At 46.0% G+C, this 135,396-nt stretch overlaps 19 protein-coding genes, 1 long non-coding RNA gene and 1 other non-coding gene across 29 annotated transcripts in view; 10 read left to right on the forward strand and 11 right to left on the reverse strand.

Moving 5' to 3' along the window:
* Positions 1-4,381: 4,381 nt before the first annotated feature.
* On the reverse strand, positions 4,382-8,205 carry LOC117835006 (uncharacterized). Its single transcript, XM_034714356.2, has 10 exons — positions 7,971-8,205; positions 7,185-7,352; positions 6,952-7,060; positions 5,677-5,771; positions 5,535-5,603; positions 5,338-5,453; positions 5,195-5,249; positions 4,986-5,106; positions 4,766-4,908; positions 4,382-4,667 (listed from the first exon to the last, which is right to left on the reverse strand). Exons 2-10 carry the CDS (start codon positions 7,320-7,322, stop codon positions 4,566-4,568), a joined length of 948 nt encoding a protein of 315 aa, XP_034570247.1. The 5' UTR covers positions 7,323-7,352; positions 7,971-8,205; the 3' UTR covers positions 4,382-4,565.
* Positions 8,206-12,748: 4,543 nt separating this feature from the next.
* Positions 12,749-18,228, forward strand: LOC117838227 (ABSCISIC ACID-INSENSITIVE 5-like protein 2). 3 transcript variants are annotated; one of them, XM_034718176.2, is made up of 5 exons: positions 12,749-14,319; positions 14,435-15,056; positions 15,187-15,258; positions 16,127-16,176; positions 17,851-17,948. In XM_034718176.2, exons 2-4 carry the CDS (start codon positions 14,478-14,480, stop codon positions 16,136-16,138), a joined length of 663 nt encoding a protein of 220 aa, XP_034574067.1. In that variant the 5' UTR covers positions 12,749-14,319; positions 14,435-14,477; the 3' UTR covers positions 16,139-16,176; positions 17,851-17,948. The 3 variants fall into 3 exon arrangements, with proteins under 3 accessions (XP_034574067.1, XP_034574065.1, XP_034574066.1); XM_034718174.2 differs by having other exon boundaries at positions 12,753-14,319; positions 16,114-16,176; positions 17,851-18,228; XM_034718175.2 differs by lacking the exon at positions 16,127-16,176 and having other exon boundaries at positions 12,761-14,319; positions 17,851-18,228.
* Positions 18,229-18,319: 91 nt separating this feature from the next.
* On the reverse strand, positions 18,320-21,170 carry LOC117838226 (uncharacterized). 2 transcript variants are annotated; one of them, XM_034718173.2, is made up of 9 exons: positions 20,843-21,170; positions 20,499-20,674; positions 20,322-20,420; positions 20,154-20,210; positions 19,974-20,054; positions 19,298-19,332; positions 19,094-19,183; positions 18,831-18,987; positions 18,320-18,538 (listed from the first exon to the last, which is right to left on the reverse strand). In XM_034718173.2, exons 1-9 carry the CDS (start codon positions 20,976-20,978, stop codon positions 18,416-18,418), a joined length of 954 nt encoding a protein of 317 aa, XP_034574064.1. In that variant the 5' UTR covers positions 20,979-21,170; the 3' UTR covers positions 18,320-18,415. The 2 variants fall into 2 exon arrangements, with proteins under 2 accessions (XP_034574064.1, XP_034574063.1); XM_034718172.2 differs by having other exon boundaries at positions 20,322-20,426.
* Positions 21,171-21,311: 141 nt separating this feature from the next.
* LOC117838228 (14 kDa zinc-binding protein) lies at positions 21,312-23,893 on the reverse strand. The gene is made up of 5 exons (XM_034718177.2): positions 23,732-23,893; positions 23,015-23,072; positions 21,953-22,042; positions 21,670-21,787; positions 21,312-21,585 (listed from the first exon to the last, which is right to left on the reverse strand). Exons 1-5 carry the CDS (start codon positions 23,785-23,787, stop codon positions 21,518-21,520), a joined length of 390 nt encoding a protein of 129 aa, XP_034574068.1. The 5' UTR covers positions 23,788-23,893; the 3' UTR covers positions 21,312-21,517.
* A 1,338-nt stretch (positions 23,894-25,231) lies between these two features.
* On the forward strand, positions 25,232-26,223 carry LOC117838767 (uncharacterized). The gene is made up of 2 exons (XM_034718919.2): positions 25,232-25,390; positions 25,618-26,223. Exon 2 carries the CDS (start codon positions 25,640-25,642, stop codon positions 25,961-25,963), a length of 324 nt encoding a protein of 107 aa, XP_034574810.1. The 5' UTR covers positions 25,232-25,390; positions 25,618-25,639; the 3' UTR covers positions 25,964-26,223.
* Positions 26,224-26,478: 255 nt separating this feature from the next.
* LOC117838764 (uncharacterized) lies at positions 26,479-31,358 on the forward strand. Its single transcript, XM_034718916.2, has 5 exons — positions 26,479-26,799; positions 27,220-27,579; positions 28,127-30,074; positions 30,367-30,573; positions 30,856-31,358. Exons 2-5 carry the CDS (start codon positions 27,248-27,250, stop codon positions 31,189-31,191), a joined length of 2,823 nt encoding a protein of 940 aa, XP_034574807.1. The 5' UTR covers positions 26,479-26,799; positions 27,220-27,247; the 3' UTR covers positions 31,192-31,358.
* A 200-nt stretch (positions 31,359-31,558) lies between these two features.
* On the reverse strand, positions 31,559-33,809 carry LOC117838766 (tRNA-specific adenosine deaminase TAD2). 2 transcript variants are annotated; one of them, XR_004636721.2, is made up of 8 exons: positions 33,538-33,809; positions 33,411-33,448; positions 33,239-33,305; positions 32,972-33,131; positions 32,772-32,871; positions 32,414-32,517; positions 31,917-32,010; positions 31,559-31,821 (listed from the first exon to the last, which is right to left on the reverse strand). XR_004636721.2 is itself a non-coding variant. In XM_034718918.2 (7 exons), exons 1-7 carry the CDS (start codon positions 33,577-33,579, stop codon positions 31,970-31,972), a joined length of 552 nt encoding a protein of 183 aa, XP_034574809.1. In that variant the 5' UTR covers positions 33,580-33,800; the 3' UTR covers positions 31,559-31,969. The 2 variants fall into 2 exon arrangements, 1 of the variants encoding a protein (XP_034574809.1); XM_034718918.2 differs by having other exon boundaries at positions 31,559-32,010; positions 33,538-33,800.
* On the forward strand, positions 33,792-34,947 carry LOC117838765 (octanoyltransferase LIP2, mitochondrial). Its single transcript, XM_034718917.1, has one exon. The coding sequence runs from the start codon at positions 33,886-33,888 to the stop codon at positions 34,621-34,623; it is 738 nt and encodes a 245-aa protein (XP_034574808.1). The 5' UTR covers positions 33,792-33,885; the 3' UTR covers positions 34,624-34,947.
* Positions 34,948-36,848: 1,901 nt separating this feature from the next.
* On the reverse strand, positions 36,849-38,873 carry LOC117835899 (uncharacterized). The gene is made up of 3 exons (XM_034715224.2): positions 38,029-38,873; positions 37,810-37,914; positions 36,849-37,517 (listed from the first exon to the last, which is right to left on the reverse strand). The coding sequence occupies exons 1-3, from the start codon at positions 38,070-38,072 to the stop codon at positions 37,013-37,015; spliced, it is 654 nt and encodes a 217-aa protein (XP_034571115.1). The 5' UTR covers positions 38,073-38,873; the 3' UTR covers positions 36,849-37,012.
* A 14,586-nt stretch (positions 38,874-53,459) lies between these two features.
* LOC117838229 (uncharacterized) lies at positions 53,460-59,566 on the forward strand. 2 transcript variants are annotated; one of them, XM_034718178.2, is made up of 6 exons: positions 53,460-53,732; positions 55,025-56,591; positions 56,822-56,896; positions 57,259-57,473; positions 57,864-58,087; positions 58,610-59,566. In XM_034718178.2, the coding sequence occupies exons 2-6, from the start codon at positions 55,166-55,168 to the stop codon at positions 59,262-59,264; spliced, it is 2,595 nt and encodes an 864-aa protein (XP_034574069.1). In that variant the 5' UTR covers positions 53,460-53,732; positions 55,025-55,165; the 3' UTR covers positions 59,265-59,566. The 2 variants fall into 2 exon arrangements, with proteins under 2 accessions (XP_034574069.1, XP_034574070.1); XM_034718179.2 differs by having other exon boundaries at positions 55,030-56,591.
* An 874-nt stretch (positions 59,567-60,440) lies between these two features.
* LOC117839425 (uncharacterized) lies at positions 60,441-66,130 on the forward strand. Its single transcript, XM_034719758.2, has 13 exons — positions 60,441-60,713; positions 62,081-62,154; positions 62,589-62,672; positions 62,792-62,872; positions 63,557-63,637; positions 63,835-63,927; positions 64,492-64,671; positions 64,772-64,839; positions 64,938-64,998; positions 65,091-65,144; positions 65,222-65,311; positions 65,587-65,653; positions 65,767-66,130. Exons 1-13 carry the CDS (start codon positions 60,575-60,577, stop codon positions 65,856-65,858), a joined length of 1,164 nt encoding a protein of 387 aa, XP_034575649.1. The 5' UTR covers positions 60,441-60,574; the 3' UTR covers positions 65,859-66,130.
* A 5,040-nt stretch (positions 66,131-71,170) lies between these two features.
* LOC117840935 (F-box protein At5g46170) lies at positions 71,171-72,860 on the reverse strand. The gene has a single exon (XM_034721481.2). It carries the CDS (start codon positions 72,715-72,717, stop codon positions 71,602-71,604), a length of 1,116 nt encoding a protein of 371 aa, XP_034577372.1. The 5' UTR covers positions 72,718-72,860; the 3' UTR covers positions 71,171-71,601.
* A 3,659-nt stretch (positions 72,861-76,519) lies between these two features.
* On the reverse strand, positions 76,520-79,582 carry LOC117840505 (membrane steroid-binding protein 1). The gene is made up of 2 exons (XM_034721017.2): positions 79,066-79,582; positions 76,520-77,124 (listed from the first exon to the last, which is right to left on the reverse strand). Exons 1-2 carry the CDS (start codon positions 79,395-79,397, stop codon positions 76,866-76,868), a joined length of 591 nt encoding a protein of 196 aa, XP_034576908.1. The 5' UTR covers positions 79,398-79,582; the 3' UTR covers positions 76,520-76,865.
* A 9,941-nt stretch (positions 79,583-89,523) lies between these two features.
* LOC117836539 (uncharacterized) lies at positions 89,524-91,656 on the reverse strand. Of its 2 annotated transcripts, XR_011897277.1 has the most exons (3): positions 91,511-91,656; positions 90,913-91,026; positions 89,524-89,817 (listed from the first exon to the last, which is right to left on the reverse strand). It is a non-coding gene; the product is annotated as an uncharacterized lncRNA (long non-coding RNA). The 2 variants fall into 2 exon arrangements; XR_011897276.1 differs by having other exon boundaries at positions 90,913-91,656.
* A 1,614-nt stretch (positions 91,657-93,270) lies between these two features.
* Positions 93,271-94,372, reverse strand: LOC117839400 (phototropic-responsive NPH3 family protein NPY2). Its single transcript, XM_034719722.2, has 2 exons — positions 93,770-94,372; positions 93,271-93,513 (listed from the first exon to the last, which is right to left on the reverse strand). The coding sequence occupies exons 1-2, from the start codon at positions 94,355-94,357 to the stop codon at positions 93,286-93,288; spliced, it is 816 nt and encodes a 271-aa protein (XP_034575613.1). The 5' UTR covers positions 94,358-94,372; the 3' UTR covers positions 93,271-93,285.
* A 5,664-nt stretch (positions 94,373-100,036) lies between these two features.
* LOC117837813 (guanylate kinase 2, chloroplastic/mitochondrial) lies at positions 100,037-103,049 on the reverse strand. Its single transcript, XM_034717589.2, has 4 exons — positions 102,462-103,049; positions 102,240-102,371; positions 101,967-102,158; positions 100,037-100,617 (listed from the first exon to the last, which is right to left on the reverse strand). Exons 1-4 carry the CDS (start codon positions 103,047-103,049, stop codon positions 100,279-100,281), a joined length of 1,251 nt encoding a protein of 416 aa, XP_034573480.2. The 3' UTR covers positions 100,037-100,278.
* A 69-nt stretch (positions 103,050-103,118) lies between these two features.
* On the reverse strand, positions 103,119-108,476 carry LOC117837812 (LRR receptor-like serine/threonine-protein kinase GHR1). Of its 2 annotated transcripts, XM_034717587.2 has the most exons (4): positions 108,110-108,476; positions 106,890-108,020; positions 104,116-105,747; positions 103,119-104,027 (listed from the first exon to the last, which is right to left on the reverse strand). In XM_034717587.2, the coding sequence occupies exons 2-4, from the start codon at positions 107,812-107,814 to the stop codon at positions 103,438-103,440; spliced, it is 3,147 nt and encodes a 1,048-aa protein (XP_034573478.1). In that variant the 5' UTR covers positions 107,815-108,020; positions 108,110-108,476; the 3' UTR covers positions 103,119-103,437. The 2 variants fall into 2 exon arrangements, with proteins under 2 accessions (XP_034573478.1, XP_034573479.1); XM_034717588.2 differs by having other exon boundaries at positions 106,890-108,476.
* Positions 108,477-120,980: 12,504 nt separating this feature from the next.
* On the forward strand, positions 120,981-122,178 carry LOC117839648 (uncharacterized). Its single transcript, XM_034720037.2, has one exon. The coding sequence runs from the start codon at positions 121,244-121,246 to the stop codon at positions 121,838-121,840; it is 597 nt and encodes a 198-aa protein (XP_034575928.1). The 5' UTR covers positions 120,981-121,243; the 3' UTR covers positions 121,841-122,178.
* Positions 122,179-124,021: 1,843 nt separating this feature from the next.
* LOC117836382 (protein CHLORORESPIRATORY REDUCTION 42, chloroplastic) lies at positions 124,022-125,092 on the forward strand. The gene is made up of 2 exons (XM_034715791.2): positions 124,022-124,622; positions 124,727-125,092. Exons 1-2 carry the CDS (start codon positions 124,342-124,344, stop codon positions 124,854-124,856), a joined length of 411 nt encoding a protein of 136 aa, XP_034571682.1. The 5' UTR covers positions 124,022-124,341; the 3' UTR covers positions 124,857-125,092.
* Positions 125,093-126,600: 1,508 nt separating this feature from the next.
* The window catches only part of LOC117838112 (alpha-L-arabinofuranosidase 1), a 10,058-nt gene continuing 1,262 nt past the window's right edge, over positions 126,601-135,396 (forward strand). The window contains exons 1-18 of one of the 2 annotated variants that reach the window (XM_034717997.2): positions 126,601-126,781; positions 127,668-127,940; positions 128,449-128,503; positions 128,927-129,129; positions 129,430-129,551; positions 129,639-129,792; positions 130,399-130,468; positions 131,253-131,398; positions 131,474-131,519; positions 131,628-131,680; positions 132,460-132,604; positions 132,735-132,853; positions 132,928-132,999; positions 133,072-133,175; positions 133,261-133,317; positions 133,408-133,606; positions 133,686-133,829; positions 134,888-135,103. In XM_034717997.2, coding sequence (XP_034573888.1) covers positions 127,761-127,940; positions 128,449-128,503; positions 128,927-129,129; positions 129,430-129,551; positions 129,639-129,792; positions 130,399-130,468; positions 131,253-131,398; positions 131,474-131,519; positions 131,628-131,680; positions 132,460-132,604; positions 132,735-132,853; positions 132,928-132,999; positions 133,072-133,175; positions 133,261-133,317; positions 133,408-133,606; positions 133,686-133,829; positions 134,888-135,103 — 2,085 coding nt within the window. In that variant the 5' untranslated portion in view covers positions 126,601-126,781; positions 127,668-127,760. Of the gene's footprint in view, positions 126,782-127,667; positions 127,941-128,448; positions 128,504-128,926; positions 129,130-129,429; positions 129,552-129,638; positions 129,793-130,398; positions 130,469-131,252; positions 131,399-131,473; positions 131,520-131,627; positions 131,681-132,459; positions 132,605-132,734; positions 132,854-132,927; positions 133,000-133,071; positions 133,176-133,260; positions 133,318-133,407; positions 133,607-133,685; positions 133,830-133,937; positions 134,215-134,887; positions 135,104-135,396 lie in introns of those variants that run through there. The other variant, XM_034717995.2, reaches the window with a different exon arrangement.
* TRNAE-CUC (transfer RNA glutamic acid (anticodon CUC)) lies at positions 134,217-134,289 on the forward strand. The gene has a single exon. It is a non-coding gene; the product is annotated as a tRNA-Glu (tRNA).

The following is a 135,396-nucleotide window of genomic DNA, read 5'->3' on the forward strand; positions in this document are numbered from 1 at the left end:
GAACTGTTATGTTTGGGTTCATATTTTTAAGTAAAGTAACTATAGTACCAACATGCAAATACCTACATCTAGTATATTGTCACTGGGATTACTCCATGCTGTTAGTGTTATGCTGCTATATTTTGCTTGTCCTGTTCATTTTTTATAGCTAGATTCCATTGTTCCTTTTATGCACATTCCATATTTGCTATTATTGTGCAATTTTACTAGAAGCTTGGATGTGCAGGAGTCTAGAGGCTGAACAACAAGGACCAATGTCTGGAAGCCGAACATGAAGGACCTACCATCTATCTAAGTTTATCCATCTTAGTTTCACTTGGCTAGCAGTAGCATCGACCATTTGGATTCTACTGCTGTGTGTATGGTTATGCTTCTCTGCTGTTCGTTTTAAGTAGCTATTGTCTGTGTCATGCACTTCTGCTACTAGTACTTGTGATCGATCCTCTGAATTTGCTATTGCCCGTATTATCTTGCATCTCTGCTACTAGTACTTGTTGTGATCGATGCTCTGAATTTTATCGATTTAAGTAGCTGTTGCTTATGTTATTGTCATGCACCTCTGCTGTTCGTTGAAGTAACTATCACCTGTGTGTTATGGCTACGCTCCTCTGCTGTTCGTGGTGCCACCGTCATCGGTGGCTGAACTTCCATTCATCGTTTGCAACGATCTCTTTAGAGAAAGAGAGGAATTTGTCTACCGAACGATATGTGCATTCAAATCAAAACAAAAAGGCTCTGTTTATAGCATTTATTTAAAGTAAAATAAATGAGGACCAGCAAAGGCTCCATGGACCATGGTTAGACACCCAGAGGCGCGTCGTATACCGTATCATTACGTGTTCTCAATCGATCATCCGGGCCGGTATACGCAAGCTAGCTGCTGCTGCGTCGTATACCGTATCATACTTGCATTGGGCAAGGCGAGTGGCTAGCTGCTGCTGCCCTCAGCTCTCTCCTAGCTCGGAACACACAGCTATCACACTAGGGAAGCTCGGTCCCTCTGTCAGGCTATCACACACACAGCGACACTACATATATATAGCGAGATGCGATCATACGGTATACGCAAGCTAATTAACTAAAATATTGGATGGATTGGAGCATTATTATTAGAACCGGCCAGTATACCGTATACGCAGTAGCACAACTGATTCACCGCACATCGGGGGTGTTTGATAGAAGGTGCTAAACTTTAGCAGTGTCACATCGGATGTTCGGATGCTAATTATGAGGACTAAATATGAGCTAATTATAAAACTAATTGCACAGATAGAGTCTAATTCGCGAGACAAATCTATTAAAGCTAATTAATCCATCATTAGCAAATGGTTACTGTAGCACCACATTGTCAAATCATGGACTAATTAGGCTTAATAGATTCATCTCGCGAATTAGACTCCATCTGTACGATTAGTTTTGTAATTAGCTTATGTTTAATACTCCTAGTTAGTATCCAAACATCCGATGTGACGGGTGTTTAGCACCTTGGAGCCAAACAGCCCCTTAAGAGTACAGACCGCCTACTTTTTTCCTTGGAGTCCAAGGGTAACTTGTATGTGTGTCTGGCAGCGGCGCGCACAGACGCAGGCAACGCAGCTTGGTAGCTAGACCCAGCCCATGCAGCACCAGCAGTGGCAGCATGGATAAAGAAGAGAAGGTCTCTCATCTCATCGATGGAACCGCATGCATCACACCATCATGTCCAATTGTTCATCGTTTTCTCATATCACATCCTCCGATCCGATCGACTTCGCCGAAGAGCCACCTTGCTTGCCTGCCTGCACACAAGATATGATGCGATGCTATGTGATTCAAATCAGCAGGCGATTTTCGAGAGTTCGTAGCCGATATATAATTGTTTTATGGCTCCCTATCCCTCCCCTGGCAGGCAAAGCAGAAGTGCTTTACCATGCACTGCCCCACCGTTTTGGAGTTTTCTCCAGTGAAACCCTAGCTCGCCATCTTTGCTCTATATTCATGACCGGGCTGCCCCTCCCTCTGCCTCCCACTCTCACCCACCCACGCACCCACGCACACCCGCGCGCGCACTCCACAAACCCAACTCCGGAGAAGAAGCACCACCGAGCCCACCATGAGCTACGAGTCCATCCTCTTCTAGGCGCGCGGAACCCCGGCGCCTGCTCGCCGCGGCGGCAGCGCCCTCCTCCGAGCTCGCACCTGCCTCCCGAGGTGGAGCGGAGGAGATGCGCCCTCCTCCAAGATGCTGGCTTCTGCCGGCAAGAAGACGTGGTGCACCAAGCCCGGTGCCGGTGGCTCGTCTCCGGGTTGGATGGACTTCACCAAGCCCGCGCCTTCGGGACCGCCAAACTGGGTGGAGGACTGGGATTACACGCAGGTAAACCTCTGTCTCCATTGCACGCACGCACGTAGACGGTTCCGGCAACGAGCTTGGTTCTTTCTTGGTTCACGTGTGCTTCCTGCTATGTCCATCCCTTATTGCTGAGGTGCTTTATTTCGTTGTTTGTTTTGTGCTACCGATCTGCCGTGCAAATCGAAGAAAGAAAGAAAAAACCTCGGTAGAAATTTTTATTTTTTGAGAGCAAGCCTCGGGCAGATATCTTGTGCGGTAGTGTGCATGTACGTATCTTGGGCTTCGGGATTGATAATCTTTTTGGTCAGATCTAAACTTTTGGGCTTCGGATGTCGTTACTGGTGTTTTCTTGGGCTGTGAGGGTTTTCTTTCTGCAGAAATCAGTTATTTCGGCCTACTAGTATCATCATGTTGATTGGGGTGAGAAAAATTCTCCTTTTTCTTCAGATCTGGGTTTCATTTTGGGCTACAGATGAATTGGACAGACTTCTTGGGTTTTCTTGGTCTCCTCCTCAGGCGAGGGTTAATTTTGGGCCTCGGTTGTTTCGGCCTACTATGTTGGCTGCTGCTGATGAGAGAGAAATCCTCTTTCTTCTTCAGACATGAGTTTTTGTTCTGGGCTACAGACGAATTGGGTAGACTTGGGGTTTTCTTGGGCTCAGGCGTGGGTTAATTTTGGGCCTAGTGGAAATGGGGGATTTGGGGGCTCTTGGGCGACGGTTTTGGGCCTAGAGGATTTGTCACTTGTTTGGGCTGGTTGGGCCTGTGTCAATGTGTCGCGTTTTCTCTATTCTGTTCACTTTTCTCTAAAACAATAATGTTTAGTTATATAGTTCGCTGTATTTCTTCATGTTGATTTCAGGTAACCGCTCATGAGATTATGCTGTGGTGCATTGACGACACGGTGGGTCTGCTCAAGAAGAATCCCCCTCCTCCACTCGGCGTCCACGATGCTGACGCTCTCATCGCAGAGTACGAGAGGCTTTCCAAGTGCGCGGAGACAGAGTCCGTCGAGATCTACGCCGGAACACGGATGTTCCTAAAGCTTCAGGTAAAGACAAGGCAGTGCTATGGAGAGGTTGTCAAGGGGTACATGGGGGGAAAGAAGCGTCTGATCTGATAATGACAGTGCGGGAAGCCACTGTTGATCATGTGATCAAACAGAGGCTTCTCTCCCGGTTTGGCGTGAAGATGGATAACATGCCTGACAACACGATCGAGCATGTAAGCATAACCTACGTTGTGCTCTTTGGTCTTTTGATTTGTTGGGATGAATAGCGGGTCACTAGTGTTCTTACTTGCAGGACCTTGCTGCTGCCATGATGTTCAGTACGGATGCCACACGGGATGTGGTAGGCCGGTACAGGAGGAACCTTCAAAGGATAAAAGATCGGCGCCGTGAAAGAGATGACTTGAGGAAGGAGATGCAAGAAGCGGAGGACAAAGAGGACGGAGACATTGGACGTGCAGGAGTCTAGAGGCTGAACAACAAGGACCAATGTCTGGAAGCCGAACATGAAGGACCTACCATCTATCTAAGTTTATCCATCTTAGTTTCACTTGGCTAGCAGTAGCATCGACCATTTGGATTCTACTGCTGTGTGTATGGTTATGCTTCTCTGCTGTTCGTTTTAAGTAGCTATTGTCTGTGTCATGCACTTCTGCTACCAGTACTTGTGATCGATCCTCTGAATTTGCTATTGCCCGTGTTATCTTGCATCTCTGCTACTAGTACTTGTTGTGATCGATGCTCTGAATTTTATCGATTTAAGTAGCTGTTGCTTATGTTATTGTCATGCACCTCTGCTGTCCGTTGAAGTAACTATCACCTGTGTGTTATGGCTACGCTCCTCTGCTGTTCGTGGTGCCACCGTCATCGGTGGCTGAACTTCCATTCATCGTTTGCAACGATCTCTTTAGAGAAAGAGAGGAATTTGTCTACCGAACGATATGTGCATTCAAATCAAAACAAAAAGGCTCTGTTTATAGCATTTATTTAAAGTAAAATAAATGAGGACCAGCAAAGGCTCCATGGACCATGGTTCAAAATATATAAAGCAGATATGTATTAAATTGATTGTTCATTTCCTCCAACTAGCACGTCCAAAAGGAACAGAAATAATTTCAAATATGTACTACAACTACAAAGGAAGCATAGATAAGGCCTCAAACACGCCTCTCGATATAGAATAGTCAATTCTCCGGCATCCAAATGCAACATCTGGTTTTTAACTTATTTGTCCAGCATAGTGTACGACGGCAGGTCCTTCACCGCCTGCACGTCCTCTAGAACCAGTTCGCGCTCCAACTGACTTCTTGTAGTTTTCATGACTTCCTGGTATGTGGTATTACAAAAGAAAACCAGTAAATGCACCTGTCTTGAAAATATTTATAGACAATGATCAGTGCACTGAAACAGAGCAAAATGCTTACATTGAATTCCATATATGAGGCACGTTTCACAAGCCACTGAGCATCAAGCAGCCGAAAGGCCACACAGTACAAGTGATCAAATGCATTCTCATCCCGTTCAAGCAGTTCAAGGAATCGAATTCCAGACTTCGAGGATGGAACGGCTGCACAAATTGGACATCATGAAGACCAGGATGGAAATCAATTTATGTGTTAAGAGGATTCGTGAATGGAATATTACTTGACTGAAGATCCAACATCTGGATCAGCATGAATGAAGTATTGATACCGGCAACAGCAAAAGGGTACTCCCAATCTGATCTCTGCCCTTGCACTTTGTTCAGAAGCATTTGAAAAGATTTCTGCACCAGTATTTATGCAATAATGAATGATTGAAATTCAAGCAAATCAGAAAGAGAGCAGCAAGTCTTATATGACTATGATCTTTACAGCGTAGTTCCTTGCGAAAAAGATAAGGTTCTCCAATGATATGAGTCCACCACCCCTGCATAGACACAGTCAGTATTAGATGACTTTAACTACAAAATCGACCATATTCTGGTATTTACATGATCAAACTATTAATAGGAAACCTGAAATCTGTAGATGGATCAGTGCCTTGCCAACCCATCTCCTTCCATAATTCTGATTTCAGAGGAGGAATCTCGCGAGTAGGGTAGGCTAAACGCCACAGCTGTCTCAAGGCATCCTAATAACAGTGATGCAGATCAGTTACTTCCCTTGAATGGGGATACCAACATGGAAAATGGTCCACATAGGCTATACATACTTGATGTTCAATACGGGAGCCATCAAAAGGGATTTGCAATCTGCGTCTCAGAGTATTCAGCCGTTCTTCCTGGAAAAGAAATGTCACTAAGTACTCAACTAATTGATGCAACACCATGCTATACATTTCCTCTAGACCTTACCTGCAAAGGGCTAAGATATACTGGATTACTTTGGTTATCCAAGGAGAAGGGAAATAACCTGCCAAAAATTGATCCTGAGCCTACAATAATATTTGCTGCAAAGAAAACATAAAAAAGGTACCAGTATAAGCATTAAGGGTCAGTGTGTTATAGTTAGTTCATGAAGAGTAGTAAGTAGTAACATAGTAAAACAATATAAATTAGAAACACAAGAAAAATGGGCTCACTACATTGCCACAAATTCATATGCCTCAACATTGCTATATCCATATGAATATGTTATTTCCATGATTTCTGAATAGGTAACACAGTAAAATTATTAAAAGGTATTTCTTGGGATGGTAATGTTATTGCAGAGGAAGACCAAAATTGACATGGGAAGAGGCAATAAAAGGAGATTTGAAGGGATGGAATATACCCAAAGATTTAGCCTAGGATAGGAGTGCTTGGAAAACAGCTATTCATGTGCCTGAACCCTGATTTGTGGTTCTTGTTGGGTTTCAACTCTAGCCTACCCCAACTTGCTTGGGACTGAAAGGCTATGTTGTTGTTGTTGTAATGATTCTTCTCCAAAGTCAATTTCAACTTTGTTAGAATGCTTTGCTGTAGCCTGTAGGTTCTCCAATAATAGAGCAAACAAAGAATGTTTTGCAGTACTTTGAAAATGATGGCAATAGCAAACAGTGAGAGGGAGACTAAAGCACTACAAGCAGGTGCATCCATCATTCCTCTATTTCGTCCCCACAGCACAAACTGAGATAAGTTCTAAATTTGCAAGCACAAAACAAAGCAAGCAAACATACACCCATTCAGACAATGACACTTCGACAGCCAGCAAAAAAGGATTCCAAACACACGAGAAGAAAATTATCCTTTTGGGAGTCAGGGAGGTGCAGGTGCGACATAATAGGCCAGTGAATTAGTAGCTCAAGTTTAAAAGCTCAGACCGCCCCCACGTATTTCACTAAGAGCTCAACCATAGCCTGGCCGAGAAAGGTCCCCCCCCCCCCAACCCCCGGTTAGGATCCAACTTAACCCAATGACTACTAAAGAGTACCAGATTGAATCAGAATCAGAAATGCATAAATAGCGAACACATGAACATAGGCATATTGGCCTAGAGTGTGAAGACTAAGAGTTGGTATTGGCCAAGGAAGACAGAAGGACTAATCTATAACTTCCATCATAAGTTCTACAAATCAGGACACTGAAAAGGCTGAAATTCATAAGTAACAACACAATAGATAAATATGCTGGTTTAAATGAGAGCATTACCCAACCATTGTGCCCATTGTGCAATCAGATTTGAGAAAAGAAATGACCAGTGCAGTTGCTCCTTCTTTCTATCATCATCCCACAAGTCCTGCCTTCTAGGATCATAAACCTATTGCAGGCCCAAAAAAAAGCAATACATACATTGGTCAACAATATGGAACTCTGCATTCATCCATGAAAACTAGAAAAGTTGTGGGAAACGTTTAACGAAACTATAAACAGAAAGAACTAACCTCTGATCCACCGTTGTCATGGCTGGAGCCAAGTAGAGGTTCGTTGAGAGCATCAGCACTGGATATGTCAACGTGCTCATTTTTCCTTCCATCGACATCTCCATGATGGAGCCGCCTCCTCAGATTGCTTATTGACATGAAGTAGTACTACCCGCTCAAACTAGAATTCTGCACCAGAAAAATATTACAGAACACAATCAGCAATTATCAAATGCAGTGTAGCGATAGCAACAGTTTCTAGCATAAAACACTTGATGCATTCAAGCGCAACCATTCAATCATAAGCCTTCATTGTTTGTGAAACAACAAGGCTGTTACATTTCAGGAATAACCAACAGAGCAGTTTACAGGCAGAATACAAGGTAACAAAAACCAAAGCATCACATTGTTTGAAGTTTTTTAACATTTAACATTTCAATTTCCTAGGCCGCCTTGTGTGCAATTCTTTTGTGAAAATAGCGTGTCTGAAGCCACCCAAAAATATCATGTTAAAAACATCTAAATATAGTTCTGAGTCCCACAACACCTAAACAGTAAGGCTGAAAACTAAGTTTGAGCATAACTAGACTCCACAGGCCACAGGGCAACAGAACCCTACCAAACACGCCACCAAACTTCCCCTTCAGAATGCAGCAATCCAAAGAAGCTTCTCCCCTAAGTTCGCACCCTAACGATTCGCTTGAACTACCGAACCCGGGCAAACCTCGAAACCTTCGACCGAGGAACCACGCGTGAAATCGGAGAACATAGGAAGCTGAACAGAAACATCGAATCGAACAGACTCACCGGGGTCCCCGTTTCCGGAGGTACTCTACTGCGGCAAGGAAGGCCGCGCGGAGGAGGGCCACGACGAGGAGTAGAAGCTGTCCTGCGGTGGGGGAAATTCGGTGCGTGCGGAGAGACGACTTTGGTTGGAGTTCGGAGGGCGATTCGGCCTCGGAGCTTTAAACGCGAGGAGAAAGAAAAAAGAAAACAGGAGAGGAGACGGACAGGGGAAAGGAAGCTGCTGGGGAGAAGAACCTTCGGTGCAAAGGCAGGCAGCTGTAGATTGACTCGGCTAGTCGGCTGGCGGCACTACAGGCTACAGCCAGCCATCGAGACGAATTCGCATGGGCTTACATTCATGGGCGACATCTAGCATTGCGGGCCGGCAAGACGAATTCGCATGGGCTTACGTTCATGGGCGACATCTAGCGTTGCGGGCCGGCTTAGTTGGGCTGGGTCTCCGACATCTAACCCAACAGCTATTTTTTTCTTTGAACCCCCCTCTCAATTTCTTTCATTCTCTTCTGGACTTTCTGCCCAGCTCCATTTCCGAGTCCGACATGCGCGAGAGGTTCGTCGAGCTCCTGTTCCTCAATCCGACTGAGCGCGTGCGCTTCGATTTCGTAACGGAACCGGATGACCGACTGGGAGAAGGAGAGCGCCATGCATCGCATCACGAACCGCTTTAAATATCGAGGCGCACCTCTCGTCCAAAGCGCTGAAGCGAAGAACCTGCGATACGAGAGTACTAGACCACGCCATCCATGGCCGCCGCGGCGCGCGTTGCCGGCGTTCCCTCCGTTCGCCTCGCCAGCCGCCTCCAGATCGCCATTTCTTTCTTCCCGTCTTCGACCCGCCGCGCCGGACGCCGAGTAGGCTCGGCCGCGGGGCCGCCCCCGGCGCTGACGGCGGACGTCCGGGTCGTCATCCGTAGGCACTTCCCCGCCGTCGGCCCACTCGGAACACGGATCGTCGTCCAGAAGGTCTCGGAGGACATCGCCCTCCGTAGGCGGCCATCCCGCAAGCTAAGCGAGCCCGACCGCGTCGAGCGGGCGCTCGCTCAAGACGTGATCCCGCTCGTTGGCCACCCGTTCGACCGCGGCGCCGTGGTCGCCGCCAGCAGGGAGATCTGCGCGCGCGTGGCCGTGGCCTGCGCCGACCCGCGCGTCGCCGGCGCCGGCGTGCGCGTCCTGGTTATAGTAGACACGTTCGCGTGCCCCGTGGTGTTCCGCCCCCGACCGCCTTGCAAGCCGGCGATGTGGAGTGGCGCCGTCAAGAACGCGATCGCGAGGGCCGACGACCCGTGCAAGGAGCCGGAGAGCGGGTTGCCTGAAGCTGCAGCGAAGGAGCAACCGCGTCCTGTCGGCGTCATCGGAGATACGCGGCCGAAGCCGGTGGAGGAGAGGTTCGAAGGCTGGTTGCCGTGGTAGATAGTAGTGCGTGGATGAATTTGACCAGCGTTGAGGCTGCCGACCGGAACTAGTACTCGGAGTCAGTGATGATGCCCTAGCTGAATCAAGCGTTTGCTGCTGCTGTATGCACCTTCTGCACTTGCTTGAAACATGTGCAGTCATCTGTAGCTTTTGGTTTCTTGTCAGCGATTTCCATCTTTCAGTGCGTGTACCTATTGCATTATAGCGACCTGAAATAGCTTCTCTTTTTTTTGAGAGGAAGTGGCCTGAAATAGCTAGTCTTGTTTGCTTACCAATCTGAAAAGCTGTATTCTTTAACTTGTCATGAAATAGTTTCGGTTGTTCATGTATCTGAATTTTTTATTTTTTTTTGAACAATTGGCTGGAGCACTGCCCTATCATGTATGGATCTGAATTTTACTGTGAACGATTGAAACGATGCAACAAACAATATAATACAATTAGTCAATTACCTGGATGTAATACGACTCCTGTCAAGTTTTTTTTTGAGGGGGGCGACTCGTGTCAAGTGTGCCGAGATCAGGCAGCCATACGAACCCTCTCTACCTCAGCACAGCATATAATCGTCAATCAAAGTATCAAAGCGAATACATGGCCCACGTGCCAACAAACCGATCCTTGTGTTGGGCTCACTGGCAGGGCGCGTTGTTGGGAAATTGTTAATGGGCCGAACAGAACAAAATGATATGCTTTTTCATCCATGAGTTACTGCGGCGAGTTGCGACTCTTGTACAAAGGAAAGAACTTGAAACTAACAATCAGTCTATCTCACGATCCACTTGTCTAGTCTCTCAGAAACATTTATATCATATAGCATACGCGTGTCAGTAGATAACGGTGAGTACGTATACGTTTGTATCGTGTTCACAAGCAAATCATGTTTTTCTTTCTTAAAAAAAGAAATAATGGCATTCTAGAGTCAAACACGTTTGTTCCATTTCTCAATTCTACAAAAAGCACGTGCAACCCAATCATGAACCATACATGCCATTCAATAGTTTTCCTTTGTTCCGTGGTGTGAAGCAATAATGCAGTATTCTAAAATATGAATGGCTAGGGAATGAGCTCATCTTCATTTACCGGAATCCATATAGTACAATCAATCAATCATTGATAGACAATCTATAGGAATTCTGGTGTCAATTAATAGTTGCCTGTCTCATGGAAAAGCTTGATTTGCACAAAGATGAACTGAATTGTTAGCATCATGCGTGGAGCAAAAGAATCAGGCAAAGATCTGCAATATCCAAGGACCGAGGGAGATTTTTGCGTTGGTGATATGGTACGATCTGCACGGAATGACAGAGCTCAGAGTGTGATTGCTATTACGTGAAACCTTTCGTTCCGTTCCAAATTATAAGTCATTCCAACTTTCTTGGAGAGTCAAAATATCTCAAGTTTAACCAATTTTATACAATAAAGCACTAACATTCATGATACCAAACAAATACAATTAGTTTTCTTTATTAAATATATTTTCATAGTATATCTATTCGGTGTCATAAACATTTATGATCCTCTCTATAATTTTAGTCAAATTTTAAATGGTTTGGCTCTCTAAGAAAGTTGGAATGCCTTATAATTTAGAACGGAGGGAGTATGTGTAAAGTTACTACTATATTATGATACTTTTCTTTTACATAAACCCAATCATACTATTTCAAGTATAGCAATCAAAATGGTTTTTCTTATATCAACGGTCAAAGAGTGTTGGAGAGCGCTGACTGCACACCTAGCTTGCCCTCACATGGACACGTAAATATATGAACATTTTACCACCTTTTCTTTTTCAAATGCGCATCCGCACTAGAGTGGTTAGTGACTTCTAGGATTTAAACACCACGATTGACTATTCCCAAGGGCACTAGTAATCATCTACTATAATTAAAAAATGAAACAAACAACTTAAAGTCATGTTGTCGGGATAAAGAAAACTGCCCATATTTAAACCTTCCCAGCTCTATATGTTGGTGGTGGACGGAATTAGGCTTTCATAATGTGATTCTGGTGAACAAAAAAGTAAGGGATGCTCACGATCTCCATCATTTGCCAAAAGCCTTGCAGCGAGGCCACTAACACGTCTAAAATTGGTAAAAGGGGCCGAAGGGAATCCATACCGACTGCCCGCAATGCTGCTAGCTTCTGAAAATTTAGTAACTCCTACGCTTAAATTATCTGCCTGGTTTTGATCATTTGTGCCACCTTTTCTCTTTATATAGAAAACAATACCAAGGCCGCCTAATGCACCTAGTATTGCATTATTCTCTCGGTACAGAAGAGGGCATACTAGTGCGAGTTGGTTCAAACTTTGAGCGAACTTCATATTTTAAAAAGTTGGCTAATAAAAAGCTGAGGACTGTTTGGATCCCTTAGTATATACTCCCTCCGTCCCAAATTATAGGTCGTTTTGATTTTATTAGATTCATAGACTTTGTTATGCACTTAGATATACCCTATGTCTAGATGCATAATAATATCTATGTATCTAGAAAAGTCAAAACGACCTATAATTTGGAACGGGGGGAGTACTTTATAGGTTCTTGATCGTGGATTTGCAAATAGAATTTAAAAATCCACAAAGTATAATAGTTTTTTTATGGGATAATGTCTATTAGGTTTCCTTTAAAAAAAATCCTATTAGGTGAAAATATGGGATTGAAAAGTATGTTAAACTGCACTTATAGTAGTCGAATAAAAAAGCTGAAAAACTGTACCGTGATAAGTTGTGGATGGTAAACCATTCTTCAAGAATATTATATGCAATGGCATCTGCATTGGTAATAAAATATGTTGTCCCTAGCAAAGTAAATGGGGAGAAATAGAGCAAAACCGTACCTTTTCGCAAACAAATAGCTTTAAGTTTTATAAACTATTGTATGTCTCATCTATATATAATTATTTGTTGATGGAATTTTTGAAAAAAAAATGTATAAACAACTTATTGCTGTTCTTATGTTTGTAGAGGTTGCTCTCTCATGTAACCGTTGTTGGTGCCGTCTGACCGTTCTTCATGGCTGAGCTGAGCATCTGCTTTCCTCCTGACTTGCTACAAGATTCGTGTCCGTACGACGGAAGGGACTGGTCGCGTGGGCCCCCTCACGGTGACCGGTCCCTGTTCCGCAGTCTGCCGCACACGCTGCACCACGCACCTCGAATGAAATTCGGCCGAGCAAAGCGTGGCAGTGAAAAATCACGCACTACGCATCACAAAAATGAGTGGTTACTTTGTTGATTCTTAGAATTCTTTTTTCTTATTTGACACTAAATTCAACTTTCGTTCAACCCTCTATTAAATTTTTCGTTCAAGAACGGTTAAATGCCATGTGAAAAGATGATTTTACCCTCCACCCTTCTCCTTCCTCTCTGTCGCACCTCCCCTACTGCTCCATGCCGTCGCCCGGGCCCGACCGCGCCTCCCTCATTCCTCCACGTCGCCGCGGGCCGGCCGCACCCCTCCCCGCCACTCTATTCCAGTCACGGCGGCCGTCCCCGTCGCTCTATTCCGGCCGCGGCAGCCGTCCCTGCCCCTTCCCACGTCCGACATCGCATTGTCCAAGATCTGCCCGCGGCGGTAGGACGGCGTCGTGCCTGAGAAGGACTGAATGCACTTCTTCAACATGCTCTTCTGGAACCTCAACTACCAGGTCAACAGCACTATGGGCGGCAAGGTGGAGTGGCCCGCCAGGCCTGGAAAGACGCTAATTAAGGTGCTCGTCTCCGCCATGGACATGACCTCGCTCGGGTACCCGCTGCCGCTTATGGCCGCCACGGGCGTCAACGACGTCGCGCTGGATGATGGCAGGAGCAGGTGTAGGCTGCACGAAGAACGCCGCAGATTCTTGGTGTGCGGTGGAGAGCCTTGGGGGACACGTAGATCTTGCAGAGCATGAACTGCCTGTCGCCTACGACGGCGGCCTCCTCTGAGCAACACGTGGAGAACTCGTCCATGAGCCAATCAGTGAACATGCCGCCCTTCTTGATCTCACTGACCTCGACCTAATCCGCGCCACCGTTGACGGCCTTGGTGCTCTGCAGGTTCCAGGAGCCGGGCTGGTGACGCGCACACCCTTCTTGCAGGAGGTGAAGAAGAAGCAGTCTCCAGTCTTGGGCAGTGGGCTGAACTCTGGGTGGCGAGGTCATCGGGCTCACAGGACGTAGACGTTGGTGCGGTGGACGACTTTGAAGGTTTTGGTTTCCAAAGTTTCCTCCCAAAAAATCGCCAGCGGTGTGTCCAGACTTAATCGCTAGCTGTGTGTCGGAGGTGCGACAGAGAGGAGGAGGAAGGGGAGGAGAAGAGGGAGAAGGGTGGTGGGGTTCAGAGGGCAAAATCGTCTTTTCACACGATATTTAAAGGTTTTCGGATGGAAAATCCAACAGTGTCATATAAGAACGAAAGTTGAACTCAGTGTCAAATAAAGAAAAAGATTGAGAGAAAAAAAACCACTAAAATTTTTTCTGATGTGAAATGGAGAATTTTATCCTGCTGAAAAGCCAGGCCCGTCTCTTTTCACTGGCCTCCTCCCTTCACTCTCTCTCCTCCTCGGCTGGCTGCTCCTCCTCACTCTCGCTCCCTCTTCTCACCTCACACCTCACCCTTTTTGGATTCTTCTTCCCAGTCATCGCCTGTCTGCCCTCATTGGCCCAAGCCCACCTCCCCCTCTGTGGAATCCTAAATTCCTGCCTCCCCTCTGCTTCTTCCACCTGCCTCCCCAACTAGGGAAAGGAGCAAGCAAAACAACTAGCAGCACACCCAGCCTAGCCAGAGCAGCAGCTCAGCTGCGCGCCCACACCCGGCCGCCTCCCGCTTCCACTCATCCACTGGCGGGGCCTCTCTGCGATTCCTCGTGTATGCGCGCGCCTCCCTCCTCCTCCTCCTCCTCGCAGACCTCGCTGCAAGATTCTCCTGTTCTTGCCATGCGCCGTCGTCAGGGATTCCTGTCAGTGCCATCTGCTTTACCGTGTCAATCTTTGATTCTTTTCTGCGATGAGAGGCGCGGCCTTTGTGCAAGGTGTTGATCGCGCGCGTGCACGCGTGCTCGCATTTGACTGCAGGTGCCCGTGTGACGATCGCGCGCGGGAGTAGGTAAGCTGGTGAATGGGAGCCAAGGCAATGTCGTCCCACGGCAGCGGGGCCGCCGGCGGTGGCGGCGGCGGGGCGGCCCTGTCGCGGCAGGGCTCGGTGTGCAGCCTCACGTTCGGCGAGGCGGACGGCCAGCTGCACGGCGTCAACCTGGACGACCTCCTCCGCGCGGGGCGGAAGACGGTGGACGAGGTGTGGCGGGACATCCAGGGCGCCGGGGGCGGCGCCTGCCCGCGGGCCCAGATGACGCTCGAGGACTTCCTGTCAAGGGCCGGCACCAGCGCGCCCGCCGACGCGGCCGGCAACGGCGCCTGCGCGCGCAGTTGGGGGGCGCACCAGCTGTACCAGCCGGCCCCGGCGCCGCAGCTGGGCCGCCACCACCAACCGGCCGTCGGGCGCCCCGTGCCGCGGCCGCTCGGCGTGGGCGCCGGGCCGGTGCTCGAGGCGCTGTACTACGAGGGCGGCGCGGCGGCGGCGGCCGGCGGGAATCGGGCCGGCCCCGAGCACGGCGTGGCGGAGAGGTCGAACGAGCGGCGCAAGAAGCGGATGATCAAGAACCGGGAGTCGGCGGCGAGGTCGCGCGCTCGGAAGCAGGTGCGTACGTGTTCTTGCCATCCCGTTCCTGCCAACCCCAACCCTTTTACTGCATTAGAACGCCCGCACGCCCGCCCATATACTCATATAAATTTTGTGGTGTTTGCATTTGGATTTGGATGAAACGCAGGCATACACCAACGAGCTGGAGAACAAGATCTCGCAGCTGGAAGAGGAGAACGAGCGGCTCCGGGGGCACAAGGTATCATACAAATCAAACCATACCCTAAATGCTACCCCATTGATTCTCTCTCTCTCTCTCTGAAAAAAAAGAGAAGAATCTACATAGTTTGGGACGATGAATCCGGCTTTCCTGCTTTGGTAGTTGCAAATTGAAATGCTCGTTCTTCATAGGAATAGCTTGTAGCACTCCAAGTGGGACGAGTTGACTAAAAGGGTCAATACCTTCTGTTCGATAATACCCAGCGCAAAATGACAAATGCGATAGAACCTCGGCGTGGCGAATAGCAGCAAATCGCTTCGCTTTTCTCTCACTTTGGTGTCCGGTTCTCACACTTATCTGAAGTTCATCCAAATAAGCTACACCAGGATGTAGGCCACCTTGAGTTTGCCCTTCTTGTTACCCTAAGAAACGACGGCTAAGAGACCTGTAATACACGACAAGAAAACCCTTTTTTCCCCCACTCTTGCTCGGCATGGCCAAAACAGCCCACGAACACCAGTGTGGTTACGCTAAGTGACGAGCTGAGATATCGCGTCGGCCCAATCATTGGCCGCGTAATTGCTTCGTTCGTGTCACGCTTTCTCCTTTTCGATCCGGTGTTGTGTACGTGGGGTGTTTGATACCCGTGCTAATTTACTACCATCATATCGGATGTTTGAATACTAATTAGAAGTATAAACATAGTTTAATTATAAAACTAATTGCATAGATGGAGTCTAATTCTAATTCGCGAGATGAATCTATTAAACCTAATTAATCTATGATCTGACAATGTGGTGCTACCGTAGCCATTTGCTAATAATTGATTAATTGATTTTAATAACGAATTAGATTGTATCTATACAATTAATTAAGTTTAGCACTCTTATCCAGATGACCTTGGCAGTGGTTGCAGTAGGGTCTGCTGTATTGCGCAGCGAGTTGCGACGAGGCCAGGTACTGCCCGTTTTTCCGCTGTCCATGCGCGATTGGCTCTCCTCCCTCTGCTGCTCGGAGTGGTTACATAAGCATGTCTGCTACGATTTCTGATTGATGGCTGGACCACAAATTTCTGTCCCATCGACTGGGGTTCCACCGTCCCAGACTTTTTCAGTGCAGCTTCAGATCTTCATGTACGGAAGGGAAAAAATATTCTCTCCCCTGCTTTGCTACGCCTCGTTTTATAGCAGTTTAAAGAAAACATCCTTTTTTTAAACCGAAAGTGGATCGTTGATAAAATTGCTGCGAGGGTGTTGGTGTTTGATACGAGGCGCTGAAATTTAGCAGGGTTATATCGGATTTCGGATGCTAATTAGAGGACTAAATATGAGCTAATTACAAAACTAATTGTACAGATGGAGTTTAATTCGCGAGACGAATCTATTAAAGCTAATTAATCCATCATTAGCAAATAGTTACTGTAGCACCACATTATCAAATCACAGACTAATTAGGCTTAATAGATTCGTCTCGCGAATTAGACTCTATCTGTGCAATAATTTTGTAATTAGACCATGTTTAATATACCTAATTAGTATCAAACATCCGATGTGACAGATGCTAAGTTTAGCGAGGGGTTATCTGCAAAGGGCATTGTTGGATGGATGGTCATCCATTCCTATCCAGCTTTTAAGCCATCGCAGAGTTTTCTGATGCAACTGGTGTGTGTGCTCATTGGACTGACATCGCTGCCAAGGGCATCGTGGACGATCAACTGCTCCTATCCCTCTTACTGTTGTAGCACAGTTTTATTATGCAACAGGCGGTGATTAATGTGCTCTCATTGGAAAGGCATCAACTACGCTTACTAAAGTTAGGATTCTTTAGTCTAACCTTATTCCTAGGACGACTTAAACAAGGCCTTTTGGAAAAGTTCACGGCATTGTCTGACAGCTCAACTTCCCTCCCTAGCTTACAGTCAGCATGGCTTACACTCCCCGTCAGCAAGTAATGGTTTTTGCCCATTGGATTCAGCTCGACGCGAAAACTTTACTAGCATCCATCCATGAAATCTTCACATCTATCTCGATCTGTGTTTTCTATTTGTCTTTGCTGGTTTTCGTAGTAGTGCTGTGCTCCTTTCTATGCCCCGTGTCATGCAATCTGAAGACAGTATGTATTACTCTGCGAGTGACAAGCTCTCCGAAAGGTGAGATCTGTGTCCTACTCTGCGCTTTGGAGGTGCGAGACCCTGACATCATTGTCTAGAAAAATAGCAAGAGGACCAAACCAAACAGACATTCACGAACAGATAAACTTTTATGCTGGCTTATTGGTATAACACTCAATAACAGGTGTGGTTTAGAAATGGTGTGCTAACCTTTTCCGCAGCTGCTGCCTTTAGCTTTCTGGCACAGCGCTTCACAGAAACCTGAGACACTTCTTTCTTCCAAGGCGGTACAAGGAACGGATTCTTTATAGACTTGCAGCAGGAACGAAATTGCATGCTTTGACGCGCTGAAGAACTGTATTCATCTTGACTTCTCCGGGAACGATGAACCCATCTAGACATTTACCCTTTGAGATCTGGATTTTGTCTCATACTTCGATGTATATGTGTATGATATGTCCATTGTCCAGTGAAAACTTTGCGGTTTCGGGACTGATGCAGTAGTTTTGTGTTTGCTGCAGGCACCGGAGCCGGTAGTGCAGTATGTGCCGCAACAGGAGGTGAAGAATCAGCTCCAGCTCCGGCGGACTAACTCGGCCAACTTCTGATCATGTTAATAGTAGTAGTGGAACTGTCCTGGCAGTAGGGTTCGTTCAAGTTGTAACAGCCCTGTTGGGAATAGTCAGCTAGTATGTAAGAACTCTTCTATGCAGTCCCCAACTTGCAGCATGGATTGGGTATTGTTGCAAACCATTGTACTCCTACCATGCAGTTGTTGCGGTAATAGTCTTCCAACTGATCCTTTGACCTTTGCAACCCTATGATTGCAAGAGTGCAACAGATAAGCAGTTGCGCTGTATGATCTCCCGAGGGGTAAAAAAATGTGCCATCCTTATATCTTTCAGGTGTCTCTTGACATACTAATCCGTTCAGCCCCCCGTTTTTTGTTCCTCCAAAAAGGTAGACTAAGCAACCGGATTTCAGGATACATTGATGTGAAAAATTTCATTCCAACTTAAGTATGATTTGGTACACCGATCTGTATTTATCAACAACTAGGTTAACATAATCTCTAACTTGCACGCCTTAAGCGTTGTCACTACCAGCATCTTCTTCAGGAAGTATCAATCGGAGGTCCTCGTTATCTCGGTAAACTTGAACCAAAGCTGCAGCCTTGTATGCGAGAAAACCCATCATCCCTGGAAGAACCTGCATAAAGAGAGCTAGTCATTCAGAATAAGTTTGTGGAAGAAATTCTAGAGTTTGGACGAGGACTAAGGAATTCAAGATAATAGTCCTTGCTATATAATCCCTACAATTTTCAAATATGTGATGTTTTAGTTTGTCCTAAATGTCGTATATTTAAACGGAGGGAGCAATAAACATATTATTAACAGGAGAAAACAGGTACTGACATATGTGTGTACTCAAGGCTAAGATATATCTGGCATGGTCTGCCAACTAAATGAAATCTAGCACAATAGCAGACTGGTGCACTCACCTCAAAACTGAAAAAGCTATTTTGGAAATGATCTGATAAAGCTGACAATCCAAAAATCACAGCAGGAATCACAAGCCTTGGGGATGAAAGAGCTACTCCAGCACCACCCAATGTCTTCTCTATCGTATTCTTCAAATCTTCACTTGTAATGCCGATTCTAGCATTTGCACAAATAGGATGGTTATTTAAACAATCAGAATGTGAGGAACCAAGTAATGGGGTACAGGCTGCCGCTGACAGCATGTCTGAATCTTGGAACCTACTTTTTCACTTTCTTCTTTAGAAAAACTTCTGGAATATCTTCCTTTGACAGGTTATCTGTGTGCTGACACAGAAGTTGAAGATACAAGCAACTGTTCAACATAAGAATGGCTAGTTTCAGAATAGTTGGAAAACTTGTTGAAACTTCCTCAGATATTATGAGAATAAAACACCTCCTGAAGCTGTGAAGGGCATGGTATGCTTACCTGAAACCAACCCCAAAAGCATAACTGACAGCAGTCTGTTCAATAAGAAGATCAAGGTTCAGTCACATCAATTACTCAATACCAACATTTAGGTACAGTTAAATTATTTTCCATTTATTGACAAAATCATTTCTAGCTGATGGCAGAGTCAGAAGTATTTTGTTTATGGTCAGTGTGGGATACATACCCCCTCTTGGTTTCATTCAAATAGGCTTTTGGCAGCCACGGAATTCACAGGAGGGTTCAGAGCCGGACTTAGCTAGGTGGCTGGACGGATATTAAATGCTGAGACCATTCACAAATAATTAAAAAAAAACCATTGATACATGAGAAAAGTTATACATGTCAATTTGTTTGTTTGCTGCATCCCCTTATATTGGCTGAGTTCATGGTCCAAAGACTAACATGAATATGGCACAAGGTCCAGAATACGTAAATGGCAAACTGTGTGATGCCTAATTGCCCATATAACCCAGTTGGTAGTTGCGGCGAAACATATTCAAGCTACAATATGTCGTCATAAACCGAGTTGTTGTTTTTGGGTTAATCATAACAATTAGTTTCTTTATGCATAAATCAGGCACAGAAGCATTTACTTATAGCATATAGACTATAGTTACTTTACTTGCTTCTTTTCTTATATATATCAACCACATGGTTTAAAATCTTGATCTACCTTGAGAGAAAAGACCAGGAGACAGTATAAACTACATGCAGCTCCAATTCCTGTGGTCAAGAGCAACAATTCATCCTTGAGCTGCAAGAAATTCATGGGCATCAGTAGATGGGTATGTAATTACCTTTTTAAGCAATGCATAGAAGATTAAAAATACAATGCTGGGAAAAGGAACCATACAGCTTCATATTTCAAAAGGTTAAGTTCCTTCCTTTTGTCACTCTCATTCTGCCTATCCTGTCATCATTTGCAAAATCATTTCCCATTTCTCCATCAGCTGTTACCGCAATAACATTCTCACGATCCAAAAATAATGAACATCAATCGCCATATCAAAGGATGTCAGACCTTAGCAGAACGCCTCTTGCTCACAGGCAGGCTGCTTTCACCGGACACCCAATCCCTGGTTGCCGCTAATCTCAACACTCCCTCATCCGCAACATCTTCCTGGACCTACATCCCAAATCTGTGCCAGTTACTCTTCGTTAAAGTAGAAGAACAGACATCCTGATTAGTTGAGCTTACATCTTCAGGCTGAGCAACATCCGCAGCGTTCCCTTGGACCGCGGTCGCCTCTACCGCATCAACATTTGCGCCATTCCTCCTCCAGACCATGTCAGAGATTTTCGTGACGAAATCGCCGTGCAGCTGCCTCTCCTCAAGAAACATGCGCAGGACCTCCTCCCCAATACTGTCCCCAGCTGTCGGTAGCAGGTTACAGGATCAGTACCAACAAACAGAGCCACGACATGGAGACGTTCTGGGTGCCAATCGCTCGGCATTCGTTTCTCCGGCACAAGCGAGGTAAGAACACATCCAGAAGACCAGAAAGGAGTAAATTAAGGAGCAGTGGTGGATGAACAAATTACCTTGGGCTTGGAGGGAGGAGTAGCGGAGAGCCGAGGTCCGCGGGAGGGGCCTGCGTGGGAGGGCGGGGCCGAGGGGAGGGAGCGAGCCGCGCGCGGGAAGGTGGCAGCAGCGGAGGCCTGGGAGCCCCATGGCCATGGCGGTTTCAAGCTACTGTGACTCGCTGGTGGTGTTCGATCCTGGGCGAAGGAAGAAGAGCAGGGAGGCGAGGCTGAGGCCGTCCTTCTCTCGCCACAATCCAAAACTCCGGAAGCCGTCGCAAAACTGAATAAATATCTTCCCTTCGGGCCGGGCCTCAGGCTAGCGTTCTGGCCCAAGTGGCCCAGTAGACAGAACTCTGCTTTCGTTCCGTCCCACACCATCCGTGCCATGTGCATACAATTAAGCCAATGAAGGCTACAGAACAAAGAAAAGTAGCGAAACGATAGCACTGAGCGCAGATCATCAAGGGCAAAGACAATCTCAACGAGCTGATCAACAAGGGCAGGCCAATCCATGATTCCAACATCCAAGTTTCCTGTCCATAAATCACAGCAGGATGGTTCCAGTAATTCCACAAATACAGCGAAAGTTCAACACGCTAAATCTTATGGGGATTACAGGAATTATTCCATAGAGACGAAACGTCAATCCTTGCCATATCATTAGCCTGCGGGGACTGATCAGCAAGAGATTCTTTAGCCTGCGGGCCAGTTCATCTGCCTGCCTCCAAGGAGATGAACGTGGATGTGGTAAACAGATTGACCTGCAATTGAAGGCACTGGGCGGTTAATGGGGGGAATGGTCAAACAGAGAGCTGTTTCAAGGACATACAGTCAGTTGCACATACATCCTTTAGGGCCATCATTGATGACAACACGGTAGCCATCTTCGAGTCCTTCCTGCTTCGCAATTACTTTGGCAACATAGAGGAGATAGCCAAGTATCTCAACATGCCTCTCTTCTGCCTGGGAAGTGGGGAGATGGGCACAGATAAGGGGCATTTCTTTTGACTTTTTAAGATTACAAATTTTAGGAAAGTGGAGTAATGTACATCGCATAGTACGATCTGGTTTTAAAAAGGTTGGCTTAAATTAACGGAAAGCAGATAACTGATAAATAGTAAACTCTACCTTCGAAAGGCCAGTTAATCCATCCTTGACTTTGGGAATGATTAGGATGTGTGTTGGGGCTTGAGGGTTTATGTCTCTGAAAGCCAAGACCTGTAACCAAAACATCATATGCAGTTCAGATATTACAAACAAGTAATTTACAATCTTGAGCAAAAGAGAAAGAGCAGAATTCAACTGAACACTCGGTTCACTCGAAACTTGTAATTTAGTAATTCACTGTACAGTAGTTGCTTAAAAAAAATGGAATGCTGATTCCCCTACCACTGTAAGACCCCTTAAAATAATCCACAGACCAATTTCATTACATATACTAGCTAATATGACAACTGACATATTGAGCCACCATTAAACATCCATATGCTGTGCAAATGCATGGCTACTGTGAACCCTGTTGCTTGTTCTCATCCAAATAAATTAATTTCTATAGAAGTGACAAAGCCCACAGAACTAAACAACATGTAAATATAATAATCACAGCTTTTCCTTACATAGCATGATTTCTATTTTGAAAGAGTTAAAGCTCCAAAGTTTCAGAAGCAGCTGAAAGATTCAAACAACAATGAGATAATGCTGCTTAATGAGTTCAGAGTAGCAAGGACCTATCAGTTACCTAGTGCTCTAGTTCATTAACAAAATGCAATCATCAAATTTTCTAAAGCATATGTGCATAGTCCTCCTAATAATAGAATATTCTTACTGCATCATATCGCAAGTTAAAAGGGATTGTTTGTAGGGATGCAAGTGGCTAGCCGGCAACCCACTTACTTAAGCCTATATGCTGGTTTGCGGGCTAGCCCAATTACATCTCTAATTTCTTGGCTACATTCATAGACAATAACTATATTTTCGAGCATATAAATTCAACACATGGGCATGTACAGCATTTTAACACTAGTAACCTTCTCACAATTGCAAACATCACATGCTTATCAGATATCAGTACAGTAATTTCCGTACTACCTTGTCCTAAACATAAGCACGTATTCAATAAAAGCAGGCAACAGAATTATCGCAGTGCTTTCAATCTAATTGAAAATAGAGAAAAGAAATACCACAGAATACCTTCTCATCTTCATAAACCACAGTAGATGGTATTTCCTTTTTGATGATCTTGTCAAATCTGCAGACGCAAAAAGATTCAGAAAGTAATACTCAAAAACCTTTGCTCAGCAATGTGTTTAAATATTCGACCCTTTCATTGCATTCTCTAGATTTTTGTTAGCAAGGGTTCAAATTTGCTACTGCAAAGCAACTGGTTTCAATTGGACGCAACGTATCTCAATGAACTCGACATTTCCTTTTTTGCACCAATTTAGTTCTTAAGAAAAGCCTGATCAATTCAGCAGGTTAATGTTCCTAGAGAGAAACAACTGGCCTCACATAATTCAAAGACATATCTATCATTATACTTTAATTCATTATACGTTAGACTAGCTCTGGACCAAATCAAATCCCGTTCACGGAGACTAAATCTACGGGCCCCAACTTATTCGAAACTGGAGAGAGAACTCACGACATTTGAGATTTAAACTATCCAAAATTCCAAATCAGCAATCAACTAAGTCTCGAGTGACAGATGAAGCAGTCACCACCGAAATACTTCGGTATCTAAAAATCAGTTGAGTTCTTGGAACAAAAGCGCGGAGAAAGAGCAGGGGCTCCAAAACTAACGGGGCCGTCGAATAGCTTGCAATCGGACCAAAATTTCCCCTTCTTACTACAAAAGAAGAGCACTTCTCTTGCGTATTCGCGAGAGTGAAAAGGAGGGCAGGGGCTCACATGGTGGGGCTGTCGTTGGGCACGGCGGCGAGCGCCGCCTCCTTCTCCGACGACATGGTGACGGATCGATCGCCTCCCCGGGCACCAAGTGGTCGCCGCCGGAAGTGTTCCTGGATAAAGCCCCCCGCCCCGAAAGAACCCGAAGAAACCCTCGCTTTCTCTGTCAATTTACCGTTCTACCCTTCTTCGAAGCTTTCTCACGGTTGCAGTTGCGGAGCAGGTGCGTCATTTGGCCATCTTTCGTCAACACATGGATTACGCTGACCCGTGCAGAAGAGAGAACCGCAGCGGAGCCGTGTTCGCCCTCGGTTAGCGTAAAAACCGAGTGCCAATGTGTCACGCGATTGAAATCATACCAGCAGACACGAAATCCACTGATTTGTACAGCGTACTATCACTGCGCTTGACATTGGCTTCTTTCTTCCTTAAGTACTCTAGTACTTTGTAATGGCGAGTTCATTCCAAGTTCGTATGCGAGTTTCCTTTGCAGGAGCCAGGATCCGATGCATGAACCGCGGTTCAGATTGCAGGACGCACAACCATAAAACAAGAATCTACTGAATCTACAAGAATCTACAGACGGATAGCATTCGGATGCCTCTTCTTTGGCCGAAATTTGGACTACCAAGTACTCCCTCCATCCCAAATTATTATTCGTTTTGATTTTTCTAGATATATAGTTTTTGCTACATACTAGATACATAGTTTTTGCTATGCATCTAGATATGTATCTAAAAAAGTTAAAACAAATAGTAATTTGGGACGGAGGAAATACGAACGCAGCAAATCAGTTTACCAGGTACCAAAACCGTGGCTGGATAGTATAGAAGTACGCAGCAAAGCAAATGCAGGCGAGAACCACAGCTGAAAGACCGGTGTGTTTGCAGCACAGGTCATCAATCGCCGGCACCGGCAGTAGCTTCTCTCCTACCTTCTCTGACCGCATTATTGGAGACCACCCAGGTGATCTTGGAATACCCATTTGATTATGCGTTTCGCAAGGACTTTCAGTGGTCAGTGGTATCGGAAGCCGCCATGAAGTTGGCCAACAAGTCGCGCCTGCGGTGTGGTTGGTTGCCCTCTGCCTTTTTTTTTTTTTTGCCCTGGTTTGCATAGCAAAGACTGCAAGAGCAAGATTCACAGGAGGTTAGCTGATGTTAACGCTACTGGTTATCTATCGTCCGGGTTGTTAGTAGGTGGAGTTTGTACAAGTATAATACTACCATGATCTGTAGTTCTGTACCGAGAGGCTGCCAGAATACATGTCCTTGATGGGCTAGTGCTCTGAATCTCGGATACGTTAACCACCAGGACAGCATACGCTAAGCATCTGGCGTTTCTGGCATCATCGCCGCTGTCATGGTGAGGTTTCCTTAGCCTACGAACACGTGTCTCCAATGCTGACTGCAAAATGAAAACAATATTGGCCTGGTCCAACGACAACGCGACGACCGGGTTGAGTTGAAGTGGCGTTTTCTTTATTCTCCGTGTTCGACGAGTCGACACCCACTGGGCCGACGTGCCTGCCGCGCGTCTCTCCGCGCCTATTAAAACCGGCCTCTCTTGCATCTCCGCCCAGGTTCCAAAGAGTTCAGCGGAAAGCCAAAGTCTCCACCTTCCCCGCCCCTGTGCAGCTGTGCTCGAAACTGCAGACCTAAGGTACGAGCATCACATTGGCATCTTTTACGTTTATCCCTCCTCTTGTCCAAGTGCCATGAGAAATTCAGAGCAGAGCTCGTGTTTGCTATTTCCTTGGTGTAAGGAAGAATCACGTTACTAGCAACTCAACTCTCATGTCTCGGTGCACGAGCATGCCTCGCGCCTTTTCTTTTTCTTTTTTTTTGCTGAAATTGTTGCTCATGCGCTCTGTGAACTTCGATCGCCAGCGCCCAGGGAGATACACAAGCGATGGACGGCGGCGACAGCAGCCCGGTGATGACGGACAGCGAGAGGCGGGCGTACCGGTACGGGCACCCGGCGGCGCCCAGGCTGCGGGGCATGCGCAAGTCGTGGTCCAACGACTCGCTCGCCGGCTACGGCGCCTACGGCGGGGGCGGCAGGGCCTCCTGCGTGTGCGCGCCCACCACGCACCCGGGCTCCTTCCGCTGCAAGCACCACCGCCACGCCGCCTCCAACCTCGGCGCTGCCACCGCCGCGCCACAGGCCGTCGCCAAGCACGACGAGGAACAGGAAACGGCGCCCGACGCCGATGAGGCGGACAAGTCCTCGTGAGGCTCCTGCGGCCTGCGCTGCTGCTGCGGCGGCGGCTGCGGCGTTTGCAGGTTTGGGGGCGTCGTACTATCGCACGGCGCTCCCCCTGCGCGCCGACGTCTTCTTTTCGTGTCATTTCGAGACTTTGGTGTGAATTTTTTTTTCTTTGCTGCAATAATGAAGTGCTGCACTGCTGCTGTGCTCGGCACGGCAAATGACGTGTGAATAGAAATTTTCCTGTGTCTTTTGATCTTTTGAAAAGAGACGTAGCGCTTCTTTTACTCTGAGCTTTTGCCTGCATGGTATCTGATCGGCGTTTGTTAAAAAGGTTCCGAAGGAGATGTATATGTACTCCTACACAGTACATTTGTTAAAAGTTAATGGACCATAGCACGTACTCGTGTAATTTTCCTGCATGCAAACTCAAAGTATGTGCCAAAATATAGAATTAGTCGGTCTACTCACTCAAAGGTGTTCATAAGTGTACATGAAAAAAATAAAATATGAAAAGTAAAAAGTTTTCTTTCAAGAATTGTGAACAAATTTAATTATATTGGGCTTTGGGTCTATCCATCGCCGTCGGCCCGGTCTAGTAAAACAGCAAACGAGGCACGGCCCAGCACCGAAACTCAAAGCATCCCCCTCGCCGCCGAATCCGCCTCCATCCATTCCTCCGGCGGTCCGGCCGCAACAAAGAGCAAGCCAGCAAGGCAATCCAGCTAGACGGAACTCTTCCCTCGCCCTCCTCGTCCTCCTCCTCCGCCACCCCCAACTCCCTGTCCCCTCCACTGGTGCTGGATCGAGGCGGAGCGGAGCACCAGCCGAACCTGGCCACCTGGGATTCATTTCTTCTGTTGGTAAGGAGACCTAACTCGCTTGGATGATTTTTCTTAGAGGGGATTTTGTTTCCGGAGATATTTCAACCGCAATGAGAAAGGGAATGCAAATCTTTCTATCACCATTAGTTTGCACGGAATTTATTTGCTGCTCAGTGGAGTAGCAATAGCGATCTAAACGTCTAATTCTTCCGGCCATCGTTCTGGTCCGGTCGGATGAGGCTCTAGTTCTTCAGGGTGCCCAAGATCTTTCTAAGTTGATGCCACTGGACCCGGGATTCAAGTTCAGGCGCGAAATATTTTCGAAAATTTGAGAGTTCAACTAAACCCCCCAACACTCATCAATTCCGTGCTTTAATCTTGAGCAAGTCCACCTTTTCAGTTTCTTCAGTTATGGTTGTTGTTTTATGCTGAAACAGTATTATTTTCTCCGTGCAACAGAGAGTGTTATTCATCCTGGGCCTGGAATATGAGAAGATTCTTCCCATTCCGCTCGTTCACAAGCAGTGCTGGGAATGGCAAAGCAGCACCGGCAAATGATGCCATGAACGAGAACAAAGTCGATGAAGGTGGCACCAGCAGCGCTTCCCGATCTCCTGGTGCACGGTCATTCCGATCAAGAAGCCGGCACCGTGCATCCAGGAATGAGGAATCGTCCCATCCACAGCTCAGGCGGTCCTTTTCATTTTCATCATCGGTCATTGATCGTTCCTTGGATGAACGGATGATGAGTTACTCACGTGATATTCCGTGTTCTATGTCCAATGATTCTGATGCGCCTGGTCATTTCGGTGAAGTGGAGTAAGTAACTAAAGTTCACATTTCAGCTATACTAGCAGTTCAAATATTGGAACTTCACTATTGTGGAAATGGATGCTCTTGGAAACAAAAATAAAAAAAAGAAAAAGAAAAAAAGAGATAAAACACCATTTACTGTTTTTCTGTAGCTGTTTGGCCATTTGTTTGCAACTTATATTTGTTATGTCAACTGAATTTGGTGACATTATCATCGCACTGTAGCAGAGCTATCGGTTTGTAGTGCATATGCATCTTGTGTATCTACAATTATTGCTAATTCAAGTTACTAACATCTAGCAGACATGCTCTTCATGAAATTTATTCACTTTAAGTTCATAACTAACGCTCTACATCTTCTTTTCTTTGTTGTGGACATAATTTGCAGCAACATTCAACTTGTTCTTTTAATTTAATTTATGTGTTCTATAACATTATTGTTAGAAAATCTTCTTCGAGACTCACTATTATGATAATAGCCGGAGCACCTTACATGGATGATATTCTATTTGGCATGCCTGAAAATATTACTAACAAAGGTCATTATCTGCAGGTGCTACACATGGTCTCCAGAAAAACACCCCAGCAGAAGAGAATACACAACAAAGGTGCCAAATTCACATGGATTCCATGAAACGGACTCATCTCATTCAAGATGCCTGTCATGCTCAAAAGGACACTCTCCTGTTAGTTCTCCTGTTGCATTAAAATCCAGGTCTGCTAGGTTTACCAATTTATTGAATAAGAATGAGGCGCTAGATCTGTACATTGATGCTGAGCAAGAGGTTACCAGACTAAATGAACACAACCAGAAATTCCCCATCCGATCTACAGCTCCTTATTTGGGACAGGGACGGCCACCACGGCCACATTCTACAGCTCCATCTTCACCAAAATTGTGTAAAGAGATTATTGAAAGCCCCTCCAACATTGATATTGATGATGCCTGGCACTCCCAACTTGCTGAGGGGACCAACAGCACCCGCAAGGTTGCATCTATGTGTAATGGAGGTAGCCATGATGCAAGACATTTTAAAGTATCTTCTGAGAGGCTTTCACATTTTGAAGAGTCCAGATCACAAACTATGACTGCTGTGGAAGATATCTATGAGGACTTGCAAGATGTACGGCCTCCGTCTCCATTCTTCTACAGCACTTCAACGGATCATGTTGCCAGTGCTACCTCAAGATATTTTGCCACTGATGTTAGTTGCCATGAGGAGTCTCATGGTGTTCATGGTTTCAGCTTGGAACAAGACACTGACGAAAAGTTGCTTCAAAGAGCTAAAGAAGTTGATGCATGCTTTATGGTTCCTCCAGTAGAAAACAGTAAGTTTAAAACACTCAGGGACAAGAGGTTGGATTCAACTGAAATGTTGCAACTCATTCAGGATCTCACTGAAGATAGAAAAAGGTTGGCATCTGAATTATCTTCTCAGATTAAGGCACGTCTTACTGAAAGATTTGCATCCAGAGAAGAATATAAGAGATCCAAGTTAGAATTACAAACTAGAACTAGAAGGCTGGAAAAGGAGAAGATCGACATACAAAGTACCTTGGAGAGGGAATTAGATAGAAGGTCAAATGATTGGTCAGTCAAACTGGAGAGATTTCAATCTGAAGAACAAAGACTAAGGGAAAGGGTAAGAGAGCTTGCAGAGCAGAATGTGTCATTTCAGAGAGAAATTACTTCGCTTGAATCGTACAAAGTTGATGCTACTAGTAGGATTAAAAGTCTAGAGCTGCAAAACAAGCATCTGGACAATGAGTTACAGAAAATAAAAGATGACTGTGACAATCTTCACAAGTCCTTAGTAGAATCGCATGATAACCTTGCTCAAGCTACGGAGGAAAGGGACAAAGTCCGAGAATTTTTAAGAGACAAAGAGGAGGGCAATAAGGTGTCACGCAAAATTATTGCAAGATTACAAAGAGCATCTAACGAACAGGAGAAAACAATAACTGGCCTAAGACAAGGATTCAGCACTGAATTAGAAAAGAGAGCTGCTGGAAATAGTGATATAACAAACAGGATGCAAATGGAACTTAACAGACTTACCGGGGTTGAGCAAAATCTGAGAAAAGAAATTCAGTCCTGTACCCTTGAGATGGAGTCTCTTAGGCAAGAGAATGTAGGGATTTTAAATCGTCTACAAAGGAGTGAAGATGGAGCAATTTTTCCCACAATTCGTCTTGACCAGGAGCTTCATGCTAGAGTGGACAGTTTGCAGACACAAGCTTTATCATTACTTGATGATGCTAGCCAACTTTGTGCCAAGTTGTTGGAATTGATCAAATCAAAGAGTAGGGAGAACATCAATGATGTTCATGCATTAGTAGACATTGAGCACACTCTAAAGTACCAGAGCATGAAAGGAGGAATTGAGAATGTAAAACAGAGTCTGCATACAATCAAATCTCTGTTGATGGAGAAGCAAAACAAAGAAGAGACTAGACAAAGTGCTGGAGATTGTCTTCTGGGACAAGAAAAGTTATCCTGGGTACGACCTATATTTGAGTTTCTTATGTTTAAAAATAATATCTTAGTCTTGGTATCTTAATCTCTTTAGATGTTGTTAGTGGTATTATGACTTTCATTTGGAGAATATGATAACATTTTCTTGCAAGTCATATTGTAATAAGCTAATCCTGTGTGTCGGTGTTTCTTTTGTACAATATGAAAAGACATTTTCTGAGCATGGAGCTAAGTTGTTGAGACAAAATTATAACTTGGGCAACTTAAGCCATCATAAGAAGCTAAAACAATTCACGTTTTTGTATTTTCTTATGCAGGATTGCATTGAAATTAAGCTAAGAGAAGAAGCTATGATCAGTAGAGTACTAAAGGAGAAGCTACTGTCCAAGGAACTACACATTGAGCAATTGCAGTCAGATCTAGCAGCTTCACATAGGATCCAAGATGTATTGCAAAATGAGATCCAGAGAGTTCAAGATGAACTACGTTGCCTTACACACAAGTCCAAGCATTTGGAAGTTCAGGTCATCCTGCCCCCTGAAAAGCATTTTTTAAACAATATTTCTCCCTTGTCAAATGGGTTTTAGGTCGTGTCACCGTGCGCACTATTTGTCATTCTGACTAGGTCTTCAACTAAATATCATCTAAAAAATTCCTGACATATGTTGTTTCTATCTTCATTAATTATCCTTCTAAAGGTGGATAGTCAAATGTTGCTATCTATATTCTTCAACTTGGTTCTGTTAATATCGTACGCCCGCCCATGATTCCGATGTCATCTTTGGTTTTGACTTTGCACATTGCAGGTTTGGAAGAAAGATGGGACAATTAGCCAGATCGAGCAGGATTATCAGGAATCCGCTAAGGAGCTAACTGCTCTTCGGTGCATGCTCAAAACAGTAAACGATGAAAGGGATGTCTCATGGCAGGAATCGGAACAGCTGAGAAGAACTGTCAATGGCTTGCAAAATGAAGTTGCTTCGTTGAAGCAGAAGATTACATCGCTTAATGAGGATATATTGCTTAAGGAAAGCGAGATACTGCTTCGGGAGGGTGAGATTTCAATATTACAGGACAGTATTGACAAGCCATTTGACATCATCTGCAGCCCTCAGTCAATGAAGCAATTCGGCATGGAGTAAATTTGCGCAGAATAAAGAGCAGGACTTGATTTTGAAATAGATGTTATTTCCCTTTTTGTACAAAGATAGTAGCATTTATCACTCTTTACATAGAGTTCATATGCTTGTGAACGCTGAACCACAGCTTATAAGGTGAGTTTAGCCAATACAATTCTACATATCTTCCACCCTTGGTCTCATGGTACTGCTCCGTTGCGTGCAAGGACAACCCAGAGGATGCATGAAGCTTTCTGGAACCAGTACAAAGGGCAACTACTGATTCCATGCTCCTGGAAGAGTAGCGCAAATCTTGAAATGGTTCAAGGTGGTGTAAGCAACTGGAATCAAACTTTAGGTTCTGCTCTCAAGTTGCACAACTATCAAAGGATTAAGCATAAAATTGTATCTCAGCCATTTTCCACAAAAAGAAAAGCATGCTGTTTAACGAATCAAGTGAACAGCATGGCATTGTGTCTTGTACATACATCACATTGAAATATTTCTTTCAAGGTTACAAATGATCACACGATCTCTTGCTGCATGATGCTGGATTTTGGATAGACCAATAAACTCTTCTGTCATAAAAATCTTTTCTGAAGTGCCAAACTTTGCAGGGTGTCAGCAATCAACAAATGTGGGTGCTCTTTCAGACTACAAAAGATGGTATCCATTAGTAATAACAGACAAGCTGAACAGTAAACTACGTGATGAACCCTAAACTAATTTTACAGTCAAGGTCTGTATGCCTGCGCTCCTCAGATCCTCCGCGTTATGCTTGTAGTCCAGCTAAACAAACCAGTCACTGTTGAGGTATTCGTACTGGTCTGTGAGGCCTTGGCGCTGAAACACGCAGACAGGAGAAAAATTATCATAATATTGAAGGTTAAATGACATGAAAAGAATTTTTTTTGTTTTATGCCAACATGAAATGGAGACTCATCAAATATACAAAATGATGGAGAGGCTAACCATGCTTTCTATGTGGCATCAGAAAAGTTTCTATATCTACTTTTTAACACAATAACACCAATATATGGCGCTCAATTCTCTGCATGATCATGAGGTGCTTAAGAAAATGAATCATACTAATTGTGTAACAAGGCCAGCAAAAATCATGAGGCCAAACTGGGCAGAATCTAAATTAAGCAACACAGATATTTTAACTTAGGACCCGCATGAGAAGTCTATGCACAACAATAATTCTAGAAAACATCGTATAATAGGTACATGCAAAAGAACATACCATTCGGGTTTCCCTGCTCATAGAAACACCTAAAAAGTGCCACTGCCTCTTCAGCCATGATCCCTCCAGTGCATTTGAAACCTTTTGGTTTAGGGGGTTGGCTCCTAGCAAAACAAACACGATGTTGGCCATACACTTTGTTGGTGCCATAAAACCATGCATCACAAGTACGAAAATCGAAAGATCAAGCAAGTTCATCTTGCATTAAACGTGACACTGCACGCGGCACACTGAAATACCAGCAAAAATGAGAGCACAGAATTATCATGCTCTCATGAGTATATGTAGCTTTTCAAGCATGTTGTTCCATGCATATAAAGCTTTTCGAGCATGTTATTCCATGTTGCCTTCTGCTTACCCTGACAAATCATCTGAAGTAGAGCCCTTGTGCAGCGACATGATTGATCCGCACCCTCCAAATTTGTCGTTGGCGCAACCAAAGTATACTTCTCTTATTCCTAACCAAAGAAATTGAAACAAACTAAAAACATAACTCTTATACTACGAAGTAGCTTATACAGGATAAGATATACGATTAAAACACTTATGAATTCATACCAAGTATCGACAATGCCGTTGCACACATTATACAGGGTTCACACGTGACAAAAAGGTCGCATCCTGCAAATTTCTCCGCAACCTGCGCCTGGTCAAAACCCATCCTCTGCCACTCCTGAAGCAGAACATCAATGGCTTCCATCTCAGCGTGTCTGGTAGCCTAGCAGTACGAACAATCACAAGGTAATGCCATAGGCAAAAGAACACAGAAACACCTTTAAAGCAGACATCTCCAGGCTCCAGCAAAAATGAGAAGAGCAAACGTACATTTCGAGTGGCATTCGTCCTGTTGCTACCAGAAGAAATCAACTTCCCATCCTCAACAATCACACATCTAGCATCAGCGAGGTACCAAGTAATTAACAAGGACACAACCATGCAGTTAGCACACAAGGAATTAGGAAACGACTACGACGGATGAAACGAAACGAACGCGTACCCTACAGGGACCTCGAGGTTATCCAGCGCGAACTTCGCCTACACAAATCAATCAGCCGAGGCTAAGCACCGGAGGTAAAATCATACGCGTGCTCCAGTTGCAAGACGAGCAGGGATAGCAGCCGTACCTGCTCGAGCGCCCGCTCCATAAAGGCCACTGCCGCCGCCATCCTTCCAACCGGCGAGCGAGGAACCGGATTGCCAATCCAATCGGAGCAAGCTCAGGGAAGCGGCCCGGAAATCGGCGGGGGAGCGCACAGCCAGCGATGCGGCGGCGCCACCGGCTTGATTCGGGTGGGTGTGGGTTGAGTTCAACCGGTCAACTGGGGGGTCTTCAGGGGAGGAGACTCTTCGGCTTCTTTCAGCCCGTGGGCCGTGGGCCGTGGCCCATCACTCCTTGTCCCTCCTCAGTCCTCTCTTTCTCCCCCAGCCGGCGCCTATCTCCGTCTCACCCCTTCCCACCGACGGCGAGGAAGATGAGCGGTGGCGCGCGGAGAGTCCTGGAGGCGTGGAGGGTCGGGGTGGTCAGGTACGGAGACGCCCTCCAGCTCCAGGAGCGTCTCGTCGCGGACCGCAAGGGCGGCCGCGTCGGCGACCTCGTGCTTTCGCTGCAGCACCCGCCGACCTACACCCTCGGCAAGCGGCACGAGAAGGCCGAGCGCAACCTGCTCGCCTCGGAGGCCGAGCTGCGTGCCCTGGGCGCCGAGCTCCACCGCACGGAACGGGGCGGCGACGTCACCTTCCACGGCCCGCGGCAGGCCGTGCTGTACCCTATCCTCTCGCTCCGCGCCCTGGGGCTCGGCGCGCGGAGGTACGTCGAGGGGCTCGAGTCCGCGATGATCCAGGTGGCGGCGCTCCACGGCGTGTCCGCGCGGCCCGGCGACCCCGGGGAGACCGGCGTGTGGGTCGGGGACCGCAAGATCGGCGCCATCGGGGTCAGGATCTCGTCCGGGTTCACGTGGCACGGGCTGGCGTTCAACATCGACCCCGATCTCGGGTACTTCGACCACATCGTGCCATGCGGCATCGCCGGCAAAGAGGTCACGTCGCTGCGGCGGGAGGTGGGGGACGGAGTGGAGCTCCCGGCCGACGAGGTCATCCATGACCAGCTTGTGCGGTGCTTGGCGAGAACTTTGGGTTTCACCGATGTGGAATTCAAAGACGACTCTGAGTCTGGAGACATGATTGGTGCAGCTGCAGCAACACGATCCTGACGCGCGGTTCAATCTCTGCATCTTCAGGATGTCTTGTAATCAATTTTTGGAATATTTTTCATCTGATTGTGTTCATGGCACTTCACTAGCATATGTATGATAGAGATACAGAAGGTAGGAGGCAGAGCTGCAATTCTGCACATCTGCAGCCAGACACAGCTTGTACATTGCTTCATTGAATTAGGCACAATTCTGTCTGTACTTCTGATAGGGCAGCAGTAACACTTTTACATTTGTCTTTCAGCTGTTGTTTATGGAATTTGGATGGTTTGCATCTAAGCGCTGATTAGTCAGTGGATATTGAATGCAATTAGCATTTGTTGATGCTGTGATTTTCTTCAGTTCTCCGAATATAGATGATGCATCATTCTATCTTCCCTCATGATTCTTGAGCCCCTAAGTCAACTAACTAGCTAAGCCTTCGGTGGCGCCAAGTGCCTCCATTGCCGTTTCCATTTGGTATTCGTTTAACAAATGAGTTTGGAAAACATTGCTACACTGGAATGCTTGGAAAAAACAACTTCAAAGTCTGACATTCCTAGCTCTCTTAGGAGCAACTGTTGATTAAAGTGCTTAAATTTGGCTAGCGTCTCTGACAATCCAATGCAACTTCACAAGAATTTCCATCGACTTGACCAGCACCGTCATTCCTGCATAAAAAACATCTGAAGATAGACTGACTAACGGCTGCTTATTCTAGGGTGACTGGGCTCTCCTAACTGTGGGCTTCGTTGGGCTGATCAGTGGGCTGGGGCCCACAGCTCTTTGCCTAGCCCAAAGAAAAATTAACTTGGGATAAATAAAGAAAAAGAAATGAAATGAAAAGGCCGTAAAATACGCCTGGAGGAAGCGAGAACAAAGGTTATTAGAGATCGGATGGAGTCAGCAATTTGTTGATGCCGCGGTGACTTCAGACTCTGAACATGCAAACCTTTTGCGTTTCATTTCATCTCATATCCCTTTTCCTATTTCATCTGCTGGCGGCGGACGGCGGGCGATCGGCTTTGGCAGCAGCCACCAGTTTGGTGGTTGTGAGGATATTGAGGTCCGCAGGTGAAAGTCATGACCGGTCTTGACTAGTGCTAGTGACGACGGTGTCATGATGCATCGTGCTTCTTGTTGAAGGCGTTGTGGTGGGGAACTTGACCTAGGGATTTTTTCCAGGTGAAAACCGAAGAACCGAAGCAGGTTCGGGTGGCAGCGGCGTCTTGACGTTGTTTTCTTCTTGAGGTACCGTTTTGAAGTTCTTGGATGGCAGTGCCCGTTCAGCTTGAAGGGATGGCGGTTTCAGTGTAATGTCAGTGTGATATTGACTAAGTGCTGTTTCTATGTGACAGGAAACAGTTGGCTGTCGAGCAGGATCATCCTAACTTCTAAAGTTTCTAAGAAAATGATAGATGGGGGGATTAGTTGCTGCATAATGCCTATAGCTAGGTCGAAGCAAAAGCATAGAGAAGTTTAAAACTTAGTCTTTTTTCTTTCTTTTTTCAGTGATTTGCTTTCTTATTTTCTTTGATCCTCGTGTTGAAGCGTGAAGTCTAAGTACTCATGTACCTGCGGATTAGGTGGCCGAATTTATTGGTCGAATGTATTTATCTGTGGTCGTAGGACCGGATAATTTCCTTAATTAAAAAATATAGGTTTGTAAAGCCTAAGCTGTGTTCGACAGAACCTGCCTCAAGAACTCGAGGAATGTAACTCATGTGTATATTTGCACCATCTTTTTTCTTTCCAACTAATGTAAGGGGACGCTGTGCTTGTAATTTCTTCATTGTCTTCTCTCCTGCAACTGGGAGTCCTGTTACTGATGGCCCTGCCTGTCATGGTAAATTATTGAGCGGTCACAATATTTTTGTAACCTCATTCGTGCTACTAGCCTACTACAGACGCAGATCGCACAAAATGTGGCTTGGAGGAAGATCAGATTGTGCTCGACTGCTCGTCCTCGTCCATGGTCATATTCTTCTTCATGGGTTGGCCTTTGCATGTCTTTTTATACATACAGAAACCTTGCATCATCATCTATGCAAAAAAGAATTGTTTTGTGGCCATGCTGCGTCTTTGTCTAATTCGGCTCCCTTTTTCACCTTGTGTGTTCAGATTGTAATCGCACTTCAATTTTTCGCTGGGAGCAGGAATTATTTTTTTTCACTCTATGCAAATAAGACCTGAATATACGTTAGTTACCACAACACAACTGTGGCGCAGCTTGCAGAAATGAGCTCTTGCATTTAAATTAGCAGTGGTATTTCGAATTTTTTGAACCAAGGAAACAAAAGTAACATGCGAATCTCTAGTACTCTGCGGCACGTAAAGGAACAAAAGGAAAAAAGACATCTGTATCATATTAGTTTCTTGGAGTAAAATCAATTGCCTTCCACTGATCAATTTACAAAAAATGGAAGAACCTGATGGACCCAAATCTGCCTGCATCTACCACCTCCTCCGGCACCGCGCCGGCGCTAGCCGCGAACGCGTCGTGGCACTCGGTGCTGCAGGACGCCGGCTTCTGCTCCACGGCGCCCGCGCCCCACGGGTACGTCTCCGAGCGCCGCAGCACGGGTGGGTTGCTGATCTCCGGGGGCGTGCCTCGCCGCGCCGCGGCGCTGGAGGAGGGCGAGCCGCCGCTGGCATTGGTGGCCGCCGCCGCCGCCGCGGACGGCGGTTCTTGCGCCGCCGGCCCGGACGACGAGTCGAAGCAGATGGAGACGGCCTTTCCCGAGGAGGTCTGGAGCTGGAACTCGGAGGGGGAGAGCGGGAGGAAGGCGCTGTTGCACGAGTGCTCGTTGTAGTAGGTGACCGCGTACAATGGCGGGTCGCTGTGGTCCTTCTGCTGCACCTGCTTCGTCGCCGGGCAGTTCATGTTGTCCTTGTAGGTGCATCTGTAGTAGTACCTGCAGTAAACGTTGGGAGGAAATCAAGAACTTGTGAGTGAGATGAACACGAAAAGATCCAGCTTTTCTTTTGGCTTCAAACATTTCTTGAAATTTAACTGTATATTACGGTTGGCCGGTCCGGATGCGGTGAATGTGAGCAAAAGTCAAAGAAGGTTGGCTAATAAAGGTGGATTCTTTGCCGGTCGGGGTAGATTTCTCAGAGCACACGCAGATGCAGGATTTTTTTTTTCAAGAAGAAACGAGGACGAAAGCAAACAAGAAGATTGAGGGATGTTCATCCCGTCCGGACCTGGGGAAGTTGGTGTTGTTGATCTTCTTCTCGCCGTACTTCCTCCATTGGTGTCCATCGTTGTGCGGCGCGAAGGTGTCCACCTTCCTCATGCGCTTCTCCTTCCTGCCAAGATTTCATTTCCCCCCACAAACAAAAAGGAAACGCAAATCAGGCGAATTGAACCACGGAAAGAGCAAAAGATCACCCAGAGAAACGGAAACCCAAGCGGCAGCTTACCTCGAATTCATCTGCGACTGATGCGAGCTCGGCGCCGGAGACATTGTTTGTTTCCGGTGGAAGAAGGAATCGAGAAATGCGGGGAGGGCGGGCGGAGAGGACGCGGCCGGCCGGGGAGGGAGAGCAGGCAGGCCAGAGCGCTTTTAATTCGGAAGCGTACTTGACCAGCCACACCAGGGTAGCTGACGAGCACCCCTTTTTAGCTCCGCAGCTTAACAACACATCAGAGAGAGAGAGAGATAGAGAGAGAGAGAGAACTCCATAATAATTGAGCCCTCGCGGCCATATAAAACTCCCCGAAACCGAGACCAAGAACGATGCAAAGATTATCTTGGCCTCCGGGCGTATCGCTGTCACGTGCCCCCGCGCACCGACGGGGAGGGGGGGGTGCGACCTGAGAAATTTCCTTGCGCCTTCTCCTGAGCCCCCAACGCAGCACTGCCGGAGCCGCAGCGGCCTACAAGTGGCCTCGGATGATGTGTCACGCGCCTTTGTTTATTGCCCTTCATCGATCTCGCAACTTGGGCTACAAAAATAAGCCCTCCAGCTGATCGGAACTCGGGCTATTTGTATATTTATATCTTTTTTCCGGCCGGACCGGTTCAAAATCTTGTTTCCGAAATGGAAGTTGGGGTGGTGACACATGATAAACAAAAGAAAAAGAAAAGAAAAAGGGAGGGAAACTTGACCCTGATTGATGCCTTTCCCTGGCGGAGGCCAGAGGAATCGTCTCGTTGCTTGGGAAGGAGGGCGAGTGGTAGACTGGCACTGCTGCCCCCAGTAGTCTCTCTCTCTCTCTCTCTCTCTCTGCTGATACCTACCGCGTCGCGTCCCGATGGAAGAGAAGGGAGAGGATCGCCGCTCGCCGGGGGGTTTTTTAAAAAGACCTGCACATGCCGCGGGGCCAAGTTGGGGCGGGAAGGAATCTCTCTCTGCTTTGCCTGCTTTCCGCCGAGTTTTTTTTAGGACCCCGGGTGATGGACGTGAGCTCAGCTCTGATGTTACCCGCCCCCACTGGGTCTTAGTTAAAACTAACCCCGGCCACCGCCGATTGGATAGCCGGGCGGGCGCCCGGTCACCGGACCATTAAGCCCGCTTAGTTTAAGCGCCTGCCTAATCCTGCAGTTGGGAGGCAGCCGGACCCAATTGGCCGCGCCGCCGTGCATCAAGGCGACGTTAAGCCCAGGGCTAGTGGTTGATCTGGCTGTTAGATGCGTCAGTCGAGTGGCTTCCATGACGCGGTAAAAAGGAATGCAGAGACGCGGAAGCAGTAAAAGAGGTGGAAGAACCTCTAAAAGAAGAGAGCCGGAAGAAATGTCGAGTGGAATGCACCATCTGTTATTCTGTGCGGTGAAAATGACGGCCACGGAGATAATCAATTCAGAGCTGATGGGTGGAGTAGATGGATGCAAGGACGGACGCACATGAAACCCTAGCACCGGGGCCAGCGAAGTCAGAGAAGAAAATGGGAGGGGACAGGCTAACAGGCACCAGATGACTTTGTTTATTGCAGCTCATCACTGAATAAGACTCCGCTTAGCAGGGGCAGAGAGGTCTGACTTTCTACTACCCCGCGCTCACAGCACAAGCCGCTGGGGTTAGATTAGACAAGTCCGCATTTGATTATTATCCGGAGCAGAGAGCAGTTAGTCCTAATCTTCTCTTCCCTTCACCTCCCCTTGAGATTTACTATATATAAATGTATCTATACAAATACTACTTTGAAGTTGAACACCAGTCTATCCCGAAATAAAAAACGATAGAGGAAGACTGGGACACGCTAGCCCATTTTATAACGGGCCCTTCTAGAAAGGTGACGGGTATCGCCTCCTGATTGGCCGGTTGGTGGGGAGGGGGGAGAGAGAGAGAGAGAGAGCGGGGGAAGTGGCCCAAGTGGGGTTGCATGCGATGCAATGCATTCAGCAGCTGCAGCAATCCAGATCTTGGCTTATTCATTGACTTGCAGGTATAAAATATACGCGCCGCTCTAATGCAGTTGGTTTATGGACTAAACTATGCCGCGGCGGTCCCTGATAAAACGGGAGAAAAAGAAGCATACAAGTGTGGCCACAATGAACTACACGATTAACAACTGGGGGCCAAGAGACCCCGGGATAGAAAAAGCGCGAAGTTTGTGGCCTGCTGCCTACGTGTGTCACCCCATCCGGCTGAGTACGTGACATGCAGTGGCAGGCGCGTGCCCCGTTCCACACGCAAAACCATCTCACCAAAATTCTCATAATCAAATCAAACTGACGAGTTCCCCATGAACTCGGAAATGGTTAGGTCTCGGAGAGTTTGACCAAATTTATATAAAGTATTAACAATAATAGGTACTATTAGATTTTTCATTAATATATTTTTATAGTATATCTATTCGGTGTCATAAATTTTTGTAATCTTCTCTATAATTTTGATCAGATATAAAATATTTTGACTCACCAAGAAAGTTGGAATGATTTATAGGGGGCGTTTTCTTCCGGTGACTTATTTTTAGCACGTGTCACATCGAATGTTTAGATACTAATTAGGAGTATTAAACGTAGACTATTTACAAAACTCATTACATAAGTGGAGGCTAAACGACGAGACGAATCTATTAAACCTAATTAAGTCTAATTAATCCATCATTAGTAAATGTTTACTGTAGCAACACATTGTCAAATCATGGACTAATTAGGCTTAATAGATTCGTCTCGCCGTTTAGCCTCGACTTATGTAATGGGTTTTGTAAATAGTCTACGTTTAATATTCCTAATTAGTATCTAAACATTCGACGTGACGGGTGCTAAATAAGTCAGTGGAAGAAAACGGGGCCATAATTTGGAATGGAGGAAGCAGGACGGAAGATGAAGTCAAGTACTAGTAGGGATTAAAAAAGTTACGCTGGCATGAGAGGAACACGAACCTAACATTGGAATCGCTTAATAACTAAAGAAAAGCTTGGAATATCATGCCATTTTACTGTACTTATCTCCAGCTGAAATATAATAATCATAAGTTAAGTACTAGTATTGTCAAAAAGATATAACAATAATAAGTTTGGTGCCTTGTATGCGTGCGGGTAATGATACTCGTGGAAAAAACTGTGCCTGCCGTGCCGGCACGAGCTACGGCCAAACGTCAAACCACGAAGCAGACGGCCAAGTTTGGATGTAAACGATAGCGCCAAGCTGTTCAAAGAGTAGCCTTTGGGAAATGGCCATTTTCTTGTTAGAGCCGTGACCAAATTTTTCATATGGCATGATGATAAACATGTATACTATGTCGCGTCGTCACCATTGGTTGAGTCTTTGCTTATCTGAAAAGCACCTTTTGATTCATTAGTCTTTGTTAAAACTGACCTCGCCCGCTTGTGTTGCGGTCAGAATAAACGACACACTACAGTAGGTATCGAGGTGGCGCAAACCGGGCGATCGAGTCAGGTCGACCGTCGACGGCCTTTAAGAAATTGACCCTGTTTTATTAGGTGCAGTCTTAGCTTAGCACGGCCCATCGCCCAGCGACAAAAAAATCACCGTCTTAGAAAAAGACAAGACACGATGAGATGCATGAAGACGAGAGCACAAAACTAAGACGCGCATCTTTCTTTCGTTCTCTGCACCAGAAAAGATGTGTTCCCAGTCCAAATTTGCAGCGGTCTAGTTAGGTTTTTCGCAAATCAAATATTTTTTTTGGAAAAAAAAGAGGGCCGTCGCTTGGTCAGAGCTCCAAATGGGCAGCAGCCTTGAATGTTTCCTGGAGCAGTCTTGAACTTGGTATGGGACACGGAGATACCGCTGTGATCTTCCTGTTGGCGCCCATAGATGCCGGTTTGCCACGCGGCCGGCCGGAAAGTGCTAGAGCGCGAGGAGAATGGCTTCCGCAGTTCAGCGGATTAGATACAGATAATTACGTGACCAGCGCGAAGTGCTTGCAGCTGTGTATGTACCTGTCAAAGTCTCGAGTCGTCACCACGTCTGGAGATTACCAGCTCGCTTCTTACCTGGAAATGAATGATTCTCCTCAGATGCTGCAGAACGACGGGAGGTATGTTTACAGAGTACAACTTCAATCAAACAATTGCTATATAAACTTTGCAAGCCCAGTTTAGAAGGCAGGAATTAGTTCCTGATCTTTTGCAGTTTTTGCATGTGTAAAGAAAAGTACCTGAGCATTCTTTTTTTGTTTGTGTGATTTCTTTTGCGTCTTTCATTTATAAGACTGCTTTTATATGATCACGTGGAAAAACACACACACACACACACCAATTCAGCTTCCAAATAATCTTTGCCGTCTTTTTTTTTACTTATTTCTGCTTCAAAGGAAAAGAATTGGTGCAATACACGTGCACAAACCTCTTTTGTGTGATATATGAGGTTTTCGCGAAGGGGACACGCGAGCTGCAGTTAGGTTTGTTCATTTTTCAGAGTTTGATATGTTTGTTCAGTTGCAGGGGAAATGTCGAAGTCCGAAAACAATCAAAGCGAGAAAAAAAAGGTAGATGGATAGCCCACCCTGTAATGCATCTAGGCCCAGTTACAACACTATTGACCGAGCAGTGTGCTGCAGCTGGCGCCGAGAAACTAGGCCACGGCCCGCGCCCTCCGAGGGCCTTCCTCGCACAAACGACGACGCGCGCGCTCGAACAACGGGCCGCAGACAACCCGGGGGGGGGGAGGGGGCGCGTGGCGGAGGGGGAACCAGAGTCATTCGGACGTGGGCTGTTTCCTTGCTTGCCGGGAAACTGTCAGTAGCACGCGCTCGGCTTGGCCCTGTTTTTGCCTCCTTCCTGGCTGGTGGACAGAGAGACGAACCGGTTGTTTGCAGCTACTGTTGCGGCACACTAGTTCTAGCTGAGACATTCATCAATCATGAGTAGTTCTAGCCGAGACATGAGAGTAGCACGAGCGCACGACTTTGTACAGTGAGTCAGCAGCCCTAACGACGCTCAGGTACACCAAACTCATACACGTGCAGCCATGTTACCTCGTGTCCTCGTTCGCTTGTTGACAAGATCGTCCGGATTCTTCTTTGAGTGCGCATGCGAGAGATCCGATCCGATCCTCCAGAAAGAAGCGAGAATTCATCGCAAAGGAGGAACAAAAGAATGGTTGAAGCATCAAGGAATAATATGAATAAAACATCTCGTGCCAACGATGTGATGGGGGGAACATTCTTGCGCTTACACATGGAATCGAATCGATGCTGTCAGCTCGTCAACGTCCTTGGATTCTTTGCTATTGGGATCCATTGGGGCATTAAAAAACGGGGGTAAAAGGACAAAATGTAAAGGAGGAAAAGGACGTTGTGTTGTGCCTTGAGGCCTCGAGGGGTGATGGCATATTATTCCCAATCTTAATAAACGAACAATTCGACTCTCTTTCTTTGACGTGCGTGTCCGCTACCAGAATCCAGAATAGTGCTGCCGTAAAGAGCCCCGAAATTGATTGCTTAACAACATTTCTCGTTAACTAGCTCCGGACCTCTGGTGGTTGAGAAAAAATTATCATGCAGCTGGTATAAATGCTTTGCTTCTGGTGAAAGCGCCCTGCATCTAGTCACCATCAGCACACGCTAATTATAATATCTACTAGGAGCATGCCCAGATCTGTCAAACAGCGAGGTCATATGATATGATAATCACAACTAGCAAGTTGGCTAGACTTGCTTGGATACGTTTATATCACCATCATTTGTTTGGAATTTAAGAATATTTTTAGTTCGTGTAAAATGCATTTAGGCAATCTAATATGTCTCCTACATTTCTTATTTGTTCAAGAAAGACATAACAATAACTAAAGAGAAGAAAGTCAAATTAACAGATAAAAAATCATCTCAACAAAGAAAAAAAATTCTAGAGGAGATATAAGCATTATATACTACACAATTTGTTTTAAAGCAATGAAACTTCAGCATGTTATGTGCAACAAAATTATATACTTAAGGAGAATAATTCGTGTTCTAAGATAAAATATTTATGATACGTGGCACAAACATGTCATAGCATAAGTGTGTAGCCATAAGTCTGCAAGGAATCCATGCCATGTCATGACGGTGGCATATGCATAGTCTTAATGATTCACGGTGAGGTTGCGGTGAAATATTGCATTCGTACAAATTTGATGTTCCTCATCTTTTATTCATATCCTTAATCTAAACTAAAATTGAAGTTTTGTTTGATATTACTATATTGATCAGTGAAAAAAAAGATGATGGTCCATTATGTTAAATTTCTGAAAAGAGGGGACCATTATCACATAAATTCCAATTATTATGAGTTCTAATTTAAATGAAATATTCATTTATATATTTTAAGACGTGGTGCGTTGTTGCCGAGATGAACCTTCCACTCCACTATCATTACCGGTTACCCTAAATAAAGATTAGACCCTAGCAAATGAGGCTCGGCCCGAGCCTTGCTAGTCTAAGCCCAGCCTGCGGCTCTAATAGGGCCAGGCATGGTGTTGATTCTGCTAACCCGAGAAGAATATGGACCCGCTCAGCCCGACCCGATTATAATATTTCAATTATTTTTCACATGAACAATGGTAGGTGGCCAGCCAGATGTCTCTCGTGTGCCGGCGTGGGCGCGATTTTTTGGCCTGAAATATTTTTGGATTTTCTTAGCCCGGCTCGAGCCCAACCCGACTTTCACTCCGGTGAAGCAAGGTTGATTTAGTTGGAAAACTATATCATGACAATGTTGGATATATATAACCCATAATTCGAACTACAAGTTAGCATTCTTGAAAACAATCGTTGTGGTGTTTCCACAACGTCCAGTACCTAGAGTTATTAAGGAATTTACTCCTCACTTGAGAATTTTGGGGATCAATTACTTTTTTCTTAATTTCTGATTTTTATTTTTCGTTAATTTTATTTGGCATACCTTTTGGTTGGGTATAGGCTGACCATCGGATGATCATAACATCCAATGTTACAATATAGATAATTTTCTCTTTTTGATTAATGTGGTAATTTCTAGCCTGGAGAGAGCTTTATTAACACTATGGTATTAAGTTTTTTTTTCTCCTTCTAAATCATAGAATGGTAATTTTTAGATGTTGGAGGCTTATTTTAATTTTCCTTTACTAATTTTCTAGCAAGGGGCACACAGTTACGTGTTTAGTCATTAGTTGTCTGTGTTGGTCTATCATTAGAAGCAATGAATTTTTTGTTAACTGAAGAAGATTACTTGTGATTTGTAGTATTACGACCGTGATGTAATAAGTATTTAAAATGACTTTTGCAAATAGCAATTTGTGATTAGACCCGCTTTGTCTATATTCTAATTACAAAAGGTTTGCATTATACGGAACGACCGCATACATCAAGGTAATGACTTGACGCTCTAGCGTAGTGTGCAATGAAGCATGATGCTCACTTGTTTTCACATGGGCACGGGTGCCACATAGTGTTGGCTGTGTGGTCTATGGGGCATAGGTGGCGAGCTTCCTGGGTCGACTTCTGTATCATCATCTACTGCAAAGCAACCATATCACTGTCTACCTTCGAGGTATTCTACCTGCCACTATGGTCGATTCGCTTGGCGATTTTGTGGGGTTGCAATGCAATTTTATTCTCTTTTCCCATGAATTTAATTCTATTGGGGACAAAATCAAAAACTTTTTTTTACCCCTTCTCACCAATCCAATATTGTCTATTCGTGGATGTTATTGGTCAAGATCTTGTAGAGCGGCAGAGACCAAGGTTGAAGTACGCTGCCCGCTCTACTGCTCCATGGTTCAAGGTGCAAGCTAATCGTCTCCTTGGTCCAGCCCAATTTTTTTTTAGACGTGATGCTTTTGCTTCCCAAATGCGCCATGGGCCAGCTCCTCGCTAGCTGTACCAAAGCATCGTCCGTTCATGGCACCTTTCGGAGTTCATCGAGCACCATGACAGTATTCGGCGCCGACGTCATCTATCTATCCTCTCATTTTTTGTCATAGCCTGGAGGATCAATTTACGTGGATTGGAAAGCGTTTTATTTTACTTTTCATAGTGATAACCTGGACAGATACGTGTTGCGAATTGTCTGAGGCTTGTATGGTCATGCATGTTACATGGAAAACAAATAAGGAAACATATATGTTAGGAGTGTTTTTTACGATCAAATCAGAATTGGTAAACTTGAAATATGGCCTACCAAATAGACTTTTTCCATTGGTTATTAATTATATTTGATATGAACTTTTTCGATTTGTTTGGATCGTTAGATCTTCAAAAATCTACCGGTGTGTATTCTTCTCTTTTTTAAGATTAACGTGGTAATTTTTAGACCCTCTTGACAAATGTGGTGGGTTTTTTTTAACACTGTTGTATAAATGACAACATAAACTTTTTTCATTGGTTATTAATTTGACATGAACCTTTTTGATTTGTCTGGACCGTTAGATCTTCATAACATCTAACGGTGTATATTCTTCTCTTTTTTAGATTAACATGGTAATTTCTGGACCCTATTGGCGAATGTGGTGGCTTCTTTTAACACTGTTATATTAAGATAATAGACTTGAGATAGTGATAGGTTTGACAGAGCTGGTGCAATCCTGTGGTGTTGAATTGGTGTAAAGGCTTCGCTTGAGAAACCGGGTTCCCCGCAAAGATTTTTGCTACCGCTAGTCTTGACTTAGCGCGGGTTTAAAACCCTTTGCTTCACTGGATCTAGCAGGACCCGAAATACGTCCGTTCCAGGCTGCATTTTTGTGTTCGCGGGGCAACTAGACAAGATCTCGATTCCATGCTCCAGCGCAGCGCTGACGCAGCTCCGGCGGGTGCATTTCTGAAGTGGAGACCACATGAACCCGTGCCCTGTTTTGGAAGGGATATGGGTACCCACAGATCCCCACCGACCAGGATACCAGTCGACCCTAACAGGTGGGCCTGTCCGACCACGCCGTGCGGGTCAAGGTATGAAGATACGTGGATCACAAGTTCGGAGGCCGGGTACCCACAGATCCCTACCGACCAGGATACTAGTCGACCCTGACAGGTGGGCATGTCTGACCACGCCGTGCGGACCAAGGCATGAAGATACGTGGATCACAAGTCTGGAGGCCGGGCGAACGGATTCTTCTTGGATATCACAAAATACTTGTTGTAAACCTACTCAGATTGCTTTCCATATAAGAATCGACTAGGATTAGATCCTATTCAATTGTAACACTAGATCGTCAGCTTATATAAGGCGGCCAGAGGCGCCCCCGAGGGTAACACACATCAACCCTTCAGATCACGTACCAGCAATACAATCCATAAGAATACAGGACGTAGGGTATTACTCTTCGGAGGTCCGAACATGTATAAACTTTGCACCCCTGTATTACCATTCAATTTCTTAGTCTTACGATCTCCCCCACCAACAAATCTACCACCTGGCTAACCCCTGGTGGACTGCCGGTCAATAAATCCAACATTTAGCGCCAAGTAGGGATGATCGTGAGATCCTCTCCAAAGAGCTCGATGGCATCCCGTCCCAACGTCATCTTCCTTGAGAGCATGAAGGACTTCCTTGCCAATCCGATCCAGTTTCGCTTTGGGAGCATGCCGGTAGACTCCAACTCTACCGCCTCGGTTGCCAACTTGGCATCCGTCGGATCCGCATCAATGGAGCAAGGTCTCCATCTGAGAATTATCACGCCACTTGACCAACAGGTCGGCAATCTCTCTCTCAGAGGGTCCCCCACATCCTCGCGGTAGCCCGCCCATCAACGCCCTGTGATCTAATCACGGGGCTGGACTGCATCAGCAACACAATTGCTGAGTGCATCAATCTCTCTGAGGCGGTACTACGCGCCAGAATGTCGGTGCTGGGCCTTCCCCACGCCCCTTTTGGCCTCAAGAACTCGGCTGCCGTGCTTTCTGAAAAACTCACGCAGTCGTTTCAAATCCAATCTGAAGACCCACCCGAACCCATCCAGTTTTCGGACTGTGGCGAACATCCAACACTTGCAGCGCTTTTACCCTTATGACCTAAAAGCTACGTATTCTCTTTACATTTTACATTGAACAAATAAAACCTCAGATGTTCTTTGCGTATCTATTACCTTCTCGTTTCTTCGCCGAGCTCTTAATCACGCTCCAGGGCTGTCCGACCTGTTTGACAGACTACACCCTTGCCTTTACGCTCGGGAGCTTCCCCCGCTATGTGCCGACCTCCGGGTCCCAACTTTTCTCCTACCTTTCTCAAGGTTGTGCGACTAACTCGTGTAAATAGCGTCCTAGTATGCGAAACCTAGACAACCTTGCGTTCGCCCCCTCTACAAACTCGAGATCCGCTCTCAGCAGAGTGCTGGTCAGGCAAGGCTAGGGGCTTAGCGGCTACAGACCTAGGCCACACGTTGTCTTGTCAAACATACCAAGGGAGGGAAGGAGTTTTGACTTTACATAAGTTAATCAACAAGTTTTCTTTTCCCACAATATAGATTGATATATTTTACAGTTTTTCTATTACAGGTCCAGTTCCTTAACTACGTCATCCACGGCTTGTTCATTTTGCTCGAGGTTATCAGCATCAAAGTCCTCGGCAATGCCCGTTCTGACGCGTTCCACGGCCAGCCGGGAGAATTGCATCCTCAGAAGCGTCATGATATTCTTGGCACACTCCACGGCGGTCTTCTTCACCAAGGCCTTCAACCGACTTGGCGCATTCTTCAACTCGGCCACAAACCAAGCTAAGTCATATATTCAATTAAATATTTTACGGCTTCCGTATATCTCCACACGTCTCGATTGTCCTATATCTCCATGACTTTCACTGACCACCTTGGTCGCACCTTTGACTTCTTATACAACTTGGTCCGTCCACTACACGGGCAGTCAGGGGTTGCGCCCTATGAGTGCCCAGCGCACGCTCTTTACTTTTCCACATAGTTCCAACTGCTTTGCGGCTTGTCCGTTTCTCTTAACGGTTGCTAAAGTACTTGGGTAGCGCACGCTTTAATCTATGAAACCTCGACTCATCTTGCGATGCTCCGTCTACAAGGTCGAGATCTGCTCTCAGCAGACTGCTAGCTAAGCAAGGCTAGGTGTTTAAACGTAACAGGCTAACTATCCGAGGAAATTACATGTTTCACAAGAGCAGGACACGCAAAGATTTATTTATATGCCGAATAAAACTCCGAGTTATTCAATTATTAAATGTTCTACAGTATGCTACATAATGTTTGCATTCTACTTTTACAGCTTATAAATGACTCGGCGTGCTTCCTGCCACCTGACCGACCTCCCAGGCTCAGGGGCTGGGTGTGGGAGGCGACTTGGAGTGCTTCCGTAGCTTGGCTGGATCCCAGGCTCGGGGGGCTAGGTGCTATAGACGATTCGGCATGCCTCCCGTTGCCCGGTCGACCTCTCTAGCTCGGGGCGGTAGGCGACTCGGCGTGCTTCCATGGCTCGACCGGCTCCCAAGCTCAGGGGTTGGGTGCGGGAGGTGACTTGGAGTACTTCTGTGACTCAGTCAGCTCTCCAGCTTGGGGGCTAGGCGCCCATTCCATGTCGGCGTGCCTCTTTGGCTCCGCCAGTCCTCTCGCTCGGGGGTTGGACGTCTACTTCAGGTTGGCGTGCCTCCGTGGCTCCGTCAATCCTCGCGCTCGAGGGTTGGTCACCTACTTTAGGTTAGCGTGCCTCTTGGGCTCCCCCAGTCCTCACGCTCGGGGCGTTATGTTTGGATCCCTTTTACGACGGTGACAATACATTATATTCTTGACCATTGGACCGACTACTTTAATCGCTTCAATACTCGGGGGATACTCCATGTGGAGTGCGTCTTGCAACACCCTCCATGTGCTTCCCTTCAATTTATAGGATGTCAGACATCCCGGAGCTCGGCGGTCGCATAGCCATGCGCATTTGTTCATATGCTTGTAGAAGTTTCAATTTTCCTTCTTTTTTTAAGCACTGCGTAGCCTGTCCATCACTATGACGATACTGCAACTTCAGCCGAGTACATTACAAGCTTCGTTGCGTATTCGTCAGGTTTCTGTTCGACTCCACATCGCTCGGGGGCTGAGTAACCCCTGGTGAATTACCGGTCACTGAATCTAACAGAACCTATAGTAGCAAATCGTTCATGTGCATGCGTCGTACGAGTAGGTTCCTGAGCAGAGGAGAGGAGGATACACAACAATCCCCAGATAGAGGCCGTGGACGACGCGGCTTTACATTTCTCCAACGGGTGCGTGGCGTTCGTCGCATCTGAAAAGTACGCGAGGCTTTTTCTGATCGGTGCTCGGCCCGGGGGACGTCAGATCCACGTGGTTACGTTACGCCGAGTTAGGGGCTGCGTGGGATTCGAACCTACAACCTCCACCCTCGCGCGTAGCTTCCTTGCCATCCCACCTACACACCACATCTGACTATATAGGGGATGCTATCCTTTTGTATTAACTCATGGGGGACCCTTTTATCCCGGTTGGAAACACCAACCGGGATAAAAGACCCCCTTTTATCCCAGTTGGTATTACAAACCGGGATAAAAGAGCTCGAGGGATTTAGTTCCCTTTCAGTCACCTCGTTGGGGACCCTTTTATCCCGGTTTGAAACACCAATCGGGATAAATGACCCCCTTTTATCCCGGTTGGTATTACAAACCGGGATAAAAGGCTCACGATGTTACCAACCGGGATAAAAGGGGGTCTTTTATCCCGGTTGGTGTTTCAAATCGGGATAAAAGGCCTCTCAGGGTCTTTTTTTCCCATTAGCCTTTGCAACCGGGATAAAAGGTCCCGGTTGGTGAGCTCCCCACCAGTGACCGAGCTTTAGTCCCGGTTGGTGAACCTTTCGTCCTGGGCCAACTTTAAACCGGGACAAAAGGGGGCGCATCGAAAGCCAATTCTCTACTAGTGAAACACAGTGGATGTTCGTCAGAACCTTACGTGGGGGGAGGAATGCATAGCGGATTGTCAGATCGGGGTGCTGATTCTGGGTGAAATAAGACCTTGTTTAGTTGCTCAAAGTTTGGAGGTGCAAAATTACTGTTACAGCACTGTAGCACACTGTAACGTTTCGTTTGTATTTGCGAATTATTATCCAAATATTGACTAATTAGGCTCAAAAGATTCGTCTCGCAAAGTACAACAAAACTGTGCAATTAGTTTTTAATTTCGTCTACATTTAGTACTCCATGCATGTACCGCAAGTTTGATGTGATGGGAAATCTTCTTTTTGCATAGTGTTAAAGTTGGGAGTTTTGAGGAAACTAAACATGGCCTAACTACAACCGAGATCAGTCTCAAAAATATTAATTTGCCAACCTGCATCTGTGCGATAGATCGAGAGGGAACGACAATGGTTACCGCAACACATGGATGACAGTATACAAGCTTAAGCTCTTTTTTTGCTCGGTTCGTCGGTCTTCAGTCTTCACATCATGTGTGGCTCGAGACCTTGCTTCGCACCGCCTAGCATTGTAATCCGAAACCACCAGGGCAGACCTTTGCTTCGCACCGCCTATGGTTAATGGTTTCGCTCTCAAAAGCTATGCAACGTTGCCGCTTGCCAGTGCAAAGATCTTCTTCCCCGGTTCTCTCCCACTGTCCCACACCACATGCACGCCGACGCCATTAAGCAAACAAAGCTCTGCCCTCTGCGTGCACCGGACGCCACCCGTCCATCACCCATGGCCTAGCGCCCTAGCCACGAGCGCGCACGGGGAGAAAAGCATCGATCAGCTGTGGCGCCGCCAACACATTGGCACCGACCCGTACGCTCCCGAAGAAAGTAGCTTTCGTGGGGCGGAAAGCGGCTCGGGTGACAAGTAATACCAGGCGCTGTCCGCATCCACACCCTGAGGGAATCTCGCGTAGCTAGCTATCACGCTTTTTGCTCTGGGATACAGGTCGATCTGTGGAGCCATCTCGATCGATCGGGTCGCGCACCAATCGATCGATAAGCAACAATGCCGCGGATATCCTTCCTGTAGCCACTCCCAGGCTCGGCTACCGTGAGAGTAGCTGTTGGTGCGGCGTCGCCATCGGTGGTACGATCGGCGGCCGCGGCCACGGGCCACGCGACGAGCCGACGAATCGCATGCTAGCTGTGTTAGTATTGGGTAACCATGGCTCATGGTTGTCTAGGTAGAGGCCCGCCCCCTAGGGCCATTGGTGGTTTGGTGCCTTGCGTAGCTAGACAATTGTTTGGTTGTTGCTCGGACGAACCTATTCCGTCCTGACTCCTGATGAGTACCATGATGTATGGTAAGATCGTTTGGATGTCACGTCTCGCACGACTTGGAGGTTAAGGGGGGTGAATCGAACTTGTTTTGATTTGGTTGCAGCCAATCGGAGGCCATGGAAAATCATCATCGCAAAAAATGAGCGGTCGAGGGACAAGACGAGTGCCGTGCTGCCCACGTTGGTCTAGAACAACAGCTGAAATGGAAATACTAGGCGGCAAAAGTCGAAGCTGCCCTTCGTTTCGAGGAGAAGAAAAGTCGAACCTGCCGCGTTGACCAGCAGTTCTGCAACCTACGAGGGTCACGGTCATCGTGCCGTGTCAGAAATGTGAAAATCAACCCAATTGTCACGTTCGGTCTACCGATAGATAATGACTGGAGTGTGCTGCGAACCGATAATCATGGCTTAGCCATTAAGCTGATGTAAACAACTCTCGCTATCCGGACGGCGCTCATGCCTTTAGAATACTTTTTTTTTGAAAATTACATGCCTTCAGAAATCAGAATATCAAACGCGTAGAATTGGCGAATTGCCAAGCCTCGAGATTTCATTTACCGGACCAGTGGACTAGCCCCGCTACAAAATTCAGAATCCGTACGGGAATGCAACAAAACGCTGCAGTGTCGCCATGAGCACTGTGCACACGTGACACGCCCCATCCCCATGTGAGTTAGTGCGCCTGCAGTTGCTGACCCCGGAGATCCATCCAAAGCCTGTGGAGATTGCGACCGAGTGTATTTTTTTTTTCTACCGAGTTACACGAACCCGGTTACCCCCCAACCAGTAGCCGCCAACGGTGAGACGACTGAGACGTGTACGTGCATCGTCACCCGCAATCTCCAAAGCCAAACGCAAACTTCTCCTGCGGACCACGAACCCACCGCCGCTGCCGAGGCTGGCGCAGCTGACCCAAACAAATCTGAAACGAGACTGGCTGGAGAGATCGCGCGGGCACTAGCGCACGCACCCCCCACTAGTGGGGCGCAAATGGCAGCCCACCCTGCCGCCGGAAGAAAACACGCGAAAAGAACGGGGAAGAGGCAAAACGGGGAAGAAGCCAACAAAACGCCAGCCGCGCTCCGCCTTTCGGCTCGCCCCACCGGCCGGCCACGCGGGCGGCTAGCCACCTCGCGCTGACGCACACCGCCGCTCCCCAGCCAACCCGCGAGGCCCCGACCCCTGTGGCGGGGAGGGCCCCGCGCGTCGGTAACCTGAACCTGGCCGCCCCCGAGCCCCCAACCCCACCCTCCGCAAGTCCGCAGCCGGGACACGAATCCCCAAGCCCACACGCGCACACGCATCCGCTCCATCCATCCGCCCCTTGCGCTAGTGTTCGCAGGCAGTCGGCACCGCGCACCCTGCCCACCGTCTTCGAAGCTTCTCCTCTCTATCTACCGACTCCCCTCTCCCCGTCCCGTCCCGTCCTCGCCACCCCACTCCGCCCCGACGAGAGACGGCCAGGCCAGCGGCGATCTTCTTCTTCTTCTTCCCCCGCGTCCAGCCGCCGAGGCGGCCCCCCACCCGCGTCAAGCCCTACGCGGGCCCAGCGAGGTGATTACTCTCTCTCGGACTCTCCCAGGCTTGGCCTTCGTCGGGCGGTCGCTCGGCGTTTCTAGGCGAATTGCGGTGCGCGGCTGCGCGCTCTGCTGTGGTGGGCAGTTTGGGGGTCAAGGAGTCGAGTTCGTTGTGGTTGTTGTGAGAGGAAAATCGGATCTTTCTGCTTTCGGATGGTGGGTTCTTCGTTTGGGATGGTAGTACGCGTTGAAGACTCGGGTTCTTCGTTTGCTGATTTACTGGGTAATACTGATGTGTCCAGCCAGTTAGGGTATCCGTCGATGCTATATTAGGGTATCGTTGGAGAATGGGGGTGGATTTTTGGTTCCCGCGCGAGAAATTCGCGTAATTGTGCAGTGGGCACTGCAGTATCTGAATCAGTTTTACTCACCCTCTGGATCGCTGGTGAAGCTGAAGCTCCAGCACTTGTGGATGTGGTCCTAGGCCGGTACTTCGTAACCGGAGCCCTTGGTCCAATCTGAGCTTGCGTAGTCCCAATCTCTTGAGGGTTGGTTTCTGCAACGCTTGTCGGAGAATTGAGTGTGCTTGGAATTATCTCAGTTGAGATTAGGCCGTTGCCGCTGAAGGATTCGTATGAGGAATTTAAGGTTTCTGAATACGGCCAAACGTGTTTGCCGTTAGTGGCATGCCAAGGTTGGAGCGGGTACACTTGGCGTACCATTGATCTGTGCGGTGTATGGGATTGTCCGTTATAGCGCATGGATTTCTCCGTGGATTACGTTTTAAGTTTGAGATGACTGGAGGAATTTCCAAAAATGGAACACCTGGTTGTTTGTTTTGTTTTTAGTATGTGCCTATTTAGCCAGTTTTCTGTTACATATTAGTATGGTCTAGGAAGCAGTTTTCCGTTACATATCTGTATGGTCTAGGAAGCCGTTTTCCGTTATGTGAGTTTCACCTTCCAAATTTCTCTCCAACCATGGGTGAATTATAAGGCAGCGGGCATTAAGAAAATGTATAATTATGGTCTGAGCCGTGCAGGCCACTTTTGATATGGGATGACTTGTCAATGTTTGCCATTGCACTTGTTTATGATATAGAACTGCAGATTATTGTGTTTTTAAATTTTGACGTGACCGGTTTTTGCATTGTACATCAAAGTTTAACTTTACAACACTCAGCATGCGCAATTTCCATTTTCCTTATAATGGACTTTAATGGGTATACAGAATTTCTGGGGAAACATCAGCTTAATTTCCTTTCACGCCAGCTTTACCTTTACTCATTTCTAGGATACAATCTAATAGCCAAATTCTTTAATACTTTAGTGCAGGAACAAAATTATACTGCCTTGGTGATCTCCCCTGTGGAACAGCTTCCCTCAGTACTAGCATAGATCTACTGTGCATTGCCGTGGCTTTGCATACACCTGTAATTTTTGTTAGTCACTGAGGGTGGTGCATTTGACAATGGCTTCACGATCAAAGAGCGATGATGACAAGGCTCTTGTCTTGTGCCAGGAAAGAAAACGGTTTGTCAGAGAAGCTCTTGATGGAAGATGTGCTTTTGCAGCTGCTCATTTCGCTTATATTCAGTCACTTAGGCACACAGGATTTGCTCTGAGAAAATTCATAGAGCCTGAAGTGCCAACAGATTCATCCCTGTTCACATCAACATCTGCCACTCCGGAGATTCCCACCATCAGGCAGAAATCGATGAACCTTTCCCCATCCCTTTCACATCATGCTAGTGACTCTTTCTCCCCAGTTCCATCACCTTTGTCTTCAGGACGTTTCCATGTCAACCATATGAAAGCTGGAGGGAGCTCAGTGACAACTGTTAAGGAGAAGTTGCTTGAACCTGTAAGAGCCACTCTGCAAACATCATCCCCTCTGCGTAGACAAGCTATCCATGATCTGGATGACAGTTCCACATTTGAAGCTCCTCCCGGGACACCACCATGGGACTACTTTGGCCTTTTTCAACCTGTTGAGAACCAGATCTCATTTCATGATGAGAAGGAACTTGCTCATGACTTTGAGAATGCTGATGATATCAGGCGTCTTCGTGAGAAGGAGGGAATCCCAGAGCTTGAAGAGGAATTGGAGAAGTCTCCTGCTCATTCTGATTTTATGCGGCGCCTGGGAGAGGAGGAAGCTCCAGATCTCAAAGATGTTGATAAATCTCCTATGAATGGTGGAGAGGATGATCTTGCATTGTCAGAAGATGATTTTGACAATCCAACGTCTGAATCTTTAGTACGTATGTTCAAGAATCGCAATGACATGCCTGTTGGATACACTGCAACAGCTCAGTCACCTGTACAGCATCCAACGGATGAGTTAACTTCGGAAACGATTGATTCTCAGACCGCAAGACCAAAAGATGGCATGGGAGTTAATTCTCAGTCTGAAAGACCAAAAGATGGCATGATAGTTGATTCTCAAGCTGAAAGATCCAAAGATGGCACAAGAGTTGATTCTCAGGCTGAAAGACCAAAAGATAACATGAGACTTGATTCTCAGCCTGAAAGATCCAAAGATGGCACAAGAGTTGATTCTCAGGCTGAAAGACCAATAGATGACACAGGAGTTGATTCTCAGACTGTAAGACCAAAAGATGACAAGAGGGCACTGGACATTAGCATGTATGAAAGTGACGGGACTCCTGTGGCGAGCCCTGTGAAAGAAATTTCAACTTCGACTGCTTCTCTTCCTATGAATGGGAAATCAAAGGAACCTTTTCGTGATGTAAGGAATGTGGTGAGGGATTTAAACTCATGCATGAAGGAGATTGAGATCTTATTTATCAAGGCATCTGATTCTGGAAAAGAAGTTCCGAGGATGCTTGAAGCAGATAAAGTCAATTTCCGCCCTTTACTACCAGAAGAAAAAGGTTTCTCTCTTAGTAGATTCACACTACTATTCTGTAACACATGCATCTAAGTTTTGCTTCAAATGGAGATGGAAACTAGAAATGTGTTGGGATGCATGCACATAGTGATATGAAATTTCCCTTTTTATTTGTTACCATAGCTAAAACTCGAGCTCGTTGCCATTGTTTTTTTGTCATGCCATCTGTTCTAGTTTACTTACTATTGGCTTTATCTTGATATTTTGATGCAGCACCTGGATCAACAGCATCAGGTTTTTTTGCAAAGTTATTTGCGTGTTGCAGGGAGGAAGTCCCTGTTCCTCAACGTAAGTTATTTTACTCTTAACTAGTAATTACTACAGTCCCTTCCCTTTTTCCTTAGTACAACACAAGTACTTGTAAATAATGGTAGTACAAAGAAGTGTTATTTTGACCCTATGCAATCTTTTTGTCACCCTGGCATATAGCTTTGGTCATTAATTGCACCAATATGTTTGAGGTAGTTTTGGGAACATATCAATCTCATTGTCATGTAGTCACTTTTTGTTTTAAAGTATGGTATGGTTGAAGTTAAATCAACTAATTCAAGTTTTGAGGGAGTTTGTTAACTTATACCTTGTGTAATGAGCAGCAGAGCATATGTATTCTTGTCCACCATGACATAGAAATGCCTCATGTTGTAATGCAGCTCCTCCTCAGGCTGAAGTGAAGTACCTTACCTGGCATAGATCAATGTCTTCACTTTCTTCTTCATCTAGAAATCCTCTTGGGACAACAACAAAAGATGACACTGATGGTCTCACTGGAAATATCTTTAGTGGCGTATACATGAATGCTGGCAGTCATGCGTCCACACTGGACAGGTTGTATGCATGGGAGAGAAAGCTTTACGACGAAGTCAAGGTAAAAGGCCTCTTTTGAACTATTTGTTCAGTGACTTAAGATTCCAAGTTTAGGATGACTAGAAGATGGAACAAATAGATCATACTAATGCCTATCATGTATTTGTACTGATTACTGAAGCGGTGCCACACTATTATATGGTGGCAATACAGGGCTGCGAGCCTGCGACTGCCCTGGAAGCCTGCCACTGTACACTTTACAGAGTGATACAGCTACGTAACGTAGTGTACATTACCCCATACCTCGTATAGTGAAACGTATAATCAAATTTTCAACTTAATTTTGATCTAGTTACAATAAGATAACCGTTGTACATTCTAGAAGCATCTGTCTTTTGCATTACATAGCCAAAATATGTTGATTTCACAGTTTTTTTACCCATTCTTTCAGGCAAGCAGTGCAATTTGCAGGCAATATGATGAGAAATGTAGGCAACTTAGACACCAGGAATCAAGAGGAGAAAGCCAAATGAGTATTGACAAAACCCGTGCTGTTGTGAAGGATTTGCACTCCAGAATTTTAGTGGCCATTCAGAGAATAGACATGATTTCGAAGAACATCGAGGATCTAAGGGACAAAGAGCTTCAGCCACAGCTAGAAGAATTGATTGGAAGGTATATTTATCCCTTCAGTTTGGATTGAACTACAATTCAATAGGCACCTTAATATAGACCTGATCATCTTTTTGCCCCCCCTATAATTGTGACCTTTTTTGAAAAACTGATTCAGGCACTTAGGCCATGGTCTGAACCCAACAAATAGATAAGTCTCACTATGTGGCACGAATGAAACTGGCCTGGTCCTGGTGTTGTTCAGGTCTAATTTAATAAATGATAAGTAATTATGGCCTGATCCTGCTAAAAAAGTAATATTGGCCTGAATGAAACTGGGGCTTAGTCCTGGTCCTGGTTATTCAGGTCTACATTGATAGATGGTAAATTACTTGTTATGCTTACATGGTGGGTAATTACTTACTGTTTGTATTGCAGCAATACCAAAAGCAAAATCATGTAATGATGCCTGCAACTCTGCTGTAGGATGTAACGTAACTCGGGTTTAGCATTTACGTAATGCACTTTTCATAGTCTTTTTATGGTATCTGTATTGAATGAATACACTATTTGTCTCATTTGCAGCTTAACTCGCATGTGGAAAACAATGCTTGAGTGTCACTGGAATCAGCATGAGATTATTAAGCTAGTATGCAACAGTGGCAGTATGAAGATCTCAATTCGGTCAGAATCACAGTTACAAGCCACTCTACTTCTCCAGGTTGAGCTAAGCACATTATGTTCGAACTTCCAAAAATGGATATCATCCCACAGAGCATATTTGAATAGCCTAAATTCATGGCTGCTCAAGTGCGTGAAGTCACTGCAGCGGAGGAGGAAGAGTTCCAGGAAGAAAAAAGTTGAAGCTGATCCAATAACAAAGTATGCTGTTGCACCCATATTTAAAACCTGCGAGAGCTGGATAAACTTACTGGATGACTTACCAACCAAGGACTTGGAGGATGCTATTAAAGGTCTTGCCACAGATATAAACCGTTCTATGCCACACCAAGAGAAACGGCGTGGTAGTTCAAAGCTGACCTTCTCATTATCACATAGTGGAAGGTTAAATGGCGAGTTGGGGGACATCCACAGGAGTGACCCCCCTATGGATTTACAATCAAGTTTGGAGATGTTCCTAGGGAAGCTTGAAAACTTTTCAGAGGTTTCGTTGCAGAAGTATAAGGATCTGAAAGAGGAAATTGATGAGGCAAAGACGAATTATGAGAAGTGGAAGTAGATTCGATGCAGTCAGAACAGTGGCTCTAATTTCTGGAACAGAACATAACTAGTCATTTAGAGATGGATGATTAAATCGTCCGGGTGTACATGTTTGTTTAAATAATAGGCATAAATTACTTTTACCATTTTTTTAAGTTGCAAGATAAGCCTAGGAAAAAATTGTAGATTACTGGCTAGTGCTGTGCCGCCTTAAGTCTGCGGTTGTAAATGTGAGATGGTGGTAATTAAAGTCGGGAATATAAAGATTGTACATTCATCCTAGGGTTATATCAACATATGAGGTATCCTTCATTGTTTTCATCTCTGCAGAATTTACATTCAACGAGGTTATACATGCAATGGCATTCTTCATATCTTTATACAATGAATGCTATGCTTGTAATGATATGTAGTTCGAGCTATGGTTTTGTGCCATGAACGTGCTAAAGGGCGCAATGTCGATCAATCATTACTCATTTTCTTTTTAGAAAATTTTTCATTACCTGTTATCGATGTTAATGCTTGTTTCTGGATTTGCTGTAACTACATAAATGAACAGGTGATGTATCATGATAATAGATAGTAGGCCACGTAAAAAGCAGCATGAGCACCAGAACTGCAATAAGGAGACTGATACACCAGGGAGGCAGGGACTGTTTTGGTTTGCTGAAATCTGGAGGGTGAGAGCTGAAATGGCATTCTTCATATCTTTACAATGAATGTAGATAAAAGCCAACAAATTCCAATTGATTGAATACAAACAAATAAATATTTATAATAAAAATTGTTGGAATCACTATAATTGATCTGATTGTATGAATTTGCTGGAATGAAATGTACGATTGTAATACTAACTTAGAACGGGTTCAATTCGTCTTACCATAAAACGTAAATGATAGGAATTATAAGTTTATTTATTTCTCGTAACAACTTATCTTTGTGCACGAAGGGTGTATATAATAAACTTATTTTGGCAGAATCAAAATATAATATCAGAATCCACTACATTCATTCTACTTTATTTTCACAACTTTTGGTTATGAATTTTGATATGTTGCGGGTGGAGGATTAGTGGCCAATCATGTAGCCATAGGTTTAGGAGAAAATAAATGAAAATGCGAGTAATTCTTCCTCTCCTGTCTCGTTACACTTTCCAACGGGCCCAACAGGCCAACACGAATCCAAACAAAATAGCTCCCCCTTCCTCGGTCCGACAAATTCCAGATATACCCTCCTCATTTCTCGCGGCGGCCACGCCGACTCCGACGACGTAGATCTCTACCTCGTCCCAGGTTTCCGGCGGTCTCGCCGGCGGCGTGAGCTCAAGCGATGGAGCTCTGGAGTAAGCTGCGGAACCTGGACGCCTACCCGAAGGTGAACGAGGACTTCTACAGCCGCACCCTCTCCGGCGGCCTCATCACCATCCTCTCCTCCCTCGCCATCCTCCTCCTCCTCTTCTCCGAGATCCGTACGTATCATCACCCCCTCGTTTCTCTCCCCTTCGACGTCTTCGCCTCAGATCCCTTTTAATTTCGCTCTAGCTGCGGCGCAGCTTGATCTCGCCGTACCATCTCGGTGATTTAGCGAAGTGAATGCGTTCGGATGTGGGACAAGGGTAGTTTGTGGTGGATTGAATTGTTCGCCTTTTCATACCATTGGCATGAATTCGAAGCAGTAGTTGGTTAAAATTGGCGGCCCCATTAACATGTATTGAGATTCGGGTACAGAGATTTAATCGAAGGCATTTGGTATAATAGGGGATGGTGTTAAATGTATTGATTTGGCAGCAGCGTCATGGTGGTTTTGTTTCAGTTTTGATGCTTTATCCAAGTTGTCAACAGAGGACTGAATATGCAATGGTTTTTTTTTTACCTTTTGTGGCAATTTAGTTTTTTTAGCTAGTGTGAATTTAACACTCTTGGCGAGTTAGATTTTCTGTGCATTTAGTACTGTGAAGTTATTTCTTCATCCATAGAATTGTGGAGTTTCCACACTAAGGGTGCGATTGGTTGCCTGCTTTTACTCGGGCCAGGCTCCCCGGATGCAGAATCTTTTTGATTGGTTGCCTGCACCGTTGCTCAGGCCTGCCTCTCTGGATGCAAAATGCCATCGCTCAGCCAGGCTCCTGGGAAACGAGGATGGTGGCCGTTTCCCCCAGGCCAGGGTCGCTGGATTCGGGCAATTTATCAGTTAATGACTTTATTAGTGCATAATTAGTGTATATCTAATAATATTAACATATTTTAAATAATATTAAGGAGTAATAAGATGAATAATATTAACATATTATAAAAGAATAGTTACGCATATTAAATATCATAGTGATGTTTGTTTATCTATATTTTTTATCTTACGCAACATGTTCCCATGCAACCAACCAAACACCATCTCATCTCAGCCACGCGGTACATCCAAGCAACCAAACATTGCAGTGTTGCATGCGCTCAGCCTGTCCAGCGGGAGCCTGGTTCCAAGGTACGAGCCAGGCTAGTCCCATGCAACAAACCAATCACTCCCTAAGTTTCATAACATCTTGGGCTTGTTACATCATTTTGGTGTTTGTGCTTAATGCTAAGTTTCTATTGCCTTTGTTTTTGTTAGCATGATTACTATAGGCATGCCATTGCTATATGGTGCTATGCGTGATCACCTTTACCCATACCTATGTGTTATAACTGGCACGTACTACTTTTTCATGCTAAATCAAGAGACATTTTAACTTGTTAGATGCTGCAAGTACCTTCTCTCGCAAAGGGTCTTGTTCCTTGGCCTATTTATCTTGATAATAGTTCATGCACTGTATTTTAACTTACTGATATGATAACTTTCCTGTAGGGCTCTATCTATATTCTGCTACAGAGAGTAAGCTCACTGTTGATACCTCAAGAGGGGAAAGACTTCATATCAATGTTAGTGTGAATGCTGTTTCCCCTCGCAAACCTTCCAACTTTCTTGTACTTTCTAGCAGCAGTAACCATATTTAGAAACCAAGCTATCAAAATTTAGTTATGCTAAAGTTTAACGTTCCTTGCCATCTTTCATCAACTTCATTAGTCTATGAACTATTAGCTGTGTAAAATTTGGAATTATTTGCTTTAGGTTTAGACTCCAGATTGTCATCATGTTAGTTATTGGCACATTAGAACATGGTATCTAGTGAACAAAATATTTGTAGAGTTTATAGAGCTCAAATGTGGAATAACAATTGGTAGGCAGCTAGTTGAGAATATTTACAAATTACTAATTTGGGGAGGCCCAGCCCAGAATATATATGTCATTTTTTGCTGTATGTGAAGATGCTGCTTTTCTTTTGTATTATTAATGTACATGATCACTTTTGCAGTTCGATATTACATTCCCGGCCCTTCCTTGTTCTCTAGTTGCTGTTGATACAATGGATGTCAGTGGAGAGCAACATTATGATATAGTATGTGCACTGATTTTCGCCAGTTTCCTCTTTCGTTCTTTGTTTTACATCTTTCTAAGTTGTTTCCTGAGCTTTACTGCATAACCTGTTTCCTGATGAGCTAAACATCGAATTTGCAGAAACACGACATAATAAAGAAAAGAATTGATCATCTTGGTAATGTAATTGAATCAAGAAAAGATGGAGTTGGTGCCCCTAAGGTATATCATTGTACTTCTAACATGAACTAGTATATGAGTGAAGTTGTTCTGATTTTACCATATTTGTTTACCAAATTGGACATGCTTTTAGCAAGTACCATGGTTTCTAGTACCAAATTGTGCAGTATTTGTTCTTTTTTACCATTACATTTTTATAATGCTGGTTTTATTTATAGCAGCATTAGCCAATCCTTGTTTTGTTTATCATTAAGTTAGCAATGTCCAAATATTTAATATGTTTGTCCAGTGAGTTTTTCTATGATCTTGGAGAGGTGCTGGGAGATATCATGTTAGTCATTGTTATTTTTTATTACCTCATAAAATTTTGGTACCTCCCAAGGGCTGTAAAAAAAACTCATTTTAAATAGAGATAACAATAATGTAATACGAACTATTAATGATTGTGTTTGAGAAAAACTATTAATATTTTATGAAGAACTGTTGGTCTGACTGGTGGACCGATCTGATTATACTGCATTCATAACTTGTATTACATGTTGGAGACCACTGTAAAAGGGTAGGGTCCAATTGTATAACAGTGATTCAAGCTTGGTTGTGGCATGAAGAGTCTGTCATCTTCCTTTTTTAATTGTCAAATGTGGAATAACAACAGATTTGTATATCAGGATGATATTCTTCCTTGAACTAACTCCTTCCCCCCATCCTGGTTTCTTTCTTCTATAGATTGAAAGACCATTGCAGAAGCATGGTGGTAGGCTTGACCACAATGAGGTTTACTGTGGATCTTGTTATGGTTCTGAGGAGGTATACATCTCTGACATGGTTACATTAATACTACTTATGTTTATATATGCAATGTTTTCACATTGATCTTATTTGTCCATGGTCTTTCTGTCACTTCAACAGTCAATAAACACCACCAGATTTCTTCTTTAGAATTTTATTGAATGCTGCCATTCTCTAAGAAGAAGCACTAATATTTGCATTTGCAACTTCACCAGTCAGATGATCAGTGTTGCAACTCCTGTGAAGAAGTCCGTGATGCCTATCGGAAGAAAGGGTGGGCTCTCACCAACGTAGAATCAATTGATCAGGTACTGTGTGGTCTATTAATTTTGGCCAGTCTTATGAAAATAGCATAATCATGATTCAAATGTGTCTTAACAAAACCCATATGTAGGACTCTATTGTGATGCATGATTAGTCCTGAGTCCTTAGTCGGGTTATCTGGTACATGGGGAGCCCTTGTGTTTATTGAGTCAATAGTTTCTACAATGATTAGAAATATTTGATAGGGCTTGTTTTAGAGCTTGAGCTGACTTATGTTTACGGTGTATCTGATTTTATGGTATGTAGGCTGTGTTTCTTTATCATTTAAGAAATTATTGTGAGCCTACTCACGCATGTATTCATTTCTTTAGAGTGTACTATTGGTAACCATATTTTTTTTAAAAGAATGTGTACTTGATGTTCCTTTCATTAAACTTTAAAGCTACAAAAATGTTTGTGCCACCTTATTTTGTTTGTGCATACTGCAATACTGCATTCTTTTACTTGGCTATGATTTTTTTGCTGCATGCAACTGATTCACATAGAATTTTTTTGGTTTTACTTTGTTGGTGTGGTTTTCCTAACCAGTTAGTTTCCTCACATTCCAGTGCAAGAGAGAGGGCTTCGTACAAAGGTTAAAAGATGAACAAGGGGAAGGTTGTAACATCCATGGATTTGTAAATGTGAATAAAGTAGCTGGCAACTTTCACTTTGCCCCTGGGAAAAGCTTGGACCAGTCATTCAACTTCCTGCAAGATCTGTTGAACCTCCAACCAGAAACTTACAATGCAAGTAGAATTAAATTATCTTTATCCTTATCGAAGCACTTATAATGTTGTTCATAACCGTAAACTGATAATTGTCCATTGCTCACTTTCCTGATACCAGATAAGTCACAAGATAAATAAGCTGTCCTTTGGGGAAGAGTTCCCAGGTGTCATCAATCCTCTTGATGGGTACGCTTTGGAACTTGGACTACACTTCAGATCTTAAGTTGTATTTCACTTTGCTCTACTACTCTTTTTCTATGGTCTGATTTTCCTGAGTATTCCAGAGTTGAGTGGTCACAAGATAACTCCAATGGGTTGACAGGGATGTACCAGTATTTTGTGAAGGTAAAGTTTTGGTAACTAATGGTGATATTCTTTAATACGATTCCTTTATTGACCCTGCCTGCTTCAATGTTCTAACCATCTCTTTTGTACAGGTTGTTCCTACAATCTACACAGATATTAGGGGGCGGAAGATTTACTCAAATCAGGTAAATAGCATGATCTCCATGCCTAGTTCTACTTCTGAAGCCTAATTTCGTGATTGATTCTTTGTTTTCTTTTGCAGTTTTCTGTGACAGAGCACTTCAGAGAGGCAATTGGCTATCCTAGGCCTCCACCTGGTGTATATTTCTTCTACGAATTTTCACCAATTAAGGTGATGAATGATATTCCTGTTATTTGATTTAGTCACACTAGCATTTCTTTTTTTGTTCAGAGTGGTTCATCCATGATAGCCTGCAACTTTTGGCATTCAATCATCCTTTTGCTCAAAAAGCAAAAAGCTTGCACTGCATTTATTTCTTAGAATTGACGCTCCAGTTTTCTTATGTTGTTGGTCTCTTTTAGATAACATGCGAAGATCACCATCTGTACAGGTATCGGTCGTCCTCGATGTTAAATTCACTAGTTTGTCTGACTTTTGCTTGACAGGTTGATTTTACTGAAGAAAATACATCGCTTCTTCACTTCCTGACGAACATATGTGCTATTGTTGGAGGTTTGCCATAATAACTTGCAGCTATTTTTGTGCTTTCCAGTATGCATAATCATATGATAAGCAGAACTTACAAACTGTTAAACCTATTGTTCATCTACACTTTGTGGATGCAGGTATTTTCACGGTTGCTGGCATCATCGATTCTTTCGTCTACCATGGTCATCACGCCATCAAGAAGAAGATGGAGCTCGGAAAGCTTGGATAATTCCGATTTATAGGGGAGTCTCTAGGACCATAGTAAAAACGAGTTAACTCATGCCTCAAAAAGTTGTTTGGCGATGATAATTATGGAGGAATTTTGTTCAGCTGTAATACATCTGTAATCACTTAAGACTTGCTAACTTCTTCAGACCTAGAGCTTCACGTTTAAGCCATTTCCTTTGTTGGCGCAGAGAGGTCGGCAGTTTACCCCCATTCTTGATCTAAAGATGTGTAAGCAGCTGCATCACTGCCAAGTGCGAACCAATGTTTATGTCATACTACATGTCAATCCCACAGCAACATGCTCATAGCGCTGTTAAAATTTGTGATCCTGCTCCCAGCCGTGTATCCTTTCGCTCGTCAGTCTCCGGCATTTACTCCCTGGATTTGGATGACGCCGAAACTATCCCCCCCGGCACGCAAGTACACGCAGCGGCGGCGTGCCGGCCAGCGGCCGCGCGGCTGCCCACGTTGCCGTCCCAGCCGCCGCGCCTGCCGCTTGCTAATGGTAGGGTAACCAAGCAAGCGGCAAGCGCGCGGCCTGGGCGGGCGCGCGGCACCCGGCCGTCACCATACGCCCAGGGTGGCCGCCTCCCCGCACGCCGCGCCGAAAAGGAGGTGTCATGCGGCGGCCCTTTTCACGTGGGCGCCCGATGGCAACGTTACCGGGCAGCCGGGCAGCGTCGTCGTCGACGGCCTTTCCTCCATCAATCAAACGCGGCCGTGGCCCGTGGGGGAGGGAGATGGGCGATCGCCCAACCCCAATAGAGGAGAGATGCCGTGGCCAGACAAGCAGGCAGGGGAGGGTCCGCTCGCGATGATGCCCGTCCTCCGTCGGCCGTAATGGAATGGAAGACTGGATGTGATGATGTGCCCGGCCGAGGAATGCCCGGACAGGAGGAATATATCGCCGTAGGCCGGTCTGCCCATCAATGATGCCAGTCGAGGTGATCTGTCGGGGCGGAGCACAACGGACGGGCTCTGCTCCGGCGAGGCCCCTCGGCGTCGGTGAACTGTCCCTGTCACGGCCACTAGAGGTGCAGTGCAAAGGGATGTTTCCGGACATCGTCGACTGCTCAGTTCAGTGTATGCTTGTGCCGATTGGCCTTTGAACGTTCAGTTCAGCGGCAGAAGGCATTGATTGCTCGACGGGCAAGGATGTCCGGCCGCGACAATGTTTCTAAGGGAAGGGACGTGTCGGCCGCTTCACCCTTGCAAACGATGGATTCAGCGATGGGGACGATAAGCTCTGCAGATACGAGAGCACGGGCGCTTGTGGCATGGATGCCGCTACGTCCGTTGTGCGGAGAACAGGGCTAGGTTTATTCCTTTCTCCTTGGCTGACACTGACATTGTTGCTTCGTAATGCAAGTCGTAGATGGCATTAAGAGTGCCATGTTAGTACACTTTCCTTTGCAGCCGTATTCGATGACTTGGATGTAAATGAGATCGAGTCGTTCTAGTGATAGGGTCGTGTATGGTCCAGTGCCATTGACGGTTTCTCACGGTCGATGTGTTCTTCGCTTTTGGGTTCCGGGTACGTGGCTGAATAGAGACGAAGTATGTGAAATTTAGATGTCTTGTTCATCTTCCTAGTTAATTTAAGCGTTTAGATAAAGCATTAGTTGGTACATGCAACTCGTTGTCATGTGATATCAACCGTTTATAGTGCACGTCACAAGTGTAGCTAGTAGTGGAACCTTTGATGCGAGGGGAAGGGAGTGCTCGCCTCAAGCTTTAGACGAGTTGACGGATGCGTGCAACCCAACACCTAATACCACTAATATTCTTGTGAAGTTAGCAGATATTTCGTGAATTGACTACAGCTCAGTCCATGACTCCTTGATCATCTTATAAGACCATTTCGTATGGTCTTAAGATGGGGTGATGGGTGATGTGTGTTGAATGCCTCCATTAGAGAATCCCCCTCTACAAATTGTTTCGTTTGCCCCCCACAGACTAAAGCCATTCTGAAGAAGAGGAGCCTTTTCCCTTGACAGCAACATCTGGTGTTTAAATAACATCTATGGTTGTGCGAGAGAGACATTAGAAATGGGCAATGTCCCTTTGTGAAAGCTTGAATGGAAATTAAAGAAGGGCAACAAGGCCCGTGAATTGATGCTGTGGGCCATGATCTTGTCCCCGTTAGTGGACAAGATGGTTCATTCGATATTCTCTTTCCTTGCTAATGTTCCTCCTTTAATAGTGTAGATAGAGGACAAGTTGATCTCAACCAGGACAGGTTAACTGACAAATATGTAGTAGGGTTTATCCATTCCTCTTAGACTAGGAAGTAGGAACTACTAATCTTAGACTAGGGAAACTATAATTTGGACTTGATAGATCACCAGATATCATTTCTAGAGAATAATGTTCGTGGACCAGAAATGCGTTTGAATCAAGCGTATTTTATAGACATTTGTTTCTTCTCTCCGAGACCAAGACCTCACTTTTTTCTTGGTGGTGGAACTTTCAGAATGGAATCAAAATCTGACGAAAGGAAAAGAATCCCAACAGAACATTGGGAAACGGAGACGAAATCACTTAACGTTTCCCCCTGCATCCTCTAAACTTTTCAGCAGCCACGCACTTCTTGTGATCACAAGCAATCCGCCTGCAGCCCCATGTCATTGCACTGCCGAGTAGTAGTATCTTGTGTTCTTCCTGTTGACCCATCTGCCTCCTTTTTCTGCCCTGCATTGCTCATGCCTTCACTCTTCAGCGAAACTTTTTTCCGCTCTCAAAAAAGGCACGTAGAACGACTCTTGCAACGAAAGAAAACAAGACCCAAACCTCTTGATTCATCCCCAAGGTATGCTCAGCCGGACGTTTCAACGAAGCAACAGACCTCCAAATTCAACCCAAGCAAGCGAAGCAACCCCCTGATCGGTGGACAGCACAAGTGCGCAACGGTAAGAAGACACGGCCGTGCGTGGCGCCAACGGTAAAGAGGAGAGCATTGACAACGCATCATCACCAGCAGAGACGCCGTGCACGCTGTATTTTTTGCACTGTCAAGATACGGTTTGCATTTGTTTAGTGCATTGATTAGGGAGTAAGCACAGTACTTTACAGCCATATGACGGCCTAATAATATAATGGCTAGTTTAATAGCCATATGGACTAATATTCCCTCGTCCTGCCTACCAATGCAAGCAGGCGTACCGTTTCTTTTTCATAAAAAAAATAGGCGTTGACACTTGAGGTGATGAGGCCCTGATGAACATGTCCGGATAACGCTCGGATCGTCGCCACATGAACGTCCCAAGACGAGACACGACCGTTGAGTGCTTCGTTGCCTCGGATCCAGAATGCCAGAGGAGATTCAGCTGCAACACCTAGTTAATCGAATAGATATATGTTCATTCTTCGTCAACCAGAGATTCCTTTTCGTTGCCGTTGAGATGGTAAATCTCTACATTCCTGGTGCTTCGTGCCAGAACAAGTTAAAAAAAAAAAGAGCAAGGGAATAAGCTCCGTCAAAACGTGGCCAATTCTTGCAAGAGCTCGACATTTTCCACCGAATTACCGCATCCCAAACAGGCATTTGCATTCTCTCGAGCATATTTTGTTCTGAACAAAATACGTCAAATATTTTAAGAGGCCTTGTACCTTCTGAACCAACCTGATCTGCTAGTGCTCGTCTCCCAAATCAATCTCGATTGGCTCCAACACTTTTGCCCATTTGTGGTGGTGGCGCCGTCTGATCCCGATTCCTGATCTCCGAGCCGATTCGAAGCGGCAGTCTTGTCACTACCCATGAAACGGACGCCATCAGCGATCGCAATCAAAAGGGCGCGGACATCAGCAAAGGGACTGTGGCCGTTAACCCAACCACCGTCCAAGGGCCATCTCCTTTTCGTCTGCCCCGCACTCGAGCAACACTAATCCTCCCTACCAGCCAAGGAACAGCACAGCCATTAGTGCACTAATCAATTGCAGCATGGATTTTTTTTTATCAAACCGAAATGAAAATTAGTGTACTCTCTCTTGTCGCAGTCGTCTACCAGCTCCTCCTACTGAACACACTGGAATATTCAAGACCAGGATCGTCGTAGCTGCTCCCATTGCATTGCATTGCACCAAGAAACCGAAATGGTGACCGGAGAAGCAATTTCAGCAACGAGAACAGTTCATCCTTCACCTAACGCGAAATCGGGCGGAGTCTTCTGCACCCAATCGATCACCTGCAGTAGTTGGCGACCGTGGACGAGCGAGCGAGGAGCACACAACCTGATAACCTACGGAATCAAATAGCTGGAGGCATGTGTTTGCGTGGCTAATCCCCTCTCTAATTGCCGCACACATGCCATCTACCTCAGGAATGATCCATGCAAACTCAGCAGGGCCAGGGCATGTTTCTTTATCCGGTTCCGGTATGCTAAACGATTGCGAAGTCAATGACACCGCTGCTGATAGCCGTTGGTAGGGCAACGAATTGACAGGAATTGGGGCGAGAATTTCACATGTTTCCAGCCTTAGGGAGACAGTCCAGATAAGGGCATCTCAACTGCCTTCTCCCCCAGCATTTTGACATCGCCTTCATCTTCTTGAGAGGATCAATAATGGAGCGGAGTGGATTGTACAGTATGCGGTCCGGAATAAACTTAGCCTGCCGTGTAGATGCAGCACAGAATGTGCTGTATAGATTAAGAAAGCCGATCCGAAATGATGTCCTAATTGCGCATACTGTATTGAAGTATGGATTAAGAAAGCTTATCTTAATTCCTAATACTAAGTAAATTGCAAGTTGGTGTTATACCCAGTAATGTTCCCAGGAGGAGGGTGCAAGGAAGAAGCATTCCACAAAGAGTGCACCTGGTGATGAACATCAACCATGTGGCTACCATTCTAGGCAGTTGGATAGGAACAACAGCTCGCATTGTTCAAAGTTAGTGAATTTTATTCAGATAAACTCAATCCATCCAGCAATGCGAATGTGGCAAAGGGAGCAAAAATGGCCAGTTCATAGTCCCCAAAATGTAGCAAAGGGCGCAAAACTTCATGGTTACTCCGTGCTTGTTCACACCGTACATAGGTGAAGCAAGAAACAAGCCACAAAAGGCATCCAGGACCAAGAATGGACCTGTCAGTCTATCCAGCATTTGGATGAGGGTGTTTGCTTTAGGAATTTTCGGAATTTAGAGCACAGGACATACAGAAAAGTGATGCATATCCTAGGGCACAGATGGTTCATCGGCTAATCCCTCAATTCCTTATTAAACTCGTTTTTCTTTCACCCCAAAGCATATAAACAATTCCATTCACCATAAACTGCAGTTCAATTCAAGAATTTCAGAGTACTCTCGACAGCACTTGATTGAAAATGGGATTGCTCCATCCAATTCATTGATTGAAATCATGATTTCATCTCAGAACTTTTACAGTACACTTTGGACAACACTTGATTGGAAATGTGATTGCTTCATTCCATGATCCATCCATTGATTCATCCATTCATCATAGCACCAAAATGTAGTGAAGCTGGCTGCTGGTGCTGCCGGGCTCCATTCGATTATTGTGTGACAAGGATACCAAGGCAGTAACGAGAGATCGAGGAGGCATCAGCGTTGATTGTTACAAGGAGGAACACCTCGGTATGCCACCGATCTCTGAGCTAGGCCGAGCTGAGGCGAGCAGAGCAACCTAGTTGCCATTGCCCATTGCCATGGAGGTGTTGCTCTGGCCGTTGCAGGCGCGCGCGCACAGGAGGAGGAAGGAGATCCAGAGGTGGAGCCTAGCTTAGACTAGAAGCCGTTCATCTCGAGCAGGTAGGTGCGGCGCTTGCTGAGGACGCCGACGGCCTCCCTGAAGGGCCCGTTGAAGGTGTCGGCGACGAAGTCGTCGAGCTCCTTCCTGCCGCCGCCGATGCCGCCGGACTCGCCGACGGGCTTGATGACCACGAGCGTGGCTCCGTGGATCCTCGTGCCGTCAGAGAGCTCCAGCAGCGGCGCGTAGCGGAGCTTCATGTTGCAGGCGGGCACCTGCGTGCGGTTGGCGGCGGCGGCCGCGGCGAGCGGCTTGTCCCTGAACTCCTTGAGCTGGTCGCGCCCCATGCTGAGGGTGCCCTGGCCGTGCGCGTCCGTGAGTGCGACCTGCTCCAGGGTGGGGTGCTCCTTGACGATCTCGCGGAGGAGGTAGTGCCTGGTGGCCGCGGCGATGAGGGAGCTGATGGTCCAGACCACGCGCAGCTTGAGGCCGCCGTTGGTGTAGAAGGACTCCGGGATGCTGCCGCTTTCGTCGCCAGCGCCATCGGAATCGGTGGCGGCGGCGGCGGCGGCCATAGGGGCGTGGGTGCCGGCGGCAGCGCGTTCCACCTTGGTGCCGCCGAGGATGACGCAGCTCTGGAGCGTGCTGCCGAACACGGCCTTCCACTTGAGGATGACGCCGTCGTCGGTGCCGACATCGGAGACGGGGAGCTCCATGCGGAGGTTCCGGATGCTGCTGAAGTTCTTGAGCACCTGCGCCGGCGAGTGGTGCTGCTGCTGCTGCGAGTGCTTGCCGCCGTGCGCGCCGGACTTGGCGTCGCAGTGCGCAAAGGGCTTGAGCACGGCGTTCAGCATGGCCTTGAGGAGGTGCGAGAGCACGGCGCGCGGACGCGGCGCCCCCGCGAGCCCCAGCGCGTCGGCGCCGTCGCCGCCGTCGGCGGGGATGACGCGGTCGATGCGGAGGCAGGCATCGTCGACGAGCGGGACGAGCGCGTTGAAGCGGCGCGACACCGCGGAGCAGCGGCCCAGCGAGCGCGCGTCGGCCAGCTTGTTGAAGATGATGAGCACCAGCGAGTCCGGGACACGGTCGAAGTGGTCCTCCCCCTCCGCCGCGAGGAGCAGGTCCTCCGCGAAGATCCGGTGCTTGGACTGCATCCTTCCTGCCTTGGATATTGGATTCTTGCGGCGGGTGGAGCGGAGGAGATGGCGCGCGGGGCAGTAGGATGAGGAGGAGTAGGTGAGGTAGGAAGGGGATGGTGGTGGCGAGTGAAGGCGCGGCAGAGGCGCTTATAAAGGCGGGGGAGGAGAGCGACCGTTTGTTAAGTCCATCCATGGCTCGCTGTCGGGGATGCCCCTCCCCTAATCATACCGTTAGAGAGGAGAGAGGCGATGAATTAATTCCTTTTCTTTTCTACCGTTCCTCCCCCTCTCCGGCTCTCCTGGTCCTAGGAGATTAGTTTAATCCTCCTCCTCGTCTCACTCGATCCTATTCCTGCTGCTGCAGAATCTGGGCAACGGCACTCTCGGTTGTCAGTGACCAGTAATTAGTACCTTGTCATTGCGTCTTCAACAAACGATTGCATTTTGCTTCCTTGCATGTGTCCAGTAATCGTTTGTGTCACTGACAAATTGGTCCAGTAATTTTCAACAAAATTTGCTTCCTCCACTTAGCCCTCAAGTACTTCTTGCATGTGTCAATTTGCAGATTTTGAACAATTTGCATATTTTGAATGAAAATTGAACAATCATATCTACGTGTTTCTAATTCCAGAACAAACCGAGACTCTACCTTTTAGTTGCAAAAGGAGAGGGAGGGAGGGAGGTCGACAGCAAGATCTATGAGATCGAATGTACAGCCTTTTCCCGGGATAAAGTGCCGCTACCACTAATCATTCAATCATATCCCTTAACCAAAACCCCTCATCGAGTTGTTTGTTCATCTTTTCAAAAAAAAAAAGTTGTTTGTTCGTGCTGCACTGAACAGGATGATGGGCGTCTACAGGTCCACCCATACTGTATTCCTTTTCCAGGACGGGAAAGGCCTTTTAATTTCTTCCCCCCAGCAAATTAAAGCGTCCTAAGAACAGCAGCTACAAGCCCTTTTCGCGCGCCGCTATATAATTGCCTCTCAAAAGCTACCAGCGTCGTTACTCAGGTTTTATTGCAGAGGAAAAAAAAAACAAGGTTCGTTACGCAGTAGTGTACATACGGAAACTGTGCAACTGCCTTGTCAGCCATTTTTCCTGGATCCTGGTGGTTCGGCTCCCTCACCGGAGGGACGAGTGCCACGCCGCACGTACAGGCGCGAGGGATCGCTCTGCTTTTTCCCTGCACCGCACCTCGGCACCGGTAGAAACCAACCAAACCTACCAGACGGGGAGGCCAAAAGGAGATCGAGGTCACGAGGACATTCGCTTTGCGGTGCCATGGTCCTTTCGTGTCCCTCGCGTTTCAATTTCAATTCGATCTGTGTAACTAACAGAAGAAGTACATTCTTGTTAGGGAGGCCAATTGCGAATGCAAAACGGGGCTCAGATTACCTGAAAATTTCTAGGCCCATCCACGCTAAGCTTCCAAGCACGCATAATAAAATATCTGGGCATCGAGTTGTGCGTGCAACTGCGCACGGGGCAGGCCGTGCCCGTGCTCTCTCTGCTCGCCCGTGGAGCCAGCTCTGCACGCAAGGCCTGAGCCCGAGCGAGAACGAACAACTCCAACCGCCAAATAATGCGGTAGCTCGGGGGTGAGTTGTACACCATATGCACGGTCGTCCGCTACTGACTCTCATCATATGATTGGGAGAACTGAACCATCCATCATGCATACATTATACAACACTCTACTTGCTGTGTACTGTATGTGTGATGGTGTGTATAGTACTCCATGATTAGCCATGAACTGTCCGTACTCGTGCTAACACCAGCCGATCGAACAGTGCCTGGCTTTTCTATAGCAAATTTAAAACAGATTTGCATGCATGGATCTGATGCATGCCATGTTGCCAACGAGGCTCGCTCGACTCGATCGCGCAAATGATGTGTGTCTGCAGGTTCTCACAAAGCCAGCGGCAAGGAAGGAAGGGAGCGAGAAAGGGCCTGTCGACTCCATCATGGACGGACGGGAATCCAAGCCAATCAGCAGGCCGTCTCCTCTGTAGCGTGCTCACAATATAAAGATCACTCATTGATGGAGCCTGGGGCTGAGCTGAGGATGGAGCCCTGTTCTTGTGTATGAATTTGCTTTCCGATTTCTCGAGAACGTGGGATGCGTTTTCCAATCGGGGCTTGGGAGACGGCGGGCGTTGCTTTCGTCCGCCGCTGGCAGCCCTGGTGGAGATTCGGGGTATGGGGATGGCGTTTCGAGGGCTCTCCAGAGTGCACTTTGATGCATTATGTCGGAAACCACCACTCATGCAATCAGCCCGTCCGTCCGTGCAAGATGGCCAAGCGAGCATTGAATTGAATCTAATATTGATGAGAAATGACAATGCGGATCTCGCCTAAATCATGAGCTATAAAAATACTGTAGTACCATATATAAACTAGTATGCTCTTACTTGTTTTTTCTTTAACAATCGACAGCCATTTTTTAAAAAGTATTGAAGAAACCTCAAGCAGAAAACGATATCATTCAATAGCAATGACGGAGGGAGAAAGTCGATAGGATAGGGAGCCCAATCCAACAAAAGAAAGCTCTTCCTCCTCTCCCCGTGAACCGTGGTACGGTACACCGCGGCATCAACAGGAAGGCATGGACCGGAGCCTCGTGTTAAAACGACACATGATTTTTCTAGCAGAAATATGGAGGAAAATGGAAAATGCAGCGTCCGTTTTCGATGAACATCTACGGGTATTCATCTACGACGTCGGTGTCAGAACCATGCCGCCCGATGCTGATAACCCCGGACGGGACGCGCGGCGTAGGGCAGGAGGCATTGATGCGAACCATCCGGCGCCTGCCACGATATTTTGCAGCAACAGTGAGAACCCTGCCCTGGGACCCTGGTGGCCCGCCCTCCTAATTCAACACACTCTCCGATCCATCTACCCGGATGAGATCCCACCAAGCCGGAGCTCGGAGTAGGAAGCTCTTCGAGATAAGATAATTCACCGGAAGAGATCACGGCTGGTATAGGTCGGCGGCCAGGCCAGAGGCCACCAAGGAAAGCCCGCAGATCGGCGTAAATTTCCGGGTCGGCCCGGCAAGGCTGGACGGCCGGTCCTCCCCTCCGCGGCTCCGCCTCCAGTTCAGGCCTCTGTTTCGCCGCGGGGCAGGAACAGGGGAGAGCAGAGGACGAGTGGACGACGGGTGGTTGAGCGAGAGCCGGTGGTGGCGCCCACGCCATCGGCAGCGCAGCGTGGATCATGGCGAAGGGGTGGCCCTCCAGATCGGACCGAGCCTGCCGCCACATGACGCGACTCGGCCACGGATAGACGGATAGCGGCTGCTGCGTGTGCGTGGTGCCTCCACCAGTCCTCCTCAAGGACTGTGGCGCGTACGTGGCCAAGGGAAGGGAGCGAGGGGGAGCCGTGCTCTCTGCTCCCCGGGACACGCCATGTGAGCAGACGTGCGCTCCCTGTCCCGGGGCTTTGCCTCTGCTCCGCCTCCGCCACGATGAGCCGAGGCGACGAGACAATTATTAGACACGGCGGCCCGGGAGCCGGCTGAGACACGTCCGGCCCCGACCCTTCATCGGGTCGGTCAATGCTCAATGGTCATCCCGCTGCGTTTGCAGTTGCAGGGATCAAGCCGATCAAAATAAACGAACAAACTCGCTGCTGACACACAATAAAAGGGCCAGACAATGCCGCAGCGAGCTGGAGGCCGAAAAAGGAGCCAGCTCAAACAATCAACCGCAGGCGCATCATGTGTGGAAAGCGAAGAATCTGAAAAAAAGAACGGACTTGATGCAGATGCTGTTCTCCCGACAAGGCGGAAAAAGTAATCAGGCTATGTGTGGGTTGGGAAATCATGGTGCTTTAGCTTGACAGCAGGATCGTTGTTTGTTACATGAACACCAAAAGCCTCAAATAATGACACAAATCACGCACTGATATACACATGAGCTGAACATGGGCTGTTTCCTTTCCTCAAGCCTCGAGTTATTTTTGCCACTCAAAACTTTCCCCTAATCCATTAGGCACCAAAAAATAAAGCGGGCAGGGCAGGTACATTAGTCACACATACATACAGAACGCGATGACGAGAGCAACGTCACCTACTAGTGACTAGTGAGCGCATCAGATCTACCGCATGGGATCCAGTAAGAAGAAAACAGAGGACGAGACAAACCGGCGATGGAGTTAGGCGTCCTCTTCCCCATGGTCAGGCTGGGCGGCGATGCGGTCACTGCCGGCTGCATCTTGACCGGCAAGGTGACCCACCCTCGGGTACCTCTCCTTGAATTTTTCCTCCCAATCTTGCAACACCTCCAGCTCATCGGGGCTTAGGCCGTCCAAATCCCCAGTGAGGTCATTAGGGTCAAATGACATCAATGCCAGGGCCCGGGTTGCATCCCTCCCGGCAAACAAGGAGTATGGTCCCTGAGGGCCATAAAAGAGCCTGAGGGGAAAATATCAGGGAACACAATCATGAGAGGGCAATAAACCAAATTATACACCCATAATAACACAGGCAGCACCTTATTGCAACAGAAGCCTACTGCTCAAAGGCATACCAGCATAGCATAATCTGATGCCATGGAAAACGTTATGTTTATGCATAAAGTGGTAGACAAACAGATCATATTTCAAATGTCATGTGGAAGTAGGATGCACATGTTCTGTATAGCAACATTCGATACAAGCATCCACGGTATTCAGCAACTAGTCACAGACATACAAATACATTGCACGGGTACCAAGTTACATCTAAGAATCAGAATCCAAACAGCCACATTTTGTCGAAGATTATTTGAAGGACTCGGACCTATATACCTAATTCTTTGGCAGTATATGGAGCAAAGGAACATCCAAATAGAAAACTATAGCATGAGTTCTAGAATCTAGACAGTCTCAACAAAGAAGAATATGCTTGTTGCCTGTTGAAACAGCAGGCTAGGAAGATGAACAATAGTTAAACAAAGCAAGGGATTAAGAGTAGCCCACAGTAGCTATAGACGCCACTGATTGCAGACCGCAGGATAAACAATACTGACTAAACTACAGTAGTACATGATTTCACAAACTATATACTACTTCCTAGACAAATGTGGAGCTAACAAAGGAGGGATGGAGACATGGTAGATAAACTATGATCACTTATACAACATCCAAATGTCTAGCTAAGGAAACAAGGTGCAGAAAGCAATCAGAAACATAAATACTGGAGAAGATAAAGGAAAAAAGAAACCGGAAAGCTAATCAGGTGAAGCAAAAGATCGTAGACATGGATACAGAGCCAGAAAGTACAGTACATATCAAATATGGCAATGTTTCAACTTGAACTTTATATTACTAACCAAGGAGAGATGGCACATGATATATTATGATCACTTATCAAATAAATGACTAGCTGAAGAATCAGCATAAAGCAAACAGAAAGAAAATATTGGCACTGAAATCAGAATATAACGAAAAAAAGGAAACAGCTTAACTAGGTACAAAACTAGGTCCATAGTAGTTGATAGAGCGTTGGGGCATACAACACATACTACTACTAAATATGGCAGTGTTTCAACTCAAAATTTTCAGTTGGACGTATCAGTCTTGGGTCCAGATGAAAACTTCAACAAATAGTTACAAGTTACAAAAAATTGATAGCCTTTAAATAAATAAGGAGTTTAACTTCAGAGCTCTAAAAAGTAGTTCGAGTAGATAAAGTAAGCATAACACCTAAGTTTCATTTTGACAATTTTGGTTTCTCTACATGAAGTCAAACAAGGATCTGTCAGAACTCTCATTGTATAGCTAGAAATATTTTCTTTTTTTTTCTGAAAAAAAACATATAGCTAGTAACATTATAAACTGAAAATTTCCAAGAGATGAATGCATGCGCATACGTTACAGGCTATTCCACAACAAAACATGAAACATCTAAAATACTGCATCTCGAGTTCTCGACATGTCATTCCATAAACAAAAATGACCAGCAATACTGGTCATTGACTATAGTATCTGTGCCACATCTGCTGGCTGCCAAACCATTTGAACGTGTGCCCAGACACATGATCTACTTTCAACCAAAACTCCCAGGTCTAAGTAGTGTCCAGACTCCATAATTATCAAATTACAACACTCCCCCTCACATTAATAAGGGTAATGCCTATGATCTCTATCATAGTGCCCCAACAGTTTTCTGAATGAAATGAACTACCCACACCATCAGCTTGGCAAATTTAAACCTACTTACTGCACGCAATAGCTAAAGATCGGTTATCACCACTCCAACGTAGATTGTTTCCTCTCAACGGTTTCAGCTAGATGCGTTTTACGGTAGCAAGATCAGTTCAATGGGCAGCAACATCAGTCCGCAACGGAAAGCAGAATCGAGCGCAATCCTCACCTCCCGCGCGAGACGTCGTAGACCTGGCCCCGGATGGCGATGAGGATCTGCTTGGCGGGGTCCTTGCCGTCGTACGCCCTGAGCTGCTCGAGCGTGACCTCGCCGACCTCGACGGGGTCGGGATACACGAACGGCATCGGATCCTTCTCCCCCTCCTGCTCCTTCTCCTCCCGCTGCTTGGGAGGCGCCGCGGGGGAGGGAGCCGCGGGGGCGACGAAGAGGGAGGAGACGAGGAGGTAGGTCGCGAGCATGAGGGCGAGGATGGTGGCGGCGGCCCCAGGTGTGAGGCCCGTGTAGGCCTGCAGGGCCTCCGCGAACCCCATCGCCACCATTAGGGTTCGCCGCGGCCGCGAGCGATCCTGGCTGGGGTAGGTGCTGCGGTGCTGCCGGTGCCGGATGTTGTTGTTGACTCGGAGACTTCGCTCGCGGGGGGGATGGAACTTGGAAGGGAAAGGAAGGTTTGGTTGCGTTGCGTTGGTCTGGGACGGCAGCCGGGCGCGGCCAAGCGGAGCCAGCGACAGCGCAAAAGCCGAGCCCCGGCACGCGGCAGACGGCGAAAAAGTGGCGCACGCTGCGCGTAAGGCAGCCGCAACCGGCACCGCCGGGCCTGGGCAGCAAATGTTGGTCGGGTCAGGTTGGCCCGCCGTCGCAGTTTTCACGACCTCGGGGGAAGTCGGGCCTCTTTCGCCGCTACATCTCTGCGGTCGCTTGCTAATTCCGCTTCACAAGTTTGCTGGGCCTGTTGTATCGGGAAAAGGCCGCAAAACTCCCCTTGTGTGATTGTGTCTCGTAACACACTTCCATATGGCACAAACACTAGCGAGCTGAGCTATCGGCACAAAAGTTCACTGCTACATAATACCTGTGTCTGCATACTGCAAGCAACACAATCCAGATAGATGTTTTACACATAACTTTTATAAATCAACTCAATAAGCTCAATTGCCAATGTTTGCAGTGTCTCATCAAACAGGTTGACGCCACCACACACGTTTCTTTTATCCTAGCCAGTTCTTCACATGCACCTCAGATGGTTTGCCCTCTTCTTTTTCAGTTTGTTTCAGTGCTACGCTTGTGTCCGCATCAAAGAGAATAGCTCACGTTTTGAACAGTTATCCAACAAGAACGAGTCTCATCATTGTCAGTAGCTAGCACAACAAAAAAAAAAGACAGACAAACATGAAAGCAAGAATCAATTATACATGCTGCTTTTGGTCAAATATATTATTCTTAAAATTAGACCAGAGGAATTTAGAGCCTGTTTATTCCCTCTTAATTATATAAGCTGGATTATGGTTCAAGACTAGTAGAGTAAAATATTATTTTGGGATTGCAAATATTTTAGATTATTCGTGATCAATGTGATCTCAAAATGGTCATTTACTACTTTCGTCGACAGGCTTGAGAAATTTTTTACGTAGGGAGTACGGTGACTGGCTGACTTTCGTATCTTTGCAATTGCTCCGCTGCTCCGCCACTCATCGCTGCTCCTCGAGTCATGTCGTAATTCGACACGTTTGTAATTGGCTTGGACGTGGATCAGCAGTTCAGCACGCGCCAAAGCAGGCCCTCGTCGTGGCACCTCAGCGTGCCTCACTCCAACTACGGCCCCATTTGGATACCACGGCCAAAGTTTAGCACCTGTCACATTAGATGTTTGATGCTAATTATGAGTATTAAATATAGGCTAATTATAAAACTAATTGCACAGATGGAGTCTAATTCGCGAGATGAATTTATTAAACCTAATTAGTCCATGATTTGACAATATGGTGCTACAATAATCATTTGCTAATGATGGATTAATTAGACTTAATTGATTCATCTCGCAACTTAGCATAGTTATTTTGCATTTAATTTTATAATTAGTTTATAACCGATGTGACAATGGTAAAGTTTAGCGCCTCGAACACCCCGACTAAGGGATGCGATACTGCCATCATGGCGTCGTTTGAAAGTTGAAACGAGATCTCCGGATCGGGGATCCCCTGTGGCCGCCCAGGCAGGCAATTTGTACGCGACGCGGAGACACGTCGTGTTGACTCGACAGGCCAGAAAGACCCCCAAGGACCAAGGTGTCCTCGCCCAGTCGTCCCTTGCTGCTGCCTTGCCTCGACAGCGGCGAGACAAAGGGCACGACCTTTCCTCCACTGTGTCCCCGGATCCACCGTTCTTCCGAAGACAAATCCGGTGGGTCTGCCTCGCCCACTTCGCGTGGCTAGTCAGGGTATCTGTAGCTCGCTAGGCTGAACGCCTGGTCGCCTGCCCCCCAGCTGGGCCTGGGCGAACCTTGGCGTGGCCCCGCCAGAGAGACCCGAGGGCCGAGGCACCAGGAACTCCCGGTCTCCGTCTCCGTTCCTCTGACTGCATTCCTTGTCTTTTGGACCGAGGACGCTGCCGAAACCGACGACGAGAACGGTGCAGGCATCACTGCGTGTTTGACCCTGAACCGGCGAACCATGGGAATACGCGATGGTCCAGCCAGGCATACCTGCCCTGCACGAGCGAAAGCCAAAAGGTTTGGGGCTCGATCTGGTGAACACAGCCCTGGTGGGATTTCGTTCCGTGTAACTTCATGGCTTTTTGCCTTTTTCCTACGAACGGTGACTGCACAACCGCAGTGCTGGTAGGCGGTAGCTTAGGCTAGATCCGTCTCGGAGTGGCAGATCTTGCTGAATGCTGATGGTCTCTGAACACTGGTGCTGAAACAGCTCTGTCTCAGGCTTGATAATTCAGGCTTCCCCTTCCCCGGACCCCGGTCCGGCCTCTTTCATCCGCGATTGCCCTGGTATTCGTGCTTACCAGTTGGAGACCAGATCATGCAGGATTATTTGCCTTTAAGCTTTACTCAAGAGAGTTGAGACATTGCAGATGCGTAGAAAAGATTTACCTGCGCCATTTTGTTCGTGGATTCGCCTGCTAGCGTTGCCATGATCCAGCACGGATTCGTGGCCCGGGCCCCGGGCTGATATTTCAAGTTGGCAGATGACCAAGCGCCATTTCTGGTTACAGGATTCCTGCAACAATTTACTGTTTTCAGACTATCTGTTGGGTGCGCCTTAAGAGGTCTAAGGCTAGGGACCTCCTTGTGTGTAAAAGAGATTCGAAATGGGGTTTAAGGGCTTATTTGTAAGGGCTAGGAACTCAGTTGTAACATTCAGAGATCTCTTTGTAAAGTTCAGGGGCCTGTCTGTATTATTCAACCCCACCAATGGAATTAATATAAACAGACACCCTCTCTTCCCTATAAATAGAACCCTAGAGCTTGGAGGAAAAGATTTTTTGGCCATTTGTTCGTTTGGTTTATTTGTTCAATTGGCTTGTTCTCTTCTTTCTCCTTCTCTCTATAACCTGTTCGGGATTCCTAATCCCAACAGCGGCGCACACTCTCGGGTTATGGCTTCACTCCTAAGTTCGATCAACAGGACTTGCTTCAAGAGCTGATGTAGTTGTATCCGAAGGTAGCTCCAACATTTTCAAGCCTTCTCTCATGAGCGCTAGGCAACTAGGATGGACTGGTCCTCCAGCACACCCTCAGCCCCTCTTGGCTGGTGTTCGTGAGAGAAGCTCCGCATGTGGTGGAAGTAGTCAAATAGTCGATGTAGTAGATATAATAGCGGTGGCCGAGGTCGAATCGTACGTGTAGTTAGTGATGATGTTGAAGTTGATGGCGAGCCCCTCGAGGCAACGTAGTGATGGTGAGGTAGATGGCGATGCTGAAGGTGACGACAATGCTGAGGATGAGCCCCTCGAGCCGATGTAGTAAAGGCAAAGTCGAGGGTGATGCCGAGGTGGAGGCCCTCGAGCCGATGTAGCGGATGATGAGGTTGAGCCCTTTGATCGTTGATCCTTTCGAAAAATCCAGATCTTTAAAATAGGTTAATATAGACGGGATACCAATAAGGTCATGACCTTCGTTATTGACCTTTTCAGAAAATCAAGTATCATAACCCTGTATTTTGTAGGTAACATGGTCTCCATAGAGGAGTCAGCACACGAATTTTCACTATATTGAATTAACTTAGTTGCAACATAGCAAAGAATACTAAAAGAAATGACAAAATTCACATATAGTTAAGTAATAAGCGCTCCAAAGGATACACCCTGCAAACAGAAATGTCAGTGATTGAAGTGAAGCAATATAGTGCACACGCATTCTCTAACAGTGGGGCGGCTGATCAGATTTGCATGTCTTGGTGGCAAATTATCTTAGCATATTTGTTGCATTCCGGTATTTCTAGATACCTTCCATCAAGGGAAAAAGATTGACCCATCTGTGCTTAGCAATTGCTGGCATGCATAGAATAGGATCATAACCATCGAAGGTGGTAAGCTGAAATTGTATTGTCTCTAGAAAAGGATCATAGCCATCGATGTGATAACACGATCGCCTCAGTATAGCATGCCGCATGCTATGCCGAGGTAATACCTTTTGGTGACCTCAGTATAACAATCTGTACCATGTGTTATATACTTTTGGTGACCTCGCTTGTTAGTTGCAATACCTTTTTTGGCGATGGTCCAGATTGTGGTTGTCTCTTTGATGCTTGGCAGGGTGCGGAGGTGAAGTAAAATGGAAGAGTTTATCTGCTAGCTTTAGGTGCACGGCCGTGCGCATGTGACACAAAAATAACATGCAGCTTCGCTTGTTTCGATCAGGCAGGATAGGCTCAGCCCATGTTAGTGGCAACATAATTATAAAAAGATACTTGCTATTTTGTTAGTCTGACGATTTTAAATGGAACCATCGGAGGTGGCAGGGTTAAAGGCTTTTGTCCAAAGGTGATGACCTCTGATAGGCATAACACTAGGCTCGGCGGAAGCAACGCAAAGATGAAACGAGCTTGTCACATGCAGGTTCCGAGGGTAGTTTCTGATGTCCGGCAGTCATGGAAGCATAGCTTCATGCCTTGGACCAGTATCAGCTTAGTGCGGCAAATCAGAAAAAGATGATTAGAAACAAAAACATCAAAGGTGGTAATATTAAAGTATTTTATACGGAGAGGTGGAACATAACCCTCGATTGTTGTATTGCCCGTGTAATCGCCATGCATGCATGTGCAGAGATCGGCGCTTGCCACGAAAATTGTTTCCACGAGGGTCGAGCTTGCCGCGGATGTCTGCACTTGCCGCGAGGGTGGAGATTGCTGCAAAGGAGCTTGCCGCAATGGGAGAGCAACTTGCTGCGAGGGTGGAGCTTGCTGTGAGCCTGTGAAGCAGCTTGGTGGCATCGAGGGTTCAGCACTTGCTGCCAAGGTTCGAGCTTGCCGTGGAGGTCGTTCTTGCTGCGAGGGTTCTAGGCTTCAAGCAACCTCGAGGGTTCAGCTCTTGCTGCGAGGGTTGGCTTCTGGCCGGAGTTCTACAGAACGTGCGAGGTTAGCTGAGTTTTGTCTCCTGACTCGAAATTTGCAAGGTTAAAGGGGTTTTTTCCCGTGCGACGCTCGAGGGTGTTTAGGTTTTGTTATGGAGTTCAGATAGAATGTGTGAGGTTAGCTAAGTTCTGTCTCTTGACTCGAAATTTGCAAGGTTAAAGGGGTTTTTTTCCGTACAGTGCTCGAGGGTGTTTAGGTTTTGTCGCGGAGGTCTGTGCTTGTCTTGAGGGTTCTTTCTACATGCTCGCGTGGTGCCTTGGCATTAGATGGGCTTTCCCTTCGCTGGCAGGTTTTGGAACCACGTAGTGGTGCCAAGTGCTGCGCCTCGCTAGGTAGCTTAGGAACTTGTGACTGGTTTCCTAAAACCTTGACTGGGATCATCGAGGGTGACATGATTGAAGTGTCTTGTCCAAAGAAAAGGAACATGACCCTCGATGGTTGACATGGTTGTATTTGACTTGGTATTTCACTTCCAAATGATTGCTGGCACGAGCTTAAGTATGACCGGAGCTGGGCAAGCGGGGTGCTAAGCGCAACTTAGTTCACGGAGGTTCCAGGCGCATGTTGACTTGTGCATAGACAAACATATGAGATTGTGAGGTTTAAAAGTCAAGGAAGGTAGCTTCAGTTGCGAGGGTTCCGTGGGTTCCGTGGCTTGGTACATAAGGTTGAAATCGCAACTCTTGGTTGCTTCGATCGTGAAACTTTAAACCCTGCGAGATTAGAGGGAAAACAAGTATACATTGAAATGTAAAGTTGATGCCGCAACTTGTTGTTGCCTTTGACTCAGAGCTTGCATATAAATGCAAGGTTTTACTTGCGTAGAAACACAAGGTTTGAGTTGTTCACATCCACTGTTGGGATAAGCAAACCTCTGCTTGCATAGAAATGCAAGGTTTTACTTGCGCAAAAACGCAAGGTTCGAGTGTTTGCATCCACTGTTGGGATAAGCAAACCTCTGCTTGCACAGAAAGGCAAGTCCCGATTGCACAAAAACGCAATGCAGTGGCCTTTTGAGGCTTAATAAATAAAAATGCTTAAAAGGTAGAGACAATGCCGCAACTTTTTATTGCTTTTGGCTTTGAATGTTTGAGCAAAAAGTAAAACCGCAGAAAAGGTAAACTTGTGGGTCGTCAACCAACTTCTCTTTTGCGAAATCAAATAATAGAGGCCTCTCGAGCTTTTTTGATTCATGCATGAAAGTTGTACGTCCATGCAATGGGATGCTTTGATGCATATGAATGAAATGCTTGCATATGCAAAGATATATCTCATAGTTTCCATATCATCAACCTTGCAAGGGAAGGTAGTTTCGATTGAAACTTGAGCACGTAACAAAGTAGTGCTCTGAATTGCCTTAATCAACCTCCGAAGGTTGTGCTTGGTACTTTGAAAACCATTATAGTGGAAGGCCAATGACTGATGAATGCCAATAAAGATAATTCCAATAGTTGATGAGAGCCAAAGGTCCGTAAGATATATCACTTGATGAAAACCAACGCGCCATTAAAACCAATATATCATGTCCTAATTCTTGACTTGGTTACGAGTTGAAAACCAATGTACCTAAAAATAAAAAATGTGAGGGTCTAATATACAAGGGTTAGCTTAAGTGGGTGGAGAGATACTTACAAGTGAGAACCTGCATATTAGAGTGGAAAATTTTCAATATTAAGATGTAGCTTGCATTATTTTTTAAGGATGTCTCGATCAGAGGTCACATGCCTCATTGAAAGGATCCTGATGTCGCCTAAAGAGGGTGAATAGGCGTAATCTGAAATCGTCACCACTTAAAATAAATTAATCAGCAACTTTCAGAATCTCCAATAAACTCTCCAGAATTTTTCAAAGATATGAAACACACGTCTTAAACAACGGAAGAATATCTCATTGTCTGAAAACCGGAACATCCAGTTTTATCCCTAGCAGTGACAACCCCTTAAACCTTATGTTGAGCAAGAGATGTAAAGATCAAACCAGTCTCAAAGAGTATGCTGAGATGATGTATCTTTAGTAGAAACACAAAGTTCCTGCACTTCACAAACACTAACACCCGAGAAGATCAATCAATGTAAGGAGATCAACAATTAAGTAGAAATGCAGGGCAAATGTATGCAAACTAGTGAGGAGGCACGATGATTTGTTTCACTAAAGTTCAGATTCACCACCGAGCGAATCCTACATCTCCGTTGGGTGCTTTCAAGGAAGCCAGGTTACACTCAACCCTTTCCCCACTTCGCTAGTTAGCTTCTTCCCTTGCGGAGGCAAAGCTTGACCTGCACAAACTGTCCCGTGGCTCACCACACCTTGGTAACTCTTGGGGGCGACACCTAACCGTCTAGGAGGAACACCTCCAAGAGTAACAAATGCTTCACTTGTAACTTGACAAGGTAAATCAGTGCTCAAACAAATGAGTGCTCTTTTAATGCTCTCAAATAACTCCTCTCTACTACCCAACTCACAAGATCTTAACAAAGATCACACTACCTCAAAAAGAGCGGTTGGGGAGACCTATTTGGCTTTGGCTCAGGTTAGAACAGGCAAGAAGCACACCGACAACTGCAAAAACAGCAACCAGTCACTGAGAGGGGTGTGGGGTATAAATACTCCACTCCCCAAAAACTAGCCGTTAGACATGTCAGACCAAAACCGGAACTTCCAGTTTCCCCAAACCGGAACCTCCGGTTTTCAAACCAACTAGCCGTTGCAAGTTGAGTTCCGGATTTTTCCGAAAATATTTCCGGAAACTTTCGGAACTTTATGACTATTAGTGTGTACGTGTGGCCTTTGTGACTCTTTCCTCACATAGGATACTTGAGCACTGAGACTATATCAAATGATCATGTGATGCATCCTTCTTGATAGTGCAGCACACCTAAACTCAAGATTAAAATAAATATACCATGTTCATCTTCTTGAGCTTCATTTCCTTTAACCATGCCATACTTGATAATCATGTATTCTTGAGAGCTGCATCAACCTTTGTCTCTTTTGTTTGAGCACTTCAACCTTGAGCTAGTGACTTGGATCAATATTCAATCACATATGAGTGAAAAGCTAATTTTAGATCACAAGTCACTTCTTCATATGACTCAATAAATGTTTGATGCATCCCATTGCTAAACTCGGCAAGGCTTTACTTGATACCTCAAAATCTTCCAATTACTAGACCCTTCACCCTAGCAAAGCTCATGGGCCAAGTCACCACTTGACCATATTTTACCTAGTCCCTTGGTACTAATCACTTGCTTGATTTCTTCATCCAATCGTTGTCGTATTTGAGTCTAGCTATGCTTTGACATCATGAGTGAAACTTACTTGAGATCATATCTTCTTTTGACTTTTAAATCCAAATTACTTACAACAAGCTTCCCATCTTATTTAGAGACCAACCAATATGTCAATGCCCTCATGCCTCCATCTTTTCTTTAATTTGCTTGTCGTCTATCTCATATAACCATCATGGGATTCACATAAATTTTCCACTTTGTTCTTTTCATTGTACGAACCTTTTAATACAATTCTTTCCACAAAGATTGTTCATCAATATAAATAACCTGCTCATAAACTTAACAAGTTCATTAGACCTTTAATCATGTTCTCATTCAATACACCAAAAACCCACTAGGGGCCTAGATGCTCTTTCACTCATCCAACTGTAATATAGTAACAACAAAATAAACAGATAAGTTGACGAAAGCTTGCTTATGATCAAAGTTTTTGTGGACTTACTTTTGAAGCGTCATGCTCTAGTCAATATCGCAACTCTTGGTTGCTTTGACTGTCAATTTGAACTTAGTCTCGTGTGAGATAAAACATTGCATTGAAAATGAGTTGGTGATATGTTGGCATAGGTTAGATAGCCACATGCATAAGTAGTGCAAATAATCACATGCTTACTAGAGTTAACTTGTATTGGTAGAGAGATACTTACATTGGTGAAGTCTTACAAGTTAGTGAGAAAATTTTCTAAGGAAAAGAAGTGAGTTTCTAAGTGTAGCCCCTCTGGAGCTCTAGACAAAGTATGCAAAGTATGTTGGAGCAACTTGTGTCAAGTGTTTTGTCACCTTTGTGACCCTTAAAATGACTTGGTTGAGAAAGGACCTTATAACTTTGACCCCACGAATGAATTCTTTGCTTCCGAAGTTTTTTTTTTGGCGCACATAGATGATGAATGAAATGACGTGATGGTGTTGCTTCACATGAATGTGGAAATAGATTGCTGCACTGCGTATTGACAGCAGCTTCATGGGTCGAGATTGCTGCATCTGCTTTGGTGTTGTTGATGGGCGTCTGGTATTGATAGCTCTTGAAGTTTCGCATGGGTCTGCTCTATAGTCGCGAGCATCGTCATTCGAAGACAAAACAATTAAAAGAGAACAAAGGTTGCTGCTGAGTTGCTAAAAGCAGCATCAGATCCTAATAAAGAGCGTGGATACCTATCGGATCAAACAGCACATTATCCTATTCTTTTATGAAAGAAATGCACAGGGCAACATGATTAGGGAGATGGGATCAGAAGTAATGGACCTGCAGGAGCACTGATGGCGTGGCGTGGACGACAGGATGAGTGCGGCGCGGCGGCGGCCGGAGGCACAGGCGATGGATGGCAGCGGCAAAGCCCGGAGGCGACGGTGATGGATGGTGGGGACGACCGGCGCCAGCGGTGAGAGGTGCAAGGGAAGGGCCACCAGAGCGGCACGGTCGCTTGGCACCTACGCCGACGCCGACGATGCCTTCTTGTCCGCCTACTACTTCGGGCTGGCGCCTCCCGTGGCGAACCTCGTGGACAGCACGCGCTCCACGAAGATGTCAAGGAGGTCGCACCCGCTCCCCGCGTTGGCGTCAACATCGAAGCGGTCGGAGGACAGGCCGTGGCCGCCGAATATGATGCGGGCACTAGAGAGGTACTTGAACCCGAGCGAGGCGTCGCTGTCGTCGATGTGCGCCTGGCAGAGTGGGCAGCTGGCGCTGGACTCGAGCCATCATTCGACGCAGGCCAGGTGGAAGGCATGGATGAAGCTAGTACAGCACATAGGAGGTCGAAGTTATGATGGATGTCTTATATGAATGAAGCATTCCCACATAAGCAAAGACTAAATGTGATACAAATATCAGTCCTTGGAGGCTGATAACACATTTATTCAACAGATGGTTCATAAACCGTACAACTTCCGAAGGGGCAGGCGCGAAAGCCATGCCAAAACGATAAGTAAAACAACAATGGTAACGACCCAAGCCACTACCCAGATGAACGCTAGATAGAACTCGAGACTACACGCCAGCGAAAGCATCCTGCAAAGGGCAATGCCATAAGCAACGTTAGGTGCGGAAGCGACCACCTACTCAATGTCCTCAGCAACGAAGTCCAGGTCTTTCTCTGAAGCAACAAAATAAGGGTGAGTACAAACAAGTCATAACAAGGATAAAGCTAAGGTTCATTTGCAATAAAGCTAGATTTTTAACATATGCAAGGGTTCACTTTCAGAAAGGTTTCCACAAAGTATTTATTTAGTAACCGAATAATTGAGTGAGGTTGATCCTACACAAAGGATCCAAATTTTAATACTACTGGACTCCCCGTCCGCGGTAGCTCACGGCACAACTGCCGGACACTTCCAGAATCCAACACACGCCATGAAAACCATCCACCTCCCAAAAACTATTTATGTGACCAAGTCGTAACTCGTCCAATACTGTGGACACGGTTATTTGAATAGGTTTTAACTCTGCAGAGGTCTACACTTTACCCACAAGTAGGGTACCGTAGCATGATCACCTCAGTGTCAGTGCGGATCCTATCAAAGCCATTACCCATCTTAGCTAAGACCTGACTAGCCAACACGGGAGCAACCAAGGGGTCGATGACCTACCGACGAGATCTTAATAGGGACCTAAGCCACACATGCTTACTCCTTCTCCACGGTCTCCCGTTGCTCACTAGCTCTCCTGATGGCTAAATAGACTAGCTAGTGAGATTTATGCCAAGCCTTTGCCGCATACAAAGGTCGAGTGGTTGCACGATAAATTGGGTTAGGCAAGATGATACATCAATTTGGTCCTTAATCCAGATAACCCAACCTGCTCAACCACTAAGGTACGAGCCCATCCTAGCATGTCACACAAGAAACATCCATCCGTCTCATCTAAACATCTTTCCTTATTTTCCACCAAAACCCCTATTTATTTCCAAAACACTCACGCATTTATCTTCGGCAAAATATTATATTCATGATTGAGTTATATTAAAGAAAGTAACCAATTCCTAAACATTCTAGCAGCAATTATCTTCTAAATAGAGCATATCATATTTAGAGATAATTCTAGATCATCAAGGAATAATCATAGCAATCAAGGGGTGGCTATCCAAGCGGGTCTTTAAGGAGTAAAATAATATGCAATTTATAAAAACGACCAATAGGTTGTGTCTATAAAACTGGGATAAATATGCATCAAAGGGTGGGATTGGACTTGCCGTCCTCAGAGCCTTCCGGGAGTTCCTGCTCGCGGTATGGGTCCTCGGGCTCCGGCTTGTGGTACTGGCCTCCAAGCTCCTCTTCAGACTCCTCCTCCTCGGTCACTCCGCGATCTACGATACACACAAGCGAGCACACAATAAATAAAAGAAAATAGAGTTTTACCCGTTGAGCTCGGAGAGAGAGAGTGAACCAAGAATAGAGGAAGGAAGAGTCTTTTCAGAGGATTGGTAGATGACTCGGTGGGGATATGTTTGAGAATGACGTGGTCGAATTTGGGGTGCATAGGAGGAAATTTGGCGCATAAAATGTCGACGAGAAGGTGCTTAGGGGCTGGTTTTAAAGGGTCCAGGGACCTTCTTGCGAGAACTCTTTGGAGAGGGAGGGGCTCCTGGCGAAAAGGAAAAAGAAGGGGGGGAGTGTCTTGGTGTAAAAGAGGGGAAATTGTAGGGGCTAAATTGAAAAGGGCCAAATCCCCTTTCTTCCCCTTCAGAACAGAGAAGAAGGGTGGAGGGGAGGTGGTGGCCGGCGGCGGCTCGCCGGCGGCGGAGCCAAGTGGCGGGGGAGGGAGAGGAGAGTGAGGGGGTCCCGTTTTACCCTCTATCCTTGGGCGGCGGTGATGGAAGGTGGGGCGGCGGCAGGGAGCTAGCGGCAGCAGAGGCGGTGCCCTGGTGGCGGCGGTCTGGTGGCGGGACTGGGAAGAGGGAGGTAGGGGGAGATGGCCGGGGCACGGTGATGGAGTGGAGGACCTTTTATAGGCCAGAGGAGAGGGGGGCGACGGGCGGTGGCAGGCGGTGCACAGGGCGGCGTTGTGCGCCGGGATGCGCAGGCATGGGGCCGGCGCGGGAGCGGCACGACAAGGCACGCGCGAGAAAGGGCGGTGCTGTGCTCGTCGGCGTGCGGGGCGGCGAGCGGCGTGCTAGCGGGCATGCGGTGGCGTGCGCGTGCGGGGAGCGCGAGCAGAGCACGATGCAGGGGTGGGGCCCGGCGCGGGAGGGTGCGGGTGTGCGCGGGGCCGAGGTGGGGGCGTGCGCGTGGCGAGGCGCGCTGCATCGCACGGGTACGCTGGCGCATGGTGGCGGGGCGGGGCTAGGCACGGGCGTGCAGGGGTGCGGCGCGGGGCCGGGCAGGAGGTAGGCTTGCGCGGCCAGGGAAGGAAGGAGGAGAGGAAAAAGGGAGGGAGGGAAAGAAAGAAGAAAGGAGGGAGAAAGAGAAAGGGAAAAGGAAATGAGAAAAAGAAGAGATGGAGTAAAAAGAAAAGGGTAGAATTAAATTGTGTGAAAAGTTAAAGAGAGAGAGGGAGACGGCGGGGATTGCGGAAGTGGTGCGGCACGAGTGTGGATGGTGTACAAAGGAAAAGGTAGAATTAAATTGTGTGAAAATTTAGAGAGAGAGAGGGAGACGGTGGGGATTGCGGAAGTGGTTGCGGGCATGAGCGTGGCGGTCTTCTGACCGGCACGCAGCGTGTCACGCGGAGAGGAAAAGAAAAAGAATGGACGGTGGTCGGCTTTGGTGCCGGGATGGCGAAATCGACGGGAAGATAGGATTTGGGAGCTCAAGCGGTGAAAAGATTTTGAAAATAATTTTTAGCAAATGATTTAATTTGGTGAATTTTAGAGATGTTACAATGAAGCATACAATGTTTATGTTTAAGGGTGGGAGGTCATATCTTACTGGTAATCGAGTTCTAAATGTTCGAAGCAAATTATAGGTTTTATGAGCTGAATTGAGACAATATTACAAAGTTCAGTTTACAGATTGAAAACAGAAATACGGCCTACAGTACAGCACAAGAGAGAGAATTAACATCTAAGCCCTAATAGATTTGTAGCAATCGGTGGTTAGGTACTGAATTGCCCACGGCAACCCTGATTTCTCACTACAAAACAATTAATTTCATAACTGCTAAAACCTGAACCTATTTGCAATTTGATAAGTACTGAAGAACACAGATCAATCAGAACCACCTCGCCTGCCTTCGAAGAGTTGATCCGCTATCTCTGCGACCTGATCGGAAGTGAAATTGGCTGGAACTGGTGTCAGGAGCCGATTTTTAAAGGAACCTGATGAATCTGCGTAGCAAAATTTGACAATTGCCGCCAACCCTTTGGAACTCCCGCCGCTATAACGGAGGATCAACCAGCCGAGGGTTCTTTTCGTGGGTAAAATAGATGGATTTCCTTCCCACCATCTCATTTTAATCATCTGTTTTGCCATGGTATGCAATGTGGTCGTTGGGCAACACAGATTAGCGACCACAGGGGCGGCTGGATAACGACGGGACTTAAACTCGTCGTCGCCTACCGTCCGTACCGCTTTGTCGAAGGTGGAACAGCCCCACGACAACCACATGTTGTACGTGGTTGCTAGTTTCAGGTCGTTAATACTCCTTCCTGTTGTAGTGCAATGCCGATGCTGTCAGCTCGGATGGTGGCTGCTGCAGAAGCCCTTGTCTGCTCGTGGTATAGAACCTGCATCACAATCATCAGAGGTAGGCGCTCGTTGTGCACAGCATGAGCACATGCATCAGGCGACAACTTCTTGCAGTCCATGAGGGCGCAGAGCCTCTTCTTATCGCTCTTGCCCAAGCTTGGGTGCTCCTGCACAAAATTTAAGAGAAATATGTTAACTCCACAATTTTTTCTAGAATCAAGAGAAATAGAATGTGTATCTTAATCCCCATGACATACTAGTAATAGTCATGCACCTGAAGAAATTTAACAATGACAAAAACCGGCACTATCCAATATGCATCAGGAGTATATTTTGAAGTAATTAGCGTAATAAAGCAACTCACTATGTATATGAAGTTTCTCAGAGTGGTCATAAAATTTGAATTGGTAGTTGTAACAATACCTTCAGATACATATCAATGGCACGGTATAGCCCATCATGAACTGGCCTTGAATTGCCTGAAACTGTCTCAGCTAGACTGAAAAACTTATAAACAGGTATGTTTGGGTCCTTTGCAACCTCTGCAAGATATCCATCGACAATTTTGGCCACCGTAATCATTGATGCACTAGGAGCTGAAACATGATCATTCACTTCCCCACCATTATGCTTCTGGGCATGCTTAGAATCTTGTCTGACAAATTCCTCAACAATGCTAAGAATCAGGTCAATGTCATAAACAGTGGTATCACCGTCCACTGTAGGGATCAGAAGATCAGACACTGATGCTTCTTCCAGTTGTTGGGCAATACGCTTCATAAGCTCTTTCCTGCACATCTCTCCAAACTTTAGCAGATTTGTTGCCTTCAGTAGCTTTAAGAGGAAGCTGCATGAGACTGAACCTTTCTCAGATGGCAACAGGCATGTGATGGTAACTAGCATTGCCCGAACCTTTGCATCACCATGGATCATTGATACCTTTCTCAACGATGGAAGTTTCTTGTAAGTATAGGCTTTGATTGCCTCACCAATAACATCCTTGGACACCATACATTTGGTTTCGATTGCTGTTATGATTCGCTTGTAGGCATCAATGTCAAGATCAGTCGGATCTTCAACCCACCTGTTGAAATATGCAATACATAGTTGGAACATTCTAGAAGATGGTGGAGATCTCAAGAGACTAATTTTGCCATGTATAAGGATAAGATCATTGCAAGGTAAGAAGGTTCTAGAAAATTGGAGAGAATGCATGAGCCATAATTGCCATGCTTCATGGTGAAGTGTAGAATACTTTAGAATTAGATATTTTAGTATGGTAGAAATATAAGAAACTAGATAAGGATGAGGAGGGTTCTAGAGTTAGGATATTTTAGATGGAAGAGTGTGGAAGTTGCCACATGGCAACACCATAATGATCATGAGCACAGTTGCTCCCCTCTCTCCTAGCTATACCATGGTATAAAGTGGCATGTGAGCCATAGGTAAAGAGATGGCAAGGTTACCATGTAGTGTAGTGGTGTCATAATAGGGTAGCCACATAAAGAATGTAACAGTGAGTGTTGTATCCGCACACTTTACGAAATACTCACGACCTTCATTTCCAACCCCTGGTATTCATAAAGAAACACATACCATTTTTAACGCGGTAGGAACAATGCAAGAAAAAAAATCTCAAGTATTGATGCAAGTTATTCCTCAACCATGTTGGTACATAGTCTGATTATTTCTTAAAAATGTAATAATTGTATTTTCATGTGTTCATGATAAAGATATATACAATTGCTACAAGTTATTAACATTCACTTTAGCCTAAGTGCTAAATGCCAAACAGTATGTCACCTATTGTTTAGCTATTTATTTGACTAGACGTACATTTAAACAGGTTAAACTGTCATTAAATAGAATAAATAGCTGATTAAACGGACATGACTAGCCACTGTAGCATTTACAAGGCATAAAAACAGACTAAACAACCGTGTAGGCAACATCGAAACATAAGACACTTACCAAGCTGAGCATGAAAAACAGTGGCAGCAAATATCATTCTAAGGTGGTCAGCAAGGAGACGATATGCAGTATCAACTCCATCGATATTTGCAGAACCTACTTTACCGAAGTACAATCCAAACACTGCATTCAATACGCATATCAAGTAATCATAAGATGTTGGTGATCATGGAAACCAATAGGATAAAACAATCAGTTATCGTGAGCAACAAAAGATACGTCGAAGCATGGACATGACAAACTTACGTAATTGATGGCACCAAATATGTGACCGAGGACATCTAAATCATAATGGCCTTTTTTTATCTTAAAGTATAGTAGCTAAACATTAGACATTCATCCGTATTAACACATGCTTAGCTTGCAAAGGCCCCAAAACACCATCTGCTTGCCTATTAAACTAAAAGTTAAAGAAAGAAAAATACATGAGTCAGTAGATGCAAAGACATTGTGTACCAATACAACTTTAACAATTTATTACATATAAGAAGCTTCATTTATGTATGCAAAAGATCATAACCATAAGCGACAGAATATAAAGCCAACCTGAAGAAACACAAGATGGCATATCTCGACAAATTTATTATCATTTATGTTCACTGGAGAACAAATACCATCTTGACTGTCTGAACGATAAAAAAAATTCCAACACATGGACCAGTCGGACCACCTGTGCAGAAATCAGCCTATTCAAGCAAAGAAGATAGGATGCGTCTAGTCAATAGATATCCACATTAATTCAAAGTAAAGTTGATACAATATTACACTGTTTCCCCTATATGCTTCAGCAATATTTTCCTTGACTCAATGTCCGGTTTCAAACCATAAGTCATGTCACCATCGAAGCATGTGACATAGAATTTATGTTGTCTCTGCGTATTAAAGACTCAGCGTATTAAAGAACCAGTCATCAGTAGGTAATAAGAAGGTGGCCTTTACATAAAACATCAGACACCAGTCATCATTAGGTAATAAGAAGATGGCCTTTACATAGAACATCAGACAATTTTGGACCATAATTGTCTATGTTATTTTTTTTCTTTTTTTCAGGTACCCTTGTCTGAAGGCCTAAATCAACATGACACAACAAATAGGTACATCAGAATCAAGATAAGAGGAACTTTCAAATTGTAGCCCTAAGCTTTATATTCATGCAGTAGCTTGACAAGCAACTCGCACACACAAAAATAAAACTTACAACAACAGAGTATCTCTCAAATTGCGGATTTTTTAAGGAGGCTTCCATCATATCATAGACTATCAATGTTCAGAGTGAATCAGAGTACCGCAAAATAAAACTTGTACCACAATTCTTACTACATAAACTATACAGTCCTTTCACTATTGACACAACGTGCACAAAACCACTTGCCAGCGCCGGACGTTCGATCCGGGTGCTGGCATCGGACGCTGCAACATCCGTCTGATTGGAGCTGTATAAGCACATGAAATTTCCCACCGCAACATTTACAGATGTTGCATGCAACATGACCGATTCCTCTGCCTCCTTTTCACGTTGTCGATGTTTGGACGAACAAGCTTGAGGCAAACCATCCCCTGACGAACTCCTCCTTCCCAAGTTATGGTTAGAAGTAAATCGGCTGACGCATTCCGCATATCCTCCCGAGAATCAAGTTTCGATTAAGCATATGCCCGTCAACTTCTACCTATTATTGAAAAAAAACTACCGCTGGAACATCCAAATTGACTCGCCGTAACATGAAAATAAAGTAATTTCACCATGCAAAATCACTTGCTGCAATACGAAAAAAAAACTAATGCCAGCATCCAAACTCACTTGTTGCAACATTGCAAGAAGGTAATCCCAACATTTACATTCACTTGACGAAACATTAGAAAAAAGATAATAAAGCATCAAAATTCACATGATGCAACACCAAAAAAAAGGTAACTCCAACATCAAAAATCAGTTGGTACAACACTAGAATCATCCACTGCAACATCCAAAACCATGAATTGCAAAATCCAAAAATTCTCATATTGCAACATGAAGAAACAATAAACACAACATCGGAATTCAGCTAACGCAACATCACCGATGATAGCCGGCCATGGGCCCCGGACATGGAACACCCGAGAGATTGGGTTCATCCGATGTGGCTTCCTGATGGCCAGCTTCCACCGGAGGAGTCCCCGGCACCTGCGCTTCCGCTGAGGGAGAGGATGTTGGCGAGGTTGTTGGAGCAGAGGAGCAGCAATGCAGCATCCTGGTGTTGAGCACGACGCGACCTCGTCGAGGCGCTTCCGGGGAGAGAGAGGAGGTTGGTGTCAAGCAGCACTTGTAGACACTATCGCACCGGAGGCAAAAGGGCTGAAGGTGAGGGAGATAAGCTCCTCAAGGTGGTCGACATGATCCTCCCCCATGGCCTAAGGAAGTGAGGAGGTGCAACGGCGTGGGGATGGGGCAGGAGCTTCCTGACAGCTTGGGGCAGAGCATGTGGCCATCTAGCGATAAGAAGCTGCCAGCGGCAGCGGTGATGGGCGCGCGGCGCGATGAATGGCCTCCAAGAGCCACGATGTGTGCAGTTGGAACTTGGAAGCCGAGGCAAACGTAGAGCGAAAGGATAAGCATAAAGCTCATGTGGCGTGTGAAGCTGGAAACGTGATGCTCTGCTGCTGTCACGTGGGATGAGGAGGCCGTCCGAAATTTTGCTCCTGTCGGACGCCTGAGCTAAATCCCTTATTGATTTTGGTTTTGAGATCTGACGACAGGAGAGTACGATGTTTCAGCAGTTCAAAGTCCTACCGGAGGGCAAAACTTCAGCAGACTGAGTGAGGAATCTTCCAAACTTTGGTGCTCAACAGTCAACCAGGTATGGTCCATGTAACGGAACAAGCGCCGCCGCATCTCCCGCGCCCCCTGCCAAGTGGCCAACCGCCCAATCCAAGAAGGCGAGGCCGTGTGACAGGGGTTGCAAGAACGCAGCGACGGAGCAGGAGCTAGCGCGAGGGGAGAGATCCAGAGGGGTAGAGGGGAAGGGCGAAGCGGATAACTGGAGGAGGAGCTTAATCCCATTCGCCAGTCGCGACGGCGAGGTGGCCGTAGCCGTTGCCGGAGGGGAAGGACGGCACGCGCAACGGAGAGACTTACAGAAATTCAAGTTCCTACAGGGTGTTTTCGATCGCGATTGCCATTCGCGATTCAAACTGAGGTCTTATATGTAAATTATTAACCGCGATCCAAATCGTTTTTTAATATTTAAGGGGCCTTTCTATAAAACAATCGATCCGCCGCCGTCAGACGAGCCACGAAGCTCCAGCCCCGCCGGCCGCCACCGCCGCCGCCACGACCTTCCCATGGTCAAGGCAGCTGCAGACACCCCTGCATCCGCCCCAGATTTCAGAGAACTCGCATGCTTATCCATCCGAAAACTTGCGCGGTCAAGCGAGTGGGGAGGTTGGAGGCGAGATGGAGGCGCCGGCGGCGCCAGTTGCGGTGACCTGCGAGATCCATTTGCTGTGAAGCGTAAAAGCGTCCCTGCCATGCAGTTCTCGTACTCATCGATGGCTTCCTCGCTTGTGTTTGATGACTCTGACGCTCCAGGTTTCATCCATTGATCCATGACTTTGATTGTGGGGAATTGGCGCAGGATGGCAGGAGCTGGGGTTTTCAGGAACTGTTTTTTAGAGTTCCAGGACAAATAACCCGGTCCGTATGCATTGCAATTTGCAACAGAAGTACAGAACCACAAGTTTGCAGCTGAAAGTTGCAAACTGTAAGATTTTCAGCACCTTACAGTCTCATGCATGCCCCTTTCAGATTAAGTCTTACAGTTACCCACCAAACCCCTTTCAGGAATTCACTAGTAAATACTGTGATGGAATCAATAACGTTTACGACAAAAATCATGTGTCAAACCAATTACTGCTGCTAGGGGTGTTCAAAACCCCAAACCAGTCAATCCAGTCCAAACTAGAGGGAAAGTACACTAAGTATGAATTCAACTAAAGAAGAAGCAGAACAAGGATGGTGTATTTTTCCCTCATCCTGTTTGGGCTGGTTTAGGGTTTTGGGTGCCCCTAATTGCTGCTATGCAAAGATCAGACCTCAAGAATGACTGCAAAAGGAAACCAAAAGGCCATAAACCTTGAGGCTAAAGATGTTGCAAATCAGAGGCCATGATAACACGAGCAATTAAGTAGTATTTCCTCTATTTTAAAATGTATAATGTTTAGTACAAGCTAGTAGTTAAAAAATTCATATACTTAAAAAGGATAGAGTACCAAATAAATTGCTTAGACATGGTTTGCAGGCGCACAGAAAACTCTGAGGGTTATGGATTTCAAGGATTACACTGTGCGAAGATCTATTCCAGCATGGGAAATTACAAAGTAAATTTTATTGCAGCCAAACTGGCAACTTTGCTATTTAGGGCACCCATTTCTTGTACATGCCCAGGCAGGCAGGCAGCCCAGTAAAACGCTAATCAGTATGGAAAGGGAAAAAACATCATTTAAGATTTCATCCGGAACTAGTTTGTTACAGCCCTTCCGTTAGAACTAGGAAGTTTGCTACTCCCTCCGACCCAAATTATAGGTCGTTTTGACTTTATTAGATTTATATACTTTGTTATGCACTTAGATAAATCCTATATCTAGATGCATAATAATATCTATGCATCTAGAAAAAACAAAACGACCTATAATTTGGAATGGAGGGAATACAACCTTCCGTCAAGAAAAAAAAAGAGAGACAAATAATGAAAAGTAAATAGAATATACATCCTGTAAAGTATCACAAGGAAGACTGCTTAAGATAACATGTTATATTCCCATGACTCTGCAGTCCATTGAACTTTTTGACTACTCAAACCTGAACTTAGTCAAATTGTTGTAACGAATTTCCTTCACACTTCAGCAAACTTGGACAGATTCAGTCGTACAGACAATTTTCCTTCAAACAGATGAATATATTAGCCATAGGTCACATGAGCTTTAGGTTAGATATTGACAGGCCGCTTGTGAATTTTAGCCTTCTCAGCATCAATGATAGACTCCACTTGTTTAACAGCCTCCTCAAGCTTCCCTTCAGCATTTACAACCACATAGTCAAAATTTTGCATGCGTCTCACCTCCTCCCTGGCTGTTGCAATTCTGACAAGAAGCATATCTGACGTTTCTGTTTTACGGTGGATTAGCCTTTTAACAAGTGCCTCTTCACTCTCTGCAACTAAAAATATGAAAACTGCAGATTCACCGAGTATCTCTCTCAAAGTTGCTGCTCCTTGAATGTCCACTCTCAAGACAATGTCACAGCCTTTTGCCATGTAGTCGCGAATCTGGATGCCAAAAGTAATATGTATTAGAAGTTTCAAGTTTGTGTAGATAGACCACTCCTTCAGACCTGTATAGTATTTTTACCCAAAAACACCAAGACACAATTTCTTAGGTGAATATGTGGATTAGATCATTCATTCAGTCCATTCTGCTCAGAAATGATGTCCTTAGGTTCAATAAATGCTTACAAATTCTTTCAATCAAAACATAGCTGGCATGAAGGGGAGAAAACACATACTGATTGTTGGCATACCAGAGACAGCAAAACATGAAAGATAGAATTTGCAGAAATTAACTAACGCAATAATCTGTTAGATGATGGGAGTTTGAACCTCCTATCAAGCATCACAAAAGAGGCAAAAATGGCAGAATAGAACTTACCACTGGACTAAATCAATCATTATTCACAAACCGTCAGCCCGTGACGGTTACAAGGAAGGTGCCATGCCCAAATCATGGTACGGTAATGTTTTTCAACAAATTTCAAAGCATAGTTGTACCCATAGCTCAAATTGACTTGATATGTGTAGCAAATATGATAACAATCAGTTGCAAACACATATACTATTACAGTCTTGTGAGCTATGGTAGGAGCTGAGCTGCTTTGCAAATAAAGTGGAGTGAACCCTGTTCTTTGCTTCACAGAGCTGGGGTAAGACAAGGAGTTGAACCTACACAGCTCACACAAGTCCTGTGACTAACTCTGTATACATATACAGTTATAAACCATCAGACTAACCTAGTAAGACATTACTTAGATAATCTAACAAGTTGAAAGGTGGTTAAAGTTTTATTAGCCACAACATTCATTATAATTCTGGAATTTAAAGGTTGCAAATATTTGTAACTAAAATTATTGTGTGCTATGAGTTACATTTCTATTAGGTACTAGGTCAACAGTGCTGCTCTTTTGCATATGTGTTTTGGGAAAGGAAATACTGATGGGATAGTTTCTCAAGTCGAACAGGCAATTGCCGTCTTTCTGAATTTGGATATGTTGAACTTTTGTACCATGCAATTCAAGGTTCTATGTTTGTTTGTTTATTTTCGTCACTTGAGTCTACAACGATTTCAATGAAAACTTTAGTTTCACCACTGATACACTTACCTCTTGTTCTAAAGGTACAACATGATTTTCAGCAATGATACAATATCTAGTTACTCATATTGCATAAACATAACATCATAAGTGCATAAGCAAACCATTATCAGTGTACAATGGCAATCGTTAATCATTAGGTATTCCTTGTCCTAACTCGGAAGTCATACCTTTTATCTAGCATGGCCATGTACACAAATTCTGAAAGCAAACCAACAATTGTGGTGTAAACAAACAACCAGGACATCATACCTGTTGCTTGGGGATCCCTTTGTACTCCCCATAAACAAGAGCGTACTCAAGCAACTCATCCCTCTCAATCATCGTGAGGAACTCCTCCTTAGTGATGAAGTAATAGTCTTTCCCGTCAACTTCACCTGGCCGCATCGCCCTGCTTGTCGCGGTCACAACGAAATGCATCCCTTCCCTCTCCTCTTGGAGCCTCTGGAGAGCAAACCAATCCGGCATTGTAAAACCAAAGGATGAAACCAGACATGAATCAACACTGCGGTTGCAGGGTATCACCTTGATGACGGCGTCCTTGCCGACACCGCTAGGTCCGCTGATGACGAGGATCATAGGCTGCGGCGGCGGCGCCAGCGGCTCGGAGCTGAACGTGGTGCCCAGCGCCGCCTCCAGTCCCCGGAACAGCTGATCCTGCAGTGGCACAGCAAACGAACACCTCAGGACGCGTTAGGCGATGGAGATAGGAGCAGAAAAGGACAGCGTCAGCGTGTTATCCAGGACCTTCTCGGCGCCGGGGTGAGGCGGCGGCGGAGGGGGGCGGGAGGCGTGCTGCCACCCAGCGGAGGAGGAGGACATGAGGCGGCGGGGCGGTGGGCGGGACGCGGGAGGGGTGGCCGGGGCGGCGCGCGGCGGGAGGGGCCGGCCCCGGATGAGGGATGGGGCGCGGGCGAGGGCGCAGGAGAACCTTCGGGAGAGAAGCATCGAGAAGGTTCTGGAAGGAGAGGGGGAGGGTGGCGGAGGGGAGCGGCGGGTGCGGGGATTGGAGATTGGAGTAGGAAAGGAAAGGATGGCCGATGGCAGAGGGGTTTGAGAGGTTTTTGAGGGCTTTTCTGCCGCGAGAATGGCGTGTTCTAGGGATAAAACGAATTGAGTAATGGTCAGACTACCTGCTATGGCCCTCTTTGAAACAAAAGAAAAAAGAGAAATTGTGGGAGCACAAGAAGAGAATTGACAACGCATTGAAATACGTCCCTCTCCCAGTTGACAAAGCATATGTTCTTGCCCCAAAGTTTCCTCTTGAATGCATTGTTTATTTGTGAAGCAAGAATCTGCCGCGCATCTTTGCAGGAACCAAATACATGGAAGCATCAAGCAACACCAGGATAATCTGCCCTTGTTCCTCCAGCTAAAGACTCATCATGGTTGTCAGAAACTATATTACTGTCACAAAAGTTGCTGCCTGATCAATTACAAGCGCTGCAGCAGCAAATCGAACAACAAATCACTACATCATTGTTTATTTTTCCTTTCTGATGTCTGAAATCTCAATGCACAAACTTATTCTCACAACCATCTACTGCTAAAAATTGTGGACTAACTAATAACGAATCGACTATTCCCAGGAAGAGCAACCCAAACAACGAATGCTCAAGGATACTACACACATCACCACAAAATCCTAGCAATTGTTAGTATACCCTCTCCGAGTTTCCACAAGCTGATGTAAGTACGAGATGTACACTACCAAGAACTCCGGTCACGACGACAGGGACGAGAGGTCCTCGAACACCGTCCGGATCTCCGGCCTCTCCGACGCAGACCGGATACATCGGATCGCGATGCGCAGCATGTCATCCAGCGCCTTCGGGGCGCCATCTGAGCTCCCAGCTTCCACAATGTTCCGGTCGTAGCATTCCGAGACACGCTCCTCCAGTGCTAGCATCCTCACCCAGTCCGTCAGATCAACCACGCCGTCATTCACACAGATGATCTCACCAGCAATCTTCCCTGTCAGCAGCTCGAGCAGAATCACACCAAAAGCGTATACATCGCTCTTCAGAGATGGGCATGGCTTGCTGGTGCTTGAAAACTCAGGCGGGGAGTATCCTAGGGCACCAGCGTTGAGGACCTGCTCGGCCATGCCCGTCGGAGTCATCAGCCTGTGAAGGCTGTAGTCGGTTACCAGGGCAGATGGAGTGGAGTTCTGAATCAGGACATTCGATGACTTAATGTTGCCGTGTGGGATAACACGCTCATTGTGCAGGTAATCTAGACAGTGGGCAATGTCGGTTGCAATGTTCAGCCTCTGGCCTACTGACAGAGGTGGGAGATTCCGCTCTTCAAATTCTGGAGAGGATCAAAATATTCATCAGAAAATGTTCAGATTGTCTGCTGGAAGAATTTGATGAGCGAAGAAGTGAAGAAACCATCTTACCAGACAAGTAGGTAGATAGAGATGTGGCATCTACATAATCCGATATGATGATCCTCTCATGCTCTTTAGGGCCCCAGTAGTAGCCTCGCAGTGGAACAAGATTGGGATGTTTAACACTACCAAGCTTTTTTATTTCACGGGAAAATTCTTTCTTACTCTTAGCAAAGCCCTCCTTCAGCCACTTCACTGTCAGCATGTACCCATTGTCAAGTGTAGCCTTGTAGGATGTCCCATGGCAGCTCCTGCCAATTATCTCAGCAGGGGCGCAAGAGAGCTCCTCTGCTGTGAACACAACTGAATTGTCAAAGAGATGTAAATCCCCAACCAGTTTGTCAGGAGAGTGCACTCTAAAGATAGAGTGACGATGTTGGGTGCACGCATCAGGTGGTGATGATGACAAAGAAGGCATTGATGATGTAGCGCTGTCTTTAAGGGCTGAGCTACTACCAATTGGCTCATTGAAATAAGCAACATCAACTGGCACATCTTGGGATTCAGGATGTCTTTCCCTTCCAGGCAATGAAACAGCTCCAGACTGTGCAGTAGGCGACGATCCTAATGATACATCATGCATTTCAGTTGTTGAAGTTTCTGCACTTCTATGAGCACTCTGACCTTGAGTTACAGGCTGTTTACCTTGGTTAGTACCTTTTTCACTACTCTTCCAGCTATTGATCTTCCAATGAACAAGCAAAAGCACAATAATCCCGGTAACAAATACAACAACACATACAATCAATGCATATAGAATTCCACGCTTCATGCCGTGCCTTCCCTCATCTGATTTGTCAGAGCCATTTAGTGATTCAGAGCGAGGAAGAATGAGTAATTCATTCCCTGGATGGAAGGATGAATCTGGGAATTTAAGTAAATTACTCGGAACAGAGCCAGACAGGTTATTGTAGGAGACATTAAACTCAACAAGTTCATCAGGGAGGCCATCAGGTATGCTACCATTGAAATGGTTGCTTGATAAGTCAATGTATAGCAAATTCTTAAGCTTGGTGATTGCTCTTGGGATTTGGCCAGTAAAGTTGTTTTGACGAAGGTTCAGCAATGTCAACGCACTTAAATCACCAATGCCTGTTGGCAGTGAGCCATTCAAAGAATTGTTTGAAAGATCAACAAATGAGAGGTTTGAAGTTCGCACAGGGAAAATGGACAGGTCTATGGAAGTCGAGTTCTTGGCATCGGAATTCGAAAGGGGTAGATTCCCTTCAAAGCTATTGCCTGAAAGATTTAGAAAGGTCAGCTTAACCGCTGTAAACAGATTTCCAGGTAAAGGTCCATGTAGCTGATTGAGACTGAGGTCAATGGAAATCAACTCTGGATAGGTTCCAAGGACAATTGGCAGTTCTCCTGCTAGCAAGTTGTTCGAAATCCTCAATGATGTCAGCCTCAAAAACTGGGTTGTCTCATTTGGCCAAGTTCCAATTAATCTATTTGAGCTCAGATCAATCATCTGGAGATAATTTCCCCATGTTCGAGCAACCGATAAGTTCCCAGACAGCATGTTTCCACTCAGATCAACGATTGAACAACTTCCAAATGTGATTGGTAAAGCTCCCTCAAGACTATTGTATGACAGGTTCAGGTACTTCAAATTCGTCGATGTTACACGTCTGATTGGACCTGTGTAAGAGAAAAAAGGGACAGAAACTAGAGGCAATCAGTTCCATGATTGCTAAAATGCTATGCATTTTATAGAAATAGAATGGTTCAAGACATAGCATGCATACCAGTGCCAAAGTATATATACAATAGATGTTTTAGGATTTGATTCAATTCTCGTTTTAAATGAGAAGGTTTATGAATCTTACAAACATTGAATCACTTCTTGAAACCTCAAATTGATAGTTCTAAAAAATTGCAATCAACAAGCTACCACAGATAAACCATTGTTAAGAACTTAAATTTCCTATTGCCACTTTCCTTATTGGTTTAGTATGACATGTATGGAAACGGCCAAACTTGATCAGCAAATATTATTCCCTTTGCTTGCTGTTGTTGATCCAAAGAGGAATAATATAAAATACGAGACAACTAGCAGAACATCATTGCTTTAGCTGTGCACATTGACAGTCTCAAAATTGAGCAATTAGTGACAAAAGATGTATTTTTGGAATATAATGGTGATTCATATAACAGTAGCTCGTACTCCCTCCATTCCAAATTATAAGTCATTCCAAGAATCTTGGAGGGTCAAAGCATCTCAAGTTTGACCAAAATTATAGAGAAAATTATAAAGATTTATGACATCAAATAGGTATACTATGAAAATATAATTGATGAAGAATCTAATGATACTTAGTTGACATCATAAATGTTATTATATTATCATATAAATTTGGTCAAACTTGAGATACTTTGACTCTCCAAGATTCTTGGAATGACTTATAATTTGGGATGGAGGTAGTAGTAGTTAGCAACTTCCGTGTAGAGTCGGAAGAAGGAAATGAGCAATTTCCCCTTCCTACGTATTAGGTGTTTCAGCTGATCCACACCATTTGTATGCTTTAAAATTGTATGCACTGTCAGCTCACAAAAGAAGCCACACACATTGTCTATGGAAAAAAAACAAGATGATGGCAGCGCATTGCACAACAAAGTAAACCCATTGTTTTCATAATGCCCACCTTTTCCATGCATCTCATTATAATATGCTGGTTCAAGCATTAGTAATAATATGTTGTGGAGAAAGATGCATGCATAAAAGCGAGATGAATGCAATATTTAATATAAGCATGAGACTCAGAGTAGAAAAATTATCTGACCTCTAAGTTGGTTGCAGCTAAGGTCCAGTTCAGTCAGCACCATAGAGGTCTCCCGAAAGAGTGCTTCTGGGATGGAGCCTGAAAAATTATTGTTCTGCAGTCGCAACGCCTTGAGGGAGATGACAAAGTTAAACTGCGGAATATTGCCACTGAGCATATTGAAACTTGCATCAAACACCTCAAGACTGTCTAACAAAGGCATCGGATCACTGTCAAATAATGCTCCTGACAGCACATTATGGCTAACATTCAAGTACTGAAGCGTGCTAGCCATAGATGAGTTGTCAGAGATCGATGCCAAGGATCCTGAGAACTGGTTGCAGCTCAAATCGACATGGACTGGGCTCTGCAGCTGCACAAATATGTCATCCAATCTGCCGGTGAAGCCATTGCCACGAAGGTCCAAATACTTCAATTTCCTCAAGTTCCGGAAACCCAATGGCAACGCACCATGAAAACCGTTGGAAGAGAGATTGAGATGCCCCAAACCAGCCAGCTTAGTCAATTCAGGGGGAATTGAACCTGAGAACCTGTTGTTCGACAGATCCAGCAGCTGCAACGACGCCATCGAACCCAGCTCACGCGGCAAGAACCCTTCCAGCTTGTTGTTTGACAGGGACAAGTTCCGGAGCATCGGCATCCTCGCAAGCGCCGACAGGGTAGCATTCCCAACGAGCCCAATGCCGTCAAGCGCGATAGAAAGAATCTGGCCGCCGCTGCACTGCACGCCGTGCCAATCGACGGGACAGCCGTCAGCGTCCAGCGCGCTCGTGGGGTTCCAGGGGGTGGCGGTGGCCTCACGGCGGGACGGGTCTTGCCGGATGCCCCTGCCGAATTCCAGCAGTGCCTCCGTGTCTGAAGCAGCCACCGAAGAGGCCGCATAACACACGGCCCAAATCGAGAGGCACAAGAAGATGAGCCGCATTGCAAGACCCTTCTTTGCAGCCAGGCAATTGAAGCAATGTTCATGCAAATGAGATAAAAAATTTGGAATACTGAGCTTGAGATGAAGCGGATAGGGTAGGGTTTAAGCCCCTTGGAACCGAGAGAAGGGATTAAGGATGCCGGCACGACAAGAGAGCAATCAGGAAGAACGGAGTCAGGAACCGAGGCATCAAGAAACGGAAACCGCTGCAAATGTGCACAGAGCAAGTTGGAATTTTGTCATCCAAGAAAAGAAATGGCACTGTGCTAATTGCTTCATCCAAAGGATTACTAACCAACGACAAGAGATGGGCCTCGACGGATCTCCACCCCCTCTACGCCGACAGAGTCGCGGCGGCGGCCGGTGGGTGGAGGATCCGGCAGGGAGAATGAGGGGCCGGCGATCCGCTGGAGCTTCCCCTGTATCAATGCTGGAGCGAATGCGCTCCAGGGAGGTAAGAGCGGAATGCAGGCTGCTGCCGCTCCATTTGGGGGTACGACGAGGAGGAGCAGCAATGGCGTGTGTGGAGAGAGTGGGTAAGAGTGTGGATGGAGTAGTGGGAGTGGTACACTAGCAGTGCGATGTGCGAGACCACACTGCTGGCACTGTCCGGGTGGAATGCAGAGGGAGGAAGAGGGGGGGAAAGCCGAGAAGGGGTGGAGGAGGGAGAGCAGCTGGAAAGGGATTCCGGTGACCGCGTTCCTTTTACTACACATGATTCGAGGCGTTTCACTGGCACTGTCAACCGAAAAGCGCGGCCGTGCAGGGAAAAAAGTTGCCGAATTCCTTTTGGGACGGAAATCAGAAATCCGAAATTAAAAAAATGAGGCAGCGTGGCTTTACTTCACAAAGGTACCTTTTGTACACGAGCGACCGTACTCTTATCCGAGATAACAGTAGTATAGCCACCCACTGGTGCTAACAACATCTTCCAACAAAAGCACTCTACTTCCCCTCCTCTTTTGCGTAATTGGCAGGATTGATCTGTTGGGGTAGCCCAGTGCCAGCCACTTTTTGTCGTGACGGGTCCTATGATTTGAGATTCCTAAACTGTTGAGCGTGTGAAGAGTAGCACTCATACCGCCATGATTAGAGGCGAGACCGCGAGGGGGAATGGCGTCAGGTGCTAATCCCCTTTCCCCCGTTGCAGGCCCCAGGCGTCAGCTACGGCGACACTGCCACTCAGCATGAGCTGCCAGCTGGGCTGTGGATGCGCTGGCAGTAGCACTGTAGCAGACTAGCAGTGTAGGACTGTGGCCTGTGATAGGAGGCAGGCGAGGCGACGATGCCACGACGGCTGCCGGCGCGCAGGCGAAGCATGGTGCGGCACTGCGGCTGCGCTGTCCTTGACGCCATGAACCCCCCAGCTACTAGTAATCGCCGAATCGCCTGTGCTTTTCCAGCCTCCACTGTTGATTCTTCATGCCTCTGCCGTGTGGCTGACTGCTGATTTTGCCAGCTTCGGTCGCTTCCGTAGCAAATCAACCAACTCCGGTGAGCTGATTAATTAAGGTCTCGTTTGTTGTTCATGAATCATGGAATCGATTCGTTCCTGAAGGGTAATGAGTGGATCCGGTCATGTCACTCGATTCTGGAAGGTTTCGTTCCGAAGGTCAAGACATGTGGATTGATTTCGGGTCGCTAAGCGTGTGTTTGGCTTGAAGACAAAGTAGGACGGGATGATCCTATCCCCATTTTTTGTACAGGACGATCCTATTTGATGTTTGGTTGAGAAGGATGAGTTCGTCCCAGTTTTTTATTTGTACGAGAGATTGAGGGAATGGGATGGATGGCAATTTTAACACCGTTAGGCATAATAAATGGACCCTACATGTCATCAAAAAGTGGACCCACTTGTCATTGCCTATTCCATATTTTTCTTTTTTTTTTCATCCCTCGCGAGCTCCTCCGGGCGGAGGCCATAGGCGCAGCCCGCCGGCTCGCTGGCGCCACCCCTCCGGGGTCGACCTCACCGACGCGGAGCCCATGGCTCGTAGGCGTGTCGCTACCGCCCCTCCGGGGTCGAGCTCCCTCGTGTGGAGGTCAGCCCCCGCGCCTCGCCTGGTGAGCTCACGCGCGCCGGCCGCGGCGGATCTCACCCGCGCTCGCCGGTGGCTCGCCCCCGCCACCCAAAATCGCCCCTTCCGCCGACGGCTGTCCGCCGCCCAAGCTCAGCCCCTCCGCCGATGGCTGCCCGTCGCCCAACCTGACACCCTTCGCCGGTGCGAATAAACAGCGCGTGACGGGGGCGAAGTGGGATGCCCCCGTCCGCTCGTTTTGGTGGGATGGAGGCATCCCACATCTGGAGGGTATATTCCCTCCTGGGGATGTTCCCGTCCCACCTGTCTCCAAACCAAACGCGGGACGAAGTGGGATCGTCTTGTCCCGTCCCACTTCGTCCCTTAAACCAAACGCACCGTAAGAGGTCCGAATAACCAAAATGAGCTGGAATAGAATCAAGACCGTCTCTATTCCGATCCGAACCGAACTATTATTTTGTGTTAAATCGAATTTTAAACAAAATTAAATTAATCCATGTGAAATAGATCGCATTCCATACTGTTCCGAGAGAACGAGACCTAAGTCGGCAGGAAAACAACAGGAGGGATCGGACAAAATTTGAGGTGTTGGCACGGTGTTATTATTCTGTACTGCGCTTAGATCTCCCCCTCCTTTGTTTAGAGAAGAAACATGATGGTCAGGTCAGGACAGTGTTCACATAGGACGGAGCACAAGCTTAATAGTAGAGAAAAATGGAGACACCTGGACTTTCTTCTCACACAATTCAGCGGTCGTTTTCTTTTCCCAGGTCACTCGGATCCGCGACAGGAGGAGGGGAGGTCCTTCCGGAGGCTACAAGACGACGCCGTTCGAAAGCCACCTTGTTCGCTTCTCCGTGCGCGGGTAGCGCGCGGCGGGACGCGCGTTCCGTGCCGTGTTTTTGTTCCCTTGCGCCCAGCGCGCGGTGGCGCTGATCCACGGCTTTTGTTCGCTTGCGGCTGTGCCGACGCCGACGCCGACGCGCGCTGCTGCGACTGTCGCCGCCGCCGGATCCGAGGTCGTGGTGAGTTCAGCCTTCGGGAGGCCGGAGGGGGACACAACAGGGTTGCTCGGTGGGCGGTCGTCAGGACGTGGTCCGGTGTCCGTGACGACACTAGGGATGAGAGCGTTCCCTCGTGGGTTCTAGCTAGTTTGGATGGAGAGTTTCATAACATTAAATTCAATGTCACACCAGTAAAATTGCTGATTTGGTAAGGTAATTAATTAAAGAAATTTCATGAGTTCATTCCCATAATATTTATTGGTACATTTACCTAATTCTAGTACAGGTAACTATGTAATGGATCTGTACTGAGACGAGACGGGGGAGAGGTGTGGCCGTCGTTGTTGATCTGTACTCGGAGTCGCTTGCGACACCTCTGCACCTTGTCCTTGATACCATGATAGCGTGGATGCATCCTCCTACGCGCCTTGTGCAAGCGAACAAACCGCTGGTAGTGCGGGGGGATCAGATCAGTGGCGCCTGGTGGTAGTAATGATGGGCGAGCAAGTGGGACGCAGGTAGCCGGGACAGCTCGCTGTCCCGAGCTCGCAGATGATTACGGCAGTAAGCACAGGGTGATGGGCGCAATCAGGACAAACCGCAGGGCATCACGCACGCAGTAGTGGTATTTCTTTGTTTTGAGGGTATCAGCGGCACTACTTCCAGGCATCGATCGCGGCGCACGGGACCGAACTCGAGTGCACTGCCGCCGCAGCAAGCGGTCTTCCCATCATTAAGTAATCTTCGCCGCAATCAATACGCATCACCTACCACGCCTCCTTCTAGCTACTCCGCCACACCCCACTCACTGATCCACGCAGCATTCTCAAGCGACAGCGAGTAGCAGCCATTCTCAACAGCAGCAAGGGTGTCTTGGCGGTCGCCTCGGCCACCTGCGTGATGGCTCGCTCAATTAAGCCGGGCGGCGCCCCCGGTCCGGTTTCGGAAGCAGCGCGCGTCCGCACGAGCACGGCAAAAAACTGCGGCGCGGGCAGGCACAGCCGCACAGCGGAGTTGATGTCACCGCCCGCTCCCTCCGTCCCTCTCCCCTGCGGAGGGAATGATGGGGAGCGAGCGGCGCCCGCGGCCGGCAAACTGCGCGCCACTCGCCGCGGGGCGCGGGGAATTATCGATCTGGCGCTCGAGGGACCGCCGCGTGCGGTGCCGCCTTTTCTCTTGGTGCGCGCCTGCACGCACGGCCCGGCCCTCTCGCGCGTCGGATCGTAGGGCCGCAGCTTTTGATGGATCTGCCGAGACTGGTGTGGGTTGGGTTGTGCGGGTACAATATTTTGGTGGCGTGTGCGTGGAGATCTGCGGGGATCGGCTTTTGCACACGCTCAATGATGGAAAGGAAGGGCCAGGTGAGAGCTATTCCTCGCGCTTACTTCTAGGAGGTGATGGGCGAGCCCATCGGGATGTTTGGATACAAGGTACTAAACTTTAGGAGGGGTCACATCGAATGTTCGGATGCTAATTAGGAGGACTAAACATGAGCTAATTATAAAACTAACTGCAGAACCCCTATACTAATTCGCGAGACGAATCTATTAAGCCTAATTAATCCATCATTAGCAAATGGTTACTGTAGCACCACATTATCAAATCATGGACTAATTAGGCTTAATAGATTCGTCTCGCGAATTAGACTCCATCTGTGTAATTAGTTTTGTAATTAGACTATATTTAATACTCCTATAATACTCCTAATTAGTATCCAAACATCCGATGTGACGGGTACTAAATTATGCGGTGTATCCAAACACCCCCGCATTGCGAGAGGCTTCAGGAATCAGGACCTTTGCTCTGGATTTGCCGATCGCCCAGCCCACTGCCCCACTCATTGCACACTGGAGGAGAGGAGGGAGGTAGGGTAGGCGCAGCCAGGCACTCCTAAGATCGTATTCACTCATCACCATTGGTTTTCAACCGCGTGCACCGTTGATCGTCACATGGAGTACCAGTAGAGTCCCCCTGAACGCCAACATTTATTCCCCGTAGTAAACGCGGCGTCCATTCGATCGCCAGAAGGAGGGGAATCGAAGGACATGATCAATGGGCATTCAAGCACCGAAGCTGGAACCGTGCCTCGGCGCTGACACTATCCTGGCCGTACGCCCCCGCGTTCGTAATTCCACGGCGTTCATTGATTGAATCATTCATGAAAAAGGCAAAAATACAGGCCGGCGTACACGAAAGACCGCACCCTTTCTCACCTTTCGGCCCCTGGCCCCTCTCGGTCATAAAAGACCGGCCGGTACCGGCAGGTCGAGCAGGCCCGGCGTGGCGATTGACGAGACAGCGTTCGGCGTGTCCCCGCGGCACAAACGCGCGCAGGTGAAAAGCCGGCGCGGACAGCTAAAAAGACGGCGATAGTTTAACGGCGCCCCCCCCCCCCCCCCCCCCCCCCCCCCCCCGTGCCGCAGCCGCTGTGCGTGGTGGTGGGGGCATGGGAGCGCGTGGTTGGGTTTATTGCACATGCCCTGGCCGGCTGCTGGGCACTGCAGCGATGCCCAACGGGCCGTGCCGTGGCCATGCTGACGGGCCAGGACCAGCCGCACGGCCGCGGCCGGACAGGGCTGGCTACAGTGCAGGTAACGCAAGGTAAGCTAGCTCTGGCCCGTCCGCCGGGCGTGGGCGTCGGCGATGGCCGATGGGGAGGGACACCAACGGGTGGATTTATGCCTGGGCGAACCCGCCGCACATGGGTAGTACGGCTAGTAGGGCGGAGTTGCTACAGGCTTACGGCGCCGGACGTTGCGCAGCCGGGTCGGGCGGCGTTGTCTTCGTGTTCCTGTCGCCGGGGGAGTCGCGGCTGGGCTGAGGCTTCGAACAAAGCGTATCAGTAGTGACTTGCATACGTGAGCCATGTTTTCTCGATCGTGTAGCCGTTTAGCTTAAACAAAAAAAAAACAGTAGAGTGTCCAGCTGCAGGTCAGCCGTCAGCAGCTGCTGTGATAAAAAAAAAAGGGCTGCCATCGGCATGAAATGTTGGTGCAAAACGAGATTTTTTTATTTTAACCCTTTTAAAACTAAAATTTTAAAAATAAACCCTCTCAAACTAGATTTCAAAAATTAGCCCTTTTGATCACACCAAACAATTTGACGTGATTCCCTACACAGGCACGGCACATGTTTTGGCGTGACCGAAGTTCCACGCTTGCCAGCGAGCTGACCTGGCCGGACTCAGTCACGCGCACATGTATTGGCGTGACTGTAGTCGCACCAAGCGAGCTGGCGTGACCGAGCGAGGCCAACCTCACGTGCACCGATCCCTTTTCTCCCCCGTGCGCCTGAGGCGTCCTAAGTCCTCCCCTCAAAATGGATTTGGATTTGAGGAACGAGGAAAACGAAGAGGTGCCCTAAGCCCTCCCCTCAAGGTGGATCTGATTCGAGGAACGAGGAAAACGAAGAGGAAGAGAGAGAAAAGGGATCGGTGCACGTGAGGTTGGCCTTGCTCAATCACGTCAGCACGTTTGGCGTGACTGCGTCTGGCCAGGTGAGCTTGCCAGCTAGCCTGGAACTTTGGTCACGCTAAACACGTGGCGTGATTGCATAGGGAGTCACGCCAAATCGTTTGGCGTGACCAAAAGTGCTATTTTTGGAAATCTAAGTTTGAGAGTGATTATTTTTAAAATTTTAGTTTTAAAAGGTTTAAAAGAAAAAAATCGCAAAACGATGCAATCGGAGCTTCTTTTTTGTTGCAGCACAACAGAAATGGAAGAAGAAATAATAGATATACTTGGGCTCTGTGGCTCACGGCCCATTCTGGCCAATATTCCCCAATATGGCCCAATCGAAGAATGACTGACTAGGCTTCCTGGCCCAACCCATTAGTTTCAGGACGGGGATATTACAGGTACAGCCCCCTTTCATCAGCCCCAAAACGAACCGGCCTTTCGCATTTTCTCCATGAAGAAAGATTTACACTGTAAGTCTGTAACAGTAGTACCTACTCTTCTTGTGATTTTATTTGGTATCGTGGGCGCTAGTGAGTTTTGATCTACTTGCATCATGGATTTCATGGTGTTACCAATCTTTGTTTGTATGAAGCACCTCCTCAACATGACATCATTGCCAACGTACCTAAGCATGTAGGAGTACTTCAGGGACTTCAGAATCACGACGAGTAGAATAGGGATGCAAGTTGGCCATGGTTGGGCACGGTCTGCCTAATTGGTTGACCTATGAACAATAAACTGGACAAATCATAGTGCCACTATAGGCTTCATCAGGCCTGCAGCCAATATACAAGTACTGTGCTGTGCTTATAGTACTGTAACACGTAAATAGACTTGCTTAGCCTTCTGGCTTTAGCTAACTGCTGTTTGTTAGTACACGTCACATGCTGTTGGGAGAATGATGCTTGGCGTGCTTTGCGGCATGAAAGCAGCGATATGATAGATGTGTATGGGAAACTTATTATTAAACATTTATAGTAGCAACTATGGAGAAGATTTTGTGTACGTTAGAAGATCAAGGGTAGATATGCACATGAAGCAGTAAGCAGCACTAGGGGCTAGCAAAGTTGAAATATGAAACATCTAGTACCAGTCATGCAATTTTTATTTTTTATTTCTATTTAAAAAACAGACTTTATTACATCTTTGATAGGCACAGTATACCGTGGCTACTTTCAGTTCTTGTTCGTTGTTGGATCGATCGTTGCCACTATCTGTTTTTTTTCCCCGAAAGACTTGCCACTATCTGTTGGAAGAATGAACCAGCTTCCTGTCCGTAATGTTAGGTGCGATCAGCCATTGACCTAGGCACTAGCTAGGGAATGAGGTTAGGATGCTCTTAAGCAGCCCAATAGCCCATGCATAAAAATCAAAGACAATGAGATATCATCCAAACCTACCCCTTATTATTTATTGCTCACAAAGGATAAAAGGACTTTTTAAATCATACCACTCATCATCATGTTTGTGGCTTTAGCACGTATATTATTATATATGCACTGTTGTATCATCAGTTTGTGGCTATTGGGCTTTGGATTAGACTACCCCCAAGCTCCCAGAGTCCCAGTCACAAATTCAACAGAAAGGACCAAGTGGACTAGACGGAGACGCAAAAAGTCAAAGTGGGGAGTATCATTTGAGGAGTATTCTAATGTGCTGCCTTGACGTGCCTGCAAATCCAAGTAAACAGAAATGCCATGGCAGTGGTTGATTACCACACACTGATATCATCACGTCCTCATCAAGGTAAATATCATGTAAAAATGGGTTAAAACTGAAAAGGAAAAACACCAGAACCCATTCACATAACTTACCTTATAGCTTTTAAAGGCAAAGAGATAAGAAGGTCTTCGTTTTTCATTTCGGTGTTAAAAATGGGTTAAAACCCATCCACATAGCTTCATTCGCCTCGACACAACTTATTGCTCCGGTATTTGCCTTTTGTAGTAAACCTGTCGCGATAGAACGCTATTTGGGTTCAGATTTAAGGTTTTTTTACGATACATAATACTAGGCTATATTAGTGTTTGAAAACAACTAGTATAAAAATATTCGACGATCAAGATTAATTATATACTGCTGCTGTGGAATGGGTAGTAGGTTATCATGGTAAAAGGCATCACTATAATTTTATTTTTGATGCTAGCATAAAGTTTAAAAGACCATTCCATTTAAAATATCACTTTTTACAATATAATAATTACTAAATTATCTATAATAATGAACAGTTAGATCTTGTATATACTATATACCATTAAGTAGTAGTATTGTGTACCGTAAAAGAGCTCTCAGATTTTCCTTGCTTTCGTAGCGTGTGCAACATTTCAGTGATATCTGACTCTATCCATATGACTACAGCAGTAGGTTTTCAAGTGCTGTGTGTTGCCCCAAACTACTCCATGTTCTACAGTAGAATAAATGGCCGATTGGCTTTATTCTTCAGTGACTAAGGGGTGTTTGGATAGTAGGGGCTAAACTTTAGTAGTGTCACATCAAATGTTCGGATACTAATTAGGAGGACTAAACATGAGCTAATTATAAAACTAATTGCAGAATCCTATGCTAATTCGCGAGACGAATCTATTAAGCCTAATTAATTCACCAATAGCAAATAGTTACTGTAACACCAAATTGTCAAATCGTGGACTAATTAGGCTCAATAGATTCGTCTCGCGGATTAGACTCCATCTGTGCAATTAGTTTTATAATTAACCTATGTTTAATACTCCTAATTAGCATCCAAACATTCAATGTGACAAGTGCTAAATTTTAGTGGGGTGTATCTAAACACCCCCTAAGCTAAAACTATAACTGGCCTGTTGGAGGTAAATGAGCTTTTCAGAATTAGAGTTATGAACTGTGATGCTACCATATCATTTGGCATGCCTATTGCCTAGCGCAAAAGGAATCCAGGAAGCATAATGGTCGCAAGTCGCAACAATTGCAGTACGGAGGTATGGCCTAGTGAGTTGGCCTATCATGCATGGAGCAGTTGGGTTGGGCTCTTCAAACGTCAACGATGACAGGAGTCAGAGGAATCTTCAGACCTGTTCCGGTTGCTAAACAGTTTGCGGGCGGATGTAAAACTCTGTGCATCCAGCTCGTTGCTGCAAATTCTGTGGATGGAATTCGAAACCATTTTTAACGCACGGGCATATAGTTGAACACGCTCCAGAGTTTCCAGTGCAGCCGGAGCAAGTATCTTACTATTACTAATTGGAGGTTTCTTTTAAAACCTTCATGTGAAGACACCTAGAATCCTAGGTGGACCTCTAGAAAAAGAGAGGAACTTTAGACATTCTCATAAAAATTAAAAACACCCTACCATCAATTTGGTGGAGTCTAATCATCCATGAAAATAATAGCCCTTGAATCTATTATGCTTTTTAACAAATTACCGTAACCCTAATTGTTGTGTTGGAATTACTCACCTATACCACCAAAGAGTTACCTCAAATATTTAATCCATATCTCCACGTTACCTCAAAGAATTACCCACCTATCTCCACGTGAATATATGATAATGAAAGCACACATAATCTGATCACATGATCCCAACTAATGTGCCAATAAACCAAATATACTGTAATAATCTTCATGTGTACGGTATTAATATATCTCTATGCATGAACGTGAGAGCTAAATGTTAATCTACATGGTTATGTAGCACCTCAGTGGCAAACCCTATAGTCACCGGATTGGCTCCATTGCTCGCGGATGCTAAGCGCCCTCCCTCGCAGCCTCACCTCACCTATGATAGCATCAACTTATCTCCTTGGAATAGTCGACTTGAGATGTTCAAGAGCGGGAGTTCATGCCAGCAAGCATATATAAACAATGAAGAGTCCTGGTGATCAGGAGGAGGCACGAAACCAGGCCAATCGGAGATGCGTAGAAGTAATCTATTGGGATCTTCATCAGGCAAAGTACGTCACGGCGCCGTAGGTAACCTAAGAGGTTGAGGCATATCACCGATTGGCAGCCCCGAACGATGGATTCGTCTGGCCAAAAGGAGATCACAGAAGGTTAGTATCAAAATCAATCTCAGACTCATGTGACTGCAGCATCCGACAGTTTAATGTTCTCATGAGTCATGATGAACAACTAACTCCAGCATCTGGATCCCGGGGCAGTGGATCGGATCTGCATCGTGATGGATTGCGCACTACTAGCTGCGGCCACGGACAAAATAGGTGGAAGACAATATCGAACGAACGATCCAATGGCAGTGGTCCAGTGGATGCACAGAGCTTCAAGCAGATCATGCTTGCATCGGCAGCTTGTGGCAGACGACCAGCCAGTGGCCACTGCCCATTCCGATAGAAGGGTTAAAGACAATCTCAAATGCACATCTAATGTACTTTTAACGTGAATGATATAACTCAACAATGGTTGATGCGATCTGCCAGCAGTTCAGCAGTGAAGGCAACAAGAACGATGCAGTAGAATGAGGAAGGGGACGTCTTGCTCAGGATAAAAGTTGATATTTGAGGTACGTAGTAATTACACAAGTAACAATATAAGTATATAACATAAAAAAATAGAGAATAATATGCTACTCTTAATTATACCAAGCTACTCGCACTAGCATCCTTCTTGAAAAGTTATCACATTTGCTAAATCAAATAAGAATGTTTTTTTTTTACTTTTACAACTGTGTATGCTACTTCAAATACGAATGTTTTTACTTTACAACTGGGAATAATTCTTACTACCTGCACTAGCATTCTTACTGAAAGGTGAACAAAAATATCTCATAGTAAGCATGCATTACTGCCACCATACGGATTGTGTGCATATGCTTGCATGAGCAGTGAGCATGTCAATTTCCATAGGTTAACGATCATGAAAAATATTTTCTTAATGAGTCGCATACCAATGACAATAGCAATAGTCCCTGTTAAATTATATTAATACTTCATGACAAAAAATATGCAAGTTCCTACTTTAGATAGATTTTTATTATATTTATATTTGACATAAAATATTGTTACATATCTATATATATTGATAGTTCAATGTGTGAACTCTAAGGTTCTTAAAAAAAATTGTAATATCTATACAATTTAGCGCATATGTTTGATGGAGAAAATTTGATGTAGGCTAAAAACACATGTTTGTGCCATTGTAGTAACTAAGTGTAGCCTAGGATCCATAATCAAAGTTATTAATAAAATCAAAATAGGGTATGGAAAATGAGCTACACCAAACACTAGGTCTTCAATTTTACATGCATAAGGAATACAATTCTTACAAATTGTGGCAGGAACACGAAAAGAAAAAGAATCAGACACTAATAATCAAAATATATCAATTACAATATAGGAAAATGACGACAATAAAAAAGGGAGAGCCAAGATAAGCAATTTTAATGAGCCTATGTCCTTTAAAATTTATCTTTGGATTTCTAATAACACTTAATTATATCTTTTTTAATTTATATATTAATGTTCATATCTTTTTAAATTGCTAGCCCGTGCAGGCGCATGGGTTGATGGACTAGTATATCCGTAATCCATTTGCCACACCTTGTGCGTGCCAACTGACGCCACGCAGCACGACTCAATAGAGGCACAGACCCGGTCTCAGCCTGTGGCAGCAAAAGCTTTGGCCTTTGGGCGATGCTTTACATTTTTTTCTTCTAGATTTGTAATGGATATATGCTTTACTTCGTCGAGGATGCATTAGATGATTTAGAAGATCAGATATTCAGATGCATGAAAGGCACATGATATTCATTCCTCTCTTTACTGACCAATCAGAAAAGGGTGCTAAAAAGGGAGCCTATTAGAAAAACTTGAAGCTAACTCTAACTTAACGTCGCAGAAGGTTCTCTTGTCACGCTCGCAGTGACTGAGGCGATTGCTGGTATCATGTTCAGAGGCAAAAAAAGAAAAAAAGAAAAAAAGGAAAGAAGAGGGCGCACTTGGCGATGGAGAGAGGAGAGAGGGGTGACGAGGGGCATCTCGAAAAGGCGACCAGAAACGCACGACAAGTTTTCCAAAAGGACGCACAAGGAAGATCGCTTCTAGATCGTGTTTTGAACTTTGAACGAACTCGATCTCCCTTCGCGTGCACTTTGCACTTGTTTTCTTGCGACCGACAGCAGGGACGACGTACTGGGCACGGTCAATTGTCTCCGTATACGTTGGTCCCAAACTAACTCTAGGCGAGTTAGTGACTCACATTCCTGACTTGATTTCTCTCTCGTACTAGTACGGAACATCAAACAGCACCCGCTGGTCGCTGCTGATGTTCAAGAGGCAAGAGCAGCACCAAAACGTTGAAACCGAAATTGAACAGCCTTGCAGGTTGCCGTAGGACGAAATGGGCAGCCAGCGGGGGAAGTGTAGGCGCATGCGCATCCATCGTCGCGATGGGACTCGCCAGTCGCCACTCTCTAGACGTTTGACAAAACCGGGGTTCTGGTCGCGAGGACGTACGCACGGCAACCAACCAACCAACCCGATCGGTGAGACCAGACAACAGTTCGGTCCGAGTCCATTCAGAAATCAGACGGAAGCACGCTGCCCCAGAGCGATGCGACCATGATGCCAATCACGCACGTCCACATCCCCTGCCGCCCTCCCTGCGCCCCCAGCCGTTGGTTGCTGCGACCACGCAACACCGCCTGTCCGCCTGCGCGCGCCCCATCCGTCCGCGTCCATGTGCCCGATTCCGACGCCATCCCATGGGCGTCTCGCTCCCTGCCTGCCCGGGCGCCCCCACCACGCTGACGCTGCGTCACCGGCTCGCCGCCCTCCCCGCAGCCCAGCCGCGCCCTTTATAGCCCCCGCGTGCCGCTCGCTCGCACACTCCAGTCCGCCCGTTCCCACTCCCGAAGTCGCCACCGCCTGCAGCTTGCGAAACCGAGACCCCGAGCTCGACACCCAGCGCCGAGCCAGAGAGGCCGAGGACGCACGCACGCATGGACGCCGCCATCTCCTGCGTCGGCGTGGCGCCGCAGAACGCGCTGCTGTCCCGCTCCTTCGCCGACGCCGCCATCGCCCGCGCGCTCCACTTCTCCCTCTCCGACGTGCCCCAGCCTTCCGCCGAGGCGACGGCCGCGACGGCGGCGGCACCGCCAGCGGCGACGACGGTGCTGATGCACGGCTTCGGGGGCCATCCTCCGCTGATGGGCAGCGCGGCGCCGTCGCAGTCGCCGTCGCCGTCGTCGTCCGCGCGGTGCCGGCTGGGGCCGGCGGGCGGGGGCGCGGGGAAGCGGCGGCGGCCGCGGCCGTCGAAGCGCGCGCCCACCACGTACATCAGCACCGACGCCGCCACCTTCCGCGCCATGGTGCAGCGCGTCACGGGCGCCGACGAGGCCGACCTGCTGCTGCAGCAGCAGGACGGCCTCGGCCTCCTCCTGCCGCAGCTCGGCGTCGAGCAGTTCCTTCAGGCGGGCCCCACGGCGTACGCGACGACGCCCACGCCCGCCGCGGCGGAGCAGCAGCAGCAGCAGCCGCTGTTCCCGACGCTGGACTCGTGGAACGTCATGTACGGGAAGAAGAACGAGGTGGCCTGAGCCCTGACTGCCCAATGAAAACGTCGTGATCGCTAGTCCGTCCGAGGTGAGCTCGTGCGTGTGCAGCAGCAGCCGCAACTGCTGCGTGGATGATCATTCGATGGGGGTGACCATGAGTGCTTTAGGCCTCTATGGGTGTAGTGTTAATCGGAGAACCAGGCGATTGCAGTAGTTTTGCAGTTGCATCTGAATGTATGCCTCCCATCATGTATAGAAAAGTGGCGCTGGTAAAAAAAAAAAGTCTATCCCTGGTACAGGTAGAGAGGCCGTTGTTTCGCATTATTGCATTGCACTATGTTTCGAACACAAAAATCTCTATTCTTTTCCTCTTCTTGGTTCTATATGTGGCTTTGCAACACGTCCATGACGTAACAGTGACGGCAGATGATTTTCGATAGTTTGTAGAGATTTTACGAGTTCAACGAACGCTAAAAATTCGCGCTCCACTCACTTCCTCTGGCTCGTGACCTGGTCTTATATTCATGTGCTTTATGGTAAAGAGACTTTCTGTGGGTGTTGAAAAGAGGAGGGAAAATGCTGATCGAAAAGAACAAAAAGCTGCCTTTTATTTTGATCCTCTTTGGGATAGTGATTGTGCCCGTTTCTTTGCACTTACGACTTCCGCAAAACCACATGCCCCCGTTCACATTGCAAGTGCCGACACTAAGACACGCACGTCTTGTAGGACTGAATCCTCTGAGGCTGCATTACAATCTGAAACTGTCATTGCAGCAGAAAAGGCCGTCAAGGTAACAATTGTCCATTGGATCATTGAAGGACCCTGTCCCTGAGGCCTGAGGATAACGTTCAGGCCTCAGCGCAATTCCCCAACCGCCATAAGATTGCTACCTCTGAACTTCAAGCAACGGAAGCGCTGCACCTCGCTTTCAGTAAGAGTTACTGATCGATCAACAATTGCCGGTTAAGGGTGTCAGCTGCTCGCGGCGATAGAAACAAGAGAAAATTACTTATTTGACACTAAATAAAGATGACGTTTCCTTATTTGACATTGAAATTTGAACTTCGTTATACTTTGATTCCTTATTTAACACTAACGTCTATTCAATCAGTTTAACTCGCATGAACAGACTTATTTGACACTAACGTCTATTCAGTCAGTTTAAGTCGCATGAACAGAAACCCGTGAATTCTCCCTTCCTATTTTCTTGACCAAAATGATATCCGAATCACCTCCAAAATTTATGAAACTTTTTTAGTGATACAATAGATGGAGATGAATCCATTTTGAATAAAAACAAAAATACAGTGCTTAACATCTTAAAACTGAAATTCACCAAATTATTCTACTTTTACATATTATCTAATTTTTTTGGTTCATAAAAATATTTCTAAAAAAATGTCTAAGAATACCTAATATTTATGTTGTGGGGGTGAGGTGATTTATAAAATTGTCACATATCATAAGTAACAAGGAGACATTTGTATTTATTAAAAAATCACTTTCTATTAAAAACTTCAAATGTCTCTTTTTCACGTATCATATATAATAATTTTATAAATTACTTAATCCCACAATCAGGATATTAGTTATTTTTAAAGAATTTTTTATGCCCTAAATTTCATTTTAATCATTAAAAAGGTCTAATTTTGTAAATTTTAATTTTAATGTTTATTAAGTGCTACATATTTGTTCTTATGAAAAATGGGGTTTTCTCCATATGTTTTATCACTATTAAAAATTTCATGAATTTTGGAGATGGTTTGGATGTTGTTTTAGTCCAGAAAAGAGGGAGGGAGAATCCATGGGTTACCGTTCACTGGAGTAAACGACGGAATAGAATGTAGTGTCAAAGAATAAAAGTTTAACCCAGTGCTAGATAAGGAAGTTCAAATTTTTTGATGTCAAATAAGAAAATCTCATTTTACTATGGTCAAATAAGAAATTTTCTCCAGAAGCATGAACCGTGCTAAGTGGAACCTAGGCGCGCAGACGTGCAGTGCAGCAGGCTCCGCAGTCAGCGTGGATTTCTGCAGGAAAGAGGTTCGAATTTCACATTTTCACCATGGGAAATTACCGAGACGCAAGGTTGTCCTGAAATGGCGGTACAGAAACTGAGACGATGTACCTTTGTACCGGGACGTCTCCTCCAGTGGTCAGATTTGCACTAGTTTCAGATTAGGCAGAACAAGGAATGGATAAGGAGGGAGCAAAAGCCAACAGGGCACACAGCAACCGTTCACTTCTCAGCCGTTCAGAAGCACATCCTCGATACCCCTGCCACCACAGTCCACAAGGCGCGACCACAGCACCATTTCTACAAGGAGAGCTCAGTCTCAAACCAGCGATTACTCCACCAATCAAGCCATTCCCGTCGAAGCCAAACGTTGGAGCAGAACCCTCAATCCAGCATCGCGCTCACGAATCAGCAAGGAGTAACAACGGAGGATTGGCAACACAGGAACTAGAATTGCATTAGCAGATAGCTGCATAGAGACTGTCGAGCACCTCCCTGCCTCTGTATCTGCTTCAGTGGGTAGGAATGGCACATCCATTGCTCGCGGCAGCAACTACTGCTGTTTCTTCACCCTACGTCTCCTCGACAGCACGAGTCCCTGCTTCTCCCGTGCGACGGCGTCACCGCGGCGTCGCCGTCCGGTGCGCGCCGAACGGCGACGTTGCATCAGCAAGCGACACGAAATCGAACCTCAAGGTGGGCTCGCCGATCGTCATCCTGGAGGCGCCCGTGATGCTGAAGACCGCGGCGTCGGTGCCGTCGCTCCGGCACAACAGCGGCCAGGTCAAGGCCGGCGACGTCGGAAGGTACGTGATATACTCTGGTACTCGATCAGAATAGAAAACGAACTGTGTACTAACTACTACAGTGTCTTGGCGCTGACGTTCTTGTGACTTCGTTGGTTGAGCAGGATCATGGCGCGGAAGCCCAAGGACGTCTGGGCCGTGCGCCTCGCCGCCGGCATGTACCTGCTGGACGGCAAGTTTTTCAGGCCCTTGGATGCTGATGAAGACAACGAGGAGTCGTCACGGGGTGAATGACAAACCGATGCCTCAATGGCATGCCGCGCTCTGTGCGAACATGTCAATAGTGAAACGAGGTGATTGCAACCGCAGGATTCATGGCATGTAACTCTGCCGAAAGCGCGCAAGCATAATCGTGCTGTTAGTGTAATGTTCTTGGAGTTTAAATTCATAGTTTCACAGACATTCAAAACTTTGTCCCTAGGCAATTTTCAATGGGAACGCTAGAACTTACTCGGGTGTTTCTTTTTCAAGGAGAATGTTCAAAATTAATCGCTGTGACATGTTTTATGGTCAGATTTTATTCTTCTAAAATCTCTTCAAGTCTCAAAATGTTTAGACTCTTCAAGTCTCTGAATGTTTAGAGTTAGAGTTTAGGGTTTAAAAATTTTATGTTAGGATGAACTCACAAGTCATGGTGCTGCCACGGGAACTATGGATAATAGGTTGGCAAGAAGTGGGTTAGGACAAACAATTAGTCGGCCTACTTGAGACGGGTTAGTGTGGGAGAGTGGAAGGGAGGAGGGTGCGGTGCGAAGGCTCATAGAAGACGACGAGAGAAGAGGAGGGAGAAGGCTCGATAACATATAATCGTACGATAGACGATGATATATCATATATGAATGCAGCGGCGGACCCAGCGGTCAGACGAAGTCTGTGTTGAGCATAAGACAACTCTCTTCCCATGGAGTATAAGATAATAGGGCCTATTTAGTCCCCCAAAATTCCAACTTTGACACTATGCAAAAAGAAGATTTCCCATCACATTAAACTTGCGGTACATACATGGAGTACTGAATGTAGACGAAATTAAAAACTAATTGCACAGTTTTGTTGTACTTTGCAAGACGAATCTTTTAAGCCTAATTAGTCAATATTTAGACAATAATTCACAAATAAAAATAAAACGCTACAGTAAATTTGGTTGTCCAAAATTGGGCAAGTAAACCACGCCTAGAATAGAGTTGTGAACCTTGGAGGACCACAGCTAGGCTCCTGCAGCTGCGGCGCTGGAGCCCGAACAGGCGCCCAGGGTCGCCGGGCTCTGGGTCCGCCCCTGTATGAATGAGAAGAGTTTAAAAAAATAGGAAATGAATAAAGGAAATAAAAATGATTAGTGGGATTTTATTTGGTGTACAATTAATAGGCCCATGACCATATGTTGAGTGGGTTCAGATCGGGTTATGAAGCGTACGTAAGTCCGAGCCAGCCAAGGGCAGACATCGTTTTTTTCCTCGGATATTTTTCAGAGCGTTTTGGAGTTTTATGTTAAATAGAGACCAAGGAATGATTGCTAGATTTTCTTGAGTTTCAGGGTTAAACATTGAGTTTTCGGATATGTTGATCTATAGGAGAAAACGCAACCATTTTTTTTAAAAAAAAGTAAGGGTGTGTTTGGCGGAGTTTCGATTCTCTGCTAAATCTAATGGGATCTCTGCCAAACAGTTGATTCTATGAAGTGATTCTTCATCCTGATCTTAACAGTTTACGCTAGAAAATAAAAAGAAATCACTTTCAGTCACAAAATCACTTCTCTTAAAGAATCAGCTCGCATAAAGAATCAGAATTGGATGGAGATTTGCTATACGCACCCTAAATGCAAACGTTTATAAAAGAAAAACAGCTCCACAACCAAATGATTGCAGATGGGCCTCATTTTAATCTGTCTCCTCCGTTTGGGATGATTATTGGCAACGCTACCGGCTCCATGGCCCCACACAAACTGTTCACATCATCACATGTATATATCACTGCCACGTCGGCCCCTCCAAGTTCTGACGAATCATCATCCTCTTCGTTTCTCTCCGCAGTCCCCTGCTGCCTACTGGCCGCCGGCCGAAGGCGACAAGCGAGGCCGCCGATCAATCGACGCCCGTTTCCTTGTCCCAGGGTCTCACGCGATCGTCGTACCCTCTCCGCAGAGGCTGAAGACGCTTTGCTCTGTAAGGAAACCCTACCCTACTCGTTTCGTTCTGCAGGAATTTCCCCCTTTGCTGTGGCGGCCCCTCAGTTCTTTAACTTTTCTTTCTTGGACTGATTAATCCGTCCAGTTTGTTGCGAATTTCCGTTTCCATGTGGAGGAGAGAGCAGCTGGTTTATTATTTTCCAAAATTCGCTAGGGGTTCAGTTGAAACCCTCCTCGCCCCCACACCCCCACGTTTGGTATGCCCCTTTCTGGCAAACCCTCTGAATCGGGTTGTGCTGTTTGATTCCGGTTTGTTCCATGCTGGGGGTGCAGTACTTTGCCGTTTATAACCCAGCTAAATGCGGCATGCGAACAGCTCCCAATTTAGAGATTAAGGGTGTTACTATTGCAGAATTTACATTGGTAGATACACATTTAAGAAAGCGAGATTTTGCATATTTTTTAGGCAAGAGAAAACCGGTCACAGTGAAATGCAGATGGTGTGCTGTATGTGGTATGACTATGGCTTTCATAGATGGATTAGGAGACAACGACTTGTGGGCACCCGGGTTAGAGCTGGGTGGGTGGGGCTCTCAATGTTTCTACCAATAAACTCATCTATACAGAAGATTCAAACAAATTTAGCCAAAGGCACATAAAGAGGGTATTATACAGAGAAAACTGGTTAACATGGAATGCAGACAGTGTACCATACAAGGTATTGCTTTCCTGGATGGATAATAAGGAGAAAACGACACTTCTGTGTTGCTTGCCCGCGACAGGAGTGCAACTCTGGGAAGTAATCTTCAGACAGGATTACATATAGATGATGTTGCTATCTTCTTCTCTCATCGTTTTATTTTGACTTCACTTCTACTCATGCACCTTTTCTCTGAGCCAATTGCTGTTTTCTATCCATGCAGTTTGATAAAACGTTGCTGGGTTGCAGCATGAGTAGTTGGGCATAGCGGGATTACCTTGAGCTAGTGCTCTGGTCTCGGTTGTAGCAGGAAGCAATGGGCATCCCAAGAGCCTGTTCGTTTTACTGGTTGTTCGATGTGCTGGTTCTTGTCTGTGGCTTGTGTCAGATACTTTATATTGGATCTGTGGCAGCGCAAACTGCTCAGTTGAGTGTGGATGCTTCACCTCATAATGCTCAGGTGATCCCTGGAAATATGTTTGGCATCTTCTTTGAGGTGAGTGTAATGTTTGGTTGTTGTTCATACATTGGTTTTATGCAGTTGTTGTAGTGATCTGTAGTAAGTCAGCACCTTTACCCTACCAATAACGTGCCTTCTGCAGAGATGTCAATGCTTTTGTAATGTTGGATCTTAATAGGCCAACTTAATGAACTCTTGTGCACTTGTCTAAAATGGTTAACTATCTATATTGGTGCTAAATGGCCATACACAATCAACTTCAGCTCACATAACATACTGGCTGAGTAAGGATATCACATATTCATGCATGTCTGTTCAGGAGTTCAGCTGGTGTTTACTTTTGCTAAAAACTATTATAATACCACGAGAAACTTGACCTGTGGTTACACTAGTAAATATAAACTTTTTCTTTGTCATTCCAATTCCTTTCAACTTTTCATATCATAAAAATGAACCTTGTAGAGTAGCGTTAAAAGCTGTTTAGTTGTTTTACTTTGAAGGTGATGAATCTTTGTAATTCTTGGAATCTTGGTTGTACATGTAGGAGATCAACCATGCTGGAGCTGGTGGATTGTGGGCAGAGCTTGTAAGCAACAGAGGTAATGGGATTCTGTGTCTAAGGTTAACTGGCACTCTGCCTGAAGAAAGTCATGTTCATCATTTGATCCCCCTTTTTATCTTTTGTTGGTGTGCAATTTTAATGTTTTATCATCAGAGTTGTACCTACGTATCTGTAATAATTTATGGTTGTCAGGAAAATAACTTCACGATGGCGACAATTGTCTTTGTTTGCTGTAGCCATACTGGTTGCTCAGACAATGATTTTTGTCTGTATAGATAGTTAAAAGCAGAGCTACTAGTTGCTCATACCTCATTCTGTCCAATATCTCTAGTTCTCCACCATAGGTGCTAACAAAGTAACAATCATTGATAATTTTTTTTGTAGCGAATATTTGTTTGTAGATCATAAGGAATAGGATGTCAAGTTTCCTGGCTCCTTACAAGTTTCTTTTATGTTACAGGTTTTGAAGCTGGTGGTGCTAATACTCCTTCAAACATTGACCCATGGCTGATTATTGGGGATGAATCCAATATTATTGTGGCAACAGACCGATCATCCTGTTTTGCTGGTAACCCAATTGCACTTCGAATGGAAGTACTTTGTGAAGCTAGTGGTTGCCCTTCAGGAGGTGTTGGAATATACAATCCTGGTTACTGGGGCATGGTATGACCTTTACATAATTCATAGTTTTTTTTCATTAAGCAACCTTCCATAACGCTTTCCATCTGCCTGTTGTATATATCTGTTAGGAATTTTCAGTTAGGTATTTTTTTAGATTACTTGTTAAGACCCTCTAATTTTTTTGTGAGGTATTTAAGATCCTCTGCATTCACAGTACTAATATCTGAACCAATGTGGATACAATTCATATGCATCTCTTCCCCCTTTCAGACTTGATAAATCCATAATGTGTGCTTATCTCCAGCGTAACATTAAGAAATATTTTTGCTACATTTGTTGCAGAACATTGAGAGAACAAAGGTTTATAGAGCTACCATGTACATTAGATCGTCAGAGGCGGTGGAGTTGACAGTTTCCTTAACAAGTTCAGATGGTCTTCAAAATCTAGCTTCTCATACCATCACGTAAGCAATATCTCACGGTTCAATGTATAAAGAATACTTCATTTGCCCTTTTCGGTGAAATAACAGGAAATGCAATATAAATTATAGGGGTGACAAAGAAGACTTTGTTGAGTGGACGAAGGTTGAATTTGATTTAGAGTCAAACGATAGAAATACTAATTCAAGACTTCAGCTTACGACCACCAAAAGTGGCATAATTTGGTTCGATCAAGTATCACTTATGCCAGAAGATACTTACATGGTAATTTCATTTCCAAGTTCATTTTTATCCTTCTGATGTTCCAAGGAACATGATGTACATTCCCTCCATACATTTCCTTTGCAACCTAAATAGTGGTATTTGAGAAGCACAAATCATACTACATGCTATTTTGTAATTACAGCTATTTTACGTGCGGATTGTCTAGTCACAATTGTCTAGTCACATATCAAAAAACATCATAACCTGAACCATAATTTTTGGTAACTTTAATTTCTATTGCCAGAAAGAATTATTCTTGGTTCAGAGAATGTTAACTGATCTTTATCAAACTATGCTTTCCATACATAGCCATAGTGCAACCATGCAGTTATAATAGTTTTGCACTCTAATGTTTCTAAATACATGTTGTTGCCATCATAATCAAAATTGCATTGTGTGCCGATGCTTTACCAGTTCAAGGACCTGCTAAGTTATAAATTCCTATAAGCAAGACCATCGTATGGTTAGAAACTTAATCCTATTTTACATCAGGAGATGGTTTTAGCAGAAGAAGGAAAAATATACAATCCGTAGTCAACTAAGGTGTCACGGACTTTCCATTTCTTGATTTAACAGTGATCCTTATTTATCAATTTTATCTCTCAGGGGCATGGTTTCCGTAAAGATCTTGCCTCTATGCTCGCAAATCTGAAGCCCCGATTTCTAAAATTTCCAGGTTTGTCACCTAGCATTTTATCTTACTTCTGAGATTCTTCATATGTAGAGATGAGGGTAGTATGTATCAGCACAATCCAGCCTGTGAGGGAAGAGCCTGTTAAGACCAGACATATCTATAAAATATTGTGAATACTGGGCAAGTACTTGCTGATTATATTAGTATATGACTAGCAGTCTGGTCAAAATTAGATGCGTATACCTTGCACATAGTCTTGACTCCTCCGCCATTGACAGTCGTGTATTTCTGTGATTATTGTAACACACCAGTCATCGCTGTTGCAGTAAGTGAGGCATACTCTTTGCTCCATTTCCCTTTGTGCAACAATTGGATGCTGATATGTTGTAAAGATATGTCTTATATAATCTTTCTAAAAAAAATCACGTGTTAAAAAGATGCACCTAGCAACTATAATTATTAGCTTATTATTTACTAAAAATTGGTTTATTACTCTGATTTGATGAAGAATCTATATATTCCATCCACACGAGGAACGACATTTCTGTGATTGTGCAAGAAAATTTCAAGAGAACAAAAGTAAGAAACTTCCCAAGATGTAGTATCACTTGTTGAATATTACATGTAATATCACTCTTTTACTGAATATAAGATACATCAATTTGTATACCTTCATGAAATCTTTTATGTGTGTTTCTGTTATACGGATAAATCAAGAACGGCTAACTTAGAGTTAGAATGAATTGTGATCTCCTTTCTGGGATCGTAGTTAGACAGTGAGGTTGCTGGGAACTCACAGTACATTACTACATTATGTTGCTTTTAGGTGGCAACTATGTAATGGGGAACTATCTTGTAAATTCATTCCGCTGGAGTGAAACTGTTGGACCATGGGAAGAAAGACCTGGCCATTTCAATGATGCTTGGGCCTACTGGACTGATGATGGACTTGGATTTTTTGAGTTCCTCCAAGTGAGCATCACACTGCTATTTGTGCGAACTGAAAGTTCCTCTGTTGATTCTGAGAGTTCTATTTTATTGATGTAGCTAGCAGAAGACCTTGGTGCTTGCCCAGTTTGGGTGGTCAATGATGGTAATTGCTATATCAACTTATCAAGAAAGTATTGAAGGTTGCATAAAAAACATTACATATTTGGAGAGATAACTTACCCTTGACTGGTAATTCCTTTCAATGTGACAGGGGCCAGCCTTAACGAAGAAGTTCCATCTGCAACAATAGCTGCTTTTGTAAAGGTTTTTTCTTGAATTCTGAATATGAAAATGATAATTTAATCTGTATTGAACTCTTCTCTTAGTAAGTTTTCTCAGGATTAAGCTGAAGATCTTTTTTATGATGGGTTTACCTATGCAGTCCTTTTCCTTAATTGAACATCTGGTGAAAAGAACATGTAAAGAAAGTTATCCATTAATTTAATTTAGTTGTCAAAGGGTTGTCTTAGGAAATAACCAATGGTAACAAGAAAAAAAAAGAACAAACATAAGTTCAATGAGAACAGTGAAATAAAATGCTACAGATGAACAGATCTAACAGCACGATGCGAACCGATAGACTCCAATTTGGGGTTCTGCACCCTTAGTGCCATACTACTAACATTATAAGTGTCTGTTGATATCTAGCATAGGACTGTTGGATGAGTGGTTAAATCATACCTAATTAATTTTAATTTTCGTTTATATTAACTTTGGAATAGCATAATGTACTTATAATTTGCAACACACGCACTACTCAGGTAATGGTTGAGTTTCTTGTCTAAATATGCTGGAAATAAGAAAAAAGAAAGTCAAATGTTGGCATGGACTTGAGGCTCCAGTGTCTAGAATTATATAATGCATATGTTCTTAATTGGATTTCCGCAACGTCCTGGATATGCTGACCAGACGCGGCGCACATACATAAGTGATGAAGTTTCCTAGAGTAAATGGTTCCATTCCAGTAGTATTTTTGAACAGCATCAATTACTTAATCCACATTGCGTTGTCGTTCAAATTTCTCCATGCTTGCCATGTTACAGGATGTTGTTAATGGTATTGAGTTTGCCAGGGGAGATCCCCAGACTGCATGGGGTTCAGTTCGTGCAGCAATGGGACATCCAGAGCCCTTTCAGCTTTATTATGTTTCAGTAGGGAATCAAGAATGTTCTAAATACTATTATAAAGGTTTTTTTGCACAATTCCATTTTCTTCCTGTTTTGCTTCATAATAACATTCTTTTTTTAAGCATCATGGGATTCTTTCAGTTTCATTTTATTGTTATGCCAAGAAAACCAATACTTATCCCATTTTGTAGATAACTACGTGAAGTTCTATTCTGCAATAAAAGCGTCCTACCCAGACATCAAAATCATATCAAGCTGTGATAGATCTGCTATTTCACCAGTCAACCCAGCTGATTTGTATGATGTTCATGTAATGACTGCTTTGCTTGGTCTTCATTTGGATAATATTTTTCCCAGTAGAGTGTGACATCTGCTATGCTGCAGGTCTATACCTCATCAGGTGATATGTTTTCCAAATCTAGAATGTTTGATAATACAGCCCGCAGTGGACCCAAGGTACCCACTTTGCTATTGATACCTCAATTGTCATCCTTACAAGTGGTCAGTAATTCCCTTTGTAAATCGTAGGCAATTGTTAGTGAATATGCTGTGACTGGAAATGATGCTGGCCGAGGAACACTGATAGCTGCTTTAGCTGAAGCTGCATTTCTCATCGGATTAGAAAGAAACAGGTTTTTTAATGCTATTTCTGGTTTGGCTCCTGGGTGATGTAGATTATGTTACAGACTTATCTGTTTTGCAATTGTTTCTATGCAGTGATGTGGTTGAAATGGCAAGTTGTGCCCCACTCTTCGTAAATGATAATGATCGAAGGTAATTGTTGATATTTACTTCTGCATGGTAAATGTGTTTCTGCCTGATTATTCATCAACATCTAATAAAAAATACCGCTCTACTTGATAGGTGGAACCCAGATGCCATAGTCTTTAACTCATGGCAGCACTACGGATGTCCAAATTACTGGATGCTACACTTCTTCAAAGATTCAAGCGGTGGGGCACTTCATCCATCCACTATTCAACTGTCAAACTATGATCAACTGGTCACATCTGCTATCACTTGGAATAATTCACAAGATGGAAATACTTACCTGAAAATAAAGGTGATTTATTTTTCTCATTGAAAAATTTAGCTTTGCAAATGAAAATGAAAGCTAACCTGGAAAAAGAAATCTTTTGCAGGTTGTAAATTTTGGGAGCAAAGCTGTTAACCTTAATATATCTGTAACTGGGCTGGAAACTGATATCCGGACATTTGGATCCATCAAGACGGTTCTTACCTCTGGGTGGCTGCGGGACGAAAACTCCTTCCAGCAGCCAGACAAGGTTTGATGCATCGACTTGATTCAATGCATTGCAAACTTACAGCAAATGATAGTGATTACGCCTTGGATTTGGTGTAGCTTTTGTGATGTCTGAACTACTGTGCTATAGGTGGTGCCGGCGGCAAGTCCTATAACCAACGCGGGCGAGCAGATGGGTGTTCTTCTGGATTTGTACTCTCTCACCTCATTTGATCTCCTCCTGGGCTCGAGCCAGGCGATGCATTCAAGCGCGTGATTACAGTCTATGATGTGGCCACGGTAAGGGTCCTCCAAGGATCCAATAGAAATATAATATATGTGAATAAATAAGCACAGCTGGTTATTTGTACATGGTTTGCACGATGTATGTATGGATTATTTCTACATGGTAACTAATCCCTAGCACACATCCGTTGTAGTCTAGCTGGTTAGGATACTCGGCTCTCACCCGAGAGACCCGGGTTCGAGTCCCGGCAACGGAACTTTTTTTTCCTTTTTGCAGTTTTCTCATTCTGACATTTTTCCCCCCTGTTTTCTGGACCTCATTTTGCCCCCTCCTCCTACAAGATACAGTAAGGCGTACGCTACAGACGGTTTTACAAATTTTTGTCTGGACCTCATTTTGCGCCCTCCTCTTAGAAGATACGGTAAGGCGTACGCTGCAGACGTTTACAAATTTTTTTCCTGGTTGGCTACAGAGACAGCGTTATGCGCGTATGTGCTGATGTGCACAATGCACGTGACGACAAAGATGTAGCAGTGGTTTCCCTGTCATCAAGTTACCGCTATCCTTAATCACATGGGATTGGGAATCTTGTCTTGCTTACCAATTTAAAATTCCGCTTCCAACGAGGGCTAAAACGCATTAAGCAATCTCCAAATTAACTCGATCGCCCCTAACTAATCCCGGCCAGAAGATTCCCTCTCCAGCCGCGCACGACCCCTGCCATCCTCCCGACCCCAACCGCTGCCATGTCTCCGGCCCCGCCACCGCCGTCGCGCGCCCGCATCCGGCCGTGGCTGGTGGCGGGCGACCTGGCGCTGGCGGCCGCGTGGGTTTGCGCGGGCGCGCTGGTGAAGCTGCTCGTGTACGGCCCGCTCGGCTTCGGGGGCCGGCCCGAGGCCGAGGCGGTGAAGGTCTCGCTCTCCCTCGTGTACATGTTCATCTTCGCCTGGCTTGAGGCCGCCACGGGCGGCGCCTCCTACAACCCGCTCACCGTCCTTGCCGCCGCCGTCGCATCCCACGGCGGACCCGCCGTGTACCTATTCACAGCCTTCGTACGAATCCCTGCCCAGGTAATGCTCCCGCACACGATGTATGTCGTTAGCTCGTAATTCTATCTTCTGGATTTGGCCTTCATTCCGTGATGTCCATCCGTGAAACTTAAAACGGCGTATGTAATTTGGTTGATCGTATCTATAGGGACCAAAATTACTGATTATGCTCTATGGCTGTCTGATATCAAATCCACCATGGTCTGGTTACCTTATGGGCATATGCTAATTTACCACATTCATACGACAGGCAGCCTGCCTGATGCTATAAGTTGTAGTGCTTGTCACTTTGTCATGGTACACAGACATACTGT

Source organism: Setaria viridis, chromosome 9 (assembly GCF_005286985.2).
Source record: "Setaria viridis chromosome 9, Setaria_viridis_v4.0, whole genome shotgun sequence".
In the NCBI taxonomy this organism is placed as follows: domain Eukaryota; kingdom Viridiplantae; phylum Streptophyta; class Magnoliopsida; order Poales; family Poaceae; genus Setaria; species Setaria viridis.

Excerpts from the sequence above, each read along its gene's own strand:
- LOC117839425 (XM_034719758.2), top strand. The coding sequence starts at position 60,575 with ATGGAGCTCTGGAGTAAGCTGCGGAACCTGGACGCCTACCCGAAGGTG. Across the intron at positions 62,873-63,556 it reads ATGGAGTTGGTGCCCCTAAG|ATTGAAAGACCATTGCAGAA; the intron begins GTATATCATTGT and ends TTTCTTCTATAG. Across the intron at positions 64,999-65,090 it reads TGTACCAGTATTTTGTGAAG|GTTGTTCCTACAATCTACAC; the intron begins GTAAAGTTTTGG and ends TCTTTTGTACAG.
- LOC117838226 (XM_034718172.2), bottom strand. The coding sequence starts at position 20,978 with ATGGCCATGGGGCTCCCAGGCCTCCGCTGCTGCCACCTTCCCGCGCGC. Across the intron at positions 20,427-20,498 it reads ATGTTGCTCAGCCTGAAGAT|GTCCAGGAAGATGTTGCGGA; the intron begins GTAAGCTCAACT and ends TTTGGGATGTAG. Across the intron at positions 19,333-19,973 it reads TCCTGGTCTTTTCTCTCAAG|ACTGCTGTCAGTTATGCTTT; the intron begins GTAGATCAAGAT and ends CTTATTGAACAG.
- LOC117839648 (XM_034720037.2), top strand. The coding sequence starts at position 121,244 with ATGGACGCCGCCATCTCCTGCGTCGGCGTGGCGCCGCAGAACGCGCTG.
- LOC117838229 (XM_034718178.2), top strand. The coding sequence starts at position 55,166 with ATGGCTTCACGATCAAAGAGCGATGATGACAAGGCTCTTGTCTTGTGC. Across the intron at positions 56,592-56,821 it reads TTTACTACCAGAAGAAAAAG|CACCTGGATCAACAGCATCA; the intron begins GTTTCTCTCTTA and ends ATTTTGATGCAG. Across the intron at positions 57,474-57,863 it reads AGCTTTACGACGAAGTCAAG|GCAAGCAGTGCAATTTGCAG; the intron begins GTAAAAGGCCTC and ends CCATTCTTTCAG.
- LOC117838765 (XM_034718917.1), top strand. The coding sequence starts at position 33,886 with ATGAGCGGTGGCGCGCGGAGAGTCCTGGAGGCGTGGAGGGTCGGGGTG.
- LOC117838766 (XM_034718918.2), bottom strand. The coding sequence starts at position 33,579 with ATGGCGGCGGCAGTGGCCTTTATGGAGCGGGCGCTCGAGCAG. Across the intron at positions 33,449-33,537 it reads TGGAGCGGGCGCTCGAGCAG|GCGAAGTTCGCGCTGGATAA; the intron begins GTACGGCTGCTA and ends TGATTTGTGTAG. Across the intron at positions 32,872-32,971 it reads AACGGCATTGTCGATACTTG|GAATAAGAGAAGTATACTTT; the intron begins GTATGAATTCAT and ends TTCTTTGGTTAG.
- LOC117839400 (XM_034719722.2), bottom strand. The coding sequence starts at position 94,357 with ATGGTGTCCAAGGATGTTATTGGTGAGGCAATCAAAGCCTATACTTAC. Across the intron at positions 93,514-93,769 it reads CCATTGATATGTATCTGAAG|GAGCACCCAAGCTTGGGCAA; the intron begins GTATTGTTACAA and ends AATTTTGTGCAG.
- LOC117838228 (XM_034718177.2), bottom strand. The coding sequence starts at position 23,787 with ATGTCGTCGGAGAAGGAGGCGGCGCTCGCCGCCGTGCCCAACGACAGC. Across the intron at positions 22,043-23,014 it reads TGGTTTATGAAGATGAGAAG|GTCTTGGCTTTCAGAGACAT; the intron begins GTATTCTGTGGT and ends TTTTGGTTACAG. Across the intron at positions 21,788-21,952 it reads GATTAACTGGCCTTTCGAAG|GCAGAAGAGAGGCATGTTGA; the intron begins GTAGAGTTTACT and ends CCCACTTCCCAG.
- LOC117840935 (XM_034721481.2), bottom strand. The coding sequence starts at position 72,717 with ATGCAGTCCAAGCACCGGATCTTCGCGGAGGACCTGCTCCTCGCGGCG.
- LOC117838764 (XM_034718916.2), top strand. The coding sequence starts at position 27,248 with ATGAGAAGATTCTTCCCATTCCGCTCGTTCACAAGCAGTGCTGGGAAT. Across the intron at positions 30,075-30,366 it reads GACAAGAAAAGTTATCCTGG|GATTGCATTGAAATTAAGCT; the intron begins GTACGACCTATA and ends TTTCTTATGCAG. Across the intron at positions 30,574-30,855 it reads CCAAGCATTTGGAAGTTCAG|GTTTGGAAGAAAGATGGGAC; the intron begins GTCATCCTGCCC and ends TGCACATTGCAG.
- LOC117838767 (XM_034718919.2), top strand. The coding sequence starts at position 25,640 with ATGGACGGCGGCGACAGCAGCCCGGTGATGACGGACAGCGAGAGGCGG.
- LOC117840505 (XM_034721017.2), bottom strand. The coding sequence starts at position 79,397 with ATGGTGGCGATGGGGTTCGCGGAGGCCCTGCAGGCCTACACGGGCCTC. Across the intron at positions 77,125-79,065 it reads TACGACGTCTCGCGCGGGAG|GCTCTTTTATGGCCCTCAGG; the intron begins GTGAGGATTGCG and ends TTTTCCCCTCAG.
- LOC117836382 (XM_034715791.2), top strand. The coding sequence starts at position 124,342 with ATGGCACATCCATTGCTCGCGGCAGCAACTACTGCTGTTTCTTCACCC. Across the intron at positions 124,623-124,726 it reads AAGGCCGGCGACGTCGGAAG|GATCATGGCGCGGAAGCCCA; the intron begins GTACGTGATATA and ends TTGGTTGAGCAG.
- LOC117838227 (XM_034718174.2), top strand. The coding sequence starts at position 14,478 with ATGGGAGCCAAGGCAATGTCGTCCCACGGCAGCGGGGCCGCCGGCGGT. Across the intron at positions 15,259-16,113 it reads AGCGGCTCCGGGGGCACAAG|ATGACCTTGGCAGTGGTTGC; the intron begins GTATCATACAAA and ends ACTCTTATCCAG. Across the intron at positions 16,177-17,850 it reads GCGAGTTGCGACGAGGCCAG|GCACCGGAGCCGGTAGTGCA; the intron begins GTACTGCCCGTT and ends TGTTTGCTGCAG.
- LOC117837812 (XM_034717587.2), bottom strand. The coding sequence starts at position 107,814 with ATGCGGCTCATCTTCTTGTGCCTCTCGATTTGGGCCGTGTGTTATGCG. Across the intron at positions 105,748-106,889 it reads TAGCTGCAACCAACTTAGAG|GTCCAATCAGACGTGTAACA; the intron begins GTCAGATAATTT and ends TCTCTTACACAG. Across the intron at positions 104,028-104,115 it reads TCTATCTACCTACTTGTCTG|AATTTGAAGAGCGGAATCTC; the intron begins GTAAGATGGTTT and ends GATCCTCTCCAG.
- LOC117837813 (XM_034717589.2), bottom strand. The coding sequence starts at position 103,049 with ATGCTTCCATGTATTTGGTTCCTGCAAAGATGCGCGGCAGATTCTTGC. Across the intron at positions 102,159-102,239 it reads GCAAGGACGCCGTCATCAAG|AGGCTCCAAGAGGAGAGGGA; the intron begins GTGATACCCTGC and ends TTTGCTCTCCAG. Across the intron at positions 100,618-101,966 it reads AAGGGATCCCCAAGCAACAG|ATTCGCGACTACATGGCAAA; the intron begins GTATGATGTCCT and ends TTTGGCATCCAG.
- LOC117835006 (XM_034714356.2), bottom strand. The coding sequence starts at position 7,322 with ATGTCAATAAGCAATCTGAGGAGGCGGCTCCATCATGGAGATGTCGAT. Across the intron at positions 5,604-5,676 it reads TATATCTTAGCCCTTTGCAG|GAAGAACGGCTGAATACTCT; the intron begins GTAAGGTCTAGA and ends TTTCTTTTCCAG. Across the intron at positions 4,909-4,985 it reads GATGTTGGATCTTCAGTCAA|CCGTTCCATCCTCGAAGTCT; the intron begins GTAATATTCCAT and ends CAATTTGTGCAG.
- LOC117835899 (XM_034715224.2), bottom strand. The coding sequence starts at position 38,072 with ATGTCTCCGGCGCCGAGCTCGCATCAGTCGCAGATGAATTCGAG. Across the intron at positions 37,915-38,028 it reads CAGTCGCAGATGAATTCGAG|GAAGGAGAAGCGCATGAGGA; the intron begins GTAAGCTGCCGC and ends AAATCTTGGCAG. Across the intron at positions 37,518-37,809 it reads AACAACACCAACTTCCCCAG|GTACTACTACAGATGCACCT; the intron begins GTCCGGACGGGA and ends CGTTTACTGCAG.